We start from the raw sequence: 141,993 nt of genomic DNA, 5'->3' as shown, positions 1-141,993 counted from the left end.
TAATTTTATGTTTTTAGTAGAGATGGGGTTTCTCCGTGTTGGTCAGGCTAGTCTTGAACTCCCAAACTCAGGTGATCCCACCCGTGTCAGCCTCCCAAAGTGCTGGAATTACAGGCCTGAGCCACCGCGCCTGGCTTAATTTTTGTATTTTTAGTGGAGATGGGTTTTCACCATGTTGCCTAGGCTGGTTTTGAACTCTTGACCTCAGGTAATCCACCTGCTTCAGCGGTCCAAAGTGCTGAGATTACAGGCCCGGGCCACTGGGCCCTACACAATCTAGATTCTTTTTCTTTCCTTTTTTTTTTTTTTTTTTTTTTGAGACAGAGTCTCCCACTGTTGCCCTGGCTGGAATGCAATGGAGTGAGCTCTGCTCACTATTTACAGGCATGTGCCACCATGCCTGGCTAATTTTGTATTTTTAGTAGAGACAGGGTTTCTCCCTGTTGGTCAGGCTGGTCTCAAACTCCTGACCCAGGTGATCTGCCTGCCTAGGCCTTCCAAAGTACTTGGATTACAAGTGTAAACCACTGCCTTTGGCAAGAGCTAGATTCTTTTTTTTTTGAGACGGAGTTTCGCTCTTGTTACCCAGGCTGGAGTGCAATGGCACGATCTCAGCTCACCGCAACCTCCGCCTCCTGGGTTCAGGCAGTTCTCCTGCCTCAGCCTCCTGAGTAGCTGGGATTACAGGCACGCGCCACCATGCCCAGCTAATTTTTTGTATTTTTAGTAGAGACAGGGTTTCACCATGTTGACCAGGATGGTCTCCATCTCTCGACCTCGTGATCCACCCTCCTCAGCCTCCCAAAGTGCTGGGATTACAGGCTTGAGCCACCACGCCCGGCCAAGAGCTAGATTCTTTAACACTTTCTGCTCCTCAAAAAGTTTCCTTGTGAGATCCGGCATGGTATCTCATGCCTATAATCTCAGCACTTTGGGAGGCCAAGGCAAACAGATCACCTGAGGTCGGGAGTTGGAGACCAACCTGACCAACATGGAGAAACCTGTCTCTGCTAAAAATACAAAATTAGCGGGGCGTGCTGGCCAGTGCCTGTAATCCCAGCTATTCGGGAGGCTGAGGCAGGAGAATCGCTTGAACCCTGGAGGCGGAGGTTGCCATGAGCTGAGATCATGCCACTGCACTCCAGCCTGGGGAATCAGAGCGAAACTCTGTCTCAAAAAACAACAACAAAAAGCTGAGATACAAATATTGAAGATACAAGAACCCTCAAGACATAAGAGTTGTGTCTAAGGGAAATATTCCGTCCTAGGGAGGTTCCTTTCTGTGCATGTCAGAAGATGACAGGCAAGGGAAAAAAAAGTGGGAACTAATAAGGAAGTGAAGGTAACTCCTTTATAACTCCCACTGGTTCATTCCTTGGAAATAGAAATGACTCAGGGAGGCAGATGAGGATAAACACTGCCTTGAAACTGTCTCTGTGCTCAGCTAGATTCGGTCTGCAGCTGTTTTCTGCAGAATCCTGTAAATTGGGTTTGTCATCTGACCACGTCTCTCTCCTCCTGTGTCTATATATTTCCGCTCCCTGGGTTTGCTTGTGTCTGTCGCCTTGGCTCCTCTGCTGTGTTCCTCTAACTGTGGGCAATGCCTCCATCCAATTCTGTAAGTAAATGTGTTGATGGCATTTTATTACCCATGTAGTTCCTCTTTTTTTTTTTTTTTTTTTTAAGACAGGGTTTCACCATGTTGGTCAGGCTGGTCTTGAACTCCCGACCTCAGGTGATCCATCCGCCTTGGCCTCCAAAGTGCTTGGATTCCAGGCATGAGCCACCACGCCCAGCCGTAGTTCCTCTTTTGACTGAATTCTCACCTATGTCTGTGCCTATTGTTTTTACCTTAGTCTTTTATTTTTCTTTCTGCGTCTATCACTGCTTCTCTCTACCAGCGGGTTTTCTGTGACGATGCCATGCCCGTAGCAACCTCTCTCTGGGGGAAGAATGAGGGGAAGGAAAAGAGAGAGCTAGAATAGATGGGCTAAGAGAAGTCAGATTGGAGTTGGAGGGTGACCTTTTGAAATGAGTCCTAGAACAGAGAGTGTGACAAACTATGTAGACTGATACCAGCCGAGTTACACAAACCCCTAAGAAAACACAATTTGGGAGCCCAAATCCAGTCCCTGCTGGCAAAACTCATTCAGTGAATCCTTTCTGTTGTAAATTAACCTGTCATCTGTTTTTCCCTTCCCTGTGATTCAAGATTATTCTTTCTTTCTGTTTCTAGTTCTCATGAGTCTTAAACGTGTATAGTTCTTTTTTTTCTTTTTAAAGTTAGTCAGGTGAAGCTGCGTGAGTGGAAAAGGAACAAAGAAATTCATAACTGGTTGTAATCAGCTGTAAACACTACTGTACTCAGACCAACCACATGTATATTTTCTTTTAAAATTTATGAATATTCACATTGTAACCACAAGGACTTTCTTTTGATATACTCCAGTTTTTTCACTAAGATAAATTCTGAGGCCGGACGTGGTGGCTCACGACTGTAATCCCAGCACTTTGGGAGGCCTAGGCGGGTGGATCATGAGGTCAAGAGATCGAGACCATCCTGGTCAACATGGTGAAACCCCGTCTCTACTAAAAATACAAAACATTAGCTGGGCATGATGGCGCGTGCCTGTAATCCCAGCTACTCAGGAGGCTGAGGCAGGAGAATTGCTTGAACCCAGGAGGCAGAGGTTGCGGTGAGCCGAGATCGCGCCATTGCACTCCAGCCTGGGTAACAAGAGTGAAACTCCATCTCAAAAAAAAAAAATAAAATAAATTCTGGACACTATACTTTAAGTGGTACAAGAAAATACACTTGAAATGGCCGGGTACGGTGGCTCAAGCCTGTAATCCCAGCACTTTGGGAGGCCGAGGCGGGTGGATCACGAGGTCAAGAGATTGAGACCATCCTGGTCAACATGGTGAAACCCCGTCTCTACTAAAAATACAAAAATTAGCTGGGCATGGTGGCGCGTGCCTGTAATCCCAGCTACTCAGGAGGCTGAGGCAGGAGAATTGCCTGAACCCAGGAGGCGGAGGTTGCCGTGAGCCGAGGTCGCGTCATTGCACTCCAGCCTGGGTAACAAGAGCGAAACTCCGTCTCAAAAAAAAAAAAAAGAAAGAAAGAAATACACTTGAAATGGCTTTAGAAAAAGACCAGTCAAGAAAAAAACCAGTTTGAAATGATATTATCCACTCTCATTTAGGACCAGAATAGATTTTTTTTTTTTTTTTTTTTTGAGACGGAGTTTCGCTCTTGTTACCCAGGCTGGAGTGCAATGGCGCGATCTCGGCTCACCGCAACCTCCACCTCCTGGGTTCAGGCAATTCTCCTGCCTCAGCCTCCGGAGTAGCTGGGATTACAGGCACGCGCCACCATGCCCAGCTAATTTTTTGCACCATTAGTAGAGACGGGGTTTCACCATGTTGACCGGGATGGTCTCGATCTCTTGACCTCGTGATCCACCCACCTCGGCCTCCCAAAGTGCTGGGATTACAGGCTTGAGCCACCGGGCCCGGCCCCCAGAATAGATTTAATAAGGATAAAGAGTCTAGTCCCTGCGACCCGGGCTTCTGTGAAACATGGCGGTAGGCTGGGACCGTAACATAAGGATTCATTTATTCATTATTCATACCTTAGCATGACTATATGAAGGAAGAGGAAGGTTTTCCTGAAGATGAGGCGACTGAATCGGAAAAAAACTTTAAGTTTGGTAAAAGAGTTGGATGTCTTTCCGAAGGTTCCTGAGAGCTATGTAGAGACATCAGCTAGTGGAGGTACAGTTTCTCTAATAGCATTTACAACTATGGCTTTATTAACCATAATGGAATTCTCAGTATATCAAGATACATGGATGAAGTATGAATATGAATTAGACAAGGATTTTTCTAGCAAATTGAGAATCAATATAGATATTACTGTTGCCATGAAGTGTCAATATGTTGGAGCAGATGTATTGGATTTAGCAGAAACAATGGTTGCATCTGCAGATGGTCCAGTTTATGAACCAACAGTATTTGATCTTTCACCACAGCAGAAAGAGTGGCAGAGGATGCTGCAGCTGATTCAGAGTAGGCTACAAGAAGAGCATTCACTTCAAGATGTGATATTTAAAAGTGCTTTTAAAAGTGCATCAACAGCTCTTCCACCAAGGGAAGATGATTCATCACAGTCTCCAGATGCATGCACAATTCATGGTCATCTATATGTCAATAAAGTAGCAGGGAATTTTCACATAACAGTGGGCAAGGCAATTCCACATCCTCGCGGTCATGCACATTTGGCAGCACTAGTCAACCATGACTCTTACAACTTTTCTCATAGAATAGATCATTTGTCTTTTGGAGAGCTTGTTCCAGCAATTATTAATCCTTTAGATGGAACTGAAAAAATTGCTATAGATCACAACCAGATGTTCCAATATTTTATTACAGTTGTGCCAACAAAACTACATACATATAAAATATCAGCAGACACCCATCAGTTTTCTGTGACAGAGAGGGATCATTAACCATGCTGCAGGCAGCCATGGAGTCTCTGGGATATTTATGAAATACGATCTCAGTTCTCTTATGGTGACAGTCACTGAGGAGCATATGCCGTTCTGGCAGTTTTTTGTAAGACTCTGTGGAATTGTTGGAGGAATCTTTTCAACCACAGGCATGTTACATGGAATTGGAAAATTTATAGTTGAAATAATTTGCTGTCGTTTCAGACTTGGATCCTATAAACCTGTCAATTCTGTTCCCTTTGAGGATGGCCACACAGACAACCACTTACCTCTTTTAGAAAATAATAAACATTAACACCTCCCAAGTGAAGGAGAAAAACTTTTTGCCTGAGACATAAAACCTTTTTTTAATAATAAAATATTGTGCAATATATTCAAAGAAAAGAAAACACAAATGAGCAGGAAACATACTTATTTTAAAAAAGAGAAAAAAAGGAAAAAAAGAACACCAAACTGAAATTCTTATATTTGTTGTGTCTGTTACAAATGTCCTAGAAGAAATAATGCAGCTAAACAGTGAAGAAGCCCAACTGGAGTGTTGCTTTGAAGATGACGCCTTCTTAAATTTTCACACAAAATGGGCAGTATCGAAATCAGACTTGGATTCTTGGTGATAAAAAGCCTGAAGGAAATCAGTGAAACCACATCTATCTATGGGGAAAAAAAACATTGAGAAGTGCAAATGTTTGCATCCTTTTGTTTTTAAAAGATATGATGTCAGAATAAAATGTGGAAAACATATGGAAAACCAGTCTAGACTTTAAAGAAATGTGATCAGATCAAAATAAAGAAAAACAGGGACTAGTCCCTATGTTATAGCCATATTAATGTTAAGCCATATTGACAAGACCATTTATCCAATAACTTGGTCTAAAAAAGTAACTGCTTTTCTTTGGACTCTGGTTATTGACTTTTTTAAGTGTTGAAGGTAGAGTCTCAGAAGATTAAGGTCAGTTCTTATAGGGGCAGGTATGTACGTGTTATGTAACAGAGGTGTCATTCACAAATGGTATAGTAGTCTCTTACACAGGGAAAAGAGCACTTTTTTTTTTTTTTTTTTTTGACACGGAGTTTCGCCCTTGTTACCCAGGCTGGAGTGCAATGGCGCGATCTCGGCTCACCGCAACCTCCGCCTCCTGGGCTCAGGCAATTCTCCTGCCTCAGCCTCCTGAGTAGCTGGGATTACAGGCACGTGCCACCATGCCCAGCTAATTTTTTGCGCTTTTAGTAGAGACGGGGTTTCACCATGTTGACCAGGATGGTCTCGATCTCTCGACCTCGTGATCCACCCGCCTCGGCCTCCCAAAGTGCTGGGATTACAGGCTTGAGCCACCACGCCCGGCTTTTTTTTTTTTTTTTTTTTGAGATGGAGTTTCACTCTTGTTACCTAGGCTGGAATGCAGTGGCGCGATCTCGGCTCACCGCAACCTCCGCCTCCTGGGTTCAGGCAATTCTCCTGCCTCAGCCTCCTGAGTAGCTGGGATTATAGGCACGCGCCACCATGCCCAGCTAATTTTTTGTTTTTTTAGTAGAGACAGGGTTTCACCATGTTGACCAGGTTGGTCTCGATCTCTCGACCTTGTGATCCACCCGCCTCGGCCTCCCAAAGTGCTGGGATTACAGGCTTGAGCTACCGCGCCCGGCCAAGAGCACATTTTTTAAAAAGATGCCAAGTTTCCAAATCTCATCATTATAATTGGTATATTTTGGGGGACATAGGGTGAGTTATAAAAAGATCCACTACTGGCCGGGCGCGGTGGCTCAAGCCTGTAATCCCAGCACTTTGGGAGGCCGAGGCGGGTGGATCACGAGGTCGAGAGATCGAGACCATCCTGGTCAACATGGTGAAACCCCGTCTCTACTATAAATACAAAAAACTAGCTGGGCATGGTGGCGTGTGCCTGTAATCCCAGCTACTCAGGAGGCTGAGGCAGGAGAATTGCCTGAACCCAGGAGGCGGAGGTTGCGGTGAGCCGAGATCGCGACATTGCACTCCAGCCTGGGTAACAAGAGCGAAACTCCGTCTCAAAAAAAAAAAAAAAAAAAAAAAAAAAAAAAAAAAAAGATCCACTACTGATAGTGGGAATTATCAGCTTGTCAAACATTAAGAGAAAAACAGAATATTTTATACATGTGGTAAGTGGGGAACAGGGTAACTTTTAAATGAAAGTGTAAGGCAAACTTTAAGCACAAGATATATCAGATCTGAGAGGTGCCATATTAATGTCCATTAAACTGTAAAACTGGATTATGAAAGAAAAAAAAAAGGATAAAGAGTTTTTTTTTTTTTTCTTTTTCCCAACAATGGGATTTGTTTCATGTAGGGAAAGGCTACAGAGTGAGTTGAAGCAATGGAAAAAAATTTTTTTTTTTTTTGAGACAGAATCTTGCTCTGTCACCCAGGCTGGAGTGCAGTGATGAGATCTTGGTCACTGCAACCTCTGCCCCTTGGGTTCATGCAGTTCTTCTGCCTTAACCTCCCAAGTAGCTGGAATAACAGGCGCGTACCACCATGCTCTGCTAATTCTTGTATTTTTTTAGTAGAGATGGGGTTTCACCATGTTGGCCAGGCCAGTCTTGAACTCCTGACCTCAGGTGATCCACCCCCCACTTGGCATCCCAGAGTTCTGGGATTACAGGTGTGAGCCACCATGCCAAGGCAATAATACAAAAGTTCTGCTCAGAGATCTTTAAACCGTATAAATATCCATATATGTGTAAAGGAAATTGGCTAGATCAGTTTTCCCTCAAACTTTAGCTCCCTTTTTCCACTGTTTCCTTTGACCTCTACCTGAAGAGCTTGTTAGACACAGATTCTGAGATCCACTTTCAGTAATTCTTTTTTTTTTTTTTTTGAGACAGAGTGTCGATCTTTTTTTTTTTTTTTTTTTTTTTTTGAGACGGAGTTTCGCTCTTGTTACCCAGGCTGGAGTGCAATGGCGCGATCTCGGCTCACCGCAACCTCCGCCTCCTGGGTTCAGGCAATTCTCCTGCCTCAGCCTCCTGAGTAGCTGGGATTACAGGCACGCGCCACCATGCCCAGCTAATTTTTGTATTTTTAGTAGAGACGGGGTTTCACTATGTTGACCAGAATGGTCTCGATCTCTTGACCTCGTGATCCACCCGCCTCGGCCTCCCAAAGTGCTGGGATTACAAGCTTGAGCCACTGCGCCCAGCCCACTTTCAGTAATTCTGATTCTGCAGATCCGGGAGGGATGAGGGCCTTGAGTTTGCATACACCTTCGCCTCCTGGGTTCAAGCAATTCTCCTGTCTCAGTCTCCCAAGTGGCTGAGACTACAGGTGCAAGCCACGACGCTTGGCTAATTTTTTGTATTTTTAGTAGAGATGGGGTTTCACCATATTGGTCAGGCTGATCTCAAACTCCTGACCTCACGTGATCCACCCACCTTAGCCTCCCAAAATGTTGGGATCACAGGCATAAGTCACCGCGCCCAGGCTGGCTTTTGTTTTTTAAGACAAGGTCTCTCTCTGTCACCCTGGCTGGAATGCAGTCGCAGAATCTCGGCTCGCTGCAGCCTCGACCTCCCAGGCTCAAGCTATTCTGCCTCAGCCTTCCAGGTGGCTGGGATTACAGGCATGCACTACCATGCCTGGCTAATTTTTTGTATTTTTGGTAGAGACAGGGTTTCGACGTGTTCTCCAGGCTGGTCTTCAACTCCTGAGCTCAGGTGATCTGCCTGCCTCAGCCTCCCAAGTGCTGGGATTATAGGCGTGAGCCACCATGCCGTGCCTTGAGTTTGCATTTCTTTCTTTTTCTCTTTTGAGACAGAGTCTCAGTCTGTCTCGAGGCGCCAGGCTGGAGTGCAGTGGCACGACCTCAGCTCACTGAAAACTTCTGCCTCCCAGGTTCAAGCAATTCTCCTGCCTCAGCCTCCCGAGTAGCTGGGACTACAGGTGTACACCACCAAGCCCAACTAATTTTTGTATTTTTTTAGTAGAGACGGGGTTTCACCATGTTGTCCAGGATGGTCTTGATCTCTTGATCTCATGATCTGCCCGCCTCAGCCTCCCACAGTGCTGGGATTACAGGCATGAGCCACCGTGCCTGGCCTTGAGTTTGCATTTCTAACAGGATCCTGGGAGATACTGATGCTGCTGGTCCATGGACCACAATTTGAGTAGCACTAGTCTAGATGATTTTCAAAGTCGAGCAATGCAGCTGACATTCATGGTACATAAACGTGTGGATATTTTGTTGTTCCTTGACTAAAAATAAATTTCCTGCTGGAGGTGGTGGCTCATGCTTGCAGTCCTAGCAATTTGGGAGGCAGAGGTGGACAGATCACTTGAGGTCAGAAGTTCAAGACCAGCCTGGCCAACATGGTGAAACCCCATCTCTACTAAAAGTACAAAAAGTAGCTGGGCGTGGTGGCGCGTGCCTGTAATCCCAGCTACTTGGGAGGCTGAGGCAGGAGAATCACTTGAACCTGGGATGCGGAGACTGCAGTGAGCTCAGATAGCACCAATGCACTCCAGCCTGGGCGACGAGTGAAATTCTGTTTCAAAAATAAACAAATGAATAAACAAATAAAAATTAAAATATTTTTATTAAAATACCATACACATATGGAGACAAAAATGTAGCTTACTTGTTTTGCTTAGAACTTGCTATTGGGCTGGGCGCAGTGGCTCACGCCTGTAATCCCAGCACTTTGGGAGGCCGAGGCGGGTGGATCACGAGGTCAAGAGATGGAGACCATCCTGGTCAACATGGTGAAACCCCGTCTCTACTAAAAATACAAAAAAGTTAGCTGGGCATGGTGGCGCCTGCCTGTAATACCAGCTACTGGGGAGGCTGAGGCAGGAGAATTGCCTGAACCCAGGAGGCGGAGGTTGCGGTGAGCCGAGATCGCGCCATTGCACTCCAGCCTGGGTAACAAGAGCAAAACTCCGTCTCAAAAAAAATAAAAATAATAATAAAAAAAAAAAACTGGAAATAATGATGTGTACATCAGTGGGAGAATAGACAAATAAATGTTGACATAGCCAAAGGTGCAATGCTACTTAGTAATAAGAAGGAACCGACTACTAACACTAGCATATAGCCCTCATAGACACTACTGCTCAGTGAAAAAAACCATCTGAGCACAGAAGAGTATATATTGTATGGTTCCATTTAAAGGTCAAGAACAACAAAATTCACTGATGAGCCGGGTGTGGTGGCTCAAGCCTGTAATCCCGGCACTTTGGGAGGCCGAGGCGGGTGGATCACGAGGTCAAGAGATCGAGACCATCCTGGTCAACATAGTGAAACCCCGTCTCTACTAAAAATACAAAAAACTAGCTGGGCGTGGTGGCGCGTGCCTGTAATCCCAGCTACTTAGGAGGCTGAGGCAGGAGAATTGCCTGAGCCCAGGAGGCGGAGGTTGCGGTGAGCCGAGATCGCGCCATTGCACTCCAGCCTGGGTAACAAGAGCGAAACTCTGTCTCAAAAAAAAAAAAAAAAAAAAAAAAAAAAAAAAAAAAATTCACTGATGATGACAGAAGTAAAAATAATGGTTTCTTTTGGCAAGGGACACTGTAGACTGGAACCAGCACAGGGAATATATATATATTTTTTGAGATGGAGTTTTGCTGTGGTTGCCCAGTCTGGAGTCAATGGCACAATCTCAGCTCACTGCAACCTCCACCTCCAGGGTTCAAGCGATCCTGTTGCCTCTACCTCCCAAATAGCTGGAATTACAGGCACACACCACGATGCCCAGATAATTTTTGTTTTTGAGACAGAGTCTCGTTCTGTCACCCAGGCTGGAGTGCATGGCACAATCTCTGTTTACTACAACCTCTGCCACCTGCGTTCAAGCGATTCTCCTGCCTCAGCCTCCTGAGTAGCTGGAATTACAGGTACATGCCCCTGCTCCTGGCTAATTTTTCTATTTTTAGTAGAGATGGGGTTTCACCATCTTGGCCTGGCTGGTATTAAACTCCTGATCTCGTGATCCACTCCTCTCAGCCTCCCAAAGTGCTAGGATTACAGGTGTGAGCCACTGTGCCTGGCCAATTTTGTATTTTTAGTAGAGATGGGGTTTCTCCATTTTGGTGAGGCTGGTCTCAAACTTCCGACCTCAGGTGATCTGCCCACCTCGGCCTCCCAAAGTGCTGGGGTTACAGGCGTGAGCCACCACCTCAAGTCTTCTTTTTTTTTTTTTTTTGAGATGGAGTCTCCGTCACCCAGGCTGGAGTGGAGTGGCATGATCTTGGCTCACTGCAACCTCTGCCTCCCGGATTCAAGCAATTCTCCTGCCTCAGCCTCCTGAGTAGCTGGGATTATAGGCAGATATCTCCACGCCCGGGTAATTTTTGTACTTTTAGAGACGGGGTTTCACCATGTTGGTCAGCATGATTTCGAACTCTTGACCTTGTGATCCACCTGCCTCGGCCTCCCAAAGTGCTGGGATTACAGGCGTGAGCCACCGCGCCCGGCCTTTAACTGAGTTCTTACTTGGACCTCTCAATCTTTGGACAAGACAACATCTTTTTTTTTTTAGACGGAGTTTCACTCTTGTTACCCAGGCTGGAGTGCAATGGCGGGTTCTCGGCTCACCGCAACCTCCACCTGCTGGGTTCAAGCAATTCTCCTGCCTCAGCCTCCTGAGTAGCTGGGATTACAGGCACACGCCACCATGCCCAGCTTATTTTTTGTATTTTTAGTAGAGACGGGGTTTCACCATGTTGACCAGGATGGTCTCGATCTCTTGACCTCGTGATCCACCTGCCTCGACCTCCCAAAGTGCTGGGATTACAGGCTTGAGCCACCGCGCCCGGCCTTTTTTTTTTTTTTTTTAAAGACGGTGTTTCACCATGTTGGTCAGGCTGGTTTTGGACTCCTGACCTCAGGTGATCCACCCGCCTTGGCCTCCAAAGTGCTTGGATTACAGGTGTGAGCCACCACGCCCGGCCTAGACAACATCTTGATAAAAACATCCAGAGGCCAGGCATGTGGCTCATGCCTGTAATCCCAGCACTTTGTGAGGCCGAGGTGGGAGGATTGCTTGAGTCCAGAAGATCAAGATCAGCGGGGGCAACATCCAAAACTTCATCTCTACAAACAATACAAATAATTAACAGGGCATGGTGTTGCCCACCTGTGGTCCTAGCTACTTGGGAGGCTGACATGGGAGGATCATTCAAACCCTGGAGCAACCTCCAGGTTGCAGTGAGCCACGATCATGCCACTACACTCAAGCCTGGGCAAGAGAGCAAGACTGTTACATACATATACACAAATCAGTCAAGACATCACAGCTTTTTAAAGCCCAAAAGATTTGAATAAGGTTTTTTTTTTTTTTGAGATGGAGTTTCGCTCTTGTTACCCAGGCCGGAGTACAATGGTGCGATCTCGGCTCACCGCGCCCGGCCCTCTTTCAAATATATACTTGCAATTGCCAAGTTCTTGGAGCCTTTCCCTGGTTCATGTTTGGGTCTGGAACGTATAGACATAGTCGATATATAATTGAATAATTGACTGGCTGACTGAATAAACCTCTAGCTTTAAATACAAGCGCATTGAGATCAGGAAACATTACTGTTCTCTATCTTAAAAATAATAAAAACGTAGTAAGCCAAAAGGCATTGGGAAAAGATTCTTTTCACCCCTGGATTCTAAGAATTTGAAAAATCCGAAGCATTTGTAAAGAGGGACTTAGTTGTATCTGGGTGTGGGTGAGAAAGAATTTACTTCTCCCCTTTTATCTTTTAATCTGCATCAGAACTTGCTCCTTTCAGGTAGCCTGAGAATGAAGCTATATACTTCTGTCTCATTAGCTTTACTTTGATGTTGACAGCTGCAGTCAATAGAAAGAAATACGACAGCCCCAGGAAAAGACTTCCAGTTCCCACATGGAGGACGTGCAGAGAACAGCATCCTTCTTTGTCTCCCACATTCTTATCTACCTGGTGACGGGACAGTGACTTCTGGCCCCATCTCTCTCACTAATAAGTCACTAGTCAACATGATGAGAGTAGCCTCATTCTAAAACAGCTACATGTCTCACTAGGGTTCCTGAAAGATACGAACAGAGCTTCTAGTTTAATTTGAATTGTATTTACTTAGTTTTTAGAGATGACAGAGAAAAGCAGGATTACTTACCTCCTCCAGAAAAACCTTACAACTGTAACAAATGAATAAACATGGAGAAGAGAAACAAAAGGCAACAACCGGCAATGAGATAGGATGAGAGTATAATTTTTCTTTAAATAACAGTATATGAAAATAGTGTCCAGGCTAACGCCATTTTCGGCCTTAGCCCACCTGCACCCAGGTGATATATTTTTAAAATATGATTTAAATATTAAAAAGAAGAAATAAAATAGTGTCCAAATTCAATCACCGGGCACTATTTTACTTTTTCTTTTCTTTTTTCTTTTTTTTTTTTTTTTTGAGACGGAGTTTCGCTTTTGTTACCCAGGCTGGAGTGCAATGGCGCGATCTCGGCTCACCGCAACCTCCGCCTCCTGGGTTCAGGCAATTCTCCTGCCTCAGCCTCCTGAGTAGCTGGGATTACAGGCACGCGCCACCGTGCCCAGCTAATTTTTTGTATTTTTAGTAGAGACGGGGTTTCACCATGTTGACCAGGATGGTCTCGATCTCTTGACCTGGTGATCCACCCGCCTTGGCCTCCCAAAGTGCTGGGATTACAGGCTTGAGCCACCGCGCCCCGCTAAACTTTTCCATTTTACAAAAGTGGAAGAAAGCAGTGCTTTACGATTTGCTTTTCCTACTAAAGTGTAGAAAGATTATTATTCACAGATGATTTTTATGCAATAAAAGACTAGTGATAGGCTGGGCGTGGTGGCTCACACCTGTAATCCCAGCAGTTTGGGAGGCTGAGGCAGGCGGATCACCTGGGGTCGGGAGTTTGAGACCAGCCTGACCAACATGGAGAAACCCTGTCCCTACTAAAAATACAAAATTCGCCGGGTATGGTGGCGCATGCCTGTAATCCCAGCTACTTGGGAGGCTGAGGCAGGAGAATTGCTTGAACGTGGAGGCGGAGATTTTGGTGAGTCAAGATGGTCCTATTAGACTCCAGCCTGGACAACAAAAACTGCACTCTGTCTCAAAAAAAAAAAAAAAAAAAAGAGCAGTGATTAGTTGGAAGATTTATTTCATTAAGTTTAAAACCTGTTGCCGGGCGCGGTGGCTCAAGCCTGTAATCCCAGCACTTTGGGAGGCCGAGGCGGGTGGATCACGAGGTCAAGAGATCGAGACCATCCTGGTCAACATGGTGAAACCCCGTCTCTACTAAAAATACAAAAAATGCCGGGCGCGGTGGCTCACGCCTGTAATCCCAGCACTTTGGGAGGCCGAGGCGGGCGGATCACAAGCTCAAGAGATCGAGACCATCCTGGTCAACATGGTGAAACCCCGTCTCTACTAAAAATACAAAAAATTAGCTCGGCATGGTGGCGCATGCCTGTCATCCCAGCTACCCAGGAGGCTGAGGCAGGAGAATTGCCTGAACCCAGGAGGCGGAGGTTGCGGTGAGCCGAGATCGCACCATTGCACTCCAGCCTGGGTAACAAGAGCGAAACTTCGTCTCAAAAAAACAAAACAAAAAAAAAAAAAACCTGTATAAAAATACAAAAAAATTAGCTGGGCATGGTGGTGCGTGCCTGTAATCCCAGGTACTCAGGAGGCTGAGGCAGGAGAATTGCCTGAACCCAGGAGGCGGAGGTTGCCGTGAGCCGAGATCGCGCCACTGCATTCCAGCGGGTAACAAGAGCGAAACTCCGTCTCAAAAAAAAAACCAAAAAAAAAACTTGTCTAGAGGCCGGGCGCGGTGGCTCAAGCCTGTAATCCCAGCACTTTGGGAGGCCGAGGCGGGTGGATCACGAGGTTAAGAGATCGAGACCATCCCGGTCAACATGGTGAAACCCTGTCTCTACTAAAAATACAAAAAACTAGCTGGGCCTGGTGGCGCGTGCCTGTCATCCCAGCTACTCAGGAGGCTGAGGCAGGAGAATTGCCTGAACCCAGGAGGCGGAGGTTGCGGTGAGCCGAGATCGCGCCATTGCACTCCAGCCTGGGTAACAAGAGCGAAACTCCGTCTCAAAAACAAACAAACAAACAAACAAACAAAAAAACTTGTCTAACTTTTTCCCATAAAGTTTATAAAATCAGATAAATGCCATGGTCCTAAATACGGATATTACTGACGTTTGGGTTCAGGCAATTGTCCGTTGCAGAGGCTCGTCCCACGCATTACGGAATGTTTAGCCGCACACCTGGTCGCTCCCCACTAGGAGCAAGTGGTCCCTTTCCTGCAGTCATGACAACAAAAGTATCTCCAGATAGTGCCAGTGTCCACTGGGAGCAAATCACCACTGTTGAGACCCACTGCCTTACACACCATGCACCTTGATTGCAGCAAGTTGTCTCGGAAAATCCCCAGTGAGGTCCTGTGCAAAAGGCTGCAATACCTCACCCATCTGACGTTGTTTGGGAAACTCATTTATTTTGAATATAGGCGAGAGGAAACAGAGAAGGAATAAAGGTTTTCTCACTAGAATTCAAAGCATAACTCATAGGAAGGCTTTGGTCCCTTTCAGGAAGGACATACTTATCTGATCACAAAATATCCCAAACATACAAAGCAACATGTTAACATCTGCTAGCTTAAATTCATGTTTAATATCCAAATCCAACAACAATCAGAAAAAAGTGAGAAGAGACATTGTGGCCAGGCCTGGTGGTCCACGCCTGTAATTCCAGCACATGTGGGAGGCTGAGTGGGGTGGATCACCTGAGGTCAGGAGTCCAAGACCAGCCTGGCCAACATGGCAAAACCTCGTCTCTACTAAAAATATGAAAATTGGCTGGGCGTGGTGGCACATGTCTGTAATCCCAGTGATTTTGGAGGTTGAGACAGGAGAATCCCTTGAACCCGGGAGGCGGTGGTTGCAGTGAGCCCAGACTGTGCCATTTCACTCTAGCTTGGGCAATGAGAGCAAGACTCCATCTAAAAAAAAAAAGGCCGGGTGCGGTGGCTCATGCTTGTAATCCTAGCACTTTGGGAGGCCGAGGTGGGCGGATCACCTGAAGTCAGGAGTTCAAGACCAGCCTGGCTATCATGGTGAAACCCCATCTTAAGAAGAAAAAGAAGAGATATTGTTTGCCACAGGCAAGAACCCTGACATACTAATGACAGGGCCACGTGTGGTGACTCAAGTCTGTAATCTCACCACTTTGGGAGGCCAAGGCTGACGGATCACTAGAGGTCAGAAGTTTGAGATCAGCCTGGCCAACATGGTGAAAACCTGTCTCTATTAAAAATACAAAAATTAGGCCGGGCGCGGTGGCTCAAGCCTGTAATCCCAGCACTTTGGGAGGCCGAGGCGGGTGGATCACGAGGTCGAGAGATCAAGACCATCCTGGTCAACATGGTGAAACCCCGTCTCTACTAAAAATACAAAAAATTAGCTGGGCGTGGTGGCACGTGCCTGTAATCCCAGCTACTCAGGAGGCTGAGGGAGGAGAATTGCCTGAACCCAGGAGGCGGAGGTTGCAGTGAGCCGAGATCGTGCCATTGCACTCCAGCCTGGGTAACAAGAGTGAAACTCCGTCTCAAAAAAAAAAAAAAAAAAAAAAAAAAAAAAAATACAAAAATTAGGCCAGTTGCGGTGGCTTACACCTGTAATCCCAGCACTTTGGGAGGCCGAGGCGGGTGGATCATGAGATCAAGAGATCGAGACCATCCTGGTCAACATGCTGAAACCTTGTCTCTACTAAAAATACAAAAAATTAGCTGGGCATGGTGGCGCATGCCTGTAATCCCAGCTACTCAGGAGGCTGAGGCAGGAGAATTGCCTGAACCCAGGAGGCGGAGGTTGTGGTGAACCGAGATGGCGCCATTGCACTCCAGCCTGGGTAACAAGAGCGAAACTCCGTCTCAAAAAAAAAAAAAAAAAGAAAGAAAATACATTTAAACACGACTGGATTATATCATTGCAGTGCTCAAAACTCTTCAAGGGCTTGCTGCCAAGAGAATAAAACTCATATTCATTAATGTAGCACTCAGGGCTTTATACACTTTATCTCAGTTTCCATTTATTCACTCCTATCTAATCTGTTCACACCAGACTACCTCTGTATTCTTTTTCTTACTATTTTCTCTGCTTGAAATATGTTATTTACTTTTTCTGTCTGTTGACACACCCTTCAAGGTCCAGTTTAAATGTCCCTCTGCTGTTCTTTCCAACCTTGGGAAACAACCATGCTTTCCTGAGTGTTTACGATGCATTAGAGAGGAAGTGTAGGAAACTTATAACACTCATAACTTCCTGTGGGGACACTGCGTGTGACTGTGCAGATCGTGTCTGACCGCATGCACACTGGAGTTTATGTAACTGGTGGTGCCCAGAGCTGGGCAGTGCAAGACTTCTGCTCTTGAAGGGGGAACATGGGGAGACACACATAATTCAGGCAAGAGGTAGTAGGGGTGTGAGCCAGGCGTGGTGGCACACACCTGTAATCCCAGCACTTTGGGAGGCCAAGGCAGGCAGATCACAATGTTAGAAGTGTTAGAAGTTCGAGACCAGCCTGGCCAACATGGGGAAACCCCCTGTCTACTAAAAATATAAAATTTAGCTGGGCATGGTGGTGCATGCCTGTAGTTCCAGCTACTTGGGAGGCTGAGGTAGGAGAATAGCTTGAAACCAGGAGGCAGAGGTTGCAGTGAGCCGAGATCATGCCACTGCACTCCAGTTCGGGCCACAGAGTGAGACTCAAAAAAGAAAAAAAAAAAAAAAAAGGCTGGGTGCGGTGGCTCACGCCTGTAATCCCAGCACTTTGGGAGGCCGAGGCGGGTGGATCACGAGGTCAAGAGATCGAGACCATCCTGGTCAACATGGTGAAACCCTGTCTCTACTAAAAATACAAAACATTAGCTGGGCATGGTGGCGTGTGCCTGTAATCCCAGCTACTCAGGAGGCTGAGGCAGGAGAATTGCCTGAACCCAAGAGGCGGAGGTTGCGGTGAGCCGAGATCGCGCCATTGCACTCCAGCCTGGGTAACAAGAGCGAAACTCCGTCTCAAAAAAAAAAAAGAGGCAGTAGGGGTGTGAAAGTGTCTAGATAGACTTGCTCTTTGAGAGGGTATGCTAAGCAAGACTTGAAGGCTCAGTAGTAATTACTCTAACAAAGAAACAGGGAGAAAGAGGCCGGGTGTGGCGGCTCACGCCTGTAATCCAAGCACTTTGGAGGCCAAGGCGTGTGGATCACCTGAGGTCAGGAGTTCAAGACCAGCCTGACCAACATGGTGAAACCCCATCTTTTTTTTTTTTTTTTTTTGAGACAGAGTTTCGCTCTTGTTACCCAGGCTGGAGTGCAATGGCGCGATCTCGGCTCACTGCAACCTCCGCCTCCTGGGTTCAGGCAATTCTGCCTCAGCCTCCTGAGTAGCTGGGATTACAGGCACGCACCACCATGCCCAGCTAATTTTTGTATTTTTAGTAGAGACGGGGTTTCACCATGTTCGCCAGGATGGTCTTGATCTCTTTTTTTTTTTTTTTTTTTTTTTTTTTTGAGATGGAGTTTCGCTCTTGTTACCCAGGCTGGAGTGCAATGGCGCGATCTCGGCTCACCGCAACCTCCGCCTCCTGGGTTCAGGCAATTCTCCTGTCTCAGCCTCCTGAGTAGCTGGGATTACAGGCACGCGCCACCATGCCCAGCTAATTTTTTGTATCTTTAGTAGAGACGGGGTTTCACCATGTTGACCAGGATGGTCTCGATCTATTGACCTCGTGATCCACCCGCCTCGGCCTCCCAAAGTGCTGGGATTACAGGCACGTGCCACCATGCCCAGCTAATTTTTGTATTTTTAGTAGAGACGGGGTTTCACCATGTTCACCAGGATGGTCTTGATCTCTTAACCTCGTGATCCACCCACCTTGGCCTCCCAAAGTGCTGGGATTACAGGCGTGAGCCACTGCACCCGGTGATCAAATTTGGATTTTAAAAAGATTACTAGCTGGGCAAAGTGGTTTATGCCAGTAATCCCAGCATTCTGGGAGGCTGAGGGGGTCATATCAGTTGAGGTTAGGTGTTTGAGACCAGCCTGGCCAACATGGTGAAACCATGTCTTTACTAAAAAGACAAAAATTAGACAGACATGGTGATAGACACCTGTAATTCCAGCCACTTGAGAGGCTGAGGCAGGAGAAATGTTTGAACTTGGGAGGTGGAGGTTGGAGTGAGCCGAGAGCGCACCACTGCACTCCAGCCTGGGCAACATCAACAACAACAACAACAACTGCAACAACAAGGCCGGGCGCGGTGGCTCAGGCCTGTAATCCCAGCACTTTGAGTGGCCGAGGTGGGTGGATCATGAGGAGGCCAGGAGATTGAGACAAGTCTGGCCAACATGGTGAAAACCTGTCTCTACTGAAAATACAGAACGTTAGCTGGGCGTGATGGCAGAAGCCAGTAATCTCAGCTACTCGGGAGTCTGAGGCAGAAGAATCACTTGAACCCGGGAGGCAGAGGTTCCAGTAAGCGGAGATCATCTCACCACTGTACTCCAGCCTGGAGACTCTGTCTCAATTAAAAAAAAAAACAAAACAAACATTACTTACTGTAGAAACTAGTAAGAAGGCTGTTACGCAAAGAGATGACAAGGACTTCGTTAGAAGGACTGGCAGTGGCTCAGAATCTCGGGCATGAAAAGTATATCTAATCCAAACTTCAGCTTTCCAGTAAACTTCCTTGAGAGGCAGAGCTCATGATTGTTTGATTTCATTTGCCCTCAACACAGATGAGAAAAATAAAACACAGATATATAAAAGAAAAAAAGGAAAAAAAAATAGCAATGACAGTGGTAGTTTATGCCTGTAAACCCAGCACTTTGGGAGGCTGAGGTGGGTAGATCACCTGAGGTCAGGAGTTCAAAACCAGCTTGGCCATTATGGTGAAACCCCATCTTTAAAAAAAAAAAAAAAAAGGAAATCGCTATGACAAAGCAAGAAAAGTAACACAGAATCTGACCTTGGAATTTTCATTCAATAAACATTTAATGATCAACTACCATATATTCGGCTCTCCTGGCACTGTTCTCTGTATACTCATAGAGAGATACCACTTTTTTTTTTTTTTTTTTTTTTTTTTGAGACGGAGTTTCGCTCTTGTTACCCAGGCTGGAGTGCAATGGCGCGATCTCGGCTCACCGCAACCTCCGCCTCCCGGGTTCAGGCAATTCTCCTGCCTCGGCCTCCTAAGTAGCTGGGATTACAGGCATGCACCACCATGCCCAGCTAATTTTTTGTATTTTTAGCAGAGACGAGGTTTCACCATGTTGACCAGGATGGTCTCGATCTCTTGACCTCGTGATCCACCCGCCTCGGCCTCCCAAAGTGCTGGGATTACAGGCTTGAGCCACCGCGCCCGGCCCACTTTTTTTTTTTTAAGTCAGATATTACTTTGTCACCCAGGCTGAAGTGCATTGGCGTGATCTCGGTTCACAGCAACCTCCGCCTCCTGGGTTCAAGTGATTCTTCTACCTCAGCCTCCCGCGTAGCTGGAACTACAGGCACTCACAACCATGCCCAGCTAATTTTTGTATTTTTTTTTTTTTTGAGATGGAGTTTCACTCTTGTTACCCAGGCTGGAGTGCAATGGCGGGATCTCGGCTCACCGCAACCTCCGCCTCCTGGGTTCAGGCAATTCTCCTGCCTCAGCCTCCTGAGTAGCTGGGACTACAGGCACGTGCCACCATGCCCAGCTAATTTTTTTGTATTTTTAGTTGAAACTGGGTTTCACTGTTTTCACCAGGATGGTCTCGACCTCTTGACCTCCTGATCCACCCGCCTCAGCCTCCCAAAGTGCTGGGATTATAGGCGTGAGCCACCACGCCTGGTCTAATTTTTTTATTTTTAGTAGAGATGGGTTTTCATCTTGTTGGTCAGGATGGTCTTGATCTCTTGATCTCATGATCTTTCTGCCTCAGCCTCCAAAAGTGCTGGGATTACAGGCATGAGCCACTGTGCCTGGCCTGAGATACCACATTCTTATCTCTCAAAGCCATTGCTGCATTTCTAGATATGTGCTCTCTGCTGTTGGAGAAAAGCCTTTCTGAGGTCTGGTTGCCTTCCTCTTAGTAGCAAATCTAAAACACATTTCAGCTAGAGTAAGTTTGTTTCTTCACCACAGTGGGAAAAGAATGTATTCGTGCCGGGCGCGGTGGCTCAAGCCTGTAATCCCAGCACTCAGAACAGGGACAAGTGAACATTTATTTTTGTACCTTTCCTCCTATGTATATTTCAAGTCTTTTTCACAACAAAGACCCAGGAATCTCCAGATTCAGTTATGTCCCTGGGCTTGTCCACTGCTGCAGGAGTCTTAGGGAGCCTTGTGCAAATGCTAGAGTTACTCAGTTACTAACATTAAACCCTAGGATAGAAGATGCAGCACAGTAGGACTCCTTCCTCCATGGAATGTGCTGATTTCAGACGAGGCAGCAGCCAACGTAGAAAATGCTGGAATTTTTCCTTGGAACCGGATTGTGATGAGAGGTGCTTGCCATGAACATAAGCTACTGTTTTTTTTTTTCTTTTTTCTTTTGAGACAGAGTTTCGCTCATTGCCTAGGCTAGAGTGCATTGGCACGATCTTGGCTCACCGCAACCTCTGCCTCCCGGGTTCAAGCGATTCTCCTGCCTCAGCCTCCTGAGCAGCTGGGATTACAAGCATGGGCCTGTAGGAGAAAGCAGTAAAAAGTAGAAAAGAAAAATGAGTAAACCAAGCACATTATTATTATTATTATTATTTTTTTTTTTTTTTGAGACGGAGTTTTGCTCTTGTTACCCAGGCTGGAGTGCAATGGCGCGATCTCGGCTCACCACAGCCTCCGCCTCCTGGGTTCAGGCAATTCTCCTGCCTCAGCCTCCTGAGTAGCTGGGATTACAGGCACGTGCCACCATGCCCAGCTAATTTTTTGTATTTTTAGTAGAGACGGGGTTTCACCATGTTGACCAGGATGGTCTCGATCTCTCGACCTTGTGATCCACCCGCCTCGGCCTCCCAAAGTGCTGGGATTACAAGCTTGAGCCACCGCGCCCGGCCCCAAGCACATTATTTTTTGAGACAAGGTCTTGCTATGTTGCTCTGGGTGGAGTTCAGTAACTGGCTATTCACAGGTGCCACCCCACTATAGATCAGCACAGGACTTACATGGGACATGCTTGACCATGTTGGTTCGAAACCAGCCTGACCAACATGGAGAACTCCCGTCTCTCCTAAAAATACAAAATTAGCTGGGCATGGTGGCCAATGCCTGTAATCCCAGCTACTCTGGAGGCTGAGGCAGGAGAATCACGAGAATCTGGGAGGCAGAAGTTGCAGTGAGCCGAGATCTCACCATTGCATTTCAGCCTGGCAACAAGAGCAAAAGTCCTGTCTCTTATCTTTTATAGGAATACTGAAGCAGCTATAGGATAAATCCCAGAAGTTTAACTTCTATTCCCAAATGTATCTGTGAGTCTCAAATCCTCAATCCTAATTTTAATTAAGAATTGGAGGCCGGGTGCGGTGGCTCAAGCCTGTAATCCCAGCACTTTGGGACGCCGAAGCAGGTGGATCACGAGGTCAAGAGATCGAGATCGCCGGGCGCGGTGGCTCAAGCCTGTAATCCCAGCACTTTGGGAGGCCGAGGCGGGTGGATCACGAGGTCGAGAGTTCGAGACCATCCTGGTCGACATCGTGAAACCCCGTCTCTACTAAAAATACAAAAAAATCAGCTGGGCATGGTGGCGTGTGCCTGTAATCCCAGCTACTCTGGAGGCTGAGGCAGGAGAATCACCAGAATCTGGGAGGCAGAAGTTGCGGCCACCTCCTGCCCTACTTCTGCATCATCTACATGGCCATCCTGCTGACCCACCGCTGTCTCCGGGACGAGCACCGCTGTGCCAGCAAGTACGGCCGGGACTGGGAGCGCTACACAGCCGCCGCCGTGCCTTACTGCCTGCTGCCTGGAATCTTCTATGGGGGCACCCCAGGGAGAAACCCAGCGGGGCTGTCAAAAATGTGTTCTGAGGCCAGGTGCAGTGGTTCACGCCTGTAATCCCAGCACTTTGGGAGGCCGAGGCGGGTGGATCACAAGGTCAAGAGATCGAGACCATCCTGGTCAACATGGTGAAACCCCGTCTCTACTAAAGATACAAAAAATTAGCTGGGCATGGTGGTGCATGCCTGTAGTCCCAGCTACTCGGGAGGCTGAGGCAGGAGAATTGCCTGAACCCAGGAGGCGGAGGTTGTGGTGAGCCGAGATCGCGCCATTGCACTCCAGCCTGGGTAAGGAGCGAAACTCCGTCTCAAAAAAAAAAAAAAAAAAAAAAAAGAAAAGAAAAGAATGTATTCACTGCAAGGTCAGGCACTGACAACTTGGCATTTGCTCCTTCTTGTTTAGGATTTTTGACCTTGAATTCTACTGGTCTTGGAATGAGTAACTTGAGTCCATCCCCTGCAAGAAGCCTGTGTGTGTTGTTCTTTCCCGCTCTCTGCCATGTTGGAGTGAACTGTTGTTTCCTCAGGCCTTTCACAGTTTCCACCAAGGGGATTTCCCCATGTCCGGGCATGCTTATATTCATCTCTCATCGATCCGTATCACTCTCCCTCTCCTGTTTGGCTTTTACTGCAGCCACTTTGGAGCCACAGATAAGATTTAAAGCGTAAGAAAAACAGAAGAGGTATCTGTGCGGGAGCATAGGCAAGACAAGGGGAAAACTGAAGCAGGCTGACATCCTCCAGGCGGTAGGTACAAGAATCCCTGTCTACAAAGTCCTCTATTGCCTGGAGATATCAGTTCATGGTTAAGTTTCAGAGTCATGCTCTGGGAAGGCTAAGAATTTGATGACCTGCAAGGTCCTCTCTAGCCGTAAAATTTTTAATTCCCATTGTAAGATATCACCAACATGTCTATTCACAAGGTTCATTTGTAAAAAGACCTAAACGATCTTTTTTGAAACCATATTTTTGTTTGTTTTTTGAGACAGCATCTCGCTCTGTTGCCAGGCCAGAGTGCAGCGGCATGATCTTGGCTTACTGCAATCTCCACCTCCTGGGTTCAAGTGATTCTCCTGCCTCTGTTTCCTCAGCTGGGACTAGAGGCGCTTGCCACCACACCCAGCTAATTTTTGTATTGTTAGTAGAGACAGGATTTCACCATATTGGCCCAGATTGTCTCGATCTCTTGACCTCGTGATCGGTCCACCTCGACCTCCCAAAGTGCTGGGATTATTATAGGCATGAGCCACCACGCTTGGCCAACTATTCTTTTCTTTTTTTTTCTTTTTTTTTTTTTTGAGACAGAGTCTTGCTCTGTCGCCAGGCGCCAGGCTGGATTGCAGTGGAAGGAGCTCGGCTCACTGCAATCTCTACCTCCCCGGTTCAAGCAATGCTCCTGCCTCAGCCTCCCAAGTAGCTGGGCCTACAGGCACGCGCCACCACGCCCAGCTAATTTTTGTATTTTTTAGTAGAGACGGGGTTTCACCATGTTGGCCAGGATGGTCGCGATTTCTTTTTTTTTTTTTTTTTTTGAGATGGAGTTTCGCTCTTGTTACCCAGGCTGGAGTGCAATGGCGCGATCTCGGCTAACCGCAACCTCTGCCTCCTGGGTTCAGGCAATTCTCCTGCCTCAGCCTCCTGAGTAGCTGGGATTACAGGCAGGCGCCACCATGCCCAGCTAATTTTTGTATTTTTAGTAGAGACGGGGTTTCACCATGTCGACCAGGATGGTCTCGAACTCTCGACCTCGTGATCCACCCGCCTCGGCCTCCCAAAGTGCTGGGTTTACAGGCTTGAGCCACTGCGCCCGGTGGTCGCGATTTCTTGACCTCGTGATCTGCCCACCTTGGCCTCCCAAAGTGCTGGGATTACAGATATGAGGAACCGTGCCTAGCCAATTCTTTTTTTTTTTTTGAGACGGAGTTTCACTCTTGTTACCCAGGCTGGAGTGCAATGGCGCGATCTCGGCTCACCGCAACCTCCGCCTCCTGGGTTCAGGCAATTCTCCTGCCTCAGCCTCCCAAGTAGCTGGGATTACAGGCACGTGCCATCATGCCCAGCTAATTTTTTGTATTTTGAGTAGAGACGGGGTTTCACCTTGTTTACCAGAATGGTCTCGATCTCTTTTTTTTTTTTTTTTTGAGACAGAGTTTCGCTCGTTACCCAGGCTGGAGTGCAATGGCGCGATCTCGGCTCACCGCAACCTCCGCCTCCTGGGTTCAGGCAATTCTCCTGCCTCAGCCTCCTGAGTAGCTGGGATTACAGGCACACGCCACCATGCCCAGCTGATTTTTTTGTATTTTTAGTAGAGACGGGGTTTCACGATGTCGACCAGGATGGTCTCGAACTCTCGACCTCGTGATCCACCCGCCTCGGCCTCCCAAAGTGCTGGGATTACAGGCTTGAGCCACCGCGCCCGGCGATCTCGATCTCTTGACCTCGTGATCCACCTGCTTCGGCGTCCCAAAGTGCTGGGATTACAGGCTTGAGCCACCGCACCCGGCCTCCAATTCTTAATTAAAATTAGGATTGAGGATTTGAGACTCACAGATACATTTGGGAATAGAAGTTAAACTTCTGGGATTTATCCTATAGCTGCTTCAGTATTCCTATAAAAGATAAGAGACAGGACTTTTGCTCTTGTTGCCAGGCTGAAATGCAATGGTGAGATCTCGGCTCACTGCAACTTCTGCCTCCCAGATTCTCGTGATTCTCCTGCCTCAGCCTCCAGAGTAGCTGGGATTACAGGCATTGGCCACCATGCCCAGCTAATTTTGTATTTTTAGGAGAGACGGGAGTTCTCCATGTTGGTCAGGCTGGTTTCGAACCAACATGGTCAAGCATGTCCCATGTAAGTCCTGTGCTGATCTGTAGTGGGTTGGCACCTGTGAATAGCCAGTTACTGAACTCCAGCCAGAGCAACATAGCAAGACCTTGTCTCAAAAAATAATGTGCTTGGTTTACTCATTTTTCTTTTCTACTTTTTACTGCTTTCTCCTACAGGCCCATGCTTGTAATCCCAGCTGCTCGGGAGGCTGAGGCAGGAGAATCACTTGAACCCGGGAGGCAGAGGTTGCGGTGAGCCAAGATCGTACCAATGCACTCTAGCCTAGGCAACGAGCGAAACTCTGTCTCAAAAGAAAAAAGAAAAGAAAAAACAGTAGCTTATGTTCATGGCAAGCACCTCTCACCACAATCCAGTTCCAAGGAAAAATTCCAGCATTTTCTACGTTGGCTGCTGCCTCGTCTGAAATCAGCACATTCCATGGAGGAAGGAGTCCTACTGTGCTGCATCTTCTATCCTAGGGTTTAATGTTAGTAACTGAGTAACTCTAGCATTTGCACAAGGCTCCCTAAGACTCCTGCAGCAGTGGACAAGCCCAGGGACATAACTGAATCTGGAGATTCCTGGGTCTTTGTTGTGAAAAAGACTTGAAATATACATAGGAGGAAAGGTACAAAAATAAATGTTCACTTGTCCCTGCTCTGAGTCTATGTTCCAACTTTTCAGTGATGGCTTTGAGAGCTCTCAGAATTGACTGGCTCTTAAGTGTGTCTGGTGGATTTTGTATCCTAATCTGACACTGCCTTAGTACTTTTTCCTGAAAGCTTAGGATTTGAGAATGAGGACCCCTTCGCCAGGAAAACATGTATACACTCAAAATTTTGCTTGCCGTTCTAGGATGTTTAGAACCTTCTCAGATACCTGTGCACCTTATGGGTTTTTGTTTGTTTGTTTGTTTTTTTATCTTTGTTCTGAGAATCTCTTGCCTACACTGGAGTGCAGTGGTGTGATCTCATTTCACTGCAGCCTCCACCTACTGGGTTCGATTGATTCTCCTGCCTCAGCCGCTGGAACAGCTGGTAGGCGTGCTCCACCATGCCCAGCTAATTTTTGTATTTTTAGTAGAGACAGACAGGGTTTCGCCATGTTGGCCAGGCTGGTCTCAAGCTCCTGACCTTGGGTGATCCACCCACCTGGGCCTCCCCAAATTGCTGGGATTACAGGCATAAGCAGCCATGCCTGGCCGTTGTGTACCCTATATGAGGAAGTCCTGCTTTTAATCAGGATTGCTCATGCAGGCCCTGATCTTGCTACTCGGGTTCCACGTCGTGCGGAAGACAAAAGTTTACCAAGATAGCTTTTTCCCTTCATGGTGGCAGATAGTGTTGCCCCCTGTACCATCTACGACTTGAAAATACCCACCATTTTTTCCCCTAGGCTTCAGGATAGAATTACCTGGTTCTCTGATGATCAGCACTCTTCCTTAAAACCCAGGTCAGGAAGGAGTGAACAATTTTGTTTGCCTTGGATGAAATTAGCACTGTTTGGCTCTGTAGGCCCCAGACGGGCAGGCAGCTTAATTTTTTCCTTGCATATTTTAGTCTCCAAAAATATTGCCCTTTGTCCTGCTGCTAATGAACATAGCAGATAGTAGACCAGCAAGTGGGCATCTGGGGGTTTTCCTCCTGAAAACAGCTCAGGTTTTTCGTCAGTGTCCACCCCAAGTGGTTCTTCCTGCTACTCACTTCACTTAGTTGCCCCCCACTTGCCATCTGAGCAATTGGTAAGGATGCTCCAGGCCTAGGTTAAACTTGGAAACATACCTGACCATTCTTTTTTTTTTTTTTTTTTTTTTTTTTTTTTTGAGACGGAGTTTCGCTCTTGTTGCCCAGGCTGGAGTGCAATGGCGTGATCTCGGCTCACCGCAACCTCCGCCTCCTGGGTTCAAGCAATTCTCCTGCCTCAGCCTCCTGAGTAGCTGCGATTACAGGCACACGCCACCATGCCCAGCTAATTTTTAGTATTTTTAGTAGAGACGGGGTTTCACCATGTTGACCAGGATGGTCTCGATCTCTTGACCTCGTGATCCACCCACCTCGGCCTCCCAAAGTGCTGGGATTACAGGCTTGAGCCACCGCGCCCGGCCATACCTGACCATTCTATTCCCTGGTCCTATCGGATCAATTTGGCTGCAGTTCTGGCTTCTGGGACTCTCAAGCATAGCTGGGACTTCAACTTAGAGGTGTAACTGCCTTAAAATGTGCCAGCTTATGAGGTAATTAGATTGGTTCTCTCCAGAGGTAACCTGCCAAGAAGAGATGCTGCAGATGTTAATCTTATACTGTAAAACATTGTGAAATCAGATTACTTTAAAATGATGTATTACAAAGTTATGGAAAAAAATTGTGACTTTGGAAGCCCAAGGCTTATAGCTCAGCTCTTACAGTAAATATGGGTACAGTGTTTCCACTCCGTAAAATGGGAGCTAATATCCTTCAATCTGTGTGCCTGATATGGTGGTTAAAAGGTTTAAGCAAAACAATAATTTGTAATTTATTCTGTCAGAGCAAACCGCTGGTAAATAAATAAAAGGGGGGGGGGGAAAGCTTGTTAATACAGATTTCCTGGTCCCACTCTGCTGAGATTCTGACTCAGCAGGTCTCGGGTGGAAATGAGAATTTGCATGTCTAACAGACTTCCTGAAGATGCTGATGTCATTCATCCTTCGATAAGCACACTTGAAGTAGTGCTGGATAAAATTTATTTGTCTTAGAATTAGAAAGATGGGCCCTGCCCTGCCTGGCTGCCTCTTTCTTTAAACAACTGATATTTATGAAAATAGTTGACAAGTAGGCTGGGCACGGTGGCTCATGCCTATAATCCCAGCACTTTGAGAGGCCAGGGCGCGGGTATCACCTGAAGTCAGGAGTTCGAGACCATCCTGACAATATGGTAAAACCTTGTCTTACTGAAATACAAAAATTAAGGCCAGACCCTGTGGTTCATGCCTGTAATCCCAGCATTTGGGAGGCCGTGCCGACGGATTACAAGTTCAGGAGTTCGAGACCAGCACTGACATCAGGCCACTGCACTCCAGCCTGGGTGACAGAGTGAAGACTCTGTTTAAAAAAAAAAAAAAAAAAAAAAAAATTCGTTGACAAGCAAGTGCAGTGGTGAGCAGCCTCAACTTCTGACTCAGTAGTGATGGAAGCAATCTGCTTAACAACCTCAGAAGGACTGTGTGAGGCAGTGAGTCATCTGTGGATTCTCATCTGGAAATGATCCTAAATCCCAGAACCTTCACCATAAGGCGTTTTTCTTGCAGTGATTCTTGGAGTCCTGGCATTTGAACTAGTTCTTCATCCTGGGATTCTTTTTTTTTTTTTTTTGAGACGGAGTTTCGCTCTTGTTACCCAGGCTGGAGTGCAATGGCGTGATCTCTGCTCACTGCAACCTCCACCTCCTGGGTTCAGGCAATTCTTCTGCCTCAGCCTCCTGAGTAGATGGGATTACAGGCACGCGCCACCATGCCCAGCTAATTTTTTGTATTTTTAGTAGAGACGGGATTTCACCATGTTGACCAGGATGGTCTGGATCTCTTGACCTCGTGATCCACCGGCCTCGGCCTCCCAAAGTGCTGGGATTACAGGCTTGAGCCACCGCGCCCGGCCCATCCTGGGATTCTTTTCCTTTGTGCCTCTCATGAAGTCAGCACACACCTTCTCCAAGGATTTAAAGTTGTGGCTGATTAGGGTAATTCTCATTCAGTGAATCATCTCTCTGGTTTCCATGGTATATTTCTGGAGTTTTGAAAAGCCTAGAGCGGCGTGACTGTCCTCACCAACTAGTTCCTCAAGGAATGGCCAGGAGGATATGGGTCTCCCTCCAAGAGCCCTCTACCACTTTCTAGACCTCATCATGCTCTCCACCTGAGGCAATTTCCTTTCTCTTCTCCCTGATCTTTTTCCTAAATGTTCCCAAATTTATCCTCTTCTCCCGAGGGCTTTGCTATGTTAATTCTCACTTCCAGTTTTTCTCCAAGGCCAGTATTGGGACGGAGGGCACGAAGACATGCACCGCCACCTGGTGGCCTACTGCTAAACAGATCTGGCAGTACCAAGGATGCTTTTAGCACCATAGCAACGGGCGCCGGAGGCAGATTTGCAAAAGCACCAGGCGTGGGCAGAGCAGTGACAGCTCCTTCTTTGGTAATAGCATTCTCTCCACCTGGAATTATCTTGTGGAATCTATTTCTCTAAAAATTCTTTTCATCTATCAATGTCCATATAAATGCCACTTTCCACGATCCCCTTCCTGATCTTTCAGGTTACCGGATCTCACGTCTCTGAAAGTACTACAGAGTAGGTTCAGCATTTCATTTGCTTTTTTGCTTGTTTGTTTGTTTGTTTTTTTGAGACGGAGTTTCGCTCTTGTTGCCCAGGCTGGAGTGCAATGGCGCGATCTCGGCTCACCGCAACCTCCGCCTCCTGGGTTCAGGCAATTCTCCTGCCTCAGCCTCCTGAGTAGCTGGGATTACAGGGATGTGCCACCATGCCCAGCTAATGTTTTGTATTTTTAGTAGAGACGGGGTTTCACCATGTTTTTTTTTTTTTTTTTTTGAGACGGAGTTTCACTCTTGTTACCCAGGCTAGAGTGCAATGGCGCGATCTCGGCTCACCGCAACCTCTGCCTCCTGGGTTCAGGCAATTCTCCTGCCTCAGCCTCCTGAGTAGCTGGGATTACAGGCATGCGCCACCATGCCCAGCTGATTTTTTGTATTTTTAGTAGAGACGGGGTTTCACCATGTCGACCAGGATGGTCTCGAACTCTCGACCTCGTGATCCACCCGCCTCGGCCTCCCAAAGTGCTGGGATTACAGGCTTGAGCCACCGTGCCCGGCCCTCACCATGTTGACCAGGATGGTCTCGATCTCTTGACCTCGTGATCCACCCACCTCGGCCTCACAAAGTGCTGGTATTACAGGCTTGAGCTACCGCGCCGGGCCTAAAGTCTATTTTATCAGAGGCGAGAATTGCAACTCCTGCTTTTTATTTATCTATTTATTTTTGCTCTCCATTTGGTTGGTAAATTTTTCTCCATTCCTTTGTTTTGAGTCTTTGTGTATCCTTGCATGTGAGATGGGTCTGGATGCAGCATGCTGATGGGTTTTGGCTGTGTCTTTTGATTGGGGGATTTAGTCGATTTAAATTTAAGATTAATAATAATATATGGAGTTTAATACTGCCATTCGATGCTAGCTGGCTGTTTTGCCCATTAGTTGATGTAAATTCTTCATTATGTTGATTCAGTCATTTATTCTCATCGTTAATGCCCTAGCCCTGGTCATTTATAATTAAACATTTCTTTTTTTTTTTTTTTCTTTTGAGAGGGAGTCTTGCTCTGTCACCCAACCTGGAGTGCAGTGGAGTGATCTTGGTTCACAGCAACCTCTGCTTCCCGGGTTCAAGCGATCTTCCTGCCTCAGCCTCCTGAGTAGCTAGGACTCTACAGGTGCCTGCCACCACACCCAGCTAATTTTTTTGTGTGTTTTAGTAGAGACAGGGTTTCACTATGTTGGCCAGGCTGGTCTCGAACTCCTGACTTCAAGAGAGCTACCTCTTGAAGTATCTCAGCCTCTCAAAGTGCTGGGACTATAGGCATTAGCCACCACACCTGACCAACATTTCTTTTCTTTCTTTTTTTTTTTTTTTAAGATGGAATTCCGCTTTTGTTGCCCAGGCTGGAATGCAATGGCGTGATCTTGGCTTACCGCAACCTCCGTCTCCCATGTTCAAGCGATTCTCCTGCCTCAGCCTCCTGAGTAGCTGGGGTTACAGGCATGCGCCAACACGCCTGGGTAATTTTGTATTTTTAGTGAAGAAGGGGTTTCTCCACATTGGTCAGGCTAGTCTTGAACTCCTGACCTCAGGTGGTCCTCCAGCCTCAGTCTCCCAAAGTGCTGGGATTGCAGGCGTGAGCCACCGTGCCTGGCGATAACATTTCTTGATAGAAGCAGAATCTCTAAACTATTAACCCTATCAATTTTTCACTGCCCATCACTCTTCTCTTTTCACTTTCCACATCACCCAAGTTAAATTCTTTGATTCATCACCCTAAACACTTCCTTGCATAAACGAGCAACTCTTGGACACGTCTCTCCCTCATCACATTCTTTGGTAAGAACTAAACTCTTTGCTGCGTGCGGTGGCTCACACCTTTAATCCCAATACTTTAGGAGGCCAAGATGGGCGGATCACAAGGTCAGGAGTTAGACCAGCCTGATCAACATGGTGAAACCAAGTCTCTACTAAAATTACAACAATTAGCTGGGTGTGGTGCCATGCACCTGTAATCCAAGCTACTCAGGAGGCTGAGGAAGGAGAATCGATTGAATCCGGGAGGCAGAGATTGCAGTGAGCCAAGACCGTATCACTGCATTCCAGCCTAGGCCATAGAGCGAGACTCTGTCTCAAAAAAAAAAACAAAAAACAAACAACAAAAACAACAACAACAACAACAACAAAAAGGCCGGGCGCGGTGGCTTACACCTGTAATCCCAGCACTTTGGGAGGCAGAGGCGGGTGGATCATGAGGTCAAGAGATCGAGATCATCCTGGTCAACATGGTGAAACCCCGTCTCTACTGAAAATACAAAAAATTAGCTGGGCATGGTGGCGCGTGCCTGTAATCCCAGCTACTCAGGAGGCTGAGGCAGGAGAATTGCCTGAACCCAGGAGGCGGAGGTTGCGGTGAGCCGAGATCGCGACATTGCACTCCAGCCTGGGTAACAAGAGCGAAACTCCGTCTCAAAAAAAAAAAATAAATAAAAATAAAAAAAATAAAGGCCACGCGTAGTGGCTCACTCCTGTAATCCAAGCACTTTGGAGGCCAAGGAAGGTGGATCACCTGAGGTTGGGAGTTCAAGACCAGCCTGACCAACATGGTGAAATCCCATCTTTTTAAAAAACAATTAAAAAGAAAGAAATAAATAAAAAATTAGCCTGGTGTGATGGCCCGAGCCTGTAATCTCGGCTACTCGGGAGGCTGAGGTATGGAAATCGCTTGAACCCAGGAAGCAGAGGTTGCAGTGAGCCGAGATTGCGCCACTGCACTCCAGCCTGGGTGACAGAGCGAGACTCCATCTGAAAGTGTGCTACACTTGAAGTAACTGTTTGAGTTCTCTAATTTATATGAACAGCCGTCTGGAGAACAGGCATGGATGGATATTAAGAGTATGGGTTAATGGTGGAAGCAACACATGAGAAACGTGAAAAGTGGAAGCCCGGCTGGGGCCCTCTGCTGGCCACTTTGGCTGTTGCTTCGGGTCAGCAGAGACAGGAGAGGTTGGGTTTTTCTGCAGCAGCGTTCCAGTCTATGCACTAGTTTCACGGCTGTTGCAAAGCTGCTGAAGCTGCGTTAGCAACAGTAGCTGCACAATTCCCTGAGTACAACTAGGGCGGTAAGTTTTCTGTTTTTTCTTTTCTCTCTCTCTTTTTTTTTTTGAGCCGGAGTTTTTACTCCTTTTGCCCAGGCTGGAGTGCAATGGCATGATCTAGGTTCACCACAACCTCTGCCTCCCAGGTTCAAGTGATTCTCCTGCCTCAGCCTCCTAAGTAGCTGGATTACAGGCAGGCGCCGCCATGCCCAGTTATTTATTTATTTTTTTTTTTTGAGACGGAGTTTCACTCGTTACCCAGGCTGGAGTGCAATGGCCCGATCTCGGCTCACCTCAACCTCTGCCTCCTGGGTTCAGGCAATTCTCCTGCCTCAGCCTCTTGAGTAGCTGGGATTACAGGCACGTGCCACCATACCCAGCTAATTTTTTTTGTATTTTTAGTAGAGACGGGGTTTCACCATGTTGACCAGGATGGTCTCGATCTCCTGACCTTGTGATCCACCCGCCTCGGCCTCCCAAAGTGCTGGGATTACAGGCTTGAGCCACCGCGCCCGGCCTATTTTTGTATTTTTAATAGAGACGGGGTTTCTCCATGTTGGCCAGGCTGGTCTCAAACTCCTGACCTCAGGTGATCTGCCAACCTCAGTCTCCCAAAGTGCTGGGATTACAGGTGTGAGCCACCGTGCCCAGCTGGGATGCTGTTTGGAGCCCAGCATCCTATAGGTGAATCAGAGCAGAGGCCTCTAGGATTTTGGGAGCAAGGTCTTGCATCTTCTGCAGATATCGACTCTCTGTTTGAAAGATAGCTTTTGACCTTTTACTGGGCTTTGGTCATCAAACTGAACGTTTGACTGTGGGTCATCAAGTCATCATGCCACCTGAACTGCCTGTCATAAACTGGGTGCTTTCTGACCCATCTAGCCATAAGGTGGGTCATGCACAGCAGCATTCCATCATGAAGTGGAGGTGGTACATGTGTTTGGTCAGGCTTGAGCAGGTCCTGAAGGCGCAAGTGAGTTACATGAGGAAGTGGCCCAAATTCCCATGGTCTCCGCTCCTGCCACCCTGCCTTCTCTCCCCCTGCCGGCACCAATGGCGTCATGGGGAGTTCCCTATGATCACTTGACAAAGGAACTGACAAAGGAACAGAAGACTAGGGCTGGTTTACAGATGGTTCTGTATGATATGCAGGCGCCACCTGAAAATGGACGGCTGCAGCACTACAGCCCCTTACTAGGACATCCCTGCAAGACAGCAGTGAAGGGACATCTTCCCAATGGGGAGAACTCTGAGTTGTGCACCTGGTTTTGCATTTTGCATAGAAGGAGAAACGACCAGATGTGCAATTATTTGTTTTTATTTTTATTTATTTATTTATTTATTTTTTGAGGCGGAGTTTTGCTCTTGTTACCCAGGCTGGAGTGCAATGGCGCGATCTCGGCTCACTGCAACCTCTGCCTCCTGGGTTCAGGCAATTCTCCTGCCTCAGCCTCCTGAGTAGCTGGGATTACAGGCACGCGCCACCATGCCCAGCTAGTAACAGCACACTTTCTTTACCCATTCACCTGTTAATGGACATTTAGGTTGATTCCAAATCTTGACTGTTGTGAACAGTGCTGCAATAAACATTTGTATGTCTTATTTGGGAAATGTCCATTTAGATCTTTGGGCATTTTAAAATGGGAATTTACTGAATATTTAGACTTACTGCTCAGAGAAAAAAATTTCTTTCAAAAGATTGCTGCTTATTGCCAACACACCGCGTCACCCAAGAGCTTTGATGAAGGCATCTGAGAAGACTCGAGATGGTTTCGTTCCTGTTAACACCGCATCCATGCAGCAGCCCATGGATCAAGGAGTAATTCTGACTTTCAAGTCTTACTATTCAGGAAATATATCTCACACCGGGCATGGTGGCTCATGCCTGTAATCCCAGCACTGTGGGAGACCGAGGTGGGTGTATTACCAGAGGTCAGGAGTTCAGGACTAGCCTGGCCAACATGGTGCAACCCCTGTCTCTACTAAAAAATACAAAAATCAGTGGGGCATAGTGGCCAGTGCCTGTAATCCCAGCTACTTGGGAGGCCGAGATAGGAGAATTGCTTGAAGCCAGGAGCGGAAGTTGCAGTGAGCCGAGATTGTGCCATTGCACTCCAGCCTGGGTGACAAGAGTGAAACTCTGTCTCAGAAAAAAAAATCTATTTAATATACCTTATAACCATCATAGATAGTGACTTCTTGGATGGATCTGTGCAAAAGAAATTGAAAATCTTCTGGAAAGGATTCACCACTATACATGCCATTAAGAACATTTGTGACCGGGCGTGGTGGCTCATTCCTGTAATCCCAACACTTTGGGAGGCAGAGGCAGTAGGATGGCTTGCTTGCATCCGAGCTGGGCTTGAGCCCAGGAGTTTGAGACCAGCCTGGGCAACATGGTGAAACCCTGTCTCTACTAAAAATAGAAAGAATTAGGTCAGGGGAGGGTGGGACATGGTGGCAGGTGCCTGTAGCACCAGCTACTTGGGAAGCTGAGGTGGGAGGATCACCTAAGCCTGGGAATTTTAGGTTGCAGTAAGCTGTGATTGTGCCACTGCACTCCAGCCTGGGCGATGGGAGTGAGACCCTGCCTCAAATATAAATAAAAAAAGTAAATAAAAATTTCTACCTCCAATTAAAAAAATAAAAGAACATTCATGATTCATGGGAGGAGCTCAAAATATCAACATTAACAGTAATTTGGAAGAATTTTATTCCAACCCTCATGGATGACTTTGCAGAGTTCAAGATTTCAGTGGAGGAAGTAACTGCAGATGTGGTAGAAACAGTAAGAGAACTGAATTAGAAGTGGAGCCTGAAGATAACAGAATTGTTACAATCCCATGAGAAAACTTGAATGGTTGAGGAGTTTTGTTTTGTTTTGTTTTGTTTTTTAATCTCGACTGGGAAAGTTTAATATAAGATGCACTCTACTAAGAGTGTAAAGTTTAGAAAGAGTATTACACAACACTCTACGGGTGAGGGAGAATGTCCCAGGTAAGAGCGTGTGAAAGGAGGTGCCCACTCGAGGCCTGAACTGAGACCTCCTCGCTGGAGAAGGTGTGGTAGGCCTCCGAGGTGGTTCCCCGGGTTGCCCGAGACAGAGTCTGTGCACAGTCACAGGGCAAGAGAAAATTCCTTCCAGAGATGGGCGCTGAGGCTGCTGGGTGGATGCTCGCAGGGGTTCGGGGAGTGGAGCCCACTCGCCCTACCCCTGAAAGGCCACGCTGGTGCTGGGACCTCTGAGGTCTGCGTGCTCCGGGCAGAGCGCCCCGATGTCCCCTGTGCGTCCCTGGCAGCTAGGCAGTAGGAAGGAAATGACACTGAAACCCCGGAGCTGGAAAGAGAAGGCCCTTCTTCCCCAGCGTCCCTGGGCACCTTCCACTGGCCAATTCAACACTGTGCACGTGACCAAGGAGAAAGGTGGCGCGGCCCGCGTGCTAGGCAGAGCAGCTGGGGAGGGGAACCTGGAGCCGAAACTGATAACCGGCGCACCCCACATCCCACTCCTGCTTTTATTTCGCAAGAATAAATGTAGCCTCATCACGGGGCGCGGGAAGACGTCCTGCTATGCGTCAGACACCAGGTTGCGCAGTGTATCGTGGCCTGGGCTCCTAAGACAAATCAGTTATCTCCAAAGGACTAGTAAAGGTGACCAGGTCACCCTCCTGCCCCAGGGACACTGATTAGAGGAAATCGGTCTGTGTTGGCAACACGGCAGTGGTGTGAACTCGAATTCCCTTGAAGACAAAAGCCAGGAACACAGTGTTATTGTATACTGGATACCTGCCAAGTGCTGGGCTCTCTCCAGCTTACGAGGAAACGGAGGCCCCTAGAGTCGGAGCTGGGAGACCCGCCCCGACGGACCTGGCAGAACACACTCTTTTTTTTTTTTTTTTGAGACGGAGTTTTGCTCTTGTTACCCAGGCTGGAGTGCAACGGCGCGATCTCGGCTCACCGCAACCTCCGCCTCCTGGGTTCAGGCAATTCTCCTGCCTCAGCCTCCCGAGTAGCTGGGACTACAGGCACGCACCACCATGCCCAGCTGATTTTTTTTGTATTTTTAGTAGAGACGGGGTTTCACCATGTTGACCAGGATGGTCTCGATCTCTTGACCTCGTGATCCACCTGCCTCGGCCTCCCAAAGTGCTGGGATTACAGGCTTGAGCCACCGCACCCGGCCTCAGGACACACTCTTGACAGCCCCGCTGGGCTTCTCCCTGGGGTGCCCCGTTAGAAGATTCCAGGCAGCAGGCGGTAAGGCACGGCGGCGGCCGTGTAGCGCTCCCAGTCCCGGCTGTACTTGCTGGCACAGCAGTGCTCGTCCCGGAGGCAGCGGTGGGTCAGCAGGGTGGCCATGTAGATGATGCAGAAGTAGGGCAGCAGGTGGCCGCCGCCGCAAGCCAGGCAGTAGGCCAGGCTGCCCATCAGGTGGCTGACACAGTGGAAGTGGCGGGCCACGCCCCAGCAGCCCGACACCAGCAGCTTGCTGTGGTGCCTCTGGCCGTCAGCGGATGTTCAGCAGCACTCGATGGCCTTGGGCTTCCTGCCCCAGATGAGGCAGCGCCCGTCGGTGTGGCAGAACAGGGCCTTCTGGTGGTTGTCGACCCGGAAGACGTAGTAGCCCACCAGGCCCAGCAGCAGGATGCCCACAGCGTGCGGGGTGGGCAGCTCCACGGGGTGGTACACCAAGTACAGACCCTGCAGCGTGTAAAGGTACAGCAGCCAGACACCGTTGTCCCAGCCCAGATACCACCCGAAGTGGTCATGGCAGATGTCAATGGTCTTCAGGTACCAGGTTTCATTCCGGAAGTCCAGCGTGTAGATGGCCTGCAGGACGTTGACCAGGACCATGGTGTTGGGCCCGTGGCCATGCAGCTCCTGCTGCTTCGCTGCGAAGGACAGGTTGATGAGGGTCCAGGTGATGATCCGGGGACGCCCGTTGAAGAACAGTTTGAAGTCAAACCACTCCCCGATCCGGGGGTTAAACTCGATGCCCATTACGTAGTTGTAGAAGAAATTGCCTGTGAATTTGCAGTCTCTGGCGCTGGTGGGGAAGAGGCAGCCCTTGACCATCGCGAAGGTGGAGACAGCACAGCCGAGGATGTTGGCACACCAGAGCAGCGGGATCCAGTTGTGGAAGATGATGGTGGGCGAGGAGATGAGCAGTCACAGGACAGGAGATGAGCAGTCACAAACCAGAGCCGGTGCGTGACGAGCCAGGCTTGCAGGCCGTTGATGTGATACTTGTTCACAATCCCTGCAGGAGTCACGGCCCCCTCCTGGATGCCTCCTACATAGCCAGGGAGGAATTTACGGCAGAAGTCTGGGAGAGACGTGTACAGAAACACCTGGAGGTGACCCAGAAGGTATAGAGCTGGGCGGCTTTCCTCCTTATAGGTGGAGTCTTAGCCCAGATGTCCGAGTGCTGAGGACGCCCAGTGGCGATGTCCACCATGGGGCCGGTCAGGGCGCAGCTGTACTGGTAACAGGCCATGATGAAGTAGTAGACGATGAACAGCATGAACAGCAGGAGGACTATGACGCTCGCCAGGGAAAACCCGTCCACCTCCCAGGCCCGGCCCCACTGCCCTTGAGATGTGGTTCTGCCATTGGTGACACTGTCTAGACTCTTGGTTTTGGAAGCTCTGGGCTGCGACTTTGCAGCCACTGGGCCCTCCTGCCAAGTAGCTTCAGAGCAGAAGGGAAGTTTTCCTTCTTGAACTGGCCCCTTAAAAGTTTCTAGACACCTGTGCTCGAAATGCCTGCTTGATCCTTCTCAACCGGCTAAACAAGTCCTGTCCACGCGCCCTTCGTTGCACCTGCGGCTCCTTGCTGCCGAGTCCCTAGCCAGGGGCCAGGGTCCCCCCACCTTTTTTTTTTTTTTTTTAAGAGACAGAGTCTCGCTCAGTCACCAGACTGGAATGCAGTGGCATGATCTTGGCTCACTGCAACCTCCACCTCTTGGGTTCAAGCAATTCTGCTGCTCGAGCTTCCTGAGTAGCTGGGAGTACAGGTGTGTGCCACCATGTCTGGCTAATTTTTGTATTTTTAGTAGAGACGGGGTTTCACCATGTTGGCCAGGCTGGTCTCGAACTTCTGACCTCGTGATCCGCCCACTTCGACCTACCAAAGTGCTGGGATTACAAGTATGAGCCATTGCACCTGGCCAGGAAAGTGGTTCTTGACATGACATCTACTCCTAATGAAGATGCTGTGAATATTGTCAAAATGACAACAAGGGCCGGGCGCGATGGCTCAAGCCTGTAATCCCAGCACTTTGGGAGGCCGAGGTGGGTGGATCACGAGGTCAAGAGATCGAGACCATCCTGGTCAACATGGTGAAACCCTGTCTCTACTAAAAATACAAAAAAAATTAGCTGGGCATAGTGGTGTGTGCCTGTAATCCCAGCTACTCAGGAGGCTGAGGCAGGAGAATTGCCTGAACCCAGGAGGCGGAGGTTGCGGTGAGCCGAGATCGCACCATTGCACTCCAGCCTGGGTAACAAGAGTGAAACTTCGTCTCCAAAAAAAAAAAAAAAAAAAAATGACAACAAGGATTTCGAATGTTACATAAATTCAGTTCATAAAGCTGTAAGCTGTAACAGGATGTAAGAGGACTGGCTCCAAATTTTTTTTTTTTTTTTTTTTTTTTTTTTTTTTTTTTTTTTTTGAGATGGAGTCTTGCTCTGTCACCCAGGCTAGAGTGCAGTGGCTCGATCTTGGCTCACTGCAACCTTCACCTCCCAGGTTCAAGCAATTCTCCTGCCTTAGCCTCCCGAGTAGCTGGGGTTACAGGCGCCTGCCACTGTGCCCTGCTAATTTTTTTGTATTTTTAGTAGAGACGGGGTTCTACCATCTTGGCCAGGCTCGTCTCAAACTCCTGACCTCGTGATCCACCCGCCTCAGCCTCCCAAAGCACTGGGATTACAGGCGTGAGCCACCGTGCCCAGCCCTGACTCCAATTTTGAAAGAACTACTGTGGGGAAAATGCTATGAAACAGTATCACATGCTACAGAGAACTCTTTGGTGAAAATAAGAGTTAATAGATGTAGCCATTATTGTTGCCTTATTTACAGACATTGCTACCGCCACCCCAGCCTTTAGTAACCACGACCCTGATCAGTCAGCTGCCATCAACACTGAGGCAAGATCCTCCACCAGCAAAAAGATTGTGACATGCCCAAGGCTCAGATGACTGTTAGCATTTTTTTAGCAAAAAAGTATTTTTTTCTTTTTTTTGAGATGGAGTTTTGCTCTGTCGCCTAGACTGGAGTGCGGTGGCTCAACCTCAGCCCACCTCAACCTCCGCTTCCCGGGTTCAAGCGAATCTCCTGCCTCAGCCTCCTGAGTAGCTGAGATTACAGGCATGTGCCACCACACCTGGCTAATTTTTGTATTTGTAGTAGAGATGGGGTTTCTCCAGGTTGGTCAGGCTTGTCTTGAACTCCCGACCTCAGGTGATCCGCCCGCCTCAGCCTCCCAAAGTGATAGGATTACGGGCGTGAGTCACCGTGCCTGGCCCTGGCTAATTTTTTTATATTTTTAGTAGACAGGGTTTCACCATGTTGGCCAGGGTGGTTTTGAACTTCTGACGTCAAGTAATCTGCCTACCTCAGCCTCCCAAAGTGCTAGGATTACAGGTGTGAGCCACAGTGCCTAGCTGAAATAATGTATTTCTAAATTAAGGCATACATATATTTTTTAGACACAGTGCTATTGTACACTTAACAAACTACGTTATAGTATAAACATAACTCTTATATGTACTGGGAAGCCAAAATATTTCTATGACTCACTTTACTGAATATTAGCTTTATCACTATAGCCTGGAAACAAACCTGAAAAATCTCTGAGGATGCTTGTTTTTAGAATAACCAAATCCTTCCTCTCTAACCATTCCACTATTTTTTATCCCCTTATCTCGCTTTATTTTTCTTAGAATTTATCACTTCCTTCTCTATCGGGGCAGTCCCAGGCACCAACAGTGCCTATAGTGTAACAGCTACTTGAGTGAATAAATGAGTCATAAACAATGACTACATCTTCCCAGAAGAATGTTACTTATTATCCTGTAAATCATTTTGGTTTCCTTAGAGAAAAAATACTCAAAAAAAAAAAGAATAGTATGTCTGGCCAGGGGGCAGTGGCTCATGCCTATAATCCCAGTAGTTTGGGAGGTCAAAGAGGGCAGATTACCTGACGTCAGGAGTTTGAGACCAGTCTGACCAACATGGCGAAACCCCATCTCTACAAAAATACAAAAATATTAGCTGGGTGTGGTGGCATGTGCTTGTAGTCCCAGGTACTTGGGAGGCTGAGGCAGGAGAATTGTTTGAACCCCAGAGGTGGAGGTTGCAGTGAGCTGAGATTGTACTATTGTACTCTAGCCTGGGCGACAGAGTAAGACTCCATCTCAAAACAAAACAAACAAAAAACAAAGCAACTTCTAGTCTTTTCTTAAATTATTTTTTTATAAAGACGGGGTTTCACCATGTTGGTCAGGCTGGTCTTGAACTCCCGACCTCAGGTGATCCGCCCACCTTGGCCTCCAAAGTGCTTGGATTACAGGCGTGAGCCACTGCGCCCGGCTGCAACTTCTAGTCTTAAGTAGTAAAATCTAATTGTTAAATAAGTGTGGGAGGCATAACCAGGCTCTGCAGTAGGGGGAGGTGGGTAGGGAACTGGGGGTGGGGGTGGGGTGCACAGCAGATTCCTTCTTGGTTAGTAGAGGAATAAATACCCAAACAAGGCCGGGCGCGGTGGCTCAAGCCTGTAATCTCAGCACTTTGGGAGGCCGAGGCGGGTGGATCAGGAGGTCAAGAGATCGAGACCATCCTGGTCAACATGGTGAAACCCCGTCTCTACTAAAAATACAAAAAATTAGCTGGGCATGGTGGCGTGTGCCTGTAATCCCAGCTACTCAGGAGGCTGAGGCAGGAAAATTGCCTGAACCCAGGAGGCGGAGGTTGCGGTGAGCCGAGATCGCGCCATTGCACTCCAGCCTGGGTAACAAGAGCGAAACTCCGTCTCAAAAAAAAAAAAAAAAAAAAAAAAAACAGAAAAAAAAACCCAAACAAGGGGATCATTCTTTGACTCATTTGTGTGTCTCGTATCTTGCTTTTACAGTGCTTCCTCTAAAGTCCTTCCAAAATAATCTTAACAATTGTCACATAAACATATCATCTTTAAAAAAGTGTTGAAGGCTGGGAGCGGTGGCTCACGCCTGTAATCCCAGCACTTTGGGAGGCCGAGGTGGGTGGATCACGAGGTCAAGAGATCGAGATTATCCTGGTCAACATGGTGAAACCCCGTCTCTACTAAAAATACAAAAATTAGCCGGGCATGGTGGCGTGTGCCTGTAATCCCAGCTACTCAGGAGGCTGAGGCAGGAGAATCTCTTGAACCCAGGAGGTGGAGGTTGTGGTGAGCCAAGACTGAACTCCAGACTGGGCAACAAAAGCGAAACTCTATCTCAAAAAATAATAAAATAAAATAAAATTTAAAAATTAAAAAAAATAAGCAAGTGTAATGCCTCAGTTACACTCTATAGTCTGCTGTAGAAAAATAGCGATTATTGTGTACATTCATATATTACTCTGTTACTCTTCACACCTATATAGCCATCGTTCTTTTCAAGGAAATTCCCTGAAAACCAGTTGTGTATGATTTTTACTTATTTTTTTATTTTTTATTTTTGAGACGGAGTTTTGCTCTTGTTACCCAGGCTGGAGTGCAATGGCGCGATCTCGGCTCACCGCAACCTCCGCCTCCTGGGTTCAGGCAATTCTCCTGCCTCAGCCTCCTGAGTAACTGGGATTACAGGCACGTGCCACCATGCCCAGCTAATTTTTTGTATTTTTAGTAGAGACGGGGTTTCACCATGTTGACCAGGATGGTCTCGATCTCTTGACCTCGTGATCCACCCGCCTCGGCCTCCCAAAGTGCTGGAGCCACTGCGCCCGGCTAAGAAGGCTTTCAACATGATTGACCAGAACTGTGAAGGCTTTGTTCACAAGAGGGACCTGAAGGACAAGCTGGTCTGGCCGAGGAAGAACCCCAAGAATGAATACCTGGAGAGTATAATAAGCAAGGCCCTGAGACCCATCAGCTTCACCACTTTCCTCGCCGTGTTTGGGGAGAAGCTGAATGGCAGGGACCCCGAGGATATGATCCAAAATGCCTTTGCCTGCTTCAACCAGGATGCTTCAGGTTTCATCCATGAGGACCACCTCTGGGAGCTGCTCTCCACCATGGGTGACAGCTTCACAGAAGAGGAAGTGGATGAGATGTACCGGGGGGCGTCCAATGATAAGAAGGGCAAGTTGAACTAGGTGGTGTTCACCCACATCCTCAAACATGGCTCCATCGGCCAGGCATGGTGGCTCACGCCTGTCATCCCAGAACTTTGGGAGGCCGAGGTGGGTGGATCACCAGGTCAGGAGATCAAGACCATCCTGGCTAACATGGTGAAACCCTGTCTCTAAAAAAAACATGGCTCCAAGGACAAAGATGACTAGGACACCCCAGCCCTGCCAACGCCCCGGCGCCTACCCGCGCTGGTCACCCCTCCCAGCGCACACTCCTCTGCACCAGGTACCTGCCCATGGGCCTCTCTCAGAGGATCCTCCCTTTGAGGGCTTAGAGTCCCAGCTCCCAGTGGAGAAATCAGGCCAAGAAACGCCCAGTGCAGGACTGAGGTAGATGTTCACACTGTGACCCTAGAGCGCTGGGCTGGAGTCTCTGACCCCTCCAAGGAAAGACCGCCTTCTGAAGAGATGGGCCGGAGGGCAGGACCTGGTGGCACTGAGGGAAGGTCCCCAAGAGAGCCCATTCCTAGGCTGCTCCCCAAGGAGGAAGGGACCCTTAGTCATGGGATCCAATACCACTCCACGTGCACCCTCACCCAGACCCAAGTTCACCCAAGTCCCCTCTCAGAGGACAGGACGCCAGACCCCTCCCCTACACCCTGTCAGGCCACCAGTGCACGCCCACCCAGAGCGGCCACACACCTTGGGAGTGTGCTCAAGAAGACATCTGTTCCAGGGGAGGCAGAATCTCCAATAGAGGGCTGAGCACTGAAAAAAAAAAAAAAAGTGAGGTACTATTTACTTACCTGTAAAATTAACTCAAATTAACATTTCTTTTTCTTTTTTTTTCTTTGTATTTTTAGTAGAGACGGGTTTCATCATGTTGGTCAGGCTGGTCTTGAACTCCTGACCTTGTGATCTGCCTGCCTCAGCCTCCCAAAGTGCTGGGATTATAGGCAAAAGCCACCACGCCCAGCTCGATGAACTCTTCTTAAACAAAAATCAGGCTGGGCGTGGTGGCTCAAGCCTGTAATCCCAGCACTTTGAGAGGCCGAGGCGGGTGGATCACAAGGTCAAGAGATCAAGACCATCCTGGTCAACATGGTGAAATCCCGTCTCTACTAAAAATACAAAAAATTAGCTGGGCATGGTGGCGCGTGCCTGTAATCCCAGCTACTCAGGAGGCTGAGGCAGGAGAATTGCCTGAACCCAGGAGGCAGAGGTTGCGGTGAGCCGAGATCGCGCCATTGCACTTCAGCCTGGGTAACGAGAGCGAAACTTCGTCTCAAAAAAAAAAAGAAAAAAAAAAAATCAATGGAAATTCTAAATTTAGTCTGCGTATTAAACTGGGACAAAACTAATAACAGTATTTTGCCAAAGGCACTTGGCCTTACTCCCATTCTCTCAGACATCAGATATAAATCATTGAATGAATCCAGCACTGAATAAACGAATGATCCACAGCGGTGCGAACTTCTGGACTGAATCGATCCTCCTACCCTAGTTAGCCAAGTAGTGTAACTATAGGCATCACCACCACATCTAGCTAATTTTTTTCTTTTTAGTTTTGTTTTTTGTAAAGGCAAGTCTCACCACGTTTCTTAGGGTGGTCTTGAATTCCTGCGCTCAAGCAATCCTTAGCCTCCCAAAGTGCTGGGGTTATTAGCATGAGCCACTGCACTCAGCCCTGAGACTGTATAACCCTTCTGTCTTTCTGGTGGAAGGCATTAATTAATATTAAAATGTTGATTCTTTTATAACATGATGGGCATAGTAGACTGTAGTTAGAAACTAATGTCTTTACCTGAAAATATGAAAAGTTCTCTGCTCCCTCATTATTTCCACACTGGCTTATAAAACGAAAAAGTTTAGAACAGACTTTTGCTTTGTTCTTTTTTTTTTTTTTTTTTTTGAGATGAAGTTTCGCTCTTGTTACCCAGGCTGGAGTGCAATGGCGAGATCTCGGCTCACTGCAACCTCCGCCTCCTGGGTTCAGGCAATTCTCCTGCCTCAGCCTCCTGAGTAGCTGGGATTACAGGCATGCGCCACAATGCCCAGCTAATTTTTGTATTTTTAGTAGAGACGGGGTTTCACCATGTTGACCAGGATGGCCTCGATCTGTTGACCTCGTGATCCACTCGCCTCGGCCTCCCAAAGTGCTGGGATTACAAGCCTGAGCCACCGTGCCCGGCCTTGTTCTACATTCTTTTTCTTTAAAAAAATTATTTTTTATTTTATTCTTTTTTTTTTTTTCTTTGAAAACTCGTTTTGTAGTTTCGTTCTACATACTATTTGTTACTAAGGAATCTTGTTTTGTTTTTTTTTTTAGATAAGGCCTTGCTCTGTCACCCAGGTTGGAGTGCAGGAGTGAATCTTTCACCTCCGCCTCCTGTGTAGCTGGTGTCGCTGGGACCACATCAGCTTATTTATTTATTTATTGAGACAGGGTCCACTTTGACACCCAGGTCAGAGTGTAGTGGCACAAATAGAGGTCCGCTGGAGCCTCGACCTTCCAGCCTCAAGCAATCCTCTCACTTCAGTCTCCTGAGTAGCCAGGACTACAGGCATGAGCCACCACACCCTGGAGGGAAGTCTTTTAAATGTAGATCCATATATTCTCAGAGTGGATATGGGTGATGGATGTTCTATTTTTATTTTATTTTATTTTATTTTATTTTATTTTATTTATTTTATTTATTTTATTTTATTTTATTTTATTTTATTTTATTTTATTTTATTTATTTTATTTATTTTATTTTATTTTATTTTGAGACAGAGTTTCGCTCTTGTTACCCAGGCTGGAGTGCAATGGCACGATCTCGGCTCACCCCAGCCTCCGCCTCCTGGGTTCAGGCAATTCTCCTGCCTCAGCCTCCTGAGTAGCTGGGATTACAGGCACGCACCACCATGCCCAGCTAATTTTTTGTATTTTTAGTAGAGACGGGGTTTCACCATGTTGACCGGGATGGTCTCGATCTCTTGACCTCATGATCCACCTGCCTCGGCCTCCCAAAGTGCTGGGATTACAGGCTTGAGCCACTGCGCCCGGCCTTCTATTTCCTTTTATATACCTTCCTTTGCAGAGACTGGAAAACCAAAAACTGTATTTTCTAGATTTTATTGCAACTAGGATTCTAGTTGCAAATTGTGGATCTATCAATATTTGCACACATGAGAAACTTGAAAAGTGGAAGCCGGGCTGGGGCCCTCTGCTGGCCACTTTGGCTGTTGCTTCGGGTCAGCAGAGACAGGAGAGGTTGGGTTTTTCTGCAGCAGCGTTCCAGTCTATGCACTAGTTTCACGGCTGTTGAAAGTTGCTGAGTCTGTGTTAGCAACAGTAGCTGCACAATTCCTTGATCACAACCAGGGCAGTAAGTTCTCCATTTTTTCTTTCTTTTTAATTTTTTTTCTTTCCATACCCATGTCAGTGCAGTGGCATGTGTTGCTGGACTCAAGTTTCAGCAATATAGTCTTGATTTCTCACCTTTCTGAAGCTTTCCTGGTGGGTAAGTTTAGTAGCCTCATTCTTGGAGCTGTTTCTGATGTACAACAGAGACCCTCTTTCTCCAGTACTTCTAATAATTTTGTAAGCACATTAAGCCCCAGGATTAAAGCCTTTCCTACTTAAGTGGTTTCCATTTACTGCAGCCAGCCCTGACAGATGTAATACCTGACTGAGAAGTAGCCCACTGCCCCTTTCTTCTTTCCATAAATCCCAAAGGCAATGCAACCTGGTGCTTTCATCACTGGTCTTCTGAGGCCTTGTAATTGTTTCTTGGGCTTCCAGGGATGAAAGAAACTCATGGTTACTATTGCTTAAGGGCACGCAGCCAGGCTCAGGAGGAATCATGAGGTGAAAATTTTTCCTTTTTTTTTTTTTTGAGATGGAGTCTTACTCTGTTGCCCAGGCTGGAGTGCAGTGGCACAATCTCTGCTTGCTGCAACCTCTGCCTCCCAGGTTCAAGTGATTTTCCTGCTTCAGCCTCCCGAGTAGCTGGGATTATAGGCATGTGCCACCACATCTGGCTAATTTTTGCATCTTTAGTAGAGACAGGGTTTCACATGTTGGCCAGGCTGGTCTCGAACTCCTGACCTCGTGATCTGCCTAGGCCTCCCAAAGTGCTGGGATTACAGGTGTGAGCCACTGCACCTGGCTGAATTGAGGATTTTTCTAAGACCTCAGGCTCTATGTGACTCAGTATGCCATGTTCTTACCAATCGAAGTATGACTTCCTGTAGAAATTGGCGGGCTGAGGCCGGGCGCGGTGGCTCACGCCTGTAATCCCAGCACTTTGGGAGGCTGAGGTGGGCGGATCATGAGGTCAAGAGATCGAGACCATCCCGGTCAACATGGTGAAACCCCGTCTCTACTAAAAATACAAAAAATTAGCTGGGCATGGTGGCGCATGCCTGTAATCCCAGCTATTCGGGAGGTTGAGGCAGGAGAATTAGGATTGCCTGAATCCAGGAGGCGGAGGTTGCGGTGAGCTGAGATCACGCCATTGCACTCCAGCTTGGGTAACAAGAGCGAAACTCCGTCTCAAAAAAAAAAAAAAAAAAAAAAAAAGAAAGAAATTGGAGGGCTGAGATCTACGGTTAGGAACAATACCAGTTGTTTCCTTCTTTGGACTTGGTGCTGGGCTCTCGGTCCCTTTCACCGAAAAAATATTTCTGCTTTTGCTTATTGCCCAGCATCAGGTGGAACGTGACAGTGCTATAAGTGTATGAATTATTAGCCTAAAACTAATTTTTGTATGTTTTCACATGATTTATTTATTATTTATTATTATATATTTTTAAAGACAGGCTTTCACCATGTTGGTCAGGCTGGTCTTGAACTCCCGACCTCAGGTGATCCACCCACCTTGGCCTCCAAAGTGGTTGGATTACAGGCGTGAGCCACCACGCCCGGCCCCACGTGATTTATTTAATATTACTAGGAACAAAGTGCACTTTTCCCTCAAACACAATTCCTGGAAATTTTAATATCTCCCCTCTCTTTTGGCATAGGCAATATACACCTTATTACGCCGAAATTATATACAGCCCAGTAATAATTTTCCCATGGCATTTTTGTTATTGCAAATATAACTGCCTCCTGTTCCTTCCCTTGTTGCCACATGATACTAAAGAGCTGGCATGGTATACTCTTTTGTAAAGCACCTGACCTAGAAGATCCTAGAAAATCATAAGATAGGATCTCTTTGAATAAGCAGAAAATAAGTTGCAGAATCTTGACCAATAGCCCCTACAGGGTCTTGTGGTGGGGAGAGTTATAATATGAAAGGGAGATTCTTGCCCTCAAGTTTAGAGCACAGTTCTCAGACAATGTTATTTATTTATTTATTTATTTTTAAGAGACAGGGTCTCGCTATGTTGCCCAGGCTGGAGTGCAGTGGCTGTTCACAGGCGCGACCCCACTACTGATCAGCACGGAGTTTTGACCTGGCTCTGTTTCCGACCTGGGCCGGTTCGCCCCTGCTTAGGCAACCTGGTGGTCCCCTGCTCCCGGGAGGTCACCATATTAATGCCGAACTTGGTGCGGACACCAGAGCGGCGTAGCGCAGCCCAGAACCCCTGGGCTCAAGCGATCCTCCCACCTCAGCCTCTCGAGTTGCTGGGGACTATAGGCACGCGCCACCGCACCTGGCTAGACACTGTTAAAGCATTGCTGAACTCTAAGAAAAACTCTGGACTAGAAAAAAGGTGTATATCTTGCTAGGAAGCAAATGATTCCACAACTAATTTAGTATAGATGATATTTCTCAAGCTCTCAAATAATTTCTTCCTAGTCTCTTGCCTCAGATTGTAGGTCAAACACTTTATGTTCCATTCACTGAATGTAGAGGACATCTTTTCACTAATCACCTATCTTTTCAATTTTTCTAGGAAGGTAGGTTGAGGAGAAATCTGCTTTCAAATTTTATTTTATTTATTTATTTTTATTTATTTATTTATTTTTTTTGAGATGGAGTTTCGCTCTTGTTACCCCGCCTGGAGTGCAATGGCGCGATCTCGGCTCACCGCAACCTCCGCCTCCTGGGCTCAGGCAATTCTCCTGCCTCAGCCTCCTGAGTAGCTGGGATTACAGGCAAGTGCAACCATGCCCAGCTAATTTTTTGTATTTTTAGTAGAGACGGGGTTTCACCATGTTGACCAGGATGGTCTCGATCTCTCGACCTCATGATCCACCCGCCTCGGCCTCCCAAAGTGCTGGGATTACAGGCTTGAGCCACCGCGCCCGGCTGCTTTCAAATTTTAAAGGCCTCAAGGTGTTGGGAGGAAAATAGCATTTTCCCAGAGAAGTAGCATCTCAGGTAGGTGCGAAGCAGACCTACTTCAAGTCTGGCATCTTTAGGATTTTTCCAGCGTACTTCATTCATTCATTCATTCATTTATTTATTTTTGAGACAGAGTTTCGCTCTTATTACCTAGGCTGGAGTGCAATGGTGCCATCTCGGCTCACCGCAACCTCTGCCTCCTGGATTCAGGCAATTCTAATTCTCCTGCCTCAACCTCCCGAGTAGCTGGGATTACAGGCACGCACCACCATGCCAGCTAATTTTTTGTATTTTTAGTAGAGACGGGGTTTCACCATGTTGACCAGGATGGTCTCGATCTCTTGACCTCGTGATCCACCCGCCTGGGCCTCCCAAAGTGCTGGGATTACAGACTTGAGCCACCGTGCCTGGCTATTTTTGAGACAGAATTTTGCTGTTGCCCAGGCTGGAATGCAGTGGCACGATCTTGGCTCACTACAATCTCGCCTCCAGAGTTCAAGTGATTTCCAGCTAAATGTTGCCTTTTTTTTTTTAAAGATGGGGTTTCACCATATTGGTCAGGCTGGTCTCGAACTCCTGACCTCAGGTGATCCTCTCGCCTAGGCCTTCCAAAGTGCTAGGATTACAGGCGTGAGGCACGGTACCCAGCAGCAACACACACACACACGCACACACACACACACACACGACACACGACACTTTATAAAAGTGTCTTCTCACTCTGGTTTGGTTCACATCAGCAGTTGACTACGTACTATGTATCCGACACTGTCAAACACCAGAGGTAAGATGCAGTTCTTGGCAGGGTGCTGTGGCTCACTCCTGTAATCCCAGCACTTTGGGAGGCCGAAGCAGGCGGATCACCTGAGGTCAGGAGTTCGAGACCAGCCTGGCCAACATGGTGAAACCCCGTCTCTACTAAAAACACAAAACACAGTCAAGCGTTGTGGCACGTGCCTTTAGCCCCAGCTCCTCGGGACGCTGAGGCAGGAGAATCGCTTGAACCCCAGAGGTGGAGGTTGCAGTGAGCCGAGATGGTGCTTCAGCCTGGGCAATGGAGAAAGACCTGGTCTAAAGAAAAAAAAAAAAATGTAGTTTTCTTTTTTGGTTGTTGTTGTTTGTTTTGAGACAGTCTTACTCCGTCACCAGGCGCCAGGCTGGAGTGCAGTGGTGCAACCTGGACTCACTGCAACCTCCGCCTCCCGGGTTCAAGCAATTCTCTTGCCTCAGCCTCCCGAGTAGCTGGGTCTACAGGCGCGCACCACCACGCCCAGCTAATTTTTCTGTATTTTTAGTATAGATGGGGTTTCACCATGTTGGCCAGGTTGGTCTTGATCTCTTGACCTCGTGATCTGCCCGCCTCAGCCTCCCAAAGATGTAGTTTTCTACCAAGGAAGGCTTCTGTATGTGATTAATCCCTTTCCTTCGGAGAAATCTTTACAGTTCTCTACCTTCATCCAGTCTCTCCAACTACTATGCGGATGGTTTCTTTAGTAACCCAACTACCCAACTGCTTGGATACCATGACCCAGGGTCGGTCTTTAGCTTTCTAATGTTAGAGAACCTCCGTTTCCCTATCCTTCTCTAAAGGCAGGGTGAAACCCTTTTCCCTTTCCTCTGTGTCATTCATTCCGTTAGGTAAAGTAAACAAACGGGAAGTCTGGGACCAAAGTCTAGTAAGAATTTCACTGTCGTGCATACTGCAGAGAGCCCGCGTGCACTTTGGAAGCGGTAAACAGGAAGCCATCGATCCCATGCAGGAAATGACCTTGTTTGAAGGCAACGGAGGTCCCGCGGAACTCCCTCGTTTTCCTTCAGTTCCTTCCTAAACTCCTTTCTGTGTTTCGATCAGTTTGGTCCTTCTCTGCATTAACAGAGACCCCATCGCCCCGAGAGAACCGCCAGCAGACCCTGCCCTTCAGCGGACATTTTTATGCCGTGCCTTGCGTCACTGTAAACCTCAACCAATCAGTAGTTGGAGTGGGAGGGACCAAAATAAGCCTCACTTCCTCCCCAAGGACCGCCCCTCGGGCGCGTCATCCTGTGATGGATTACCGACGCAGCCAGTCAACGAGCGACCTTGGGCCGGGCCTACCCTGGCCCCAGCCAATGAAGAGGAAGACGAGGAATCGGGGCGGAGGATGGAAAACTTGCCACCTCTTTTGGAAATGATTTGAAGAGGTGCGTCCGGGACCAGGGAACTCAACGGCTTTGCACTAACGATCGTGGCGTCTGTGTATCTCCTGCGCCAGTTCTGTCTCCCTAAGGCCCCACCCCAAGATGGGCCCCGTGGCCCACCTACAGGCCCCCCAGTTTCAGCAGGGCGTGCCGCCATCCCTGCGGTCCTCCAGAAAGGAGCCCAACCCCGATGGCCCGTGCTTCCCGCGCTCCTCCCCGCGCCGGTAGAGTAGGGGGCCGGAGGGACCTGCTGCCTCTGGCGCCAATCTTTCCATTCAGTGCGTCTTTCCTCCCAAGCCCACGTTCCCGGGCAGGAGCCGACACGGGGGTGGGCGGAGCCGAGCGCTGGCTCGGCGCGGGCAGAGGCGAGAGCTTCTTAAGGTGGAACGGGAGCGTTGGACGGCGGGGCCTCTGCCGCCGGGACGGGCCGGCCTCTGCCTCCCAGCCGCGCCCCGCAGTTTTTCATCTCTGGTTCCCTGGCTCCAGTCTAATTTTTAGGGCGTGGAGGAATCAGACAGGTTGGATAGAGGATAGAAAATTAACGTAGAAAACCTTAAATAATAAACAGCTATGTAAAGGAAATAAAAACTATACAGGTAACTTTACCTATATTATTTAATATCTTGGGTTCTGTTCCCCCCCTTACCTTTTATTTATTTGTTTTTTTTCTTTTTTCTTTTTTTTTTTGAGACGGAGTTTCGCTCTTGTTACCCAGGCTGGAGTGCAATGGCGTGATCTCGGCTCACCGCAACCTCCGCCTCCTGGGTTCAGGCAATTCTCCTGCCTCAGCCTCCTGAGTAGCTGGGATTACAGGCACGCGCCACCATGCCCAGCTAGTTTTTTGTATTTTTAGTAGAGACGGGGTTTCACATGTTGACCTGGATGGTCTCGATCTCTTGACCTCGTGATCCACCCGCCTCGGCCTCCCAAAGTGCTGGGATTACAGGCTTGAGCCACCCCGCCCGGCCAATTTGTTTGTTTGTTTGTTTGTTTTTCAATTGCCATGGAGTCAGTGGTGACCCCATTATCTTTTAAAGTAGCAGTGAGAATTTTTCTGATGTGCAAGTGTAAGCTCATATTTTGTCTGATAGTCCTAAATGAATCATTTGTATGTTGGTTTAGTTTCTAATAGACCGGACTACAACCGTTAAAAGAGGTGAGAACTCTGTGCCTAGTGGCTACAGGCTACCCCTACTCTGTTGATCACAGATCCCAGGAACCTGAAGAGTGGAGATGGTGTAATGCAAGGGTCTTGGCTGTGGTTTAGTTGTCTCATTGGTAAATGGGAATAACATTTCCCCACCTCCTAGGTTCAGTGTCAGTAAACGAAAACATTGTAATCTGAAAGGTGTAAACAAACATTAGGTAATATCATACATACAAAGCATGTAATAATAGTAAACACATAGTCCTAGCTATGTTCCAGCATTTTTTTTTTTTTTTTTTTTTTTTGAGACAGAGTTTCGCTCTTGTTGCCCAGGCTGGAGTGCAATGGCGCCATCTCGGCTCACCGCAACCTCCGTCTCCTGGGTTCAGGCAATTCTCCTGCCTCAGCCTCCTGAGTAGCTGGGATTACAGGCACGTGCCACCATGCCCAGCTAATTTTTAGTATTTTTAGTAGAGACAGGGTTTCACCATGTTGACCAGGATGGTCTCGATCTCTTGACCTTGTGATCCACCCGCCTCGGCCTCCCAAAGTGCTGGGATTACTGGCTTGAGCCACCGCGCCCGGCCTGTTCCAGCATTTTAAAACAGTACTTTTATTTTATTTTTGAGAGGGAGTCTCGCTCTGTCACTCAGGCTGGAGTTCAGTGGCGGGATCTTGTCTCACTGCAACCTCTGCCTCCTGGGTTTAAGCGATTCTTCTGTCTTAGCCTTCCGAGTAGCTGGAGCTACAGGCGTGCGCCATCATGCCCGGCTAATTTTCGTGTTTTTAGGAGAGATGGGGTTTCACCCTATTGGCCAGGCTGGTCTCGAACTCCTGACATCGTGATCCGCCTGCCTCTGCCTCCCAAAGTGCTCGGATTACAGGTGTGAGCCATCGAGCCTGGCTAAACAGTACTTCTAAAAAATATTGTTTATGGGGCTGGGCGCGGTGGCTCACGCCTGTAATCCGAGCACTTTGGGAGGCCGAGGTGGGTGGATCACCTGAGGTCAGGAGTTCAAGACCAGCCTGGCCATCATGGTGAAACTCCATCTTTTTTTTTTAAAAATTGTTTATCTAGTAAGACTTCAAACATATAAAAGTAGAGAGAATATCTTTTTTTTTTTTTTTTTTTTTTTTTTTTGAGATGGAGTCTCTTGCCCAGGCTGGAGTGCAGTGGCACAATCTCGGCTCACTGCAACCTCCACCTCCCCATTCAAGCAATTCTCCCACCTCAGTTTTCCTAGTAGCTGGGATTACAGGCACCTGCCATCATGCCTGACTAATTTTTGTATTTTTGTAGAGACAGGGTTTCACCATGTTGCTCAGGCTGGTCTTGAACCCTGACCTCAGGTGATCCATCCGTCTCACCCTCCGCAAGTGCTGGGATTACAGGCATGACCCACAGTGCCAGGCCCAGAGAATAGCATTAAAAAAACAACTGTTGTAAAAAGCAACTTTTGGTCAATCTTTTATCTATCATCTATACCCCTCTTCCCCATTACTTAGTTTGAAGCAAATTTCCAGCATTTCAGGTCTAAATACTTTAGTATTCATAAAGATTCATAAAAAATGTTAATTCCATTAGCACCTAAAATATATAATAATTGTTTGATATCATCCTTAGTACTGGAATTTTACCAATTGTCTCAGAATATTTTTTCCAGTGGCTTTTTTCTAATCGGGATCCCCCAAAAGGTCTACATATTGTATTTAATGGGCATGTCTCTTGGTCCGTATATATTGCATTTGGTTGATAAGCCTCTCAGTTTGTAGGTCCCCACTCCCTCAGGCATTTATCTAAATACGTTACATGTATGAAGTCACATAATCCCTACAGAACATTACGAAATAGGTACTATTACTCCCATTTTACTGATGAGGAAACTGAGTCACAAAGCAGTTAAATGACTTACCTAAATTCTCACAATTATTAAGACTCGAAGTTGAGATTTGAATACTGTACACGAATCTTAAACCAGTATGTTTCATGTAAGACATAGTTTCTAAAAAATGCTTCCAAAATGTACGTTGTAGCATATTAGTCACCAATTTTATAAAGAAGTGTTTTATTCAAGGTAAACTAACACTCATGAAGAATTATATAACATGTTTTCTTTACTTTTTTTTTTTTGAGATGGAGTCTTGCTCTTGTTGCCCAGGCTGGAGTGCAGTGGTGTGATTTCTGCTCACTGCAACCTCTGCCTCCTGGGTTAAAGCAATTCTTCTGCCTCAGCCTTCTAAGTAGCTGGGATTACAAGCATCTGCCACCACGCCAAGCTAATTTTTTTGTATTTTTAGTAGAGACGGGGTTTCCTCATGTTGGCCAGGCTGGTCTTGAATTCCTGATCTTGTCATCCGCTTGCCTTAGCCTCTCAAAGTGCTAGGATTACAGGCGTGAGCCACCGAACCCGGACTATAACATGTTTTATTACAAAGAAGAGTGGATGCTTATATTTTAATATCTTTTTTTTTTTTTTTTTTTTTTTGAGACGGAGTTTCGCTCGTTACCCAGGCCCCAGGCTGGAGTGCAATGGCGCGATCTCGGCTCACTGCAACCTCCGCCTCCTGGGTTCAGGCAATTCTCCTGCCTCAGCCTCCTGAGTAGCTGGGATTACAGGCACGAGCCACCATGCCCAGCTAATTTTTTGTATTTTTAGTAGAGACAGGGTTTCACCATGTCGATCAGGATGGTCTTGAACTCTCAACCTCGTGATCCACCCGCCTCGGCCTCCCAAAGTGCTGGGATTACAGGCTTGAGCCACCGCGCCCGGCCTATTTTAATATCTTGCATGTTTCAATGACTTAAAAAATCCTTCTCCATATTACCCTCCTTAATAGAAAGTGAAGTGAGAATGAATGTAAATGCTTCCCCACAATCTTAGGGCAAAACCAGTCCAAACTAGGCTTGTCAGTTTCTTTTAATTCTGAAAATTACATGAGCAAATCTATACAAACACTAATTATAGATACAGTAAAAAATGAAGTAAATTAAAGTAATCCATAAACTCACAACTTTGGTGTGTTTCCATCTTCTATGTGTATATGGTATGCACACAAATATATACATGAACATGTATATTTTATTTATTTATTATTATTTTATTTTATTTTATTTTTTTCTAAGATGGGGTTTCACCACGATGGCCAGGCTGGTCTTGAACTCCTGACCTCAGGTGATCCACCCAGCTCAGCCTCCCAAAGTGCTAGGATTACAGGCGTGAGCCACCGTGCCCAGTGAACATGTATATTTTAAAAAGCAACTATGTGATTGCATTATACAAATTTTAAAATATTTTCTCACTCAAGTCACATATATGAAACAATGGTTCTTTAAAATAATATATGCCTACTGCAAAATATCTGAATGATAAAGAAGATGTAAAAGTAAAACAACTTCACTAATTCTACCTTTCAGAGATAAATACAATTATTCTTTTTTTTTTTTTTTTTTTTTTGAGACGGAGTTTCGCTCTTGTTACCCAGGCTGGAGTGCAATGGCGCGATCTCGGCTCACCGCAACCTCCGCCTCCTGGGTTCAGGCAATTCTCCTGCCTCAGCCTCCTGAGTAGCTGGGATTATAGGCACGCGCCACCATGCCCAGCTAATTTTTTTTTGTATTTTTAGTAGAGACGGGGTTTCACCATGTTGACCAGGTTGGTCTCGATCTCTCGACCTTGTGATCCACCCGCCTCGGCCTCCCAAAGTGCTGGGATTACAGGCTTGAGCCACCGCGCCCGGCCTAAGATAAATACAATTTATTCTTTTAAATGCTAAGTAGTACTCTATCGTACAGACGTGCCATAATATACTTAAAATTACTTTATTTTGGATATTTAGGTCTTTACTAATTTTCCAGTTACAAACACACTGCAGCAATTATCTTGTAAAAATTAAATAATTTCTTGAGCTTTTTATTTTTCCAAATTGTCAGGAAAGAAGATTCTAATCCTTCTCTTATGTTTCATTTTTAGTACTTCTGCATGTCACTCGTGCCCTCCAATTTCCATACACAGGACATGTCGAAAATGATTGAAACGTAACAAAACATCCAACACATATCAAGAAAGATTTGGGCCGGGCGCGGTGGCTCAAGCCTGTAATCCCAGCACTTTGGGAGGCCGAGGCGGGTGGATCACGTGGTCGAGAGATCGAGACCATCCTGGTCAACATGGTGAAACCCCGTCTCTACTACAAATACAAAAAATTAGCTGGGCATGGTGGCACGTGCCTGTAATCCTAGCTACTCAGGAGGCTGAGGCAGGAGAATTGCCTGAACCCAGGAGGCGGAGGTTGCGGTGAGCCGAGATCGCGCCATTGCACTCCAGCTTGGGTAACAAGAGCGAAACTCTGTCTCAAAAAAAAAAAAAAAAAAAAAAGAAAGAAAGAAAGAAAGATTTACTGCTACATTATCTGCGTGTGGGAGAATTATTTAATGCCTCAAAAAGGGGAAAAATACATCTTTTTTTTTTTTTTTTTTTTTTGAGACGGAGTTTCGCTCTTGTTGCCCAGGCTGGAGTGCAATGGCGCGATCTCGGCTCACCGCAACCTCCGCCTCCTGGGCTCAGGCAATTCTCCTGCCTCAGCCTCCTAAGTAGCTGGGATTACAGGCACGTGCCACCATGCCCAGCTAGTTTTTTGTATTTTTAGTAGAGACGGGGTTTCACCATGTTGACCAGAATGGTCTCGATCTCTCGACCTCGTGATCCACCCGCCTCGGCCTCCCAAAGTGCTGGGATTACAGGCTTGAGCCACCGCGCCCGGCGAAAAATACATCTTTAAACCTGAATATAGGAAGTGTGAGAAGGAAGAAAAGGCTTGGTTTGGTTTACTGTCTTTAAATTTGAGGATGACTTTAAATTCTGATCGCTCCAGACAATGGTATATATAGTAAGAGCTGGACATTAGAGTCAGTTGGATTTAAGTCCTGACTTTGCTACTTACTAATTAGGTGAACTCACACATAGTATCTGTAAGTCACAATTTTCTCATCTGTAAAATAAGTATAATAATAGTGTCTTAGAGTCTTAGGGAATTGCTAGAATAATCAATGTGATAACACTCAAAATGCTCAGTGCAATGCCTGGCATATTATAATTAATATATACATATAACTTAAGGATGCAGGTTTTGGGGGACAATTCAAATATTTTGCGAGCAATATTTTTGTATTCCTATTATCTTTTTTTTTTTTTGAGACGGAGTCTTGCTCTGTCTCCCAGGCTGGATTGCAGTGGCGCGATCCATCTCGGCTCTCTGCAGCGTCCGCCTCCTGGGTTCAGGCGATTCTCCTGCCTCAGCCTCCCGAGTAGCTGGGGTTACAGGCACCTGCCACCATGCCCAGCTAATTTTTTTTTTTTTTTTTTTTTTTTTTTTTTGAGACGGTTTGTTTCGCTCTTGTTACCCAGGCTGGAGTGCAATGGCGCGATCTCGGCTCACCGCAACCTCCGCCTCCTGGGTTCAGGCAATTCTCCTGCCTCAGCCTCCCGAGTAGCTGGGGTTACAGGCACCTGCCACCATGCCCAGCTAATTTTTTGTATTTTTTTGTATTTTATATATTTTTTTGAGACAGTTTCGCTTGTTACCCAGGCTGGAGTGCAATGGCGCGATCTCGGCTCACCGCAACCTCCGCCTCCTGGGTTCAGGCAATTCTCCTGCCTCAGCCTCCTGAGTAGCTGGGATTACAGGCACGCGCCACCATGCCCAGCTAATTTTTTGTGTTTTTAGTAGAGACGGGGTTTCACAATGTTGACCAGGATGGTCTCGATCGTTCGACCTCGTGATCCACCCGCCTCGGCCTCCCAAAGTGCTGGGATTACAGGCTTGAGCCACCGCGCCCGGCAATTTTTTGTATTTTTAGTAGAGACAGGGTTTCGCCATATTGGCCAGGCTGGCCTCCAACTCCTGACCTTGTGATCCGTCTGCCCGGCTTCCCAAAATGCTGGGATTACAGGCGTGGGCCAGCTCCTCGACCTTTGGCTAATTTTTATATTTTTAGTAGAGACAGGGGTTTCACCATGTTGGCCAGGCTGGTTTCGAATTCCTGACCTCAAGTGATTCGCCTGCCTGGGCTTCTCAAGGTGTTGGAATTACAGGCGTGAGCCATAATATGAGGCGCATGGCCTCATATTATCTTATGTTAAATAAAGCAGGGAGTATGCCGAGGCCGTGGCTCATGCCTGTAATCCCAGAACTTTGGAGGCCTAAGGTGGGAGGATAGTTTAACCCCAGGAATTCAAGACCAACCTGGGCAGCATAGTAAGACCCAGTCTCTATTAAAAGAAAGAAGAAAGGAAGAAAGGAAGGAGGAAGGAAGGAAGGAAGGAAGGAAGGACGGAAGAAGGAAAGTAGGGTAGTTTGAGAAAAGTTTAAAAAGCCAGAGTATGGGCTGGGTGTGGTGTTTTACGCCTGTAATCCCAGCACTTTGGGAGGCCCAGGCAGGTGGATCGCGAGGTCAGGAGTTCGAGACCAGCCTGGCCAACATGGTGAAACCCCATCTCTACTAAAAATACAAACATTAGCTGGGCGTGGTGGCCTTCACCTGTAATCTCAGCTACTCCGGAGGCTGAGGCAGGAGAATCGCTTGAACCCGGGAGGCGAAGGTCGCAGTGAGTTAAGATCGCACCACTGTCCTCCGGCCTGGGCGACAGAGCGAAACTCCGTCGGGGTGGGGGTGGGGGGACGGGAAAGCGAGAGTATGAAATATTTAAGAGTTTGGAGCAGAATAATATGATTTCAGGATACGACGGCTGTAAAGGGTAAGCAGGCAGAGCATCAAGGTCCCTTCTTCGCTGAACAAGATTGCAGAAAACAAGGGCCATGCCCAAGTTTGCGAAGCTGGAACGAGGAACAGGACCCAGCTCTCCTGATGTTTACTTCACCGTTACACGCTCACGTTTCGTGTATCCACTCATTGAAGGAGCATTTACTAAATTCCAGGATGATACCAGGGAAACATACAAGCTTCACCCCAGTCTTCGCCTCAAGGCTCGTGATCCTTGAGCAACGATCTGGAGGGAAAGAGAAGCCCATCAGAGGGTCCTGCGGCAGCCGGGGCAGGCTGGCTGTTGACGGAGTTGGAAGAACGGACGCCGGAGCCGGAGCGTCCGCCGGACCTGCCGGTGTGCGGGGCGCACGAGGGAGTCTCCGGCCGGGGAGCGCTGCGTGGTCGGCCCCGGTGGGCGGCGGGGTCTCGGAGCCGCGCAGCCGCAGGCGGGCGCAGGGCGGCGCGGCTGTCCCGGCGGAGCGCACACCGCGCGGCGCGGTCCTCCTTAACCCGCGCGGGGAGGCGGCCGGCGGGCGGGGGCGGGGAGGGGCGGGCGCGCGGCGCGGAGGCCGGGGAGGAGCCGGGGCCTGCAGCGGAGCCGAGCCGAGCCCGAGCCCGCGCCAAGCCCTGACACTGCCCGTCCGCCTTTGCTTCCCCGGGAGCCCGGACCGGCCGCAGCCCGCGCGGTGGCAGCGCGGGGAGCCCCACGCGCCGAAGGGAGCGGGCCGGGCAGGACGGCCCGAGAGGAGGCGCTGCCGCCGCACGAGCGGGGACCGGAGTCTCGAGCCGCGGCCTCCCGGACGGGGCTGCCCAGGCCAGCTCGGGGAGAGCCGGGAGTGCGAAAACCCCACCCTCCGAGGCACCCCGGGAGCGGAGGCGGGAGCGGGGGCGCCAGCAGCCTCTCCCCCTGTCGGAGGAGACCCTGACCTCTGGGGCGAGGGAAAGAAGAGACCCCTGGAGGGGACGCGTCTCTCCTGCCTGGAGGCGAGGAAGACCCCTGTACCAGCCGGGGAGGGGACCCCAGAAGTGGAAAGAGGGGCGCTTTCCTTTGGGAAGCACAGCGAAACCACCCTAGCGCGCCCCAGCCCCTCCGAACACACACTCTCAACAGTTCGAGACTTTGGAGGCAAAGCCAGAGGGGGCTGTGCCTATGGAGTAGGCACCCTCGGCCCACCAGCGTTCACAGGGGACGGGAGTCCTTACGTGCAGAAGCCACTCCAGGGAAAGAAGCGGAATTGGCCTTCAGCTGGAGCGGGGAAGACCTCCCCCTCGACTTCCTCGTACCTAGACGGTGGAACGGGGTAGAGCCCCTCCGCCCAGATCTCCCGCAGGCAGAAAGAGCCCTCCACCCGAGAGCGAGCCAGTTTGGGGGGGAGGAGACAACTCCTGGTTGGGAGAGGCTCCTCCCCTCCTCCCCAGGGTAACAAGCAGGGTGTGGGGGGTGTGCCACCTTCCCCAAGTAGGACCTCCTTCTCCTCCCCCTCCCCCTCCTCCTCATCCTCAGGGGACCCAGTTCCCCTCACCAACTTGGGAGGCTCAGCCAAGTACAGGAAGAGCCACTGAGGATGAGAGCTGTCATCTGCCTCTGAAGAGGGGAATCCCTCCACCCCCAAACTCCAGTACCAGGTGGTTCCCTCCCTTTGCCGGGGGAACCCTGGAGACAGGTTAGTGCTTTCTTTCATCTTCTCTCTGTCATCGTCTGGCACTAGTGGGTGCCGGGGGCCGAGATGGTGGATCGTGGGTTTCACGAGTGGGGATGATAGAGTGATGACTCAGAAAATCCACTGGGAAATGTGTTCCAAGGGAGCTGCTGGATTTGAACCCACATCTTGCTGCAGAGGCTCTGAGAAATGGCTTTCTTAGTGTTTGGGGACTAAAGGGATGGGATTGATTTTAGGTACCTAGAGAACTGGGTGTTTTCATGCTGAGGAAAAGGGATATCAGAAAACGGCCACATTTTGAGAACATGCATACTGCGTAGCAGTGATTTGCACAGCCCAACCAATGGTAAGACTCCCATAGCACGCTTCACCTTGGGCCTTTTCACCTGGAGAGTGGGCTCTCATCAAAGTCATGGTGGCATCTGGTGTCCTGGCCTTGCCCAGGGCATGCGGAGGTCAGCCTCGCATTGGCCAGAGGTGTTCGTTCCGTCCAGCTTACTCCCTTGACAAGAAAGGCAATCTGTTCCAACTCATCCTATCTCCGACACCAGGAGGCCTCCTCTCCTGACATTTCCATTCCTAGCTGGATGTATGCCTCTGCCCGTTAAATCCAAAGGGAAAATGGGAATCCCACATGTGCTGAGGCAAGAAGAAAGTGTGCAGGGGAATGCCAACTCCTGGGTTGAAATGCTTCCTTGACGCTGCCCGGGTGTCTTCTCCACTCCTGTTTTCTGCTCACAATTCTTCAGGGAAAATTAGAGCCTGGATACGAAGGGGAGAGGGCTGCTGCCCCGCTTCTGTCCCCTTCCATCGAAATAAGTTGACCACTGAGAAGATGTGACTTTTGAGGAGTATATAAAATTTCCTTCCAGAAAAGTACCTAAGAGTCTTATCCTCTCCCTTCCTGTTTCTTGTTGAGTTCTGAGTCTCCGGAGCCCTGTGTTAAAAGTTTTCTTTCCTAATTTAGGGAATTATCAAAGTCCAGCATCTTCAGAAAAGGCAGGAAAAGGGTACCAGGAAATCCTCCCTGTGAAGGCTGGGCTGTTTTTAGGAGAGGTCACTAGCTGGGTGTCTGCTTTCCTGCCTCTCCATTAGCAGATACCCTGTCTTCTTTCTCACAGCAAGGCCAAGTTGTGAAGGAGGCTTCATCTGACTTGGGTTTTCATATTGTCTCCTCTCTCTGGGGCGTGGGTGAGGTCTGCCTAAGTTCCTGAGTACATTCACCTGTCCTGGAAGTCACCTGTTCATGTGATATATGAGATAGGGCACAGGTCTGCGTGGTTGTGCTGTAGGACAGCATGCACATACTTCTTAATTCAGGTGAGTGTGGCTCTCTGTTTCGAGTGTGTATGTGTGTGGAGACAGGTACTTACGTGCTTTTCAGACTATACTTCAGTTACCTAGAATGGTATGTTTCTGGTGAGCCTTTAGAAGCAGGTGCCCCTGGGCAAGGACATGGAGAGGTGGTGGTAAGGATGCCCACCTGAGGAGAAAGGCTCGGGCTCCCCCGGCCAGTGGGAGCCCTCATGACTGTCTACAGGACAGTCCTTTAAGCAGCAGGGAAGCCCAGTCTCCGGTTGGGATCATTTCTTCTCGGACCAATAAGAGAGCTTCACTGCTGATACCTCTAGTCTCAAAAGGATGAGGATCCTTGACTCCTAACTCCAGAACTCCCTCCCCCACCTTTTACAAAAGAGGCCACTCTAGTTAACAGCAGCCTGTTTCTTTCAAAGTACTTCACCAGATGCTGGCGCGCACCTGCCTGAATGGCTCAGGGTGAACTGGATCACACCTCCAAGCCCACCACGACCGTGCAATTTAACTGGCCCTGCCTGCACTGAGTTCCCTAACCCTCCTTGCCTCTCGAATCAGTTAGAAGCCGGTGGCTACTGGGAGGGATTAACTGTGGTTTAGAGACTGTGCTTTCCCAAAGCATGCCTTAAACCTAGTTCTCCTGGAAGATAAGAGATGATGGTCCCCCAGTCCTTCATTCTTGGAGTCTTCCTCCTCCTAGCATTAGCCAATACTGGACGATATATATATTTTTTGAGACGGAGTTTCGCTCTTGTTACCCAGGCTGGAGTGCAATGGTGCGATCTCGGCTCACCGCAACCTCCGCCTCCCGGGTTCAGGCAATTCTCCTGCCTCAGCCTCCTGAGTAGCTGGGATTACAGGCACGTGCCACCACGCCCAGCTAATGTTTTGTATTTTTAGTAGAGACGGGGTTTCACCATGTTGACCGGGATGGTCTCGATCTCTTGACCTCGTGATCCACCCACCTCGGCCCCCCAAAGTGCTGGGATTACAGGCGTGAGCCACCGCGCCCGGCAATACTGGATGATATTATCTCCAAAGGAAACGTTTGAGAGTCTGACATTCTGAAAACCACTGCGGACTCAGAGCAGGCTTTGGAATGCAAACCACTGCAGGCTTGCAGCTTCCTCTCTTATATCTATAGTCTGTCAGTTTGCTAATTTTTAATTTCGAATGCTCTCTTTTTTCCCCTAGTCAAAAACTATAGCTACTTAAATAGCACTTAGTAAGTGCTCTAAAAATATTAACTGAAGGTCATCCTTACAACAATCAAAATAGTGGAGCTGGGATTGAAACCCTGGCAGCCTAACTCCTCAGGTGCTCCACCTAGCCACTGCCCTCTTCGTTCTGACATTCTGTACGGGGCAGGAAGTTATCACACCTTAATACCTGCCATTGGCGTTGGAACAATTAGCCTTTCAGATAAAATGGGAAGAAAACTGAGCCTGTTATTGTGGATCTTACATGTTTCATCCAGGAGCCGTCTCTCACTCCCAGAATGTCTGTCTGTCTGTTTTTCTCTGCCTTTCTCCCAGTTATGTAGTCTTCATTAGACGTCCTGGGGATGTGATGGAGCCTGCCCTTTGGCTGCCTTTCCCAGCTTCTATGGGTATTTCCTTTTAGTCTTCCAGCACACACAGAAGAATGTGGCCTGACTCAGGTTCTGCCCAAGCCCCGTGGCACGAGGCCCACCTGGAGAGAGAGGTCTGGGTAACTAGGTTGGTTGGACTGAGACATGGAAGTACCTCTTGTTTGCTTTTCTAATAATAGCCCTGAACATTAGCCTCATGCCATTATTTTGGGGAGCGTGGAATGCGTGGCAGCCGCAAGCTTATTAAGCTTCATTCACTTCCCTGCAGGGACGATGCTTTGGCAGGGTTTATTAGTTCATCTCTTTTATTGGAGGGGAAAACTGAGGCCTCAAGACTTCATTGGGGGCCGGGCATGGTGGTTTATGCCTGTAATCCCAGCACTTTGGGAGGCCGAGACAGGCGGATCACCTGAGATCAGGAGTTCAAGACCAGCCTGGTCAACATGGTGAAACCCCATCTCTACTAAAAATATAAAAACTAGCCAGGCATGGTGATACCTGCCTTTAATCCCAGCTACTCAGGAGGCTGAGGCAGGAAAATTGCTTGAACCTGGGAGGCGGAGGTTGCAGTCAGCCAAGATTATGCCAGTGCACTCCAGCCTGGGCTACAGAACAAGGCTTCGTCTACAAAAAAAAAAAAAAAAAAAAAAAAAAAGACTTCATTGTGGAGGCAAGGGATGGTTGGGGACAGTCCAGGAGGATTTGATTTGGAATAGAACCAAGGAACCTCAGTCTCTGTGGCTCTCCATGGTGGGCTGCCCTTCACAAACTGGGAAGTGAAGCGGGTGAGGAAGTGGGATGGGTTAAAGGAGAATGGTGCTGAAAGATCAGAAGGATCAGATGCTACAAGCTGCTTGTCGCTGGTGAGATTTGAATGTATTTTGAGTGCTGGGGCTGTATCTGGAGAGCTGACTGGAAAGGGGCTGGAGACAGGTTAAATTTAACCTCAGGGTCCTAACCTGGTGCTGGGATAAGGGTAGGGAAGGGCATAGAACAGCTTGCAAAGGGCTGACGGTGCTTCCCTTTCAGGAACTCACTGTGATTGGCATGTGCCAAATGGGTTCTGTAAACCTCTAAACACTTTAAATCCACTCTCATGCCCCTGCCCAATGTTGGAAAAGTTGTTTCAAATGAAATATCAACTGAAGGCCTCTGTGCTCTTAAGATGAGATTTCCTAGGGATCTTTAGTAGGAGATAATAGGGAATAGGGCAGAGCTAATTTAGGGACCTCCCATCTGGGGAGGACCCAGGAGGACCCTGGTCGTTGGAAACCTGCTCACCAGCGTGCCACTCTTTAGCCCGGATGACCCAGCTGCAGGACTGTGATCCTGCTACAGGCACCCTGCGATAGTCCAGGGACTGTGATGTTTTGACTTAGCAGTATTGGAAGGTGTGAGGTTCCTGGAATGATGAAGTGCTCCTGTTAGTTTCCATGTTCCCATGGTTTAGGGCAAGGTGGTAGTGGGGTGAAGAGGAAGATGGTAGGAGAGAAGCTGAGGATAAAGAGGAAACCCTTCATGATGCTATTTATAGACAGGCCATCTCCCTTCCCCCGCCCCTTTTCTTCTGTCAGACAATTCTTGGGTCACAGTTGGGTCTCTTGCCGCCCCGGCCTCTGAGGCACTAAGGTGTTTCCTTCAGGCTTGTGGAGGGCGTGTGTTGCTGGTTAGGAGCACAGGGCTGGGTACGTGTGCACACATGCAGATTGCCATCTGCGTGGGTGGGATCTTAGGGAGAGGGGAGTAAGTGAGAATGTTGACCCCCTAGGAGAACGGGCTAAGGGTTAAGGGGAGAAGAATCACTACCTAGGATAGAAGAGGGAGCTGAGACCCTGAGGAGAGGGGGTGGGGGACATGCTCCTATCCGCTGTCGAGCTTTGGACTGCAAAATGTGCGGATCTGTTGTATTTGTATGTATACGCTCGTGCATATATCTGGCTGTGGATTTACAGATCACTTGCATCCTGTGTTTCTGTTCAGGATTCTGAACTTTGAAGCAATCTAGTCCTGGCTCCTCAGGAGAAATGCCCTGGTGGGACCGAGGAAGACAGTGTTAGCTGGAACCTGGCGGCTGTGCAGGCACAAACAAGTGCTTAGGGGGTTGCTGGCATCAGCGCTATGGGAGTGCCAAATGGCTACCTAGGGGTTCCTGCCAGCCTCTCTAGACCCTGAAATTCAGATATCACCCATCATTCTTCACCTTCCCCCACCAAGACGTCGCTGTAGCTATACCTCTCTGCTGGCAAGAGCGCCAGGCAGTGTGGGTGGCAGCAGGGTGTGCAAACATCAGGCGTAGGCGGTCTGGCAGCTCCAGGAGTTTGCATGGAGGTGCAGTGAGTGTGCCTGCCTGGCTGGGAAGGAAGGAGGGAGGAGGAGGGTGGAGAAGGGGAGCCAGCTCGAGCCCCAGAGTGGCTATTTTTAGCCAGGCTATCTGATTGTAACCGGTAGGCACACAGCTGGGTGTCTCCCTGGCTCAGTGAAGCCCAGCAGGCTGAGAGGTGGGAGGTGCCTGTGGATGACTTCTTCCTGGTGTTGGTGTCTGTGGGCGGGAGCATGCAAGGGCTAGCTTTAAAAGCGTGAGGGCAGCTGTGAACTCAGGATGTGTTACTTCTGTGTGTGACTTTGTGCTCTGGTGGTGATGTCTGCTGTATACGTCGTCGTGATCTCGGTGTATGTGCTTCACTGTTTATGTGTCTGTCTGCTGGTTGTCATATATAATTTATGCCTGGGATAGATCTAATATGCCTCAGGTGCACCTGTGTGTGGGTTAAAAAGGGCAGGCGCTCATGTCTAATATGAAACCTGCTTAAAAGTGTTGGTGTGTGCCTCATCCGTGTATGTTTGTATTTTGGTAGACTTTTTCTTTATTTGTACATTCATGCCATCGGAGAATGGGCTTTAACTAATTTTATCTGCTGTCTACATGGATTTAAAAAAAAACCTAATTCCTACACAGTTTAAAAATACTATGTTGTAGGGCTCTAAGGAAGGTGAATTGAGGAAATGGCTCGATCTGGTGTGAAGGTTGATCTCAGAGGCTTCCTGGCCGTGCTCCCCATTAAGTTGTGGGATAACTAGCACTCATCATCTGGTAGATAGACCTGCTTGGGGGTTCTGGGAACACCCGGTGGAAGGCCATGCCATGGGTCTCTCATGGGAATGCGGGTGGAAAGAAACTTACTTCCCTCAAACAAAAGGATTCGAGTATTACTTGCCTCCAGTATTTTCGTGGCCTCTTTGTCTTCTCTGCAGAACCCAGAAGTACCATGGCTTCTGACCTGGAGAGCAGCCTCACCTCCATAGACTGGCTCCCCCAGCTGACCCTCCGAGCTACCATTGAGAAGCTGGGAAGTGCTTCCCAGGCTGGGCCTCCCGGGAGCAGCCGCAAGTGTTCACCAGGCTCTCCCACAGATCCTAATGCCACCCTTAGCAAAGACGAGGCAGCAGTTCACCAGGACGGCAAGCCACGGTACAGCTATGCCACCCTCATCACCTATGCCATCAACTCCTCTCCAGCCAAGAAGATGACCCTCAGCGAGATTTACCGCTGGATCTGCGATAACTTTCCCTATTACAGGAACGCTGGCATCGGCTGGAAGGTGGGGATGCCTCCAAAATCTTGGCTTAGGTTTAACCTTCAACAGCCTTTTTCTTTGCTTTCGTTTCTTTCTGTAACCTGTTCAGTTTACTCTGGCTTGTCTCAGAGATGTGAAAATTTAAAATCTCATATGTTCTGCCCCGTACTTTTTTTCAGAGTTGAACAACTTTTTTTTTTTTTTTGAGACGGAGTTTCACTCTTGTTACTCAGACTGGAGTGCAATGGCGCGATCTCGGCTCACTGCAACCTCCGCCTCCTGGGTTCAGGCAATTCTCCTGCCTCAGCCTCCTGAGTAGCTGGGATTACAGGCACGTGCCACCATGCCCAGCTAATTTTTTGTATTTTTAGTAGAGACGGGGTTTCACCATGTTGACCAGGATGGTCTCGATCTCTCGACCTCGTGATCCACCCGCCTTGGCCTCCCAAAGTGCTGGGATTACAGGCTTGAGGCACCGCGCCCGGCTTTTTTTTCTTTTTTTTTAAGATGGGGTTTCACCATGATGGCCAGGCTGGTCTTGAACTCCTGACCTCAGGTGATCTACCCAGCTCAGCCTCCCAAAGTGCTAGGATTACAGGCATGAGCCACCGCGCCCGGCTGAACAACTTTTGTAAGGTATACTAGGGAAACGCCAAACCGTTAAGTATAGTGATGGGGATGGGAGGATGCTGCTGCTCGTCACACCCTCTTATCTTCCCATCCCTCAAAGAGGATATTCATTCATTTCACAAATGTTTATTGCCGTTCTGCGAAGTTCAAGTCACTGTACAAGGCATGGCATCACCCCTGCTTCCCTAGAGGTAGGAATCTAATCTAGATTGTCAGATTTCCATCGCTCCATTTCACAGTCATCATCTTCTGAAAAGCAGCGTTCCAAGAAAAATAATAATACAATTAGGTTCTTTACCAACAGCTGGCTACCAAGCAAGTAAGGAGAAGTTAAGTTGTTTGGCTGGAGATGAAAAAGGAAGGGGTTCCTCTCCCAGGCAAAGAAGGAAGGCCGATGTGCTCAGTTTTTGGGAGCAGCGGCTCATTTGTCAATTGTTGAGTAGGAATGGGAACTAATATGTCGTTCTCTCCCTCTGTAAATCACCAGTTGACATACAAACCATGTCATGAGTTGGAGACTATTGAACGCATTCAGTTTTTCTTTCTTTCTCTCTTTCCTTCTGTCTCTCTTTCTTTCAGCAGCGTCTTGCTCTGTCACCCAGGTTGGATTGTAGTGGTGCAATCATGGCTCACTACAGCTTGAACCTGGGCTCAAGCAATCCTACTTCAGCCTCCTGAATAGCTGGGACTACAGGCATGCACCACCATGCACAGGAAATTTTTTTATTTTTGTAGAAATGGGTCTCACTATGTTGCCCAGGCTGGTCAAGCTCCTAGACTTAAGTTATCCTTCCATCTTGGCCTCCCAAGATGCTGGAATTATAGGCATGAGCCATTGCACCTGGCCTATTGAGCTTTCTCTTTGTAAATATGTCCCCGCTAGCTACCATAACCCCCAACCTCACCCAACACACTGTTTTTTGTTTTTTTTTTTTTTTTTTGAGAAAAGAGTTTTGCTCGTTTCCTAGGCTGGAGTGCAGTGGCACGATCTTGGCTCACTGCAACCTTCGCCTCCCAGGTTCAAGTGATTCTCTTACCTCAGCTCCCAAGTAGCTGGGATTACAGACATGTGCCACCACACCCAGCTAATTTTATATTTTTAGTAGAGACGGGGTTTCTCCATGTTGGAAGGGCTGGTCTCGAACTCGTGACCTCAGGTGATCCACCCACCTCGGCCTCCCAAAGTGCTAGGATTACAGGTGTGAGCCACCATGCCCGGCCCAAGCACACTTATACAATATTTCTTTCCTTCAAATGTGAACATTCTATGAACTATTGAGAAAATGAAAGTGATCTGTGTTTTTTTTTCATTAATAAATTATATAAATAGTTGTAAAGCATCGTTCTTTTGGTGTCAGGGTAGACTGAAGAACTGGGCAGATGTGATTGTGAGGCATTTGTATACTTGTCAGTTGGCTAGATTGAAAAACTATATAATCAGTTTTTCAGAAGTGGTAGTAATCAAATTTATAGCCATTCCCTCCCATCAGTTTAATCTCTGCTCACTCGCTCCTTCCTTCCTTCCTTCTCTGTCTCTGTCTCTGTCTCTCTTTCTCCCTTTTTTGGAGTTTTGCTCTTGTTGCCCAGGCTGGAGTGCAGTGGTGCGATCTCTCAGCTTACTGCAGCCTCTGCCTCCTGGGTTCAAACTATTCTCCTATCTCAGCCTCCTGAGTAACTGGGATCACAGGCTTGTGCTACCACGTCCGGCTAAGTTTTTTTTTTTTTTTTTTTTTGAGACGGAGTTTCGCTCTTGTTACCCAGGCTGGAGTGCAATGGCGCGATCTCGGCTCACCGCAACCTCCGCCTCCTGGGTTCAGGCAATTCTCCTGCCTCAGCCTCCTGAGTAGCTGGGATTACAGGCACACGCTATCATGCCCAGCTAATTTTTTGTGTTTTCAGTAGAGACGGGGTTTCACCATGTTGACCAGGATGGTCTCGATCTCTTGACCTCATGATCCACCCGCCTCGGCCTCCCAAAGTGCTGGGATTACAGGCGTGAGCCACCACGCCCAGCCTACACACCCGGCTAATTATATATTTTTAGTAGAGACAGAATTTTACCATGGTGGTCAGGGTGGTCTCGAACTCCCAACGTCAGGCGATCTGCCCGTCTCAGCCTCCCGGAGTGCTGGGATTACAGATGTGAGCCACCACGCCAGGCCTGCATTTTTCTTATCTCATTGCTTTTTGCTATTTGATGCATAATTCTCTCCATCAGTGTAGTTAAGAGGTGCTAAGTTTACCCTGACGGTTGAACTCCATGATGTATTATGTTTTTTGTGTGTCCCTCTGTGTTCTGTTGGAAAATGTTCTGCTCTGCACAGTGCTCAGGTCTAACTTGATTCTCTGCATCCCCAGAATTCAATACGGCACAACCTTTCTCTCAACAAGTGCTTCCGGAAGGTGCCCAGACCTCGGGATGACCCTGGGAAGGTGAGATACTGCTGTAAGCATTGAGGGGAGGAGCAGGAAGGAGAGTGAAGTAGTTGATGGTCCAGAGTCCTGCGGCTGTTTTAATTATCCAGAAGAGGAAATAATTAGAGAAGCATCTTTATTTTTTCTCAGAGGAAGAGCTTGGTTGTCAAGCTTGTGGGCCCCCAGTAGAATGGGTGACTAAGAAAGACCGTGAGACCGGGCGTGGTGGCTCACGCCTGTAATCCCAGCACTTTGGGAGGCTGAGGCGGGTGGATCATCTGAGATCAGGAGTTCAAAACTAGCCTGGCCAACATGGTCAAACCTTGTCTCCACTAAAAATACAAAAAATTTGCCGGGTGTGATGGCGCGTGCCTGTTATCTCAGCTACTTGGGAGGCTGAGACAGGAGAATTGCTTGAACCTGGGAGGCGGAGGTTGCAGTGAGCTGAGATTGCTCCATTGCACTCCAGCCTGGACAAGAGTGAAACTCCATCTCAAAAAGAAAAAAAAAGGAAAAAGACCGTGAAATCTTTTCTTAAAAAAATAGAGGCCGGGCGCGGTGACTCACGCCTATAATCCCAGCACTTTGGGAGGCCGAGGCCGGTGGATCATGAGGTCAAGAGATCAAGACCATCCTGGTCAACATGGTGAAACCCCGTCACTACTAAAAATACAAAAAATTAGCTGGGCATGGTGGCGCGTGCCTGTAATCCCAGCTACTCAGGAGGCTGAGGCAGGAGAATTGCCTGAACCCAGGAGGCGGAGGTTGCGGTGAGCCGAGATCGCGCCATTGCACTCCAGCCTGGGTAACAAGAGCGAAACTCCGTTTCCAAAAAAAAAAAAAAAGAAATACTTAGGGGTAAAGTTGACTTTCCTGCTCCCTCTTTTTTGTGTGGCACTCTTTTTTTTCCTAGATGTAAAAGGTAGACTTAATAACCTTTGTAGAAATGTCTCTAAACAAAAGGCCCTGGTGTTTCCCCCATAAAAGAGAAGGGATGGATCATTCTCTCCATTTGACGGAGGTGGATGCTAAAGTCCAAGCAAGTTTTGCCTCAGGTCAGAAGGGAAGGGAGAGGCTGTGTCTGGACATCGTCAGCTCTTTGAGCTAGATGCCATTGTTCTGCCCCTCCAAAACAGTCGAGGCCTGTGTTTGGGCCACGGGAGTACCTCTGGCATACTCAGTGAGTTTCTAGGACAGATTTGCTCTTCATTAATACCCAGAACCCTGGGAGGTACTGAATGTAATGATTTTGTTCTCTGTGGGGATGGGATCTCCTTCCAGGGTTCCTACTGGACAATCGATACCTGCCCTGACATCTCCCGAAAGAGAAGACACCCTCCAGATGATGACGTAAGTTCCCAGCTCCTGGAGAGATGCCACATCTGAGCCAGCTGCTCCTTCCACCTTTTCTTGTGACTGTGCAGTCCTTTGGGAGGCAAAGGTGGACGGAATACCAGCAGAGGGGAAACCATGGGTCTTGGGAGGATGTTGTGCCTCTGCTTATAGATTTCTTTTTCTTCACAACCCTCAGCTGTCCCAAGACTCACCGGAACAGGAGGCAAGTAAGAGCCCACGGGGAGGCATGCCAGGGAGCGGAGAAGCCTCGCTGCCTCCCGAGGGGAATCCGCAGATGTCACTTCAGAGCCCCGCATCTATTGCTAGCTACAGCCAGGTAGGAAGCAGATACGGCAGGGGTCATGGGATGGGTGGTGAATAGATTCATATGTCTGCCTGTTCATTCAGAATTACGTATTGAGTATCTGTGATATATGAGGCAGGTAAATTGAGAAAGAAGGGGAAAGCAAAACTGGGAAATAGAGAAATAGAGAGAAAAGCATAGCAGAACTTTGAGAAAGATCAGGGAAAAAAGGCTGGGCGCAGTGACTCATGCCTGTAATCCCAACACTTTGGGAGGGCGAGGCAGATGGATCATTGAGTCCAGGAGCTTGAGACCAGGCTAGCCAACATGGCAAAACCCCATCTCTACTAAAAATACAAAAATTAGCTGGGCATGGTGGCTTACAGCTGTAGTCCCTGCTACTTGGGAGGCTGAGGCACAAGAATCACTTGAACCTGGGAGGTGGAGGTTGCTGTGAGCTGAAATCACGGCATCACACTCCAGCCTGGGTGACAGAGTGACACCCTGCCTCAGAAACAAACAAACGAAAAGAAGAAATGGAGACGGAGGAGAGAAAGAGGGTAGATTTAAGATAAGAATCAATGAGAAAAGAAGGAGAGCCGGGCGCGGTGGCTCAAGCCTGTAATCCCAGCACTTTGGGAGGCTGAGGCGGGCGGATCACGAGGTCGAGAGATCGAGACCATCCTGGTCAACATGGTGAAACGCCGTCTCTACTAAAAATACAAAAAACTAGCTGGGCATGGTGGTGCGTGCCTGTAATCCCAGCTACTCAGGAGGCTGAGGCAGGAGAATTGCCTGAACCCGGGAGGCGGAGGTTGCGGTGAGCCGAGATCGCGCCATTGCACTCCAGCCTGGGTAACAAGAGCGAAACTCCGTCTCAAAAAAAAAAAAAAAAAAAAAAGAGAAAAGAAGGAGAGAATGATGTTGGGTTAGTGAAGAGCTAGGAGAGGACAAGAGATCAGGCAGGAGAGCCTGGTGACCACTGAAGGGTTGTATTGGTGCCTCAGCTGGGACACCCATCAGGAATTTCTTACCTGTTTTTGCAGGGCACAGGATCTGTGGATGATGGAGCAGTGGCAGCAGGGGCTTCAGGCCGAGAAAGTGCTGAGGGTCCTCCTCCCCTCTATAACACCAACCATGACTTTAAATTCTCCTACTCAGAGATCAACTTTCAGGATCTAAGCTGGTCCTTCCGCAACCTCTATAAATCCATGCTGGAGAAGTCCTCTTCCTCCTCTCAGCACGGTGAGTCTGGAGTTGGGATGGGTGCCTGGAGACTTTTTTATCTTGTTGAACAAGTGGTGATGTTTTTTTTGTGTGTGTGACAGGGTCTCACTCTGTTGACCAGACTGGAGTGCAGTGGTGCGATCATGGCTCACTGCAACCTCTGGCTCCTGGGTTCAAGTGATTCTTTCACCTCAACCTCCCAAGTAGCTGGGAGTACAGGCACGTGCCACTACGCCCGGCTAATTTTTGTAGTTTTAGTAGAGACAGGGTTTCACCATGTTGGCCAGGCTGGATTTGAACAACTGGCCTCAAGGCATTCACCTGCCTTGGCCTCCCAAGGTGCTGGGATTATAGGTGTGAGCCATCATGCCTGGCCATATTTCTCTTTCTTTCTTTTCAGTTCATTTCTTTTCTTTTCTTTCTTTTCGGCAGAGTTTTGCTGTTTTTTGCCCAGGCTGGAGAGCAGTGTCGAGATCTTGGTTCACTGCAACCTCCACCTCCTGGGTTCAAGTGATTCTGCTATCTCAGCCTCCTGAGTAGTTGGGATTACAGGTGCCCGCCACCATGCCCAGCTAATTTTTGTATTTTTTTGGTACAAATGGGATTTCACCATGTTGGCCAGGCTGGTCTCGAATTCCTGACCTCAGATGATCAGCCCTCCTTGGCCTCCCAAAATGCTGGGATTACAGGTGTGAACCACTGCGCCTGGCCCATATTTCTTATTTTTAACACAAAGAGAGGTATCACTACTCAGAGGAAATATTTCATGAACTAAAACTGTTTGGAGCCGAGTGAGCTCATCTGTCCTTGTGCAAATACAGCTGTTTCAGGAGGCAAGCTAGGTTATTTGCCTCAGAAAGTCAGTTGGAGGATTGCCCCTTCCAGAACTAATGGCAGTGATTTTTTTTTTTTTTTTTTTGAGACAGAGTTTCACTCTTGTTACCCAGGCTGGAGTGCCATGGCGCGATCTCGGCTAACCGCAACCTCCGCCTCCTGGACTCAGGCAATTCTTCTGCCTCAGCCTCCTGAGTAGCTGGGATTACAGGCACGTGCCACCATGCCCAGCTTATTTTTGTATTTTTAGTAGAGACGGGGTTTCACCATGTTGACCAGGATGGTCTCGATCTCTTAACCTCGTGATCCACCCTCCTCGGCCTCCCAAAGTGCTGGGATTACAGGCTTGAGCCACCGCGCCCGGCCGGTAGTGATTTTATGGCTGCAAGCGAGTCATTTGGAGGATGACCACTAGGGGGCAGTAGCAGCAGCAGTACCCTCTCCCCAGGAATCCCTGCGTTTCATTGTGAAAAGTTTCTTTTGACTTTTTAGTGTATTTATATTTATGTTACTTTTACTGTGAAAAATTGCAAACAGACGCAAAAGTGTGGAGAAAAAGATAATAAACCCCTGTGTTCCATCACCCAACTTTAACAGTTGTTAGTATTTTACTAGGCTTGTTTTGTTTACCACTGAGCCTTCTAAAAATTGGAGTAATTTAATGGAATTCACATAAACCATGTCATTCCACCCATAAATACAATTTTGATATATATCTCTAAATGATGACTTTTCTTCTGGTTGTGTACTATGACCTTATCACTCCTAACATAATTGACTATACAGTCTTAATATCAGCTAGTATCTTGTCCCTGCACATTTCCCTAATTATCATGTGAGAATGAATTAAAGTTTTTATTGAGAAACCTTTTTTTTTTTTTTTAAATTAAATAAAAAGATGGGGTTCCACCATAATGGCCAGGCTGGTCTTGAACTCCTGGCTTCAGGTGATCCACCCACCTTGGCCTCCCAAAGTGCTAGGATTACAGGCGTGAGCCACTGCACCCGGCTATTGGGAAGCCTCTTGAGAGAACATCTGGTTCATCCCTCTGCAGTTCCTGGTGTTCATTTTTTTTTTGAGACGGAGTTTCGCTCTTGTTACCCAGGCTGGAGTGCAATGGCGCAATCTCTGCTCACTGCAACCTCCGCCTCCTGGGTTCAGGCAATTCTCCTGCCTCAGCCTCCTGAGTAGCTGGGATTACAGGCACGTGCCACCACACCCGGCTAATTTTTTGTATTTTTAGTAGAAACGGGGTTTCACCATGTTGACCAGGATGGTCTTGATCTCTTGACCTCGTGATCCACCCGCCTCGGCCTCCCAAAGTGCTGGGATTACAGGCGTGAGCCACCGCACCCGGCCCTGGTGTGCATTTTTAAAATAACGTAGAGACGTCTAAGGTTGTGAAGTTGACTTCAGGTGAGGAATTGGACCTTCTCGTTCTGTGCAGTGGCTCTTTATTGGCAGCAGGGCTGAATGGAATGTTAAAAACTGGTTAGGAGTCACTTTTTGGAAAACTTTTCTTAATCTTCATGAATTTCTTCTTGTATTTCCCAGGGGATCAGTTTCTAAAGTTATGTTCCAAGACTGTAGCATTTGCTTGAGAAATAAATCCAACCCAGGTGGTTGGTTAATTGGAGGTAGGAACTCGAGAAACTGTCAGAAATAAAGTAAAAAATTAGATCGAGTGAGGACAGGCTAGCATTCACTCAAGTTTTATTGTGACTGAAAGACCCTAGGCTTAGACTTTTGTTCTTTCCGGCCTGTCTGCTTGAGAGAGAACTCCGTCCCAAATCTGTGCTCCTCAGTCAAGCTGCATTTGTTTGTAGAGAATACAGGAAGGAGTTGGCAGTAGCAGCGTGTGGAGAAAATACGGAAGAGGAGTTTGTTTTGTTTCTGATTTCTTTTTTTTTTCTTCCCCTAAACACTAGATGACCAGGGATGGTTTCCTTTTGAAAGTTCACCTGCTGGGAAACTGATTTCAGGCCTACACCCAAATCTCTGAGAAGTAGCCTTAAAAGCTGCACACTGACCTTTTTAGTAAGATTTCAGTGGTTTCCACACTGTCAGGGCCCTCCTCTAATCTAAGTGCCTTTTCATCTCTTGTACCTGCCAGGAGGACCACAGGGATCCTTGCTGCCCTAAAACATTCTTATCCTTTTAACTCCGCAGTTTCGGTCTGAGACTTCCCATCTCAACCAGGGAAAATCCCATTTTGTGAAAAACACATTGCCTAAGTCACTTGCCTGCTTCTTCCCCACGTGCAGGCTTTTCGTCTCTCCTGGGGGACCTGCCACCCTCCAACAACTACTACATGTATCAGCAGCAGCAGCCACCGCCACCTCAGCAGCAGCAGCAGCCGCCGCCACAGCCACCGCCCCAGCAATCCCAGCCGCCGCAGCAGCAGGCACCTGCCCAGGGCCCCTCCGCTGTAGGGGGTGCTCCTCCACTGCACACCCCAAGCCCAGATGGTTGTACCCCACCAGGGGGAAAGCAAGCTGGGGCGGAAGGCTATGGGCCTCCCCCGGTGATGGCCATGCATCCACCCCCACTGCAGCATGGAGGCTACCACCCTCATCAGCACCATACCCACTCCCACCCTGCCCAGCAGCCCCCACCTCCACAGCCACAGGCACAAGGCCAGGCTCCCATCAACAGCACTGGCTTTGGTGAGTATGGAGGTGCAGAGTGATCTAGAGGAGGGTTGGATGATGCGCTTGTTCTAACTCTGGCATGGAGGTGCAGTTAGTTGGCAAGTTAATGGTGGGTCTTTTTTTTTTTTTTTTTTTTTTTTTTGAGACGGAGTTTCGCTCTTGTTACCCAGGCTGGAGTGCAATGGCACGATCTCGGCTCACCGCAACCTCCGCCTCCTGGGTTCAGGCAATTCTCCTGCCTCAGCCTCCTGAGTAGCTGAGATTACAGGCACGAGCCACCATGCCCAGCTAATTTTTTTGTGTTTTTAGTAGAGACAGGGTTTCACCATGTTGACCAGGATGGTCTCGATCTCTCGACCTCGTGATCCACCCGCCTCGGCCTCCCAAAGTGCTGGGATTACAGGCTTGAGCCACCGCGCCCAGCGCAATGGTGGGTCTTTTAAGCTCGCTCCCTCATGTGAGCTCATCTGAACAAAGTTACTATTTAGGGCTCTGTCTTAGAGAATTCTTGGATCAATTGACATTGTTTTGCATGTTCTCCTGACTATGAGGCTGGCTGTACCCAAAGCATAGATAGCTTTTCCAGTCCTAAACCCCCAGGGAGGGAGAGTCCAAAACTTGGAAATGCAACTGATAATCTGTATAGATGCAAGAATCTTGCACGTCGTTAGTCTGGGGTTAGTTGATGCTGTCTTACACCTCACTCTGTCATCTTACCCACTTTCCCCTCTTCTTCACAGCCTTTCCTTCTGACTGGTGCTCTAATATTGACTCTTTAAAGGAAAGCTTCAAGATGGTGAATCGACTCAATTGGTCCAGCATTGAGCAGTCACAGTTCTCAGGTTCGTGATCAAAGGAGGAAGGGAAAACCCAGTAGAAATTAGAACCGGAAGAGGGTGGTTACATGAAGTTCAGGAATTCAGGATTTCATTGTTTTTCTTTCATATCACACAAGATGGATAATATTTACATCATTTTCAAATTAACTCAAATTAATTTTGTCTGAACTCAAAATATGGCAGTGGATTATCCTAGTCTATTCTGTGTTTGGGAGAGAGAAGTCTCTCAGGAATTTGGAAGCCCTGGACCACTATTTTGTACTTTTGTCACCCCTTACTGATACTGACAGTGTGACCTTGGCTGAGTCACTCTGTCACATTGAAAGTTTATAGTATTCTTCAGTAAGATGGAAATTAAAATTAGAATTTGGATGCCGGGCGTGGTGGCTCACGCCTGTAATCCCAGCATTTTGGGAGGCCAAGGCAGGTGGATCACTTGAGGTCAAGAGTTCAAGACCAGCCTGGCTAACATGGTGAAACCCCGTCTCTACAAAAATACAAAAAAATTAGCCGGGCGCGGTGGTGCGTGCCTGTAATCCCAGCTACTTGGGAGGCTGAGACAGGAGAGTCACTTGAACCCAGTAGGCAGAGGTTGCAGTGAGCTGAGATTGTGCCATTGCACTCTAGCCTGGGTGACAGAATGATACTTCAAAAAAAAAAAAAAAAAAGAATTTGGTAAGGGATCAAATAGAATGAGAGTTTGAAAATGCAGAGCTCTGAAAGATGTAAATTGTTATGTAAATAGTGCCTGTTATCAGTGGTAATGATTTATGGTGTGTTTGGATTTGTGCAATAGGGCTGGGTCTTATGGGGCTTTTTGCCTCCGCAAGGTTTGCATTGCTTGCTTTCCTCTTTGTAGAACTGATGGAGAGTCTACGACAGGCGGAGCAGAAGAACTGGACCCTCGACCAGCATCACATCGCCAATCTGTGTGACTCCCTCAACCACTTCCTTACTCAGACTGGTCATGTGCCCCCCCAAGGGGGTACCCACCGGCCACCAGCCCCTGCCCGTATTGCCGACTCTTGTGCCCTCACCAGTGGCAAACAGGAGTCCGCCATGAGCCAAGGTACCGCACAAAGACAGTCGCCATGGAGGTAGAGACTGTGATGAAAAGGAAGGATAGGAGAAAGACACAAGATAACAGAGAGAAAGCATTTTATGGGCAGTGGTCCAAATTGAGCAGTCGAAGTAGTTTACCAGTTGACTACACATCTGTTGAGTCAGTGAAGTCCTAAACTGAAAAATGCGAAAGAAATACGGTATGATAGGCCGGGCGTGGTGGCTCAAGCCTGTAATCCCAGCACTTTGGGAGGCCAAGGCGGGTGGATCACGAGGTTGAGAGATCGAGACCATCCTGGTCAACATGGTGAAACCCAGTCTCTACTAAAAATACAGAAAAATTATCTGGGCATGGTGGCGCGTGCCTGTAATCCCAGTTACTCAGGAGGCTGAGGCAGGAGAATTGCCTGAACCCAGGAGGCGGAGGTTGCGGTGAGCCGAGATCGTGCCACATTGCACTCCAGCCTGGGCAACAAGAGCGAAACTCTGTCTCAAAAAAAAAAAAAAAAAAAAAAGAAATATGGTATGATTTCTTTTTAGACCTCGGTTTGGGAGATCAGAGTTACTTAAGAAAAGGGAGGAAATTTGTTAGAGAAGGGCCCTCTTTTAAATCTGTGGCTCAGTAATCCCTAACTGGATGATACCACTTGACATGGTAGTTCTACATGTAGATGATCTCCAAACTAGTGAAATGAAAGACGTGTTGTGATTCATGTTCCTGTTCCTTGGATTTTTTTTTTTTTTTTTTTTTTTTTGAGATGAGGTCTCGCTTTGTCACCTAGGCTCTGGAGTCCAGTGGCGCGATTACGCCTCACTGCGACCTTGACCTCCTGGGCTCTGCAGATCCTCCCACTTTAGCCTCCCGAGTAGCTGGGACTACAGGTGCGTGCTACCATGCCCAGCTAATTTTTTTGTATTTTGCTTAGAACTGGGATTTCACCATGTCGCCCAGGCTGTCTTCAAACTTTTGAGCTCAAGGGATCGCCCATCTCGGCTTCCCAAAGTGTTGGGATTACAGGCATGAGCCACCATACCCGGCCCTACATTTCTGTATTATTCATCCTTATATCTTAGCGATTTCACAATTGCAGTATCCATTTGTTTTTACCCTCAGTGGTGAGGACTGGTAGCTTCTGCAGAAATCCTTCAAGCCTGCAGGAGCTATAGAACAGGGCAGGGAAGAGAGAAAGAAGATGGGAACAAGGGTATATTCTTTTCCTCCCTGCTTTGTTGAGTATGGTGACCCCCCCAACCCCCCAACTCAAGTAACTCTTCTCTTCTTTGGCAGTGAACTCTTATGGGCACCCACAAGCTCCGCACCTCTACACAGGCCCATCACCAATGTACCCAATCCCCACCCAGGACTCAGCAGGCTACAATCGCCCAGGTAAGAGCCAGGAAGCTTGTTTCAAAACTGCAATAATCTGATGAGCTCTTTTGCTTTCCTTTGACTCTGAGCTGGGATTCTCTGTATTTTTGCCTGCATCTGACAGGAGGGAATGAGCCTTTATAATTCCCAAGGCTACCTGCTCTGGAGGTATATATCAGGGGAGTCTAAAGAAGACAAATTTACCTTATTTATTTCTTTATTTTAGACAGAGTCTCACTCTGTTGCCCAGGCTGGAGTATAGTGGTGGGATCTTGGCTCACTGCAACCTCCACCTCCTGGGTTCAAGTGATTCTCCTGCCTCAGCCTCCCAAGTAGCTGGGATTACAGGCACGTACCACCATGCCTGGCTAATTTTTGTATTTTTAGTAGAGATGGGGTTTTGCCATGTTGGGCAGGCTGGTCTTGAAGGACTGCAAGTGATCTGCCCGCCTCTGCCTCCCAAAGTGTTGGGATTACAGGCGTGAGCCACTGCACCCAGCTAGATGTACTTTAAAATTAGCTAGTGACTGCATAAGTAAAAGGAAGTGAAAGCATACATATAAACAAAAAATGGCTACGTGCAACATTTATGTGTGGCTTCGGAATCTAGATGGAAGATGTGCTCAGGCAAAGAAAATGAATTTGTTATCTGCACATACTTGCTTTATGTACATGTCTGCTTTTCTGTCACCTGATCTCCAAAATCAGGGGTCTGGAACTGAGCTAGCTCTGATAGTGGGGGTGAGGCAGGGAGACACCGAATTGCCATAGATAGAACAAAGTGAACAGATCCTTCACATTTAGACACATACAGAAAAATCACTGTTATTCTGCCTGAAACCACAAGTGTTTTCAATTTTCGAGGGTGACATCTGACTCTTTGTATTCTTTGTCCTTTTAATATAAATAACAAATTTCTGTACTGCTATTTCATATGATATTATCTTCTGTTTGTTTCTTTGTTTGAGTCAGAGTCTTGTTCTGTTGCCCAGGCTGGAGTACAGTGGTGGGATCCTGGCTCTCTACAACCTCCACCTCCCGGGTTCAAGTGATTCTTGAGCCTCAGCCTCCTGAGCGGATGGGATTACGGGCGCCCACCACCATGTCTGGCTAAATTTTTGTTTTTTATTAGAGGTTGGGTTTCACCATGTTGGCCAGTCTGGTCTAGAACTCCTGACCTCAAGTGATCCACCTATCTTGGCCTCTCAAAGTTCTGGGATTACAGGTGTGAGCCACTGCTCCCAGCCACATGATATTATCTTCTGTATGTTATTTTATCATTATCATATGTTTTCGGAAGTATAATTTTTTTTTTTTTTTTTTTGAGACGGAGTTTCGCTCTTGTTACCCAGGCCGGAGTGCAATGGCGCGATCTCGGCTCACCGCAACCTCCACCTCCTGGGTTCAGGCAATTCTCCTGCCTCAGCCTCCTGAGTAGCTGGGATTACAGGCACGTGCCACCATGCCCAGCTAATGTTTTGCATTTTTAGTAGAGACGGGGTTTCACCATGTTGACCAGGATGGTCTCGATCTCTTGACCTCGTGATCCACCCGCCTCGGCCTCCCAAAGTGCTGGGATTACAGGCTTGAGCCACCGTGCCCGGCCCAGAAGTATAATTTTTAATGGCAGTATAATATTTAATTGCTGTGGAATGTAGTTTAGTTTATTTCCTGAGACTTCACTCAAGTGGTGACCTGCAACCAAAAATAACTCCAGCTGATAAGGGTGGTAGCTTCACAAGCCCTTCTTTATGGTATTATCTGGGGCTGAGCACAGTCCTAGGTTGAGGGAACAGCTTCCCATCGACTCTCCTTTCACTCACTTTCTTTCTTTCTAACAGCACACCATATGGTTCCTCGGCCCCCAGGGCCACCTCCTGGTGCCAATGAGGAGATCCCTGATGACTTCGACTGGGACTTGATCACTTAGTGCATCACAGAGTGTGGACATCAGCCCAGAGCCGAGTGGTGAAGCCTGGCAGTGGGGAGAGAGCAATCCCAGCCCTTCCCTTCTCCCCACCCCCATCTGTATATAGACATATATCGTCTTTTTGTCCTTTCTCTGTCAGAGAAGCCACCGCAAGATGCTGCCGAAGATAACCCCCCTTTCCTGCCTCGTTCTTCTCTTTTCCTTCCTGTTTTTTCCCTAGTTCTTTTATTATTATTCTTATATTATTATTATTATTATTATTATTGGTTATATACTGTCCGCTGTCTCCTGTCCCTACACCATGGGTCATGTTCACCTCTTGCTAATGTAAAATCATCAGGCTGGAAGAAGAAGCCACAACAGCGACAGAGAAAGGTCTCAAACTCTGGTTTACCTTTCTCTTGGAGAAACTTAATGCTAATCCCACCTTTTGGTCCTAAATTATTTTTTTGTTCCTAAATTATTTTTTTGTTCCCTTCAGTTTCAGGCCAGGACTGGAGAGGCCACACGATCAAGTAGAAAGGGTCTGAAACATGGCTTGGCAGCCAAGAATTTGGAGATTTTTAAATGGTGCTAATTCTGTCCCCCGAGATCTTCCTTGTCCCTTTATACTGTCAATCCTGACTTCTGCCAGTCTGCGTTTCCTATCAAGGGCAAAAGCGATGATGGTGGTGCAGGAGGGCGACGCTGAAACCCTGGTGGAATCGGGGACCTGGGTGGAAGAGATGGAACATAAGTCAGTGTGAAACTGGGTGCGCTCTGCCGTGGTGCCTCTGTGTCCGTTGGCTGATTTGAGCCCATTCTCTAAGAAGATAGGATTGGTTTTAGCCCAGACTCTGCTTCTGTGGTAGGGCATGAGGACAACTATTCAGCATAGTTTTAGCTTCTTGGAGATAATTCCAACTTAACTCTTTTTTTTTTTTTTTTCCTGAGATGGAGTTTCGCTCTTGTTACCCAGGCTGGAGTGCAGTGGCGCGATCTCGGCTCACCGCAACCTCCGCCTCCTGGGTTCAAGCAATTCTCCTGCCTCAGCCTCCTGAGTAGCTGGGATTACAGGCACGTGCCACCATGCCCAGCTAATTTTTGTATTTTTAGTAAAGACGGGGTTTCACCATGTTGACCAGGATGGTCTCGATCTCTTGACCTTGCGATCCACCCGTCTCGGCCTCCCAAAGTGCTGGGATTATAGGTGTGAGCCACTGCGCCCGGCTCTTTTGGCTTTTTAAAAGTATTTTTCTTTGAAAATTAATTGTGGCTCTTATTTGTATTGACGAATTATCTTCCCATCTCTTTTTCCCATTCAGCAACAATTATTTTGTCCTCCTTTGACTGTTTGCTCAAATCTTCTTTTTTTTTTTTTTTGAGACGGAGTTTCGCTCTTGTTACCCAGGCTGGAGTGCAATGGCGCGATCTCGGCTCACCGCAACCTCCGCCTCCTGGGTTCAGGCAATTCTCCTGCCTCAGCCTCCTGAGTAGCTGGGATTACAGGCACACGCCACCATGCCCAGCTAATTTTTTGTATTTTGAGTAGAGACGGGGTTTCACCATGTTGACCAGGTTGGTCTCGATCTCTCGACCTCGTGATCCACCTGCCTCGGCCTCCCAAAGTGCTGGGATTACAGGCTTGAGCCACCGCGCCCGGCCCTGTTTGCTCAAATCTTCTACCCATCTTTTTTCTTTCCTCATTTTTTCCTGAGATTCTCAAGAAAGAAAAAGTAACCCGTTATCACTCTGAGTTCTGTTGTGTCCTAAGACATGATGAGAATCTCTTCCCCACCTCTCGTAGCAGAACCAAACCTGTAGCGTTGGTGGTAGGAGGGTGAGGAGAAGAAAAGGGAGCTGGCAAAGGAACGGACAGGGAATATTTTAGTTCTTCAAATCTATAGGCAGATGCTTCTCTTGGAATCCAGATCATCTGGCTGAAGCTTTTGCAAGTGGGCTTTTGAGGGGTGAAGGAGATTGGTGGAGGAGAGTAAATAATCTAGAGGCAAGAGTTCAGTGAGGGCCAAGGGGGACCCCCAGAAAAAGGTATAGAGCTAATTCATCTACTTTTACAAGGGGTGGCCATGATTTACTGTTGCAAAGCACTCAGTGTATATTTAATGTTAATTGCTGAATTTTAGTTATGAGAGGAAAAAACAATTTTACTTCTGTCCTTATTTCACTTGCTGCAAAGCTGTGGGACAAAATGTATGGAATAGACAAGGCCACTTTCTTTGTGATTTCTGCTTTTCATTCATATTATTTTATTTACCCATGATTTCCGAGAGATTTGGCTTTCTGCTCTCCCGATTTTTTCTTTCATCCACCCCTTTCCTTTTCTTGGAAGGGGGTTATATATGAGAGTTTATTGGAGAAATCCAGTGAGGCTGAAGTAAAGGGGCAAGATGGGGCAGTTAACTAAAGAGCACTTTATTTCTTTAAAGCCTTTGTAAAAAAGAAATGGGGGTGCGAGTGGCTTGAATCTTCCATGATGCTGGAGGGCACTTAGTGGGGTTGAAGTATGATATAATATTTCCCTTTGGGGAAAGGAGAATTTCTCTTAGAGGGTGGCAAAATGCCTTTGCCCAGTGTCCCTATGTTAGGCATCTTTTCCTTCTTTATTCCTTCCAGTTAAGGTGCATCCTGCACACAACTTCCCATCAGCTCTCCCCTTTGCAAACGATCACTCCACTTTTCTAAACCCTTTTCCTGTTCAGACCCATACAGGATTTGCAAGGGTAAACTGAATCATAACGTACAAATGCCCCTTGTTTATCTGTGTCTTCTGCAAACGAGTCTCATGAAGAATTCTGGTGTGGAGCCAGGGTAGCTGAAGTTTGGGTCTGGGACGGGAGATTGGCCATCAGGCCTCCCGAGATCCCAGCTCCCTTCCGCCAAGCTCAGTCTTGTTTCATGGCACAGGGCACACCTGACTCCCTCTGGGCCTCAGTCCCCCCGCCCCCCTGCCCATGAAGTGAAATGAATACTACTTTTCTTGTCGGTCTAGCATTGCCAGACCCGAAGCGTAGTCGTTATTGTTGTATTGGGTGACGTGTGCAAAACTGCAGGAGCTCACTGCCTGTAAGAGGAAATACGAGAGAAAGTGGAGGAGAGGGACACAGAGTAATTATCTGGTATAGATCCACCCACCCCAGCCTTTCTCTCCTCAGTCCCTGCTCCCCATGTTTCTGGTTTGGTGAGTCCTTCGTGCCACCACCTGTAATGCTTTGCATTGCTGCATCCTGGGAAGGGGGTGTCTGGTCTCACGAGTTGTTGTCATTTTTTTTTGCATGCTTTCTTAATAAAAAAAAAAAAAGAATGTTTACAGTTTTATCTTTCTGGTAGTGGTCTCAAATTTCTTTTGGCCAGGGAAGGAAAATAGAAACGTGAAAGAATTTGGTTTCAGTTGGTCTTTATTCCTCTTCCATCTTCCACCACTGGTTGAATTAGTTGACCCTGACTTTTTTTGTGATATTGATGGGAAAGAAGAATCAAAGGCATGTCTTTAACATTCTTCTTTTCAAATGATATCAAGTATGATGGAATATTGCAGGAGAGTCAGTCACCCCTTATAGGTTGGTGTATGGATTAGGCCCACCTTGCTTGCATTTTAGGATAAAGATGTAAGATATTATACTTTGGGGCCAGCATGGTGGCTCACACCTGTAATCCCAGCATTTTGGGAGACCAAGGTGGGTGGATTACCTGAGGTCAGGAGTTCAAGATCAACCTGTCCAACATGGTAAAAGGTTGGTCAGGCTGATCAACTCTACTAAAAATACCCCGTTGCTACCAAAAACACAAAATTAGCCAGTCATGGTGGCACATGCCTGTAATCCCAGCTACTTGGGAGGCTGAGGCAGAAGAATCACTTGAACCTGGAAGGTGGAGGTTGCAGTGAGCCAAGACTGTGTCATTGGACTCCAGCCTGGGTGACAAGAATGAAACTCTCTCTCTCAAAAAAAAAAAAAAAAAAAAAGATATCAGCTGGGCATGGTGGCTGACGCCTGTAATCCTAGTACTTTGGGAGGCCAAGATGGGTGAATCATCTGAGGTCAGGAGTTCCAGACCAGCCTGGCCAACATGATGAAAGTTCGTCACTACTAAAAATACAAAAATTAGCTGGGTGTGGTGGCAGGTGCCTATAATCCCAGCTACTCGGGAGGCTGAGGCAGGAGAATCGCTTGAACACAGGAAGTGGAGTTTGTGGTGAGCCAAGATCATGCCACTGCTCTCCAGCCTGGATGACAGAGTGAGACTCCATCTCAAAAAAAAAAAAAAAAAAAAGATACTATATTTTGGACAGTAGTTGTGTTCCCACCTGGGACTTTCTGGAAAAAATAGTACAAAATAGTTACAGGTACTCACCAGGTTTTCATCAGAAATGAATTCTAATTGTAGGAATTTCTTCAGGATATATTTCCAAAGTTAATGGAAAGGAAAAGGAATCCAGAAATGCTGTGTGCATCATTTGTCTTTGCCAAAGTAACACATGCACATACTTTATTAGTATATTGGCAAAGACAGATCACTGATTGCTCATTGTACATTAAATCTTTGTAACTGTCAAGATGATTCACCTCGATATCCTATATACCAACCCCGGGAGGGGTCTTATTCCCAGGGTCTTATGTGATATGCTGGCGTTTAGGTCTTATTCCCAGGGTCTTACGTGATATGCTGGCGTTTCCAGAAGCCTGGCTAATTGCTATTATAGCAAGTCTATAGGCACTCACTAGGAGATTTATTTGCTGCATATTTAGAGATTATTATATATTCTGAATGTGAAACAAAAGGATTTATGAATCTGAGTCTTGCAAAGAACCATGAGAAAAAAGCATTTATTCGTATCAAATATATAAGTAAATTAATATATAAGCTGGAAAGGTAGCACCGCAAATCTTACGTCAGATATTCTTCACAACTGAAAGAATTCCTAGTGATTTGAAATTTTTCTGCGTAGTACTTTATAAAAGATTTTTAGTCCAGACCCTCACCTCAACCATTGAACAAATAATAAGCAAGTCTAAAACACGTGTCATTTTCTGTTTTTAGACTACATCATCATATTCAGTTTAGATGAGGCCATGTTATGATATAAATAAGCTTGACATTTCAGACTTTTAACACGTAAACGTTTATACACACAGAAAAATGAGAAGGTGGTTGGAAGTTAGGTAATTTTGTTTTAAATGAAAGAAGGACAGACAGGAAGCTATATAAATGGTTGGGGTGTATAGACAAAGTAAAAGAAAACTGTGTGGTCATGAATGAATTAAAATATAATGGTTATTAATGAATGTTGGGTCACTGGATAAACAAAAATATGGAGTGCTTGGATAAACGTCTTCACTTTTCAAAAGAAGAAGTCATTTTATCATGTCTCCAGAAAAGAGCAGCATAAGCACATGATTTAGAAACATCATGGTAATTATCAAACAAAACATCTCAAATTGTGCAAGGGTTATCTCTGGGAAATGAGAGAGGGAGGAGGGAACTTTGGGTCACAGTGAAGTAGCAGACCTCATATTTTGTTATATACCTTACTAAATTCTTTTAAAACTATGTGCATATATTACTTTGGCCAAGACAGAGATTAATTTAAAAAACCCAGAAGAAAAAAAAATAAATATATAAAAAAATAAAAAAAATAAAAAACCCAGAAGATATTTTTGGTAATTTTGGCATGAACCCTGCCTGTAGTCATGTTTTAAAATGTGACGGCAAGCTTGGTAGGGCACTCAGTTGCAGTGAGTAGAAGAATTGCTGCTTCTTCCTGCGCCCTCTTTCTCCTTCCTCTTGAAATGGATTTCTAACAAAATATTATGGAGCAAGAGGAAAGGAGTAACTAGAATCTTATGAAATTAGAGGTTGTTTGAGGCACAAAGGCTGATGCGGAAGATTTGCAGGCAGAGGAGCAATAAGGAAATTAAGTAGCTTAAGAAGAGGAATGGAAGCTAGGTGGTCAACCAGTAGGCAGATAGAATAAACAGAACTCCCCAAACCACAGCTTTCAAAACATTTCATGAGTCAGTTTTTAGATGTATTAGTAGTCCATTTTTATGCAATAGATGGTTATTTAGCTGTAATAGTGGAAACTCAGAATTCCTTTTTTTTTTTTTAGTTTTTTATTTTTAGTAGAAACGGGGTTTTACCATGTTGGCCAGGCTGCCCTTGAACTCCTGACCTTGTGATCCACCTGCCTTGGCCTCCCAATGTGCTGGAATTACAGGCGCGAGCCACAGCGCCCAGCCTGGAAACTCAGAATTCCTATGTCCTGTACCCAGGGATGTTCCCAGGACAGGCATCAGGCATTGTATAATTCTGTGCTCCAGACTCAGACTCATGGATTCTTGCATTCGCAGGCATTTTTTATTTTTTATTTTTTTGTACCTTCTTTTCATTTAAAACTGTCAATACCACATGACAACAAAGCTGCAGAATAAATGATCATCTTTCACTCAGGTAAGAGAAGAATAATTTTTTTTTTTTTTTTAAAGATGGGGTTTCACCATGATGGCCAGGCTGGTCTTGAACTCCTGACCTCAGGTGATCCACCCACCTCGGCCTCCCAAAGTGCTAGGATTACAGGCGTGAGCCACTGCGCCCGACCTAAGAAGAAATGGTTTTAAATGGAATCTGGGAGACTTAGACAATGCTTAGAAAAATTTAATGATGGAAACATCAATAAACAGTTAACATCAAACATTTAAAAACAGTAAATTCTTTCATTTTACACAGCTTAGTTTGGGATAGAAATAGAACTCATTTTTATAAAGATTCTTACATTTAGCATTGAGAAACAAGAGGGTTTGTTAAATGCACTTGCTGGGTCCCAATCCCGAGAGATTCCAATTCAGCAAGTCTGGGGTGGGGCTTGGGAATTTGCATTGCTATCTAGTTTCTAGGGGATGCTGATAGTCTGTGGCCACCCTTTAAGAACCACTGGATTGGCCGGGCGCGGTGGCTCAAGCCTGTAATCCCAGCACTTTGGGAGGCCGAGGCGGGTGGATCAGGAGGTCGAACGATCGAGACCATCCTGGTCAACATGGTGAAACCCCGTCTCTACTAAAAATACAAAACAACTAGCTGGGCATGGTGGCGCGTCCCTGTAATCCCAGCTACTTAGGAGGCTGAGGCAGGAGAATTGCCTGAGCCCAGGAGGCGGAGGTTGCGGTGAGCCGAGATCGCGCCATTGCACTCCAGCCTGGGTAACAAGAGCAAAACTCTGTCTCAAAAAAAAAAAAAAAAAAGAACCACTGGATTGATTCTTGGACAGTTTTTGAAGTCCCCTGCTCATCCTATCTCTTCATCCTTTTAGAAATATTCATACCTAAAAAAATATATATATGTATATTCATACCTAAGAGCCCCTGCTCGCTGGCTGCTCCGTATTTTCACACGGTGGTGTCAACACTATTTCTTTCTGAAACGACGTTGTTTGAGGAACAGTGGGTAGAATGTGTGAGCTCCTCACTGAAGGCTGCCTCCAGAATGCCCTGAATGGACTGCCTTGCTTTCTTCCTAAAATCTTTCCCCAGGAGGGCATAAAGGAAGGGATTAAAGCAACTGTTGGCAGATGCTAGAGCAATGGACACATGGTCCCAAGACATCAGAGCTCCCCCCAGGGGAGTTTCTGGTTGAATAAACAGTAACAGGACTCCCATAATGTGGTATGGAGCCCAGCAGACAAGAAAGACAGTGACCACCACCACGGCCACTCGAAAGGTTTTGCCCTGAGACTTGGCGAAGCGGCCCGTTTGCATTCGGAAGACAATTAAGCTGTAACAGGTGACCATGATAGCAGAAGGCAGCAGGAAACCCACCACTAGCCTGGTGATAACTATTGCCACCATGGGTGTTGGCACTTGATTGTCATATGTGATTTGGCCTAAATAGTAATAATCCTGGAAATCTTGTTGTAGCTCAGACTCATATAAGGAATTGCTAGAAACCCTAGGAAACAGCTCTAAATGAGTAGAGAGAAAACCATCAGAGTTATCTGGTGGGCTAGTTTCATGATCTTCAATGTGGATTTTAGTTGAGACCACATCAGCAGGTTTAAATATATTAGAATATGGATTTTGAGTAGTTAATCTAGTGGAATCCCTAGGTAGTGAATCTGCAGAAGGTCTTTGAAATGTTTGAGGTTGGAGGGGAGTGGTGACTGTCCAAGGATGATCATTTGTTTGGAAAGAGGAAGGATCTAACCTATCATCCATTTCTTCAGGTAGCCGAACCATGTTTTCAAAAGACGCGTTTTTTAGTGGATCTCCATAGAAGTCTGAATAATCGAATGAGTTAAAGGGATCAAATTTGTAGCCACATATATTATGGTTGTCTATAGTGAATATTTCCCGGTATATGAACATGGGTATGCACATCACAAAAGCCACCATCCAGATACATCCACAGATAGTGAAGGCTGTCCCTACACTGCGATGATTCTGACACCAGATTGGCTTGAGTACTACAAGACAGCGGTCCAGGCTAATGGCAGTAAGCAGGAAGACACTGGCAAACATGTTGAGGACAATGATGGAGGGGATGAGCTTGCATAGGAAGCTGCCGTATGGCCACTTTCCCTGGAGAGCCAAGTGAACCAGTGAGAAGGGCAAGGAGAGGCAGCAGAGAAGGTCCGCCAGGGTGAGGTGGAGGAACCAAACTGTGTTCACTGTCCGTTTCATCTTCAGGCCAGCCACCCACAGCACCAGCCCATTGCCTGGCAATCCCAATATGAAAGTGAGGCTGAGAATGACCATGGAGAGAATTTCTGGGGGCTTACTCCACTGCTGTAAGAGTAGGTCAGTTGAATTGATCTCAGCAGAGAAAGACTCCATTGGTAAACTTCTGCAAACAGATGAGAAAAAAAAATGTTAAAATGAATGGTATCTTTTTGAAAATGCATACGTATTCTTAGGATTCTAACCTTCCCACGTAAAGATGTGGAACCGTGAAAAATCATGGAGGCCCTCACGCTTTTTTAGTTTGCCTTCGTTTACCTCACACTGGACCACACAAAAGCATCCTCTCATAGACATTTTGTTGATTTATTTATTATTTCTTATTTTTTAGATAGAGATGGAGTTTTGCCATGTTGGCCAGGCTAGTCTTGAACCCCTGCCCTCGAGTGATCTGCCCGCCTCTGCCTCCCAAAGTGCTGGGATTATAGGTGTGGGCCACCACACCAGTCCTATGATAGACAATTTAAAATCTACCATATTGATTTATGTGTGTATCAAAATCACAGTCTCATCTGGAAGTCTGTATCAGTGCAAATTTCTCCACGTGCTTGAACTTTCAATCTTGGTTTTTCCACTGGCTCATTCCCTCACTTAGTGTGTTTGAAAATAAACAAATAAGCTAAATAAGTAAACAAAAACATCTAGATTGGAAGTATCCAATTGAGGTCATGAAAGGGTTTTAGGAAGCTCCGTCACCACCTAAAATGATATGCAAAACTTCAACTTTATATATTCTCATTTTCTGAGACCAGAAGCTTCATCCGCTCCCCCCACCATATTTTCAGAGGACTCACTGCCACAGAAAGAGGTACTCTAGACTCAGTGATGTCTTTTAGACACAACCCTATCTCATTTTGTTATCAAATTTTCCAAGAATTGTTGGCCCTCTGCATTGACTTCCACAGCACCCATCATTCCTTTCTTATTTATTTGTTTTATAACTTGGGAAAAAGAGTTTTATTATTACAAAACAGAAAATATGCATGAACAAAATTGGAAAATATACACAAACAAAAAGGAAAATAAAAATATATTCACTAGTCAGTGATTATTATTTCAGCACCTGAATTTATATTATCTGGACTTTTTTTTTTTTTTTTTTGAGACAGAGTTTCGCTCTTGTTACCCAGGCTGGAGTGCAATGGCACGATCTCGGCTCACCGCAACCTCCGCCTCCTGGGCTCAGGCAATTCTCCTGCCTCAGCCTCCTGAGTAGCTGGGATTACAGGCACGTGCCACCATGCCCAGCTAATGTTTTGTATTTTTAGTAGAGACGGGGTTTCACCATGTTGACCAGGATGGTCTCGATCTCTTGACCTCGTGATCCACCCACCTCGGCCTCCCAAAGTGCTGGGATTACAGGCATGAGCCACCGCGCCCGGCATCTGGACCTTTTTTTCACGTGTGTGTGTGTGTGTGTGTATTTATGTACATGTATCTTTAGTCAGAGAGGACTATGATGGCTAGAAGCCTTGTAATATGTGGGACAGTGCTTTGTTTATTTACTATAATTTTTGAGATGGAGTTTTGCTCTTGTCGCCAAGGCTGGAGTGCAATGGTGCCATCTTGGCTCACTGCAACCTCCACCTCCTGGGTTCAAGCCTCCCAGTAGCTGGGATTAAAGGCATCTTCCACCATGCCCAGCTAATTTTTGTATTTTCAGTAAAGATGGGGTTTCACCAAGTTGGCCAGGCTGGTCTTGAACTCCTGACTTCAGGTAATCTACCTGCCTTGGCTTCCCAAAGTGCTGGGATTACAGGAATGAGCCACTGCCCCTAGTCTATGATGATGATGATTATTATTTTATTTTTTATTTATTTATTTTTTTGAGATGGAGTTTCGCTCTTGTTACCCAGGCTGGAGTGCAATGGCGCGATCTCGGCTCACCGCAACCTCCGCCTCCTGGGTTCAGGCAATTCTCCTGCCTCAGCCTCCTGAGTAGCTGGGATTACAGGCACGCGCCACCATGCCCAGCTAATTTTTTGTATTTTTAGTAGAGGCGGGGTTTCACCATGTTGACCAGGATGGTCTCGATCTCTCGACCTCGTGATCCACCCGCCTCGGCCTCCCAAAGTGCTGGGATTACAGGCTTGAGCCACCGCGCCCGGCCCCCAGTATTTGTCTTTTTATGCCTGGAGTATATTTCACTTAGCACAATGTCTTCAAGCTTCCTCCATGTTGTGGCATGGGTCAGAATTTTCTTCCTTTTTAAGGCTGAGTAATATTCCATTGCCTGTATATACCTCATTTTGTTTATGCAGTCATTTGGTGGAGGACATTTAGATTGCTTTCACCTTTTGGCTATTGTGAATTACGCAGCTATGAACATGGGTGTAAATGCATATTTTTTTTTTTTTGAGACCGAGTTTCGCTCTTGTTACCCAGGCTGGAGTGCAATGGTGCGATCTCGGCTCACCGCAACCTCCGCCTCCTGGGTTCAGGCAATTCTCCTGCCTCAGCCTCCTGAGTAGCTGGGACTACAGGCATGTGCCACCATGCCCAGCTAATTTTTTTGTATTTTTAGTAGAGACGGGGTTTCACCATGTTGACCAGGATGGTCTCGATCTCTTGACCTCGTGATCCACCCGCCTCAGTCTCCCAAAGTGCTGGGATTACAGGCTTGAGCCACCGCGCCCGGCCCATATTTTTTTATAAAACATAAAATTTTTTATTTTTTCAATTAGCAGTCTCCACGTTACACAATATGTACCTTAAGGAATATCTAGCCTTTATCTGTTTTGCTTTCGTTTGTAGAGATGTGGTCTTGCTATGTTGCTCAGGCTGGTCTCCAACTCCCGGGATCCAGTGATTCTTCCTCCTTGGCTTCCTGAAGTGCTGAGATTATAGGCATGAACCACCATGCCCTGCCTTTTATCTGATTATTTTTCAACTGTCCCTAAGACATCTTTTGTAGTTGGCTTGTCAGCCTGGTGTGGTGGCTCATGCTTGTAATCCCAGCACTTTGGGAGGCCAAGGCAGGCAGATCACCTGAGGTTAGAAGTTAGAGACAAGCCTGACCAACATGATGAAACCCTGTCTCTACTAAAAATACAAAAAATTAGCCGGGCATGGTGGCGCACACCTGTTATCCCAGCTACCTGGGAGACGGAGGCACAAGAATGCTTGAACTGGAGAGGCAGAGTCTGCAGTGAGCTGAGATTGCACCTTTGCACTCCAGCCTGCATGACAGAGTGAGACTCTATCTCAAAAAAAAAAAATTGCTTGAATAGATGGATGCCCATTTTAGGGGTTGACTTTTTTTCTTTTGCAATGAAATCTAAAATTCTAATTTATATGCATTTAATCCTTACTTAGGCCTCTTCCATAATTCCCATGCTGTCCCTTTTTACCTTCTTTTTGTTAAATTCCTAATTTTTACTGGATGGAATAACACTTTGCATTTATTTTTACAGAGGCTCAAAATATTTTTTTGTGACTTGAAAGTAGTTCTGCTGAGTCAACCAAATATTGTCATAGAGCCTTATATGATTAGCAGAAGTTAAAATAACAAGTCAACAAAATAAAAAAGAAGAAATGATTCCTATTCCCCTTTTTATGGCCTTGTCTACTCAGATATTTATTTAAATCCTATCAAGGTAACTTCCTAAAATATTCAGAGAAGGATAGAGTCCTAGGACGCTGGGACTGAAAGAAAACTTTGAAATCATCTCTCCTCTCTACATTTTCTTTTTCTTTTTTCTTTTTCTTTTTATTTATTTTTTATTTTTTTAAAGACGGGGTTTCACCCTGTTGGTCAGGCTGGCCTTGAACTCCCAACCTCAGGTGATCCGCCCGCCTTGGCCTCCAAAGTGCTTGGATTACAGGCGTGATCCACCACACCTGGCCCCTACATTTTCTTTTTCTTGTCATTGTTTGTTCATTTGTGGAGACAGAGTCTTGCTATGTTGTCCAAGCTGCTTTCAAACTCCTGGACTCAAGCAATCTTCCTTCCTTAACCTCAGAGCAGGCGTCCCCAGACTATAGCCTTCGGGCCGCATGCGGCCCCCTGAGGCCATTTATCTGCCCCCCCGCTGCACTTCAGGAAGAGGCACCTCTTTCATTGGTGGTCAGTGAGAGGAGCACAGTATGTGGCGGCCCTCCAACGGTCTGAGGGACAGTGAACTGGCCCCCTGTGTAAAAAGTTTGGGGACACCTGCCTCAGAGTGTGCTGGGATTACTGATGTGAGCCACTGCACCCAACCTACACCCTCTCAGCTTTTACTTCTCAAGTTTGACAGTGAAACTTAGCAAATTAGATTCCTTTCATATAATAATTATTAAGGAGGATCTTGGATTTTAGCTCCAATGACTGTTAGGCCAATGCTCTTTTTACTACCAAATAAAAAAAAAAAATTACATTAAAAAAAAAGATATATGGTAGGCTGGGTGCAGTGGCTCACAGCTGTTGTCCTAGCACTTTGGGAGGCTGAGGCTGGCGGATCATGAGGTCAGGAGATCAAGACCATCCTGGCTAACACGGCGATACTCTGTCTCTACTAAAAATACAAAAAATTAGTGGAGCATGGCTCATGCCTGTAGTCCCAGCTACCTGGGAGGCTGAGGCAGGAGAATCACTTGAACCTGGGAGGCAGAGGTTGTAGTGAGCCCAGATCACACTGCTGCACTCCAGCCTGGGCTTTAGAGTGAGGCTCCGTCTCAAAAAAAAAAATAAAAAGGAAGATTTATGGTATTGCTGATAAAGGGGAAGCTGCCAAGAACTGCATGAATTGAAGTAGCAGGGACTACAAACAGTGACATTTCTTTTTTTTTTTTTTTTTTTTTTTGAGACGGAGTTTCGATCTTGTTACCCAGGCTGGAGTGCAATGGCACGATCTCGGCTCACCGCAACCTCCGCCTCCTGGGTTCAGGCAATTCTCCTGCCTCAGCCTCCTGAGTAGCTGGGATTACAGGCACGCACCACCATGCCCAGCTAATTTTTTGTATTTTTAGTAGAGACGGGGTTTCACCATGTTGACCAGGATGGTCTCGATCTCTTGACCTCGTGATCCACCCTCCTCGGCCTCCCAAAGTGCTGGGATTACAGGCTTGAGCCACCGCGCCCGGCCTAACAGTGACATTTCAATAAAAATAAATGGAGTTATCTGGCATGAGCTATATATTAAATATCGCATATTATTTGTTTTGAAATGAAAGTATGTATGAGTCAGGGATTAAAAGTTCTTCAGAACAAGGCTGGGTACAGTGGCTCATGCCTGCAATCCCAGCACTTTGGGAGGCCAAGGTGGGCGGATCACCTGAGGTCAGGAGTTCAAGACCAGCCTGGCCAACATGGTGGAATGCTGTTTCTACTAAAAATACAAAAAAAAAAAAAAAAAAAAAATTTAACTGGGTGTGGTAGCACATACCTGTAATCACAGCTGCTCAGGAGGCTGAGGCAGGAGAATCACTTCAACCTGGGAGTCGGAGGTTGCAGTGAGCCAAGATTGTGCCACTGTACTCCAGCCTGGGCAACAGAGTGAGATTCTGTCACAAAAAAGAGAGAAAAAAGTCTTTCAGAACAAGATTACTTTTTACATTGCTTTAAGTTAATTTGGCTAAAAAGTACCACACCTTTATGTTTAAGATTAGTAGAGGATTAAAAAAATTATTACTAAATTGACCAGCAGTAATTTAATGATAATTAATATCCTGAAACTAAAATTCCACTATGATAGGGAAAGAAAAGTGGACCCCAGAATCAAATTGTAATAATAGGATAACAGAGTCAGTAGCAGTAAGGAACGGGCAAAAGAATTAAAAAAAGAAGGCCGGGCGCGGTGGCTCAAGCCTGTAATCCCAGCACTTTGGGAGGCCGAGGCAGGTGGATCATGAGGTCAGGAGATCAAGACCATCCAGGTCAACATAGTGAAACCCCGTCTCTACTAAAAATACAAAAAACTAGCTGGGCGTGGTGGCGCGTGCCTGTAATCCCAGCTACTCAGGAGGCTGAGGCAGGAGAATTGCCTGAACCCAGGAGGCGGAGGTTGCGGTGAGCCGAGATCGCGCCATTGCACTCCGGCCTGGGTAACGAGAGTGAAACTCCGTCTCAAAAAAAAAAAAAGAATTAAAAAAAGAAAAGAAAGAGAAAGGGAAAACAAGGGCAATCAATGATTTGAAAAACAAACTAATGGGGACAGGTAGAATCAAAGTTCAGGGGAAATACATCGCCAATTCAAAGGCAGGAAAGAAATGACATAAAATTCACTATTAATTGCACTACGAAATATTAAAAGCAAAGACAAACGAAAGGTGGAATAGTTAGAAAAAGAAAGGTAGACATAGAGACAAGACAAAAGAATTGAAAATCGGAGAAGGAATAAGGGAGATAGAAGATAATGACCCTTAAACTCATGACTTATAATGAGCAAAGCAGGTTAAGAGCAAGTCCGCAGGTGGATCTAGATTTTCTTACCAAAGAGCTGAGACAGTAGCTGAAGCCTTCAGCACCTGGATGTTACCACGAGTCCTGCCTGGTCCCCAAACTTAGCCACAATGAAGTCATGAAGTATGACAAGAAAATGTGCTGAGTTTTCTCTCCTTCTTTCCTTCTCCGTTTCTGGCAACAAATTAAGCCTTATGCTCTAGACCACATCTGACTTCACGGGAAGTGTTTCAAAGTGAGTCATTTCTAAATGACTTAGAAAGGAAAAGCAGAAAAACAGAAGTAGGAGGTTATAATTCTGGGACATGTTCGGCAGCACACAGAGAATGATTAGAGAGAGAGGATACTTCTATACATAGGCTTCTAACTTTGTAGGTTTTGTTTAGAAATGCAAAAAAAAAAAAAAATGACTCTATGAGATGTGAGGGTTGGGGTGGGGAGAAATGACCGGAACAAAACCCATTTAATTAATGTCAAGTAACATCTCCTAAATGCTTGATATATGTGAAAAACGGTGCCATGCCAAAATCAGGATGAACTAAGCTGTATTGTAATCTCCAAAGATTCACAGTTGAGTGGGAATATGCACCCAAATACATACGCACGAAACTGTAATACAACCCAGACTGTAATAATAGAAGTAACAATAGAAGTAAAATAGTAGAACACGCTAGGCAGGGGTATTTATAACCCAGGGCAATCTAGGGAAGTCTTAAGATAGAAATAAGATGTGGGCAAGTCCTTGAGTACCTGGAAGACTTTGAGAGACAGGAAAGGGTGGCTGAGCGTGGTGGTTCACGCCTGTAATCCTAGCACTTTGGGAGGCTGACGTGGATCACTTGAGGCCAGGAGTTCAAGACCAGCCTGGCCAACCTGGTGAAGGCCTGTCTCTGCTAAAAATACCAAAAATTTGCTGGACATGGTGGTGGGTGCGTGTAGTCCCAGCTACTCAGGAGGCTAAGATGGGAGAATCACTTCAACCCAGGAGACAGTGTTGTAGAGAGCTGAGATGGCATCACTGCACTCCAGCCTGGGTGGCCGAGTGAGACTCCATCTCAGAAAAAAAGAAAAAAAGAAAAAAAAGAAAAAAGAATAAAAAAGGAAAAGGTGAGAAGCCGCTTAGCTTCTAAGAGGAGCCTATTCAAAGGCGGGTAGACGGGAGAGGGCAGGTGGGTGTTATTAGTGGGCACTGAGGAACAGGCTGGAGTCTAGGCGGTGTTTCATCAGAAAGGAGTACAGAGGACTGAAGATGATTCTTGCTTAATGAATATGCTGTTAATAATTTTTAAAAATTGTACTTTGGGCTCTGGGGTACATGTGCAGGTCCTGCATCCTGCAGGATTGTTGCATAGGTACATACATGCCATGGCGGTCTCCATCCCCACCCCGTCACCTACATCAGGCGTTCCTCCCAGTGATCTCCCTCCTCATCCTCCCTGCTCCCACCACTGTCCCCACCCCCCCACGCCCCACCTACTCCTGTGAGTGTTGTTTCCTTCCCGGTGACGAAGCGTTCTCACTGTTCGTCTTCTATGAATGAAAACATGCAGCGTTTGGTTTTCTGTCTTGTGTTTGCTGAGAATGATGGTTTCTAGATTCATCCACGTCTCTACAAAGGACATGAACTCGTTTTTTTTTTTTTGTTTTTTTTTGTTTTTTTTTAAGACTGACTGAATTCAACAAGTATTTATTGAGTGCCTATTACGTGCTAGATACTGTTCCAGGTACTTGAGACACACCAGAGAACTAAACCAAGAGCCCTGCCCTCGTGGGGCTTCCAGTCTAGCATTTATTGCCAGTTCACCTGCAGGCTACCTGGGTCCTGAGGCAAGTCACTGCACCTCTGTGCTTGGGTCCTCAGCTGCCCAATGGGAGAATAAGCAGACTTGGCTCAGACTGGATAACGTGCCTGGTGTACTGTAGATGCCAAACTGGATACCCTCAACCCACCACCCAGACAGTAGATAGGGCTGGAAGTTGATTTTTTTTTTTTTATTGCATTTTAGGTTTTGGGGTACATGTGAAGAACATGCAAGATTGTTGCACAGGTACACACATGGCAGTGTGGTTTGCTGCCTTCCGTCCCCTCACCTGTATCTGTCATTTCTTCCCATGCTATCTCTTCCCACCTCCCCACCCCCTCGTCCCTCCCCCATTTCCCCCCAACAGACCCCAGTGTGTAGTGCTCCCCTCCCTGTGTCCATGTGTTCTCATTGTTCAACACCCGCCTATGAGTGAGAATATACGGTGTTTGATTTTCTGCTCTTGGGTCAGTTTGCTGAGAATGATGGTTTCCAGGTTCATCCAAGTCCCTACAAAGGACGTGAACTCATCGTTTTTGATGGCTGCGTAATATTCCATGGTGTATATGTGCCACATTTTCCCTATCCAGTCTATCATCGTTGGGCATTTGGGTTGGTTCCAGGTCTTTGCTATTGTAAACAGTGCTGCAATGAACATTCGTGTGCACGTGTCCTTGTAGTAGAATGATTTATAATCCTTTGGATATATACCCAGTAATGGGATTGCTGGGTCAAATGGGATTTCTTGGAAGTTGATTTTTAATGATAAAGTACAAGGGAGGGAGGGCAGCGGGGCTAAGCCAAGCTGTCTGGGGTACGGTGGTGGTGGGGGGCTGGCTACACAAACTGCTGCAGCTGCTTGGTGGCCGCCTTGCTGGCGAGATCCTTGACCTTCTCTGTAGCTGCCAGTGTCTTCTCCTTTGCCTTCTCCTTGGCTTCCTTGGCTGTCTCAAGTGTTTTGGAAGGGGCCTCACCTTGCAGCTTCGCCAAGATACATTCAAAACCCTTCATAGTCTTGGTCACGTTGCCTTTGAACCGGGCAAGACCAAATTCCTGGACAGCTCTGGAGACACCAAATAAGCTAGAGGAGACCCAGGCTTCACCGCGGATTTGGGTCCAGCCACTGCTGTCAGAGTTCACACAGCAAACACGTGGTTCGTCCACCACCATCAGCCGGGCGTGGTTGATGTCCCAGGTGAAGGTGGTCATGGTCTCATTCTGTGGGTCCACAGCAGAGTCCTCCAGGATGTACCCCGAGCGAGCAGCACTGGCAGGAGACAGTCGCTCGGCCCAGCGGGGCACCCTGTTGGTCGTGGTCGGGGGTCGCCGGGACCGCAGCTTCTGGTCAGGGGTCACCTCCCGGTGTACTGTGTCTTCCGTCAAGACATGTTTGCTGTAGGGGTTCGGGTACCGCTGCCAGAAGGCGGCGAACACTTGGCCCCAGGAACTCCGGAGCACGCTCTGGCCCAGGAAACACTTCACCATCGTCCCGGCTGGAGCGGGCTCAGCACCCACGCGGGCCGGGGCTCGGTGCACGCCCGCCGCCAGGCTGGTAGCTCAGTCACCACCGCACCGCGCCCAAGCAGCTGCCACCGCCGCCATGAGTTGTCCGGCTGGGCGCCACCGACCTCGTTGTTTTTTATGGCTGCATCGTATTCCACGGTGTGTATGTGCCACATTTTTCTTTGTCCAGTCTATCGATGGGCATTCGGGTTGGTTCCAGGTCTTTGCTGTTCTTAGAATGACATTGATTTGCCCAGTGTTTTCCTTTTTTATACATCAAGGACATACACCAGGATCCTTACGCTTCCACGTATTTGCAGTCCTCGTTTTAAGATTTTATTCCTTATATTTTTTTTTGAGACGAAGTCTTGCTCTGTCACCCAGGCCGGAGTTGCAATGGTGCGCTGTCGGCTCACTGCAATCTCCGCCTCCCGGGTTCAAGCGATTCTCCTGCCTCAGCCTCCCAAGTAGCTGGGATGACAGTAGAGATGGGGTTTCACCATGTTGGTCAGGCTGGTCTTGAACCCCTGACCTTGTGATCTGCCCGTCTCCGCCTCCCAAAGTGGTGCTGTTATGGGGATTAGCCACACCTGGCTCTGCATTACTTTTTTGAATGTCCAAATTGCCCAAAATTAAAAGAAGATCCTGCAAAATGAGACATATTTTTTCCCACTTTGAGTCCTTTGATGGCCTGGGCCAAAAGGGTGACCTTGGGCAGGTATCCTCCAATACCATGACAAGCCTTCATGAACTCTGCAAGATTTGCCTTTCCTCTAAGGGGCCTAAGAGCCGCCCCACAGTCAGCCTTTGCGTTATCATATGCAAGAAGTTGTGTGAGCAGGTCTTGGGCGCACCTGTCCGAGACAGCCTTCTTTATTGCCTCCTGAAGTCAGGCGATAAAATCAGGATAAGCCTCTTTCGGTCCTTGGCAGACAGAAGTGACAAAAGGATACTCCCCCACTCCGCCCCCACACCCCGTAACATTTATGCTCTCCCAAGCCCCTAAAGAGACTAGGCGCAGTTGATTAACAACCTCATCTCCCATGGCAATTTCATGATCGAGTCAGCCCCAGACAGGGCCAGTTCCCGTCAACTGATCAACAGTGACAGAGGGATGGGGGGCCGCGCCTGTGCGTTCCATCTTGCTTCGGTCCTAGCCTTAAATCGTATGAACTGAGTAGGAGTAAGAACATATTTTGCTAGCGTGTTCCAATCCTATGGAACTAGCCTATCATCAAAAGGCACATTTTTAGTATCTTTTGTAAAACGGTGAATTTGGGCCATATGGACTGATGGCCGGTTTAAACTCTTTTAGCAATTGAAACAAAAAAGTTATGTTTTGACCCTGTTGTTGAGCTATGGTTACTGGAAGCTGCCACGCCTCACTACATCCTTCAGCCCTGGCCTTCTGAATCGTGGCTTCTGGAGGACTCTCCGCAGGACCCGGAGGCCTCGAAGCAACGACCCACCCGCGCTGCGCATTTTGCAACCGTTTCATTTTTCCTGTCTACTAAATGTGCAGGAGGAGGTGGCCATTTGCTAACCTCAGCAGGCAGAGCAGAAGGACGAGTGAAAAGATACTTGTTTCTGTTTTTCTGTCTCCTCTCTTACTTCCTCTTTCTCTAAGTCCTCTGGCTCTGATTCTAAGAATAAACTTTGACATTTCTCATCCTCCTCCGACTCAGCTTCATCCTGTTTGAAATGGCTCAAGAGCAGTTTTAAGAAGGGCCCAAATAGACTAAACTGGTATTGGGATCTTACCTCCCTCTTTGAAAGCCTTTTTTTTTTTTTTTAGATCCCTGCCAATTCTTTCCCGTTCTTCCATAGTTCCTTGTTCTGGACACCACGGGTAAAATTACCCAATTGTATTAAACAGCAACAGCAAATTCTGAGTTCTTCCCTCCACTCCGCACTTTTTAAACAGTTGTCTTAACACACTCAAATAAGCCTTATGCTTACTTTCACCCTGACCTATAGTTACCCTGCTCTTCCGAAGCGCTCAGTTTACCCGCAGAGCTTCTTTGTTTAGTCCTCGGGTGTCCTTTGTCAGTGGGTCCTCAGTTTTCACCTGCTGGAGCGTTTCTTCACTTCGATCGCCCCACGTTGGGCACACAAAACACTCGGGTCCAGCCCTAACACAGGCCGTGGGGGTTCAATAATTCTTTTTTTTTTTTTTTTTTTTGGGATGGAGTTTCGCTCTTGTTACCCAGGCTGGAGTGCAATGGTGTGATCTCGGCTCACCGCAACCTCCGCCTCCTGGGTTCAGGCAATTCTCCTGCCTCAGCCTCCCGAGTATCTGGGATTACAGGCACGCGCCACCATGCCCAGCTAATTTTTTTTGTGTTTTTAGTAGAGACGAGGTTTCACCATGTTGACCAGGATGGTCTCGATCTCTTGACCTCGTGATCCACCCGCCTTGGCCTCCCAAAGTGCTGGGATTACAGGCTTGAGCCACTGAGCCCAGCCCAATAATTCTTATATTATTCTTTGAGATATATGTATATAAAAAAGTTTATTTGCGTCAAATGTATTTGCACACTGTGGTCTGTGATAAAGGCTTCAGTCCATATTAATCAGCTTGTCCACACTATAACATCTGCTCCTCCTCTTCCTTGCAGCCAGGTCACCACGGAATATTTTTGAGGCAGAAAGGCCAAAAGAAAGATGACAAGAGTTAAGTTGTATTCATTAGTTTATTTTCATTGTCACCATCTAATTACAAAAATAGGACACACTTTGCTCTAGAAAAGGTAAATTGAAATGATACAGAAGTATAATTGGTTAAAAAAATGCAAGTTTTTTTTTTTTTAATTCCATTGCCAGAAGTAACTATTTTTAATAGGTTAGTGTTCATTCTTTCTGAACTTTGATCTTAATATAGCACACATTTTATTTGTTTGTTTGTTTGAGACACGGCCTCACTCTGTCACCCAGGCTGGTGTGGAGTGGCATGATCTTGGCTCACTGCAACCTTTGGCTCCTAGGTTCAAGCAATTCTCCCACCTCAGCTCCTTAGTAGCTGGGACTATGAGCATGTGCCACCACACCTGGCTAAATTTTGTATTTTTTGATAGAGACAGGGTTTTGCCATGTTGGGCAGGCTGGTCTTGAACTCCTGACCTCAAGTCATCTCTCTACTTTTGCCTCCCAAAGTTCTGGGATTGTAGGTGTGAGCCACTGCACCCAGCCTAACACACTTTTTTTTTTTTTTTTTTTTTTTGAGATGGAGTTTCGCTCTTGTTACCTGGGCTGGAGTGCAATGGCGCGATCTTGGCTCACCGCAACCTCCGCCTCCTGGGTTCAGGCAATTCTCCTGCCTCAGCCTCCCAAGTAGCTGGGACTACAGGCGTGCGTCACCACGCCCAGCTAATTTTTGTATTTTTAGTAGAGACAGGGTTTCACCATGTTGACCAGGATGGTCTCAATCTCTTGACCTTGTGATCTACCCTCCTCAGCCTCCCAAAGTGCTGGACCGCGCCCGGCCCAACACACATTTTTTTTAAAGGTAGTTTTGAACAAAAATGAGATCATAATTCATGTGTGATTTTATGACTTGCCTTTTTACTTAACAATATATCAAAACATATTTCCATGTTAGTGCATATAACTCTATTGAATATTTTGGGTTTTCTTTCCTCCAATGTTTGGAAATATTTAAAAAATAGATATTCAGAAAGCATATAAAAGACCAGGCACGGTGGCCCACACCTGTAACCCCAGCACTTTTGGAGGCTGAGGTGGGCAGATCAAGAGGTCAAGAAATTGAGACCATCCTGGCCAACCTAGTGAAATCCCTGTCTCTAATGAAAATACAAAAAATTAGCTGGGCATGGTGGCACATATCTGTAGTCACAGCTACAGTGAGCCAAGATCGTGCCACTGCACTCCAGCCTGGCAACAGAGCAAGATTCTGTCTCAAAAAAAAAAAAAAACAAAAACAAAAAACAAAGAAAGCATATAAGGGATAGGATTATCATATATGTACATGTATAGCTAATTAAAATTTATTTTATAAAAGCAATTAGTTCCCCATGGTAAAAAAGATGAGAAGATTAAAGTAAAAACCAAAATGTCCTAAACACCTAGCTATCGTTTTTCCGCTTTCCAGATGTAAGTTCTCACATAAATTTGCATATTCCACTATGGGTATTGCCTTGTTCTGCTTTTTCCACTTACCATTTTATGTCAGGACATCCTGGCCCCAGTCATACTTGTTTTTTTTTTTTTTTTTTTTTTTTTTTTTTTTTTTTTGAGATGGAGTTTTGCTCTTGTTGATCTGGCTGGAGTGCAATGGCGTGATCTTGGTTCACTGCAACCTCCACCTCCTGAGTTCAATTGATTCTCTTGCCTCAGCCTCCCAAGTAGCTGGCCAGGCTGGTCTTGAACTCCTGACCTCAGGTGATCTACCTGATCTCCCAAAGTCCTGGGAGTACAGGCATGAGCCACCATGCTCTGTCCCAAATTCTGCTTTTTAAATGCCTCCATATTATTCCATTTAATCAACTACTTTTCTGTTGAATATTATTTTTTATCCAATTTTAAATGATTATAAACAAAATGGAATGAGCACTATTGTATTTACATGTATTCTGTAGAATAGAGTTTTAGAATTGGAATTGCTAAATCTAAGAGCATGTACATTTAACATTTTTGAAAGATACAGAATTTTCCACCAAGGAGACTCCATACTGCTACACTAAGTTCAGTACCAAGGCATTTTCAGGGAAAAGCATGAGCACATATTAAGGGGGAGGTGAGCCCAATACAAATAAATAGCACAGGCAAATTGCTTTGGTAGAAGTAAAAAGAGTATTGTAAGGACTAAGGGAGGGCAGGTAGAAAGCCTGGGTTTGAGTCTCAACTCTGCTACTTACTAGTTGTATCACTGAAAAGAAGTTGGAGCCGGGCGCGGTGGCTCATGCCTGTAATCCCAGCACTTTGGAGGCCGAGGCGGGTGGATCAAGAGATCGAGATCATCCTGGTGAACATGGTGAAACCCCGTCTTTACTAAAAATACAAAATTTAACTGGGCATGGTGGTGCACACCTGTAGTCTCAGCTACTTGGGAGGCTGAGGCAGGAGAATTGGTTGAACCCGGGAGATGGAGATTGCGGTGAGTGGAGATCGCGCCATTGCACTCCAGCCTTGGTAACGAGAGTGAAACTTGGTCTCAAAAAAAAAAAAAAAAAAAAAAAGCAAGTACATGCTTGTTTATTCTAGGTAAGATCCTTTTCCATTTTTTCTCTTCCAATTCTAGGAAACCAACCTCCTGCAGTAATTGATATACAGCTAATATCATCTTCTCACTTTTTATTCCTCTATTCCTTTTGACACTTCTATAGTCAATTCTTGCTTTTCTCTCTTTCTTTCTTTCTTTTTTTTGATACGGGGTCTTGCTCTGTTGCCCAGGCTGGAGTGCAGTGGCTTGATTGTAGCGCACTGCAGCCTTGAACTGCTGGGCTCAAGTGATCCTCCCGCCTGCCTCAGCCTCTCAAGTAGCTGGAACTATAGGCATGCACCACTCCACCCAGCTATTTTTAAAAGTTGTTTTGCAGAGATGAGGTCTTACTATGTTGCTTACACTGGTTTTGAACTCCTGGCCTCAAGTCCCCAAACACTATGATTACAGGCATGAACCATCATGCTTGGCCCAAGTCCTTGTCTCAAATATCCCTTTTTTTTTTTTTTTTTTTTTTTTTTTTTTTTTTTTTTTTAGACGGAGTTTCGCTCTTGTTACCCAGGCTGGAGGGCAATGGCGCGATCTCGGCTCACCGCAACCTCCGCCTCCTGGGTTCAGGCAATTCTCCTGCCTCAGCCTCCTGAGTAGCTGGGATTACAGGCACGCGCCACCATGCCCAGCTAATTTTTTTTTTTTTTTTGTATTTTTAGTAGAGATGAGTTTTCACCATGTTGACCAGGATGATCTCGATCTCTTGACCTTGTGATCCACCCGCCTCAGCCTCCCAAAGTGCTAGGATTACAGGCGTGAGCCACCGCGCCCGGCCAAATATTCCTTTTGAAGTACCTACAATGGTTTTAGATTTCCTGGCTGGACAATGACTAATTCAGGGAATACCCTCTACCTACTCCAAAGGATTGTTAGGAGTAGATTAAGAGACAAAGCTCTTAAAACATATAGGAACTTAATAAATATTAGCTGTTATTATGTCAAAAAACTAATGTGAATTCCAGTTTACTATTAGATCAAAATTATTTTCCATCTTGGACAAGTGGCAAGTAATTTACAAAATGTTCCCTTCCCAGTGTTAAATCATATCCTTTTTGTCACGCCAAATCTTAACCTGTGGCCCTCAAACATGTAGGTGGGATGCACTCTTTCCCCTCTAGCATATAACTGCCTAATTATCCACATAGTTATAGTAAAGCCAAGTAGGAACACAAACTGAAGAACAAAGTTGCCCAGAAATTAAAATAATTCAGTTAAAAAGTAAATAATACCTGAGAATTAGAAGCTTTATCAGTAAAAAATAAAAAAAAATTTAAAATAAATAAAACAAAATAAAAAACTGTTAATCCTCCTGTAATAACAAATATCTATGGCTGGATCTTGAAATAAATCAAATTTGGCATGATAAATCAGACGAACCTGAATAATTGAAAGAAAATCTGACAAGCTTTGCTTATTCTATCGATTTATTGGTTTTTGACGTCCTTGTGTATTTAGAATGACCAGGTAGGAGAGGTTGAAGGGGAAGGAAACTGATCGTAGGTGCATGTTTCATTAACACCCTTTCTGACTTTAGTTCCATAAAGCCAAAAGTGAACACAGAGACAAGTCTTTCATGTGTGTCCAGCTAACCTAATGAAAAGTAACAGAAACTTTTTTTTTTTTTTTGGAGGGGAGAGAGAATCAAGGACTACTGAGAGGTAGATGGCTCTCGTAAATGTAGGTCAAGATAAATTTTTGATACAAAAAGTAGCCGGGCATAGTGGCACAAGCCTGTAGTTCCAGCTATAGGGAGGCTGAGGCAGGAGGATCGTTTGAACCCAAGAGGCAGAGGTTGCAGTGAGCTGAGACTGAGCCACTGCACTCCAGCCTGGGTGACAGAGCGAGACCCTGTCTCAAAAGAAAAAAAAAAGATACATTTTTCAATAAATTTTGACAGATTTTTAGGTCGGCTATTCTATTTGTGCCTTATTTAGAAAATGTCTTCTGGCTGAGTGTGATGGTTTACGCCTGTAATCTCAGCACTTCGGGAGGTTGAGTCTGGTGGATCATCTGAGGTCAGGAGTTCAAGACCAGCCTGAGCAACATGGGAAACCCCGCCTCTACTAAATACACAAAAATTAGCTGGGCATGGCGGTGCATGCCTGTAGTTCCAGCTACTAGGGAGGAACTACATTTGTTCTTCCTTCTCCATTTCTTTCTTCCTTTTTTTTTTGAAGACGGGGTTTTACCATGTTGGTCAGGCTGGTCTTGAACTCCCGACCTCAGGTGATCCGCAAGCCTTGGCCTCCAAAGTGCTTGGATTACAGGGGTGAGCCACCACACCCGGCCTCTTCTCCACTTCATTTTCACTAAAATGAAGGCAAAAGAAGGTGATGATACATAAGCATTTCCATTTCAGATAAAATGCTCCTTCTAAATCTCTTCGAATCATACTACACTGGGCAGATTTGGTAGCCATTAAGAAAAAAGCTTTTAAAATGGCAATTATGTTTTAGTTGTTATGTTCTCTGTTGTATATTTTCTGAAATACCAAAATATCAATTGTATCGTTGATATTTCCTTAAACAACATGATAATACTTATTTCAAATGCTAGTTAGTATTAATAATAGTAATAACGTACCAGGCTCTGTGCTAAGCACTTCGTTGGTTGTATGCGATTTAACTCACACCCAACGATGAGACAGGTACCTAATTGTCAAAGAGGATGCTGACATGCAAAGTGGCTATTAACCCAAGTTCACACCACTATGTAAATGGCAGAACTAGAACCAAAGAGTTGGCCTCCAGAGCTTCTGCTGTTAGCTGGAATGTTTCCCTAAATGCTAATACTCTCGTTATTCTAGGTAGTTATGTTTTATAAAGTCATGGGGAACACATCAAAAGACCAACACGGGCTGGGCGCGGTGGCTCACGCTTGTAATCCCAGTACTTTGGGAGGCCGAGGTGGGTGGAGCACAAGGTCAAGAGATCGAGACCATCCTGGTCAACAAGGTGAAACCCCGTCTCTACCAAGAATACAAAAAATTAGCTGGGCATGGTGGCACGTGCCTGTAATCCCAGCTACTCAGGAGGCTGAGGCAGGAGAATTGCCTGAACCCAGGAGGCGGAGGTTGTGGTGAGCCGAGATCGCGCCATTGCACTCCAGCCTGGGTAACAAGAGCAAAACTCCGTCTCAAAAAAAAAAAAAAAAAAAGACCAACACATAATTTTTTTTGTTGTTGTTGTTGAGAAAAAGCCTTGCTCTGTCTCCAAGACTGGAGTGCAGTAGCGCAATCTCATCTCACCGCAACCTCCACCTCTCAGGTTCAAGCGATTCTCCTGCCTCAGCCTCACAAGTAGCTGGGATTACAGGAGCCCACCACCAAGACCAGCTAATTTTTGTATTTTTAGTAGAGATGGGGTTTCACCATGATGGCCAGGCTGGTCTTGAACTCCTGACCTCAGGTGATCCACCCACCTCGGCCTCCCAAAGTGTTGGGATTACAGGTGTGAGCCACCGCTCCTGGCCAAAGATGGATTATTATTATTATTATTATTTTTTAAGACGGAGTTTCGCTCTTGTTACCCAGGCTGGAGTGCAATGGCGCGATCTCGGCTCACCGCAACCTCCGCCTCCTGGGTTCAGGCAATTCTCCTGCCTCAGCCTCCTGAGTAGCTGGGATTACAGGCACGCACCACCATGCCCAGCTAATTTTTTGTATTTTTAATAGAGACGGGGTTTCACCGTGTTGACCAGGATGGTCTCGATCTCTCGACCTCGTGATCCACCTGCCTCGGCCTCCCAAAGTGCTGGGATTACAGGCTTGAGCCACCGCGCCCGGCCAAAGATGGATTATTTAATATACGTTGCTAATTTATGAGCATTGACCTTTCTAACAGTAGCTCTACAACTCATCCCTGAATGAATTGTATCTAACACGCATGTTTCCTCTGTAAGGCATATCAAAGCCTTCTTATGTTCAGGAATACTAGACAGCATTTCTGCACTATGCTCGGTGCCCATTTTAAATTATGAAATCATTTAAAAACAACACAAAGCCAGAAATTCAAAAACATGGCACTAAGTCGACTGTGAAAAGGAGACTTGTTTATAGTATGAAAGCTAAGACAAGAAGGTAGTGTCACCTGGTTTGACAGCTGGGCTCCTGTATGTCCAGTGACTCACTTTTTGCCACTCCTGGTGTGTCTGCCTCCTGGGTTCAGGCAATTCTCCTGCCTCAGCCTCCTGAGTAGCTGGGATTACAGGCACGCGCCACCATGCCCGGCTAATTTTTTGTGTTTTTTTTTTTAGTAGAGACGGGGTTTCACTATATTGACCAGGATGGTCTCGATTTCTTGACCTCGTGATCCACCCGCCTTGGCCTCCCAAAGTTCTGGGATTACAGGCTTGAGCCACCGTACCCGGCGTATTCTGTTCATTTTATAGATGAAGAGGTTGAGGAGAGAAGGAACACATTATTGACAGAGAGTTGCATATTGGTTAACGACCTGGGTTTGCAGATAATTAGATACACGTCTGCCACTTATGACTGTGGACAAATTATTTAATCACAATGTATCACTTTCTTCACCTGTAGAGTGGACTTGATCATAACAGTACTTATGTCATGTGAGGATTAGTGATATAATACACATAAGCTTGTGGAACAGTACTCAGTACTTGATAAAAGTTAGTTATAACTATAATTTAACCATAGGCATAGCAATGCAGATAATAATACAGACAAAAATTTTAAATATAAGTTATAGTCAGCTGTGGCTTTGGTATCAGAATTTAGGGTTGTGTTTCTCACACTTAGATGAGCAAGTCACTGACCTTTCTGTAACTCAGCATACTTTTTACAAAATGGGAATAACATTACCTATTATACAAGATTGTTGTGAGAAATAAATGAGATAGTATGTGTGAAAGCATTTCATAATCTTAAAGATACTATATGATCATTATTATTATACAGAATGTTTATTGTTAAAAATCAGTATCGGAGAACTTAGCTGTTCACCATATTTTATTGTGTGTTATGTCACATATTTGGAAGAGTGCATATAATTAACAGATACATTCTGAATAATAATAAAATTACCATCCATGAACTTACCATTCAGCTTCAGAAATAGAATGCTACCATTTTCTCAAAAGCAAACTCTGCAACTACCCTGATCTCCCTCCTGGACCTCATTACCAAGTAATCACAACTGGAAATTTTGTATTCCTCCCCTCCCCTCCCCTCTCCTCCCCTCCCCCTTGCCCCCACCCCTCCCCTCCCCTTCCCCCCTCCGCTCCCTTCCCTTCCCCTCTCCTGCCCTCCCCTCTCCTCCCCCTTCCCCCCTCCCCTGCTTTCCCCTCCCCTCCCCTCTCCTCCCCTCCCCTCTCCTCCCCTCTCCCTTGCCCCCCCTCCCCTTCCCCGCTCCACTCCCTTCCCCTCCCTTCCCCTGCCATCCCCTGCCCTCCCCTCCCCTCCTCTCCCCTCCCCTTCCCCCCTTTACTCCCTTCCCCTCCCCTCCCCTCCCCCTTCTCCCCTCCCCTTCCCCGCTCCACTCCCTTCCCCTCCCTTCCCCTCCCCTCCCCTGCCCTGCCCTCCCCTCCCCTCCCCTCCCCTCCTTTTCTTTTTTCTCTTCTTTTTTTTTTTTTTTTTTTTTTTTTTTTTGAGACGGAGTTTCGCTCTTGTTACCCAGGCTGGAGTGCAATGGCGCGATCTCGGCTCACCGCAACCTCCGCCTCCTGGGTTCAGGCAATTCTCCTGCCTCAGCCTCCTGAGTAGCTGGGATTACAGGCACGTGCCACCATGCCCAGCTAGTTTTTTTTGTATTTCTAGTAGAGACGGGGTTTCACCATGTTGACCAGGATGGTCTCGATCTCTCGACCTCGTGATCCACCCGCCTCGGCCTCCCAAAGTGCTGGGATTACAGGCTTGAGCCACCGCGCCCGGCGCTTCTCTTCTTTTCGATAGAGTTTCGCTTTTGTTGCCCAGGCTGGAGTGTAATGGCAGGATCTTGGCTCATGGCAACCACTGCCTCCTGAGTTCAAGTGATTCTCCTGCCTCAGCCTCCGGAGTAGCTGGGATTATAGGAGTCTGCCACCATGCTTGGACTGTATTTATCATTTTCTTACATTTAAAAAAATGTTTCCACAATTTTAGATTTGCCTCTTTTTTTGGCAGATTGCATAAATGGGACACTTTTATTTTTTGACTTGTTTTCCCCTGCTTAATAGTATACTTGTGTCATCTCTCCACGTTGATGCATCCAGCAAGCAGTTCATTAATGTTCCCTATTTATACTATCCCATTGTTTGTTCTAATGATGGGCATTTGTGTTATTTCCAACGTCTTGCTATTATCAATAGTAAGCAGCACTGCAGTGAAATTCTTGCACGTTTTTCCTACTGTATATTTGCAGGAGTTGCTCTACTAAGTAGAGAATTCAGGGGCAATAAGGTATGAGCATATTCCATTTTACCAGACACTGCCAAAGTTCCCGTTGTCCCACATCCTTACTGGCACCGGGTATTGACAGATATTTAAATTTTTGACGATCTGGGGTGGCAGAAATGTCCTCTGAGACTTTTTGGTAAATAAGCTCATGACTCTAGAAATCAACGATTTCCTTAGTAAGTCATCTGTCCTAATTACACCCAGCACGTGCCATAGGCCTCACATCCTCATTACAGAGTGAAGATTCACAGAAGGTAAGTCATTGCTGTAAAGCCAAAACGTGGCTTCCTCCTGAAGCCAAGTTCTATCCATGGTCTGTAGCTATTATATAGCTTGGACATGTAGGAGGAAAGGATAGTTTCCTTAAATCATCAGGAAACAGAATCCTAACTTAAGAAAATGTTTCCGAGAGAGGCGTATCCTTTGCTTTTCAGTCTGCAGGACCTGATGCGTTTTCTTCATGAATAGTATTAATACTAAACTAGCTTTGATCCTAAGTTCTGTAGTTATAGGACTCTCAATCTTTTTATTTCTCTCTCTCTCTCTAGGTTTCTAGGTCATTGTCATTTAAAGTACAAATACTGATTGAACACTTACCATGTGCCAGGCACTGTTCTAGGTGTCGGGGATATAGCAGTAAATAAATGAAAGTCATAATTCATTACCCCTCAGATCTGAAGATTGTCACATTCACAAGCAAAGCCAGTTTAACCTTACACAGCAGCTACAGCACAACACTGCAGAGCAGGGAGCAGGTATGTCTAGATTTAGGTCAATGGCTGACTTTAATTGCTATTTGATTAAAATATGAAATCATGGTAAGGCCAGTATAGTGTTTTCCATTTTAAAAAACGTTCATTTTTTGAATGGTTGAAATTAATGGAGGCCTTACCCATCTCATGGTGGAAAGAGTGTTAGGTTGTAAATCATGAGATATGAAGTTCTAATCCTGACTGCATCACCAAAGAGACTGCATCTCTTTGGATGAGATCTGAACTAAAAGGCTACTAAGGTCCACTCTAGCTGAAAAAAATGCCATAAACTATGATTCAAATCTCATTACAATTTTTATTACCGTTGCATGGTAGCAACTTCATGATTTAGGAAAATTATGCTTTAACAAACACCATTAATTGCAGCATCCTGAGCAAAGATAAGTCAGAATTTAATCTGTGATTAAATACCTCTTTGTGTGTGCATAAAGAAGAGCTGGGAAGCCAGACGCCGTGGCTTACGCTGGTAACCCCAGCACTTTGGGAGGCCGAGGCAGTCAGATCACGAGGTCAGGAGTTCGAGACCAGCCTGACCAACTACTAAAAATACAAAAATTAGCCAGGCGTGGTGGCATGTACCTGTAATCCCAGCTACTCAGGAGGCTGAGGCAGGAGAATCACTTGAACCCAGGAGGTGGAGGTTGCAGTGAGCCGAGATCACGCCACTGCACTCTTGCCTAGGTGACAGAGTGAGACTCCGTCTCAAAAAAAAAAAAAAAAAAAAAAAAAAAAGAAAAAAACAAGAGCTGGGAAATATGTTACTGGTGGGGATAAGTCAAGAAAACCATAACTTATTTTCATGGTTAAATTACATCTAAAAGCAATCAAGATTTGAGATGGGGAAGGCCTCCATGAATTTCAAAAGTGCTTTTGTGAAACTTGGTTAAATCACATACACTTACAAAGTCACATACAAGAACACTAGCTTGACTTTTAACAGTCTACTTACTGTCAGCCCAGAACCTGTGAGTTGTATAGCTACTACCCCCTGGTGGTGGACAAAGATAAGTTTCAGACAGGACATTTTTAATTTTAATTTTTTTTTTTTTTTTGAGATAGAGTCTCATTCAGTAGCTCAGACTGGAGTGCAGTGGCGTGATCTTGGCTCACTGCAACCTCTGCCTCCTGAGTTCAAGCGATTCTCCTGCCTCAGCCTCCCCAGTAGTTGGGATTACAGGCACACACACCATGCCCAGCTAATTTTTGTATTTTTAGTACAGACACAGTTTCACCATGTTGGCCAGGCTGGTCTTGAACTCCTGACTTCAAGTGATCTGCCCACCTTGGCCTCCAAGGTGCTGGTGTTACATGCATGAGCCACCGCACTGTCCTAAGACATTTTACATCATTTTGATTGGGAAAGAACAAATCATCCCTGTTAAGGCAGGCTGAAATGATCATTCATTTAGCAAATAAACATACAGACTTCTTTCTATAGTCTGACAACTGTGCTAATGCTGGGAAAATACAAACCCGTTTCTTTCCCTTGGAAAACACATATGCCAACAAGCAGTTGAATGCAATGCGATAAGAACTAAAACAGATGTAAAACTGTTGTGGGAGCAGAGAGGAGGCAGTTACTAGTTCTATTTAGAGAAGTTGAGGAAAACTTCTCAGAGAAATTGATATTTAGATCTAAAGGCATCTTTTTTTTTTTTTTTTTTGAGACGGAGTTTCGCTCTTGTTACCCAGGCTGGAGGGCAATGGCGCCATCTTGGCTCACCGCAACCTCCGCCTCCCGGGTTCAGGCAATTCTCCTGCCTCAGCCTCCTGAGTAGCTGGGATTACAGGCACGCGCCACCATGCCCAGCTAATTTTTTGTAGTTTTAGTAGAGACAGGGTTTCACCATGTTGGCCAGGATGGTCTTGATCTCTTGACTTCGTGATCCACCCGCCTCGGCCTCCCAAAGTGCTGGGATTACAGGCGTGAGCCACCGTGCCTGGCCAAGAAAGGGATTTTTTTCTAAGGTGAAAGAACTTGAATATACTTACATGCTGAGGGAAAGGGGTGAATAAAAATGAGGTTTTTTAAAAAAATTAATTAATTAATTAATTAATTAATTAATTTTTTTGAGACAGAGTCTCAGTCGCCAGGTGCCTGACTGGAGTGCCATGGCACAATCTTGGCTCACCGCAACCTCCGCCTCCTGGGTTCAGGCAATTCTCCTGCCTCAAACTCCCGAGTAGCTGGGATTACAGGCACACGCGCCCATGCCCAGCTAATTTTTGTATTATTAGCAGAGACAGGGTTTCACCGTGTTGGCCATGATAGTCTCGATCTATTGACCTTGTGATCCACCCGCCTTGGCCTCCCAAAGTGCTGGGATTACAGGAGTGAGCCATCGCGCCCGGCCTCAAACTTTAGTTTCTTAGGGAAATAGTAAGATGTTTTATGTGTCAGGAGAGGAGAAGGCTTAGAGTTGAAGGGCTGAAAGGGCAGCAAAATTTGAAACAACCATGAAAGGGAATGAAAATAAAAACCAGCAATGGAAATCTGAGTGTTAAGGGCAAAGCTGAGACTCAAACCCCTAAACTTTTAGGGACTACAATCTTTATACTTGTATGAGTTGCTTCTGGAGAATAACGGAGGGAGATGTTTGGAATATACATGACTGGAGTCTTCTGGGTTATCTGTGACGGAAAGACAAAGAGGAAAGGAAGTTGAGGGATGCTGGCAAGAGAACTGCTGAAACGAGAGAGGGGCGGAATCAGGAGAAGAAGGCTAACCATGTGCAGAACATGAAGAATAATAGGTGAGGTAGAAAAGAGGAAACGATGGTTAGATTTGTATCAGGAGATTGCATGGCTAGGAAGGGTTTATATGGACTTTGAAATCTCTAAAGGATTTGGGAGGAGCGGAAGAGTGTAAACCAGTAAGAATGTGAACCAGAAGCCAGAATCCTCCAAAAATGATTGCCAGTGATGTTACCACAGAACACAGGAAAAAAAAGAGGCACCATGTGAGGTAGTCATATGACCTAGGCTTCAGATGAGATCATAGGGTCAAAAATACGGAACCACAAGTCATAAGTCAATTTTGTCTTTAATCTTCTTTTAACATGTGGTCAGTGAAGATAATAGCCACACAAATCTTAAACAACAGAGAAATAGATGGAGGAGACAATAAGTTTCTTTCTCCACACTTAGCCTTATATCCTTTGACAGCCTTTTCAATGCATTTACATGCACACATACATAATTTTTGGGTGTTTTGACAAAAATTGATAATGCTGTGTTTTTTGCAGTTGGCTTTTAAAAAAATCTTGAATTTCTTTCAATGGCTAACTCCTTAGTTCAAAACATCTCGTAGTAATAGATACGCCATTAACCGTTTCCCATTGACAGATGTTCATGTTTCCATTTTTTTCACTATTCAAACAATGCTGTAGTAAGCATTATCGTACCTACTTTTTTGGTGCATGTAAGGATTTCTCTGCAATACTTATTAGTGAAATTGCTAAACTGAAGATTACGTACAATTAATATTTTGATAACTGTTAAATTTCCCTTCAAAAATGCTGTGCCAATTTACATTCCTGCCAACAGCGTATGCGATTACAGTATTCCTCGCATCCTTGCCAGGGATAAATATTGTAATCCTTTTTGAGATTTAAGATACCAGTTTCCAAGGTAGAGTGGAAAAATTAGAGGCAGGTTTTCAACCAGTCAACAATATGACTAAGACTGCTGCTGTTGTAATGAGGCAGACTTGAGTTCGTTATCTCAGTTTTGCCACTGAACTATAAGTTATGGTGTCGTGGTAGGTCTACATCTGGGGCGCAAAAAGATCGTATTTATGGAGAGAATTCGGTAGGATTTATCATTGTAACAGAACTGCGAGCTAATATCAGCCATTAGATATTTCATTATGCTTCTGCTTTTATCAGGAGTTGGGTTGATGTCATTTAGAGTTTATTCAACAGGACCAAATTTTCCAAAAAGATAATCGGAATATACGCTGAAAGTGAGGCAAAATATTTCAACAGGTGTCGTCTTGAAAAATTGGAGATAAAGAGTGTGAGGCACTAAATCACGCTGGGTATTTTCAGCGTTTAGACTCTGGAGAGTCGAAATCCACCGTGTCTATGTTCAGATCATGAATTCTCTGTAGGCACCTCGCCTGGGATTACCGGCTGGCAGATGCCTCTTTTCTGCCAGGTAACTACAGTTAGGAAGTGACTCCTGGAAGAAAACCCGTCAGGACTCAATACAGTCCTCATCCTTCTAGTGCACTGCGGGCACCTGCCTAGAGTAAGACGGCGCTTTTCTTTTCTTTTTGATTTTTATAAAGACGGGGTTTCACCATGTTGGTCAGGCTGGTCTTGAACTCCCGACCTCAGGTGATCCGCCCGCCTTGGCCTCCAAAGTGCTTGGATTACAGGCCTGAGCCACCGCGCCCGGCCTCTTTTTTTTTTTGAGACGGAGTTTCGATCTTGTTACCCAGGCTGGAGTGCAATGGTGCGATCTCGGCTCACCGCAACCTCCGCCTCCTGGGTTCAGGCAATTCTCCTGCCTCGGCCTCCTGAGTAGCTGGGATCACAGGCGCGCACTAATTTTTTTGTATTTTTAGTAGAGACGGGGTTTCACCATGTCGGCCAGGATGGTCTCGATCTGTTGACCTCGTGATCCGCCCGCCCGGGCCTCCCGAAGCGCTGGGTTGACAGGCGTGAAGATGGCGCTTTTCCTAAGCACCTCTGTGGGAGGGAGGTTTCCATAAGGAGAGTCCAGCACTGAGAGGCATCTTTGCCATTACCCAAGATGGTGAGCCGTGCGCCCTCACCGTTTCCAGGTTTCAATATGGCTCCCCGCGTCACCGAAAAGGTGAATCTCGGAGACGCACGCGAGCGCGCGCGGAAGTGACGCAAGCAGAAGTGGTCGCGCGCTGCGTCCCCGCGGCCCGCGCGCCGCCCCCGGCCTGACGTCGCGCCGCCGGCAGCGCGGACCGCGGAGCCAAGATGGCGGCCGAGGTGGAGTACGAGTCTGTGCTGTGTGTGAAGCCGGACGTCAGCGTCTACCGGATCCCGCCCCGGGCCTCCAACCGCGGTTACAGGTGCTAACCCCAGGCGCTGCCGCACGCGCGTGCTCTGTCGCAGACGACAGCTTCCTTTTCAGCTAGCACGCGGCCTGTCCCTGCCACTGCCACCTCTGTATTGTCACCTTGCTCAACTCCCTGCCTGGGTTGTCGTCTCCCTCACCTCCTGCTCCATCTCCACTCTGGACTGACATCACCATATTTCTGCCATTTTTTTTTTTATTTTAAATTACCCCTCTGCATTAGTCCACGCCGCCTCCCCCGTAGCCCCCCGGGACACCCATCTGCTCCCCATCATCCACTTTGAGTCGTGCCTGCCCCATCGCCAGTCCCCTTTCGTTCGCTCTTCCCTGCGTCCTTCAGCTTATCATCCTCGTCCTTTCTCTCTCTCTCTCACACACCTTTCCAGTGCCCCGTGCACAATTACGGGTGCTCGTATTGCTTGCCATTCTCTGGATGATCTGATTTATTTTTTGTACTGTTGTCAGTTTCGTCACCAACTGTCATGATCCACCATTCGATTTTTCCTTCAGCTGTTTTACCAGGGAGCAAAGGTTATGATCATAGGCTTTACAACGATTGTTCATTCTGTTTCTTCTCCTTGTATTTTCTTGACGGTTATATGCTATGTTCTGTCTTCCTTCCCTACCTCCCTTCTTAATCTCTCCTACACCTTTTCTCTCCAAAGTTGAGGCAGTATCTTTCTCTGTAGGGCCTAACTAGCCACCTTGCAATCCAATGACTGTGAGGTTCTGAGGATGCTATAGGACGTTATGTAGTTGAAAGTTCACTGGGCTACATGTTAAAAAAGATGCCTGATTAGCTTCCTTTAGAAGTGAAAGCTGAAAAAAAAAGAAAAGAAAAAAAAAAAAGATGCGTGCGAGCCCTTTCCAAGGCTCAGTTTTCTCATCTGTAAAATAGAAGGAAAAAAAACCCGTTAGTGATGATACCTTTACACTTCTGATAATATACTTAACAAGGGTTTTTGGAAGAGTAAAATTAAATCATATAATGGATGTGAAAGAATGTCAGAAATACAATAAAGCAGTAATAAATACTATTTGTTTGTTATGTTTTTTGTTTATTTGTTTTTTGAGATGGAGTCTCGCTCTGTTGCCCAGGCTGGAGTGCAATAGTGTGATCTCAGCTCACTGCAATCTCTGCCTCCTGGGTTCAAGTGGTTCTTCTGCCTCAGCCTCCCAAATAGTTGGCATTATAGGCACGCACTACCACACCTGGCTGAGTTTTGAATTGTTAGTAGAGATGGGGTTTCACCAGGTTGGCCAGGCTGGTCTTGAACTCCTGACCTTGTGATCACCTGCCTCGGCCTCCCAAAGTGCTGGAATTACAGGCATGAGCCACCTCACTAGCCATCGTTTGTTTTTTTTTTTTTTTTAAGAGAGGCGGGATCTCATTCTATCTGCCAGGCTGGAGTGCAGTGGCACAATCATAGCTCACGGCAGCTGCGAATTCCTGGGCATAAGGGATCCTCCTACCTCAGCCTCCCAAGTTGCTAGGGCTACAGGCATGCACCAACATGCCTGGCTAATTTTTAAATTTTTTTGTGTAGACAGGATCTTGATAACGTTCCCCCAGCTGATCTCAAGTGATCCTCCTGCCACAGCCTCCCAAAATGTTAGAATTACACGTGGGTGCCACTGTACCCGGCCAAGATACTGTCCTTATCCTCCCTCTGACCCCCATCACCATTGTGATTTCCTGGCATTTATCATTATTTTGGCTGAAAAGTTACCCTCTCCTTATGTCTCTTATTTTGCCCCTTACCAGAGTTTTACTCATCATGAATCAATATTTTTATGCTTGCTGACCTGGGCACTGGGCCCTGGGGGTTGCACCTTTGGCAAAGAGGTAGCAGTTCTGTTTTCAGTAAGCTTTTAATTGGACCCCAAACTGACCTTGAGTAGAAATCAACATACTTTTGAATGGTAGTTCCAGGTACTATATGAGTCGCTTAGACATCACCTTCTTTGGGAAGCCCTATGTGACCCTTCTATTCTGGCTTAGATATGCACCCTGTGTGCTTCCATAGCACCTTATTCTTTTTTCATTTCTTTTATTTATTTATTTTTTACTCTAAGTTCTGGGATACATGTGCAGAATGTGAGGTTTGTTACATAGGTATGCATGTGCCGTGGTGGTTTGCTGGAGCTGTCAACCTGGTATCCTCGATCCTCCCCCGACAGTCCCCAGCTTGTGTTGTTCCCTACCCTGTGTCCATGTGTTCTCATTGTTCACAACTCCCACTTGAGTGAGAACATGTGGGGTTTGGTTTTCTGTTCCTGTGTAGCACCTTATTCTTGTCTATTCCAGGACTCTTCATTTTGTATTGTAATGGATTGTTTAGTCTCCTTTTTTCTCCAGACTAGACTGTCAACAACTTGAGATCTTTTTAACTTTATATTCCTGGGGTCTAGCACAGTATCTGGTACATTTTGGGGACTCCGTAAATGTTAACTGAAAGAAGAAATCAGTAGATTACACAGAGAAACCTAATCACGTAAATTAGCATTGATGGAACTGTTAAATAAGGTCAAATATCTTATTACTTCCAACTTTAGGAGTTAAGACTCCTAAAGGATCTGATACACATTGAGGTGGGATTATAGTCTTTTTCTTCTACTTCATGCTTTTTAAAACATCTCCCCTCTATCCCCCATCTGTATTCTCAATCTTCACTTCCTAGTTTTCCACAGCCTTTATACTTATATCAATTAACTGCACTGAGCCATTAAAACCGTTTCTTGATTTTACTCTTATCTTTTTTTTTTATTTCATTTTTTTATTAAAAAAAAAAAAAAAGCCCGGCCGGGCGCGGTGGCTCACGCCTGTAATCCCAGCACTTTGGGCGAGGCGGGTGGATCACGAGGTCAAGAGATCAAGACCATCCTGGTCAACATGGTGAAACCCCATCTCTACTATAAACTACAAAAAATTGGCTGGGCATGGTGGCACATGCCTGTAGTCCCAGCTACTCGGGAGGCTGAGTCAGGAGAATTGCCTGAGCCCAGGAGGCGGAGGTTGCGGTGAGCCAAAATCGCGCCATTGCACTCCAGCCTGGGTAACAAGAGCGAAACTCCATCTCAAAAAAAAAAAAAAAAGCCCCTAAATTCCATGGCTTCAAGGGAGCGTCAGAGAAACGTGAATGCCATTTCTGTACACTTGGTAAAGTAAAACCTAGACTCCCAGCCAGAGCCCCAAGCTGCCCCACTCTGCCTGGCAGCCTCTAGGCGACCCCGCTGGGGACCGCCTGCCAGTCCCGGGCGCCCCCAGGCCCCTGCGCGCACACCTGCGGGGTCGGGCCGGGGCTTTAAGGCGTTTTGTCTTGGCCGCTGGCCCGGTGGCGGAGCAGAGGCAGGAAGCCCGGTGCCCGCGCCCCACGCAGCACGGCCCCGGGGCTGAGCAGGGCTACACCAGCTAGCCGTCCTGCCTCGGGTTCTGGGCGTCGGGGCACAGCCTCTGGGAGCAGGTGCATCGAGAAGCACCCGCCTGGCAGGGCCCACCTGCCCTCGCCGGGGCCAGCTGGGAAGAGGCTGTGGGGTTGTGCCCGCGGCGCCCAGGCTTTGGTGCCACATTTTGGTTGGGGAGCCGGCTTCAGCTGCGGCGCCACCCCCGCCTTCCTGTTTGGTTTCGGGGAGGCCCACAGCACGGCCTCACCCCTGGCAGCAATGCCTGTGCCCTTCCCAGGAGGGCCTGGGCAAGACGGCCCCACAGCACCCCTCCAGGCCAGGCCTCCCTCCCCTCGAGAAAACGGCCTTTGGATCGAGCGAGACAAGCTGGACTTTATGACGGTGATGGGGGCGGCCGGCGGGGCCGGGCTTCAGCCGGAGCCCCCAGATCACACTACTCACTTCAACAAAGAAACGGAGGGGCAGGCGTGGGGGCAGGGCGGCCTCTGTTTTTTCATTTTTTTCTTGTTTCAAATAGTTAATGCTCTTGGAGGGGAGGACTAGACACAGGTGTAGGACTTTCGCCAGTCTGACGTGAAGGGAGTGACCCACGTCCTGGGGTGGGGCCCCTGCAGTCTGCGTCCTGGCTTCCAGCCAGGGGCTGGCCCTGGGCCGCTGCGGGTGGGCCCCGAAGGCCTCACACAAGCTCGCGCCCCGAGGGGCTGGGCGCCCGGTCACTTGTGTCGCTGCAGCGGTTTTCTCTTTCTCCTCTTGAAGGAGCACCAGCGTTTGGTTTCCTCGGCGACCTCCACCTCTGCGCGCGCCGTGACGGGGGCGTTGGAGTGGCCCGCCGTGGGGTCGCCAGCGTTCAGCCCCCGTTGGTGGAGTTCGGCGCCTGGTTTTTGCTGTGTGGCTGGGCTTTGTCCTGGAGCTGAGCCTGGGAGGGCAGGTCGGTGTGGACGGTGCGGATGGGGGTCGGCAGGGGCTTCCCGGCCCAGTCGCACTCATGATCGAACACGAAGCCGCTGCGGTCGGTGAAGAGCTCGCGCAGGTGGTCACGGTCCGGCTTCTCCAAGTCCAGGCGCCGCACGTGGCGCAGGTACGTGGCCATCTCCTCTGGGAAGTTCTCGCAGAGCACCTCAATGGGCGTGGCGTGTTTGGCGTCCCCGATCTGGTCCCGCTCCTTGAGCGTGTCGGCCTTGAGCCCCTGCCAGGGGAGGCTGCCGTGCAGGAAGCACGTGAACATGCGGCCCAGCGCCTCCGGGTCGTCGCGGCGGCCCTGCTCCTTGCCCAGGTGCGTGTTGATGCTCATGTAGCGCGCCCTGCCCGTCAGGCTCTCATGCTCGCGGTACGGGATGTGCTTGGTCTCGGGGTGATGGACTCCTTGGCCAGCCCGGAGTCGATGATGTGGATGGCACGCTGCCTCTTGGTCCGCGGGCGGCCCACCAGGAAGTTCTCGGGCTTCACGACCCGGCGGATGAGGCTCTTGGTGCGCACGTACTCTGTGCGCGTGATCAGCTGGACGGCGATCGTCAGCACCGTCTGGAGCGTGAAGGTCCGGTCGCACGGGCCGTACAGGTCCTCCGGGCTGGGCCCCGGCAGCTCCGGCTCCATGGCGTTGCACTTCCCGCACGGTCGAAGTGGTAGACCTCAGGGCCGCCCTCCGTGGCACTGAGCTGCTGGTAGAACCGGTACTGCCGGTGCAGCTGCGGGGCCCGGGACTTGATCGGCTCCGATGTGATACCCACGTATTCATTTGTATAGATTCTTTCCTAGGCTGAGCTCCCGGAAGTTGCCACAGCCAATCTTCTTGCAGATGGGAAAGTTGGGGGCCACCATCAGGACCCCCGAGCTGGTCCCCGAGCTCCGGATGCCGTGGCTGCTCCAGCCCCTACCGGCCTCGGACATTCTCCCGCCCTCCTCTGTCTCCCCTTTCCCTCCTTTCTTGTCAAAATCCATAAGTTTGTGATACCCTGGACTCTCCGCGGTGACTCTGTTGCTGTGCAAATCCCAAGTCTGTGGAAACCTGAGGTCTTGACTCCTCTGAGGCTAGAACATCCCGGCGGCTGGCGGGTGGGCGGGGCCCACAGCTCGCGGCTACGGAGATGCAGGCGCTGGGGCCGGCCAGGCCGCGGTGCTCATCTTGGTGGCCTCGGGGTCGCTCTCGGGGGCTGGAGACATTCTGCTGACAGGTCCCACTGCCTCAAAGCTCACGGTTCACAGCATGGCTCCGCTGTGGCCGGGCCCGTGGGCAGCGTCTGGGTGGCCGGCCGGGGCTCAGCAGCGCGGCGAGCACCCCCGCTCCGGCTCCCGCGCGCCTTAGGCCGCCAGCCTACTCTTACCCTTCTATGTTTTCCATGCCTGTTGGCATTTTTTAATCCTCCAAGAGGCATGTTGTCATTAGTCACTTTTTAGTACAGTACACGAAGAGAGCAGAATTAAGTTTGAATCACTATACTTATTTGCTGGGTTATCTTTGGCAAATCAGTTAACACTTTTGAATGTCAGTTTCTTTATTTGTAAAAATGAATATAACAATAGTTATCTTGCAGGGTCCTCTCACTTAATTTACACAAGAATGGGCCTAATGCCCGGAACATAATAAATGCTTGGTTTCGTAAATGTTAGTTTTCTTTTTGTCTGCGTAATCTTTCTTGTTTACCAGAACCCACTTTATGTTATGAGCAGGATTCATTATCTAGGCTGATATTAAAGGACAAACGGCTTTTTAGCAAGCAGGAGGAATTCTTCCTTGAGTGATTGATAAGATTAAAGAGAATAATTGACTTTAATTTACCTAGTGTAAGCTGTTCTTTCCCAGACTTTCACTGACCACACTTCTAGACTTTGAGAAAGAAAATTTGGGTTGACAAGAAACTTACAGTCTGAGTGCGGTGGCTCATGCCTGTAATTCCAGCACTTTGGGAGGCTGAGGGGCGAAGATCACTTGAGGTCAGGAGTTCCAGGCCAGCCTGGTCAACATGGTGAAACCCTGTCTCTACAAAAATACAAAAAAAAATTAGCCAGGCATGGTGGTGTGTGCCTGTAGTTCCAGCTACTTGGGAGGCTGAGGCAGGAGAATCGCTTGAACCCAGGCGGTGGAGGTTGCAGTGAGCTGAGATCACGCCACTGCACTCCAGCCTGGATGACAGAGCGAGACTCCTTTTAAAAAAAAAAAGGAAACCTAAGTGGTTAGAAAGTAGGCTGGGCGCGGTGGCTCAAGCCTGTAATCCCAGCACTTTGGGAGGTTGAGGTGGATGGATTACCTGAAGTCATGAGTTTGAAACCTGCCTGGCCAACATGGTAGAACCCATCTTTACTAGAAATACAAAAGAAATTAGCTGGGCATGGTGGCCGGTGCCTGTAATCTCAGCTACTCTGGAGGCTAAGGCAGGAGAATCACTTGAACCTGGGAGGTGGAGGTTGCAGTGAGCCAAGATCGCGCCTCTCTCTCTCTCTCTCTCTCTCTCTCTCTCTCACACACACACACACACACACATTCTCTCTCATACACACACACACACACACACACACACACACACACAGTTAGAAAAGTTTTCCCACCTATAAAACTACTTTTTATTTTTTTATTTTTTTATTTTTATTTATTTTTTTTTTTGAGACGGAGTTTCGCTCTTGTTACCCAGGCTGGAGTGCAATGGCGCGATCTCGGCTCACCGCAACCTCCGCCTCCTGGGCTCAGGCAATTCTCCTGTCTCAGCCTCCTAAGTAGCGGGGATTACAGGCACGCGCCAACACGCCCAGCTAGTTTTTTGTATTTTTAGTAGAGACGGGGTTTCACCATGTTGACCAGGATGGTCTCGATCTCTTGACCTCGTGATCCACCCGCCTCGGCCTCCCAAAGTGCTGGGATTACAGGCTTGAGCCACCGCGCCCGGCCAAAAAACTACTTTTTAAAAAAATTATTCACTACCCTCTTCCCTTAGCTAAATCAATATTAACTTCTATAGTGTGTTTCAGTGTAATGAAAGAATAATGGACTTTATTACTTACTGTGTTATCCTTTCTGTCGTTTAGAGATAAAAGAGATATGATAGGCTTTTCATGGCTATTTCACATAGCTAATGTAAGGATTTAATAAAATGTACATTTGGAATTTTGCTGTGGATCTATTGTCATGAATGTCCATTTACTTAAATAATTTGTTAAATATTGGGCACTAGATATACAAGATAAATAAGATAAGGAACCTGTCCAAGAAAAACACATTTAATAGTTTAATAGGCTTGTTCCTAGCTTTTTTTTTTTTTTTTTTAAAGAGACAGAGCCTTGCCCTGTGGCTCAGGCTGGAGTGCAGTAGGTCAGTCATAGCTCACTGCAGCCTTGAACTTTTGGGCTCAAGCAGTCCTCCTGCCTCAGCCTCCCAACGTGTGGGGATTATAGGGATTATAGGCATGCTCCACTGCGCCTGGCTCTTCCTAATTTTTTTTTTTTTTTTTTTAAGATGGGGGTTTCACCATGTTGGTCAGGCTGGTCTTGAACTCCAGATCTGAGGTGATCCACCCACCTTGGCCTCCAGAGTGTTTGGATTACAGGCGTGAGCCACCTAATATTTTTAATAGCCTGTTTACATTGGCTCTTGGTGGCTTACATTAGCTCTAATGGCTTATATGATTAGAATTAGTAATGACTCATTCAAAAAATATAATAGATGAGCAACCTTAGAGCTCTCTAATCTGGATCAGATTTAGGTACTTGAGGGTCTTTGAGGGCAGGGAATCAAGAGGAAGGAGAATGGGAAGGATTTATTTTACAGATCCTGTTCAAAACCTTTGCCCATTTTCATGTTCATTTCCCTCCTTTCGGCTTTTTACCTCTCATCTTGTTAAACTCATTCTTGTTCAGATATACCTTATTGCTGCTTTTCTAGCCTTTAAGTATTAGTCTTTGGTTTCCTCAAGGATGAATTATTAATAACTTTTACTTTGCTAATCCCTTTTCCATACTCCTGGCAAAACAAATCACAAATGCAATGTTTTGTAAAATGTGTCATAAATAATCTTAGATGTCATTCAAGTTGATTATACCACATTTTATATATTTCTAATGTTTTCATGGATGTTTGTATTTCCAGCCCAGATATCTTTCCTGAACTCGTCTCATATATTTAACTGTCTACTTTACGTCAATTGTTGGAACTCCTTTGCTCAGGCGAAACACCTTGGAGTCGTCCTTGCTTCTTTTTTTGTCTTCTATCCCACATCTAATCCCTTAGCAATCCTCCTGCCTTTACCCTAAATATATCCAGAGTCTAACCACTTCTGCCACCATTGTGACTTTTCTAGATTACTGCAGTAGTCTCTTAGCTAATCCCCCTGCTTCAGTCCTCTTATCCCTACAGCTTTTCTCCAGACAGCAGCTGGAGTAATCTTTTTAGAGTATAAGGGAGATCATGTCACACCTCTGCTTAAAATCTGTAATCGCTCTTTTTTCACTCAGAGTGAAAGCTGAAGTTGTTACTATGGCCCGCCTGATCTGGCCCTCTGTTAGCTCTGCCATCTTGTCTCTTACTCTGTTCTAACCACAGTGGCTTCCTTGCTGTGTCTCAAACATGCCAGGCATGCCCCGACCTCAGCAGCTTTGTGCTAGCTGTTGCCTATGCCTAGCATCCTTTCCCTCTAGATATCCGTATGGGTAGATAATTCACTTGCTTCACATTTCAGCTCACATTTCACCTTAATGAGACTTACTCTTAACCACGCTCTTGAATGTTACAACCTGTTCACTCTCCCTCTATCTTCTCAATCTTCCTAATAAGCCTCTATATATTCTCTTTACCTTAGAACTAACCACATTCTAAGATACTAATTATGCTATTTATTATGTTTCTTTTTTATTCTTCTGTTAGAATGTAAGCCTCATGAGGGTTGAAATCTTTGTTTGGTTGCTGTTGTATCTTAAGCATCTAGAACAGTGGTGCCTCTGTCTTAATAAGTGTTATATAAATATTGGTTGAGTTCAGTGAAAGATAATATGTTTAGTGATTTGGGAGCGCTGCCATTACCTAGGATATTTAATTTAGTAGACTTTGTTGGTACCCGATCAGTAAAGCAATCGTTATCTAGTATACCATCTATAGTTTGAAAATAGCATCGTTGTGAGAAATTTTATTTATTTATTTATTTTGAGACCCAGTCTCGTTCTGTCGCCCAGGCTGGAGTGCAGCAGTGCAATCTCGGCTCACTGCAGTCTCCATCTCCCAGGTTCAAGTTACTCTGCCTCTTCTTCCCAAGGGATTACAGGCACACGCCACCACACCCAGCTAATTTTTGTATTTTTAGAAGAGATGGGGTTTCACCATGTTGGCCAGGCTGGTCTTAAACTCCTGACTTCAAGTGATCCACCTACTTTGGCCTCCCAAAGTGCTGGGATTATAGGCTTGAGCCACCACACCTGGCCAAAATTTTATTTTTTATTGCTTTTATTTGTGCTTTTACATGTTTTTAATGATGCTTATTGGACTCCAAAGTCCTCAAGTAGCCGCACTTTTACTTGCTTTGGACTATATATAACATGAGGCATCTAAACAGATCATGAATTATTCTTGTTGATTAGTAGGTAGGAAGAATAGGCAATCTAGGACAGGGAAATAGAGATACAGTAAAAGATTAGGGGTAGGCTTTAGTAAATTAAACTCATGTGCCTGAAGCTTTCTCTTTTCCTGTCCTAGGGCATCTGACTGGAAATTAGACCAGCCTGATTGGACTGGTCGCCTCCGAATCACTTCAAAAGGGAAGATTGCCTATATCAAACTTGAGGATAAAGTTTCAGGTAATCTTTGCAGGTGACTCTCTAACAATAAGGATATTAGTCTGGTGTGCTTTTGTAAGCACTTTCAAGTTGGGGACTGGAATGGAAATACTTGTTAACTAGCGTTTTCTGGGTTTTGGCTTTCTTTGCTCAAAAAGTCTTTTTCGTATCTGTCAGGGGAGCTGTTTGCCCAGGCACCAGTAGAACAGTATCCTGGTATTGCTGTGGAGACAGTGACAGATTCCAGCCGCTACTTTGTAATCCGGATCCAGGATGGAACTGGTAAGAGAAATGGGATTTTTGAATGGGATGCAGTGAGGAAAACAGGTGAATGCACAGCCGTGAAAAATGTGTCTGATTGCATTTATCTTTCTTTGGTTTACTATATTTTTTCTTCCCTTTATCTAAAGTTACTATAGTTGCTAAAGGAAAAGTATTAACACATTATTTGTAATAGATATGAACAAAAGTTCAAGATGTGGTAATTCATATGTAGACTTGTATATCAAAACGTATACCTAACAAAAGAATTAACACATTTTACACTTTGGGAGGCCGAGACAGATGGATCACCTGAGGTCAGGAGTTCGAGACCGGCCTGACCCATATGATGAAACCCTGTCTCTATTAAAAGTAGAAAAATCAGCTGAGCATGGTGGTGCATGCCTGTAGTCCCAGCTACTCAGAAAGCTGAGTCAGGAGAGTTGCTTGAACCCAGGAGGTGGAGGTTGCAGTGAGCCGAGATCACGCCATTCCACTCCAGCATGGGCAACAAGAGCGAAACTCTGTCTCAAAAAAAAAAAGAAAAAAAAAGAATGAACACATTTTGCTTATTTATTATTTGTGGTGGGACTATCTTGAATCATCTATGTGTGGGGCAGTAATTCTCAGTCTTTCAATCTTTTCTCCTTGGTCTATAACAGAGGTTGGCAAACAGAGACAAATAATAAATTCTTTTAAGTTTTGCGGGTCAAGTGGCCTCTGTGGCAGCTACCAAGTTTTGCTGTTGCAGTGTGAAACCACTGTAGAAAATATGTAAACAAACTGATATGGCTATGTTCCAATAAAATATTTTCTGCAAGACCAAGCTATGACAGGATAAGGCCCATGGGCTGTATGTAGTTTACTGACTCTTGGTCTATGAGAAAATGTTTCACATTCACAGACTTTGTCTAGTTAGGGTAACTGTTATATTTTCATTTGGGCAAAAGTTGCCATCGAGCAGCAGTCCCCAACCTTTTTGGTACCAGGGACCCATTTTGTGAAAGACAGTTTTCCGTAGACCGGCATTAGGGGATGGTTTCAAGATGATTCAAGTGCATTATGTTTATTGTTCACTTTATTTCTACATGTAGTTTACTGACTCTTGGTCTATGAGAAAATCTTATTATTACATTGTAATGTGTTATGACATAATTATACAACTCACTATAATGTAGAGTCAGTGGGGACCTTGAGCTTGTTTTCCTGCAACTAGATGGTCCTGTTTGGGGGTGACGGGAGACAGTGACAGATCATCAGGCATTAGATTTTCATAAGGAGCGTGCAGCCTAGATCCCTCACATGCACAGTTCACAGTAGGGTTTACTCCCCTGTGAGAATCTAATGCTGCCGTTGATCTGACAGGAGGCAGAGCTCAGGTGGTAATGCAAGCCATGGGGAGCGGCTGTAAATACAACGAAGCTTTGCTCTCTTGCGCGCAGCTCACCTCCTGTTGTACGGCCTGGTTTCTAACAGGCCACGGACGGGTGCTGGGGGTTGGGGTGTCCTGCCGTAGAGGATACTTCCTAGTTGAGTCTTCCTGCCTTTTTCACAGGGCGCAGTGCTTTCATTGGCATTGGCTTCACAGATCGGGGAGATGCCTTCGACTTTAATGTCTCCTTGCAGGATCACTTCAAGTGAGTGAAGCTTGTCCTTAGTTACCAGGTTGGTTATAGGAATGCTGCTGCTCACATGAATGGGCAGTATCTTTTTTACCTCCTGGTTTCTTTATTTCCTAAACTACTTCATTATGAATATAAATCTCCCCATTCACTTTTGTTTCCTTAGGTCATCTTTGTATCTCTTCTGTGTTTCCTTTCCTTGTAGCCTGCAGTATGTTTTAGACCCCTCGTGCTGTAGTTTGAAGTGATGCTCTGTTGAATCTGCCCCATCTTTTAGGTGGTAGAGGGAGGCCGACAGGAACAGCAGGGCTTTATCTGGGGAGCTGTGTGCCACTCTTCTTGCCTTTTGTAGCTGACATGTTTTGTGACCATTGCAACACTCCTCTAGCCCGCTTGATTTTGGTGCAGCTGGGGTTGACAGCGCTATGCACACCATCAGCTTCCTACTTCAGGAGCAAGCCTATTTTTTCTTTTCTGCCTCAGAGCTCTCTGAAGTTGTAGAAGGCTAAGCGCAAGGTTTAACTTGGAAAGACTGAGAAACCAACACCCTCTCAGGAGCAGCCCCCAACTGTGGGGAATGGGAAGTGGCTAAATGCCATCCTTTTGGAAGGGACAAGTCTCATATGTATTCCTTAAGATTTTTCAGAGAGTCCCCAGTGGGATTGAACCCCAGTTGTTTTCTCTCTTGGCTTTTTTCCCTTTTCTGTTCTCATTCTTTTTTATCTCTCACTGTGCTTTCTGGAATCCCATTTCATAAAGGTAAATTAACCCAGATTTGTATGTCAGACTCTGCTTTCAGGAAATCTCAAACTAAGATAACTTGCTGTGTTCCCTAAGGTGGGTCAAGCAGGAATCTGAGATTTCTAAGGAATCTCAGGAAATGGATGCTCGTCCTAAGTTGGATCTGGGCTTCAAGGAAGGACAAACCATCAAGTTGAGTATTGGGGTGAGTATGGTTTTTAAAAATTGTGTTTTCCTGTGCTTCTATAAGCCTGTGACATCTTTCCCTTGTTCTCCCTTTTTTCTTTTGTAGAACATTACAACCAAGAAAGGAGGTGCTTCTAAGCCCAGGACTGCAAAGGGTGGGGGCCTGAGCTTACTCCCACCCCCGCCAGGAGGCAAAGTCACCATTCCCCCACCATCCTCCTCAGTTGCCATCAGCAATCATGTCACTCCCCCACCCATTCCAAAATCTAACCATGGAGGCAGTGATGCAGGTAAATCTAGTACTTCTAATTTTGAGAAATCCAATCTTACGTTTTAATTGAGAAACACCCTGTTTGTTTCTCAAACAGGAGCAGGAGAGTTGGTGTTTTTGCTACGAAATAGCTCATGGTACTGACAAGGTGATTCTGGCAGCTTCTAGCAAGGAATCAAGCTTTTCTGGAACTAAGAGTCTTGTAGGTTCTTTGGCAGAAAATATATGCTTATTAAAAAGACTGTTTCCTTCATTTTTTTCTTGGTTAGATGGTTATAGGCCTTTAAGTCAGATGGACCAAGATTTTGGTCATGGCTCTGCTACTTTATGTTTGAATGTGCTTGGTAAACACCACTTAAGTTTTTTGAGTCTCAATTTCCTTATCTACCAACTGGAGATGTAAAATCACCCCAGCTGGGCATCTTGGCTCACCCCTGTAATCTCAATGCTTTGGGAGACGGAGGTGGGTGGATTGCTTGAGCTTAGGAGTTTGAGATCAGCCTGGGCAATGTGACGAAACCCTGTCTCTACAAAAAAATACAAAAATTAGTTGGACATGGTAGTGCACGCCTATAGTCCCAGCTATTTGGGAGGCTGAGGTAGGAGGATGGCTTGAGCCTGGGAGGTTGAGGCTGCAGTGAACCATGTTTGTGCCACTGTACTCCAGCCTGGGTGACAGAGGGAGACCCTATCTCATTAAAAAAATAAATAAATAAAATAAAGAATACCATCTTAAGATAGTGAGGGTTAAATTATTTGATACCACCTAGCATAGCACTTGGAATGTAGTAGCCATTTAGTAAATGCTATTTCTTAAGCCTTCCCATTTCTTCACAAGAACATTTGGGAGAAAAGGAGAAGATACCTCGTTTTGTGTACACACTTTCATTCTTTCTGGTGGGAGAAGGAATAAGTGTGGTTATAGGCTCTCATTTGAAAAATGAGAGCATTGGAACGGAGAAAAGAATTTTTCTAAGATTAGAGACCTGTGTCTTAGAATCTGAGAATTTTAACTTAATGTATTGGATGGACAATGCAGACAGTTTGTTGAATTGATCACTAAGGGTAAGTTTTCTCTTTCTGGAATTTTTGAGGTGAAAATGTCACAGCTTGTTTCTTTCAGTAAGTGTTGCCAGGAGACACTGGGGATAGTATCTAAGATTTTTTTAAAATTAAATTTCTATTTTAAGATAATTGTAGATTAACATGCAGTATAATAAATCATATGAAGAGATCCTGCTTGCCCTTTTCCCAGTTTCCCTCAATTGGTAATATTTTCTAAAATTATATCGGATCACAAACGAAAAATTACCACTGACGCTACGTTCTCATCTTACTCAGCTTACACCATGTTACATGTTCTCATCGGTGCGTATTTGTATGCATCTGTATATTCTCTGCAGGTTTTTTTGTTTGTTTTTTATTTTTTGCATCAGGGTCTTGCTCTGTTGCCCAGGCTAGAGTACGGTAGTGCAATCATAGCTCACTGCAGCCTCAAACTCCTGGGCTCAAGAGATCCTCCTCCCTCAGCCTCCCAAACGTCTGGGACTACAGGTACACACTGCCACACCCAGCTAATTTTTACATTTTTTATAGCAACAGAGTCTCACTATGTTACCCAGGCTGGCCTCGAACTTCTGGGTGATCCTTCTGCCTTGGCCCCCCAAAATGCTGGGATTACAGGTGTGGGCCAGTTCCATGCAGTTTTGTCATGTGTAGGTTCATGGATCCGCCATCTTTTCAGGCTATAGAACAGTTTAATCACTACAGAGATCCCGTGTGTCAACCTTATATAACCACACCCATCTCCCTCCCATCCCTTCTTCCCCCATTCCCAGCCCTTGGCAATCACCAGTCTGTTCTCCATCTTTATAATTGTGTCACTTTCAGGAATATTCTATAAAAGGAATCATACAGCATGTAACCTTTGGGATAGGCTTTTTCCACTCAACATAATTCCCTTGAGATTAATTCAAGTTATGTATGTCAATAGTATGTTCCTTTTTATTGCTGAGTAATATTCCACGGTAGGGATATACCAGTGTGTGTATTGCTCATGGAATGACATTTAGGTTGTTGACAATTTTTGACCATATATTTGAATAAAGCTGCTGTGGCATTTGTGTACAGATGTTTTTGTGTGAACATAAATTCTTATTTCCAAGATTTTGATCATGTTTTTCTCTTTTCTTTTTTCTTTTCTTACCTTGTGTTTAGATATCCTTTTAGATTTGGATTCTCCTGCTCCTGTCACGACGCCAGCACCAACTCCAGTTTCTGCAAGCAACGACTTGTGGGGAGACTTCAGCACTGCATCCAGGTAGTGGGCGTAGTGAAACTAGCATACTCTCAAGCCGGGTGCAGGAGATACGTACGGTCAATTGAAATCTCTGATCTAGAAAAGTGATGAATCTGCAGTCATGTAGAGTCTTTTGCAGGAGTTCTAGTGAAGGGAATACAGTAGTTCTGGGAACGGTGGGACGGGGAAGCTGTAGGATGAGGTTTGAGTGGGATATTTCAGGCCTTGGTAAGTAGAATTGCCATGAAGCATGGTTCTGGAAATTCTAGGCAGTGGTTTCTTAGAAACTACCAAGTAAAGAATGGAGTTGTTATCCTAATATTCTGTCTTTGGCTTTCTCTGTTCTGTCTTGCAGCTCGGTTCCAAACCAGGCACCACAGCCATCCAACTGGGTCCAGTTCTGAATGGCATTGGCGGGACATTAAGGACAGACTTGAGGAATAAAAGTGACCTTGAGGGCACCAATCTGTGAGGGACGTTAGGGACCCATTTCCTCCCCAGAACCAAAATGATCGGACAATCTTTTTCATAGCTTCGACATTACATTCAAGCTGGTTTAGGCCACTCCTCTGTGTTGTTGCTTGTACAGCCAAGGGAGTATCTGTTATCTCCTGCTTAGTACCAACGTAGAGGACCAGTGGATCTTATCATAGTTTTGGCTGACTCGGCAGGGCTCAAAAGACCAGTGTCTGTTTGAGGGGGGAGTGACCTGTAACATCTGTCAAATTTGTCTCATCTTTTAAATTCTTTAACTTACTTCAAAATCGTCTCATGCCCCTCGTGTGCCTCTTGATGAAGCCCTATTTAGAAATTTCAGGGGAGTCAAACACCTTGCAACTTCCTTCTCCGCTAACCTAGGACTAAGAATAGACAGGCTGACCTCAGTGTTTACAAATTCAGAATTTCGATAGGGGTAGGTATGGAGAAAGACCTATTTCCTGGGTCTCTGCTGTGCAGCCTCCTTCAGGCTTGTTGTACTCAGTGAACATCCAGTGCTGGGGGGAACTCCGTCACCCTCTTGTGTGTTTATATGTCTCTTTCTGTGATAAGAGGGTTGCGTCGGTGGCACCTCCACTATTCTTTTCTGTTTGTTGAATTTGAATTGTGCAACATCTTTGACCAGTGGGTGTGTCTGTGATGAAGGAGGTTCAGGAGGCTGTGCTTTCTAAGTGATAGTCTATAGGAGTGTTTAATTTCTTGCAGCTTCCTCTAGTTGCTGCATTTGAAGCATGGCATTAATTTGTGTTCGCCCTGTTATTTGCCCTGAAGTTGAAGGGTTTAGAGTTTTTAACCTGATCTGTAGAGCAGAGAGGTTGAAAGCACTTAACTCTTGTTTAGTACCCACACTGCCTTGCTGCCTGGGTATCTGGCCCCTTTCCATAAACATTTCTATTCAGTTCATGTAGTTCTTTAATAGAAAGCTGCTATTATGTGTATTGTCATTTGTGAAGGAAGTCGGAGAGTCACAGCTTTACTGTGACAGGTTTTGCCCAAGGCGTTGATACCTGTCACCCAGGGTATCTTAAAAGCAAATTGCTCTCCCACCACTTTCCTTTCCCTCTGCCCTGCCGTTCCTTTTACAATGCTGTGAAAAAAGTTCTGCATCTTAGATGAATGGGTACTTGCTATTTGGTTTCTAAACGAGCAATTTTGAGGATGAAATGGGAAGATATAATTGCTTTCCTTTTGCACCTATCTGGATATGTACACTCTGGCAGAAGGGAGTCCTTATGTTTCAAAATATATTAGCTTCCTGGATTTCCTTCCGAACTTTTTCTGACTTTGGGTCCATTTTCTTTTCATTGCCTCTTTTTCTAGGCAGCTCTATTCTTGCAGAGCCATGGCAGGACATATTAAAACACCAATAGAAAACACTAAAAGGAAAGTCTTTTGACTCACTAGTGACGAAATACTGGGAACCTATTTTCTCAATCTTCCTCCATGTTGTGTTCTTTGTATTCTCAAGATGATAATATATTATGTATTTGAATTCCTGAAAAATGGAAAATGTTTAAGATATATGTATATAAAGCATATGTTGTATTGGTGCAATAATGGTAATTAAAAATATGAAAAAGGTAGCGTCTCTTTTATCTTTTAATTTGCTTATTTGATTAGTTTTACATTTAAATGACCAAATATAAATGGACCAGTAGGTAATAAAAGATATTTATGTCACTTTTTATTAAGAAATAAAGGTTGCCTGGGCTCGGTGGCTCACAGCTGTAATCCCAGCACTTTGGGAGGCCGAGGTGGGCAGGTCACCTGAGGTCACGAGTTCGAGACCAGCCTGGCCAACATGGTGAAACCCCATCTCTCCTAAAAATACAAAATTTAGCCTGGTGTGGTGGTGGGCGCCTATAATCCCAGCTACTTGGGAGGCTGAAGCGGGAGAATTGCTTGAATCTGGGAGGCAGGGGTTGCAGTGAGCCACGATGGAGCCACTGTACTCCAGCCTGGGCAACAGAGTGAGACTCTGTCTCAAAAAAAAAAAAAAAAAAAAAAAAGCTTTTAAGAAGTAGAGACTAGATTTCTGTGTGGTTCTAAAATAACAGAGTACTCTGCGTAATCAATTAATATTCATTATTCGCTGTTACTTTATGCTACAAATTGTCTTCATGATCTAGGCTACCTCATATCTTTTTTTTTTTTTTTTTGAGACGGAGTTTCGCTCTTGTTACCCAGGCTGGAGTGCAATGGCGCAATCTCGGCTCACCGCAACCTCCGCCTCCTGGGTTCAGGCAATTCTCCTGCCTCAGCCTCCTGAGTAGCTGGGATTACAGGCACGTGCCACCATGCCCAGCTAATTTTTTGTATTTTTAGTAGAGACAGGGTTTCACCATGTTTACCAGGATAGTCTCGATCTCTTGACCTTGTGATCCACCCGCCTCGGCCTCCCAAAGTGCTGGGATTACAGGCTTGAGCCACCGCGCCCAGCCGCTACCTCATATCTTAACTAATCAGCAGAAATGAAAGGGATAAGAGACAGAACTGAAGTCAGAGTCACAGACTTTGGAAACCAGAAAGAATCTTGAGAGTTCTTGTTCAGTGATTGTCACAGGAGATAAATTAGGTAGATGTGGTGGTTTACTCCTGTAATTCCAGCACTTTGAGAAGCTAAAGCAGGAAGATTAGTTGAAGCCAGTTCAAGACCAGCCTGGGCAACGGTGAGATCTCATCTCTACAAAAAATATAAAAATTAGCTGGACATGGCAGCACGTGTCTGTAGTCCTAGCTACTTGGGAGGTTGAGGTGGGAGGATCACTTGAGCCTGGGAGGACGAGGCTGCAGTGAGCTGTGATTGTACCACTGCACTCTAGCCTGGTTGATAAAGTGAAACTCTCTAAAAAAATGAAAAACAAAACAAAAAATAGGAGTCAAGGCTGGGCACAGTGGCTCATACTTTATAATCCCAGTACTTTGGGAGGCTGAGGCGGGTGAATCACTGGAGGTCAGGAGTTCGAGACCAGCCTGGCCAATATGGTGAGATGCTGTCTCTACTACAAATACAAAAATAAGCTGGGCATGGTGGCGGGTGCCTGTAATCATAGACAACTTGGGAGGCTAATGCAGGGGAATCACTTGAACCTGGGAGGCAGAGGTTGCAGTGAGCTGACATTGCACCACTGCACTCCAGCCTCGGTGACAGTGAGACTCCATCTCAAAAAAAAACCAAAAACAAAACAACTTATAAAACCATAGCTACAATAATTTGTTAATGGATACACAGTATAAAAAGATGAAAAGTGCTATCAAAACCAAAACGAGGCTGGGTGTGGTGGCTCACTCCTGTAATCCTAACACTTTGGGAGGCTGAGGCGGGAGGATTGTTTGAGACCAGAGGTTCAAGGCCAACCTGGCCGACGTAATGAGACCCCGTCTCTAATATAAGGAAAAAAAAAATGCATATGGGAGGGAAAGTTAGAGTTTTTGTATGTGATTTAAGTGATCAGCTTAAAATAGACTGTTAAAAAGTGTTATATAAACCTCATGGTAACTACAAAGCGAAAACCTATAGTATGTACTCAAAAGATAAAGAAAATAATCAAAGGACCACAGAAAATCAAATAACGAAGAGAGCAAGAGAGGAAGAAAGGAACAATCAGAAAACAATTTAAAAAATGGCAGTAGTAAGTCCTTACCTTTAATGATTATTTTGAATACAAAATGGATTATATTCTCCAGTCAAAACACAGAGTGGCTAAGTGGATCAAAAAAACAAGACTCGTGCCGGGCGCGGTGGCTCAAGCCTGTAATCCCAGCACTTTGGGAGGCCGAGGCGGGTGGATCACGAGGTCCAGAGATCAAGACCATCCTGGTCAACATGGTGAAACCCCGTGTCTACTAAAAATACAAAAAATTAGCTGGGCATGGTGGCGCGTGCCTGTAATCCCAGCTGCTCAGGAGGCTGAGGCAGGAGAATTGCCTGAACCCAGGAGGCGGAGGTTGCGGTGAGCCGAGATCGCGCCATTGCACTCCAGCCTGGGTGACAAGCGAAACTCCATCTCAAAAAAAAAAAAAACAAAACAAAACAAGATTCAACGGTATTCTGCCTACATAAGCCTCACTTCACCTCTAAGGACACATACAGACTGAAAGTGAGACATGGAGAAAGCTATTTCATGCAAACAGAAACCAAAAGAGAGCAGGGGTAGCTTTCAGTTACGTGCAGTCAAGCAGGCTTTGAAAATTATTCGTAAGTTTCAAAGTGGCACACCGTTGGGAGTAGTGTGGTGAAGTCTCACACCATCCCACTTTGCCCTGTCCTGGGTGTGAATCATCCCTTTGTCCAATGTGTCTATGCTGTGTGCATTACCTGTGTCACTCAGTAGTCCTCTCAGTTATCAGATTGTTGTGGTATTGCAAAGCTTGTACATGTTCAAGTAACCCTTATTTTATTTACTTAGTAGCCCCAGAGCACAAGAGTAGTGACTCTGTCATATTGTTATAATTATTTTATTATTAGTTATTGTTAATCTCTTCCTGTGCCTAATTTATAAATTAAACTTTATCATAGGTGTGTATATATAGGAAAATATGTAATGTATTTAGTTTCAGCACCATCTATGTTTTCAGGCATCCATGGGGAATCTTGGAATGTATTCCTTGAGGATAAAGGGGGAATACTGTGTATTTCAGGCAAAACAGACCTTAAGTCAGAAGCTGTAACAAGAGCAAGACACAAGATCATTACATAAATGTCAAAGAGGTAAATTCTTTCATTTTTTTTTTTTTGAGACAGAGTCTCCCTCTGTCGCCCAGGCTGGAGTGCAGTGGTGCAATTTCATCTCAATGCAACCTCTGCCTCCTGGGTTTAAGTGATTCTCCTGCTTTCAGCCTCCTGAAGCTGGAACTACAGGCACCTGCCATCACGCCCGGGGTATTTCTGTATTTTTAGTAGAGATGGAGTTTTGCCATGTTGGCCAGGCTGGTCTTGAACGCCTGACCTCAAGTGATCCACCCACCTTGGCCTCCCAAAGTGCTGGGGTTACAGGCGTCAGCCATTGTGCCTGGCCCAAAGAGGTAAATGCATCATGATGGCATAACAATTATATATGCATCAAAATATGTAAAGAAAATAACAGATTTTTAAAAAAGTGAAAGCAAGTTTCTTAAGAAAGTAAAGGAACGAAAGAATGGCAGAACAGCCCTCTTAACAGACTTGAAGTGGGAAACACACAGCAATAGAATCCCCACTTTCAACAATGGCTAGGTCAGACAGAATCAAAGAGGAAACATTGAACTTGAACTGCACTTCAGACAAAATAAGCCTAAGGACATACATATACATCATATTTATTGAACAGCAGCAGAATACACATGCTTCTCAAGTGCATAGCGAATGTTCTCCGGTATTTGTGTTTGGTCACAAAACAAGTCTGAACAAATTTAAGATTGAAATCATGCTGAGTATCTTTTGACTATAATAGTATGGAATTAGAGATCAATAACAGGAGGAAAACCAGAACATTCACAAATATGTGGAAACTAGAAAGTTTCCTGAACAACTGATGGGTCAAAGAATCAAACAAGATTGAGACAAAGTGGAAACACAGCATATCAAAATTTATGGGATGCAGCAAAATGAGTTCTAAAGGGACATTTATAGTGCTAAATACCTACATTAAGAGAAAAGAAACATCTCAAAGAAACAACCTAATGTTACACCTACAGAAACTAGCAAAAGCCCAAAGTTAGCAGAAAGAAATAACAAAGACCAGAGCAGAAATAAATGCATTTTAGATACCTTTTCTCCTACATAAATAAAAGAACTGATACCAATCTTTCTCAAACTCTTCCCAAAAAACTGAAATGGAGGGAATAATTTCAAACTCATTTTGCAGGATCAGCATTACCCTGATACCAAAACCAGGTAAGGACACTACAAGAAAAGAAAATTGCATCCAACTATCCCTGATTATAAACAAAGATGCAAAATCCTCAAGAAAATACTAGCCAACTGAATTTGACAACCCATTAAAAGATTATGCACCGGCTGGGCGCGGTGGCTCACACCTGTAATCCCAGCACTTTGGGAGGTCGAGGCAGGTGGATCACGAGGTCAACAGATCAAGACCATCCTGGTCAACATGGTGAAACCCTGTCTCTACTAAAAATACAAAAAATTAGCTGGGCATGGTGGCACGTGCCTGTAATCCCAGCTACTCAGGAGGCTGAGGCAGGAGAATTGCCTGAACCCAGGAGGCGGAAGTTGCGGTGAGCCGAGATGGCGCCATTGCACTCCAGCCTGGGTAACAAGAGCGAAACTCCATCTTAAAAACAAATAAAAGATTATACACCATGTTCAAGTGGGACTTATCCCTTGGATGCAAGGATGGTTCAATACACACAAATCTAAATATGATGAACTGCCTTAACAGAATGAAGGACAAAAGCCATGCCATCTCAATAAATGCAGAAGAAACGTTTAACTAAATTCAGTATTCTTTTATGACAAATACCCTAAAGTTAGATATAGAAGGAACTCACTTCAACACAATAAAGGCCATGTATCACAAGCCCAGAACTGACATTATCTTCCATGGTGAAAAACTGAAAGCTTTTCCTCTAATTCAGGAAGAAGACAAGGATGCCCACTCACGACTTCTATTCAACATAGTACTGCAAGACTCAGCCAGAACAATTAGGCAAGAAAAAGAAATAAGAGGCATTCATATCAGAAGGGAAGAAATAAAATTGTCTTTGTTTGCAGAAGACACTAAATGAAATAAGCCAGACATAGATAGATAATGCATGATCTCACAAGTGGAGTCTAAAAAAAGTCAAATGCATGGAAACAGAGTAGAATCATGGTTACCCAGGACCAGGAGGTGGCGGAAGAAGGGAGATAGTGGTCAAAGGGTGCAAACCTTCAGCGGTAAGATGAATAAGCACTGAGACCTAATGTATAGCGTGGTAACTGTAGCTAATAATAATGTATACCTGAAATTTGCTAAGAGTAGATCTCAAGTGTTCTCACCACACACACACACAAGTTACTATGTGAGGTGATGGGATACATTTATTAGCCTAATTGTAATCATTTCACAATATATACATATATTAAAATATTACATTGTATATTCTAAATGTATACAATTTTTTGTCAATCATACCTCACTAAAGCTGGAAAAAATATATATGTATATGCAAAAAGTAACACATACTGCTTTCTTTAGAGATTCTGATTACTTCCTGCTTTTGCCTTCTTATAATAGGGCTTAGGTAACTTCTGAACTACGTCCTTTCTTATCATTACTGAGATTCTGAGGCATTGCTATTGGTAGAGGTGTATCTTAGACCTCAGGTTTTTGTTGGGGAAAAAAATGTGGACTATCACTTTTCTCGCTCAATTCCCCTTAATTATACTTGATACTACTCGTCCTTTTATGATGGGAGCCTGTATTAGTCCTCACTTCCTCCATCTGATAACCTCCTAGGCAGTCTGCTTGCCAATGGCTTTTTTAGTTCTTTTTTTTTTTTTTTTTTTTTTGAGACGGAGTTTTGCTCTTGTTACCCAGGCTGGAGTGCAATGGCGCGATCTCGGCTCACCGCAACCTCTGCCTCCTGGGTTCAGGCAATTCTCCTGCCTCAGCCTCCCGAGTAGCTGGGATTACAGGCACGCGCCACCACGCCCAGCTAATTTTTTGTATTTTTAGTAGAGACGGGGTTTCACCATGTTGGCCAGGATGGTCTCGATCTCTTGACCTCGTGATCCACCTGCCTCGGCCTCCCAAAGTGCTGGGATTACAGGCTTGAGCCACCGCGCCCGGCCTGCTTTTTTAGTTCTGATTCAGCTTACATGTTGCCCCCAGAATAATCTTTGTGAAACAAAGCTCTGCTCATGTTTTTTTTTTTTTTACTCTCCTATTAATTGCCTTTATTAATCCTTCTTTGCTTGTAGAATAAAGTCCAAAATATCATTT

General features: G+C 46.4%; 4 protein-coding genes and 3 pseudogenes across 6 annotated transcripts; 3 read left to right on the top strand and 4 right to left on the bottom strand.

Annotated features, from left to right (window-relative positions):
* The first annotated feature begins 3,579 nt into the window (after positions 1–3,579).
* Positions 3,580–4,957, top strand: LOC120365079 (endoplasmic reticulum-Golgi intermediate compartment protein 2 pseudogene; annotated as a pseudogene).
* Positions 4,958–36,979: 32,022 nt separating this feature from the next.
* On the bottom strand, positions 36,980–38,456 carry LOC120365028 (7-dehydrocholesterol reductase pseudogene; annotated as a pseudogene).
* Positions 38,457–59,990: 21,534 nt separating this feature from the next.
* FOXJ2 (forkhead box J2) lies at positions 59,991–82,434 on the top strand. 2 transcript variants are annotated; one of them, XM_003926692.4, is made up of 11 exons: positions 59,992–61,090; positions 67,245–67,591; positions 70,556–70,630; positions 71,894–71,962; positions 72,144–72,284; positions 73,298–73,496; positions 76,578–76,979; positions 77,705–77,806; positions 78,663–78,872; positions 80,154–80,252; positions 82,076–82,434. In XM_003926692.4, the coding sequence occupies exons 2-11, from the start codon at positions 67,259–67,261 to the stop codon at positions 82,162–82,164; spliced, it is 1,719 nt and encodes a 572-aa protein (XP_003926741.1). In that variant the 5' UTR covers positions 59,992–61,090; positions 67,245–67,258; the 3' UTR covers positions 82,165–82,434. The 2 variants fall into 2 exon arrangements, with proteins under 2 accessions (XP_074259227.1, XP_003926741.1); XM_074403126.1 differs by lacking the exon at positions 77,705–77,806 and having other exon boundaries at positions 59,991–61,090.
* A 6,189-nt stretch (positions 82,435–88,623) lies between these two features.
* C3AR1 (complement C3a receptor 1) lies at positions 88,624–97,457 on the bottom strand. Of its 2 annotated transcripts, XM_074403128.1 has the most exons (3): positions 97,303–97,457; positions 96,257–96,374; positions 88,624–90,996 (listed from the first exon to the last, which is right to left on the bottom strand). In XM_074403128.1, exon 3 carries the CDS (start codon positions 90,984–90,986, stop codon positions 89,544–89,546), a length of 1,443 nt encoding a protein of 480 aa, XP_074259229.1. In that variant the 5' UTR covers positions 90,987–90,996; positions 96,257–96,374; positions 97,303–97,457; the 3' UTR covers positions 88,624–89,543. The 2 variants fall into 2 exon arrangements, with proteins under 2 accessions (XP_074259229.1, XP_010335716.2); XM_010337414.3 differs by lacking the exon at positions 96,257–96,374.
* A 2,454-nt stretch (positions 97,458–99,911) lies between these two features.
* Positions 99,912–100,559, bottom strand: LOC101037885 (PRELI domain-containing protein 1, mitochondrial-like). Its single transcript, XM_003926691.1, has 2 exons — positions 100,049–100,559; positions 99,912–100,018 (listed from the first exon to the last, which is right to left on the bottom strand). The coding sequence occupies exons 1-2, from the start codon at positions 100,557–100,559 to the stop codon at positions 99,912–99,914; spliced, it is 618 nt and encodes a 205-aa protein (XP_003926740.1).
* Positions 100,560–117,889: 17,330 nt separating this feature from the next.
* Positions 117,890–135,648, top strand: NECAP1 (NECAP endocytosis associated 1). Its single transcript, XM_003926690.4, has 8 exons — positions 117,890–118,027; positions 128,108–128,208; positions 128,365–128,469; positions 130,004–130,085; positions 130,908–131,016; positions 131,104–131,287; positions 133,486–133,588; positions 133,923–135,648. The coding sequence occupies exons 1-8, from the start codon at positions 117,933–117,935 to the stop codon at positions 133,969–133,971; spliced, it is 828 nt and encodes a 275-aa protein (XP_003926739.1). The 5' UTR covers positions 117,890–117,932; the 3' UTR covers positions 133,972–135,648.
* On the bottom strand, positions 122,151–123,401 carry LOC101037567 (casein kinase I pseudogene; annotated as a pseudogene).
* Positions 135,649–141,993: the final 6,345 nt, after the last annotated feature.

The sequence above is a fragment of the Saimiri boliviensis genome, chromosome 7 (assembly GCF_048565385.1).
Source record: "Saimiri boliviensis isolate mSaiBol1 chromosome 7, mSaiBol1.pri, whole genome shotgun sequence".
Lineage (NCBI taxonomy): Eukaryota > Metazoa > Chordata > Mammalia > Primates > Cebidae > Saimiri > Saimiri boliviensis.
The sequence above is the reverse complement of the archived record's forward strand: the minus strand, read 5'-3'. Positions and strand labels throughout refer to the sequence as shown.

Coding starts and splice junctions, on each gene's coding strand:
- FOXJ2 (XM_003926692.4), top strand. CDS start 67,259: ATGGCTTCTGACCTGGAGAGCAGCCTCACCTCCATAGACTGGCTCCCC. Junction 67,592..70,555: donor ACGCTGGCATCGGCTGGAAG/GTGGGGATGCCT, acceptor CTGCATCCCCAG/AATTCAATACGGCACAACCT. Junction 76,980..77,704: donor CATCAACAGCACTGGCTTTG/GTGAGTATGGAG, acceptor TCTTCTTCACAG/CCTTTCCTTCTGACTGGTGC.
- C3AR1 (XM_074403128.1), bottom strand. CDS start 90,986: ATGGAGTCTTTCTCTGCTGAGATCAATTCAACTGACCTACTCTTACAG.
- LOC101037885 (XM_003926691.1), bottom strand. CDS start 100,559: ATGGTGAAGTGTTTCCTGGGCCAGAGCGTGCTCCGGAGTTCCTGGGGC. Junction 100,019..100,048: donor TATCTTGGCGAAGCTGCAAG/GTGAGGCCCCTT, acceptor CACTTGAGACAG/CCAAGGAAGCCAAGGAGAAG.
- NECAP1 (XM_003926690.4), top strand. CDS start 117,933: ATGGCGGCCGAGGTGGAGTACGAGTCTGTGCTGTGTGTGAAGCCGGAC. Junction 131,017..131,103: donor CCATCAAGTTGAGTATTGGG/GTGAGTATGGTT, acceptor TTTCTTTTGTAG/AACATTACAACCAAGAAAGG. Junction 133,589..133,922: donor GACTTCAGCACTGCATCCAG/GTAGTGGGCGTA, acceptor TCTGTCTTGCAG/CTCGGTTCCAAACCAGGCAC.